Raw genomic sequence first — 144,179 nt, 5'->3', positions numbered from 1 at the left:
ACAGTATCATTGTTTTGTTAACCTCCCCCATAACATCCCCCCCCCCCACACACACACACCTTTTAACAAAGCACCTTTTTATGTTATTTTTAAACAGCATTGTCTTTCATTTTCAAAAACATTTTGTTATAATTTGTTTTAAAGTTCAGTTATTCTGACTCATGTCTCCCTTTAGTGGTGCTGCACCTCTCCATTTCAATTTTTCTGATAGACAGAATATAAATTGAACATTTATATTGTCTTACATTTCTCATGACTCTTGAAGAAGAGAGGACGCGCCACTGTCCTCTGCTATCTGAGCTTTTTAGTTTTCCCCAGATGAAATGTGATTTGTCCGCACCAAATCCCCGCCATTTAATGTGGGATGTGATCGAGTGTGCAGGCCGTATCTATAATGCATCACCGTGTTGCTCTGCACAAGGAAAGGCCTATAATAAGTTCTCTTTCACCACACCATTAGAGAGCATGTCTCTTCATTTCAGTGTACATTGATAATTTACATGGGGCCTGACACAGTAAATGAGAATTACTGGGGTTATTTGTTGTTTTTACTCTCCTTTTCCAGTCTCATCAACATACTGGGGGTTAACGCTTTTCTTCTTCATATGCATTGTCTGAAAACGACTTATTGTATTCTGTAATTGTTGAGCGGTAAACACAATGCTTGTTGACATTTGCAGAAAATAGGTGTTGATCACTGAGCCAGAGCAGATTCGCAAAGCCAGTAATTGAATAGTGAGGAGTGCGGTGAGGGGGGGAAAGATGTGGCGAAGCCTGCTGTGAACAGCAGATGGCACTGGCGGAGCAGGAATGAGTGTGAGAGCTGAGCTTGGTCTATCTATGCTCTCTTTCCTTTGAGGCTGGCTGGTCCATCCACTCCACCAAGGTGAATAATGACGGTGTATAACCCACCCGAACTCTAGAGTAGCACTTTTTAATCTAGTTCAGATTTATGATGTTAACAGCATGAAAATGCCCCCTCTTCTTGTTCGGGATGAAATAGAATGTATGTGTGGGCATTTAATAAAAGGAGGGTGTTTTGAAAGGTGATAGAAAAAGGCCTTTGCCTCGGCTCTCACTGAAGTGAGTGGAGTTGTGAGTCATCTCTCAACCTTTTAGATGTGCGAGTGAGGAGGAAAAGCATGAGGTGAACTGATAACCAAGGACTACATCAGACAGGAATGAATTGAAAGACGAAGTGTAAATTGCAGCAACTCCAAGATAGATGAAAGGCAGAAGCGAAGAATGTTGAAATTGGAACTCAAAACAGGGCCATAAAAAAAGATGATGAATAGCAAATATAGATTGACTGTATCTAGTGCCTCATTCACCATGTGCACCCCTGTGGCAGAGTTCCTCATTTCCATAAAAGTCTACTTCCTCCGTCTGACAAGAGAGAAAACACTAGCTGCTGCTTTACAAGAACACTGGGCATGCCATTAAGAATTCTCCATTACATGGCTGTAAATTTACTTTACATCTAGGTACGCGTGTACTTCATTGATTTATTCATGAATTTATTAATCCACTCATTCATTTCCGAACGATACCCATGGAAGCAGTTCAATATGAAATCCAACATGGGAATATATGGAAATACAATGTAATGTCGCCATTGGGAGTATAATTTTAAGATACAGAGTAACTCTGCAGTTGTCAACAATGAACAACAAAGAACGGATTAGTTGTATTGCAAAGGATGTATGAACTGAAGACCTGATACTCCAACTCCAGCCTCTAGCAACAAATGACGGGTCAACCAACAAATAGACAGATTGTGAAAATATTTGACAAGCCAGAGTGCGAGAGATTAATGTGATAGATCAATCTAAAGATTTATTCCTTCCCAGCCAAAGGTCTCCATTTCTGTCAAATGCCTCCTCGCTGGATCACTCATCATGGACACAGCGCCATATCATTATCTCCCTGAAAGAATTGTTTTGTTGGCTGGCAACAGATACCAACGGATGACCTTAATTATCATGTGCCAGCTATGCTGGGTTTTAGATTACTGAGTTACTTGAGCAGCCTGCTTCAGTAAAGTATGCTGCATGTTATATTGTGATTGTGTGGGCAGGAGCCGATAGCCCCTCTCCTTTCCGCTGTATGGAACCTGATGCCAGCACAGGGCACTCTGGGGAAGGTTTCAGCAGGACAGGGCATTCAGCCAAATAGCACTGCTGCTCCCACACAGGTCTACAATTTGTCTTGCTGCTCCCCTGGATACACCCCATGAAAACAAATGAAATCTCACCTTTGTTGCTACGGCAAGGAAGTACACAACATTGTTAGTGACAACGATTCATTACAGGATGCTCAGGGTTATTATGGGATTGTTGAATGCCACCCCCTCAGGGTCCAGATGCCCTACTGTACGGCTGCATCTGAGATTTGATTGTGGTGAAAATTGGATGGGGGAGAAAAAGAAGTGAAGGATATTTAGTGACCTCAGTTGTCCAGTGATGTTTTGGCCTAAAGGGTTTTCAGGACTACATCAAAGACAAGAGCAGGGAGCAAGTGTAGAAAATTCAGTCCAGGGTCAGAGGTCATGTGCTGTATAAGCACTCCTGGTGAGGGAAGATCATAAACCATGGGGTGTTAAATCGATTTTCAGTGTTCCTGTGTGGCCCGTGGCTGAAACAGTGGGGGATAGACATGTCCGTCATCTTTATGCGTACATTTATAGTGCCTATGAGAAACTGTGACCATCTAAACCTCGTATATCAATATATTTTAGACCAAGTAAAAATAGTATAGTAGTTGACTTTCAGTAGACTGAGCCTAATAAGAACATTAGTCTTTGTCATACCGCAATGAGAAAAATAAAGCCAACTATTGTAATGCACTGTCATCATGAAATAGATTTATGAAATTAATGAATATCTAAAATGAATCTTGTGTCTTACTGTCATAAAAGAAAAATGATCAAGTAGATTATTAATCGTTATGACATTGTCATCATGTTGGCTTAGTTTAATCACAGTGAAATCCCATGCCATAGCCGTACCCCAAATGACCTTTTCACATATGCTGAAACGTTCATTGGGATGTGCTTAACATGAAGGTACAGAAAGGTCAGCGTGGGATTGAGGGTAAAACACGGTAATCCCTGATTTTAAGGGATTTCAATGAAAATGAGCTTTGTCTTTCATCCCTTAATCAAAATTATAGTGGATTTTTTTAATCAGCGATTGAATGGCTTCTGTGGCGCATCCCACCAACCATGCATGCCTCATTGTTGAGTAACACAGAATGAGTTCAAGAATTCAAGCTCAGATTCGGGCTAATTGAGTTTGTGTCTTCAAATAAATGCAGGTAGTGGTCTTTGTAGCACAAGCCTATTGCCACTACTGCCCATGATTGACTTCAATTATAGGCTTTGGGGATTAGGTTGACCCAGGGTGGAAGTAAATCGTCTGGCTCTGCATACATAAATGAGTGATTATCAATTCTTGATCTAAGGGTAGCATCCCAACGCAATTCACTGAGTGCATCAATAGAAATGCTGTCACTTTTATAGAGCTATTAAATGTTAGGACGTATTTTCCTGCCTTAGAGCCTAACCATCAGACTGGGTTTCATACACCACCATTACTATGTCGTCATCGTTTTCCATCCGTCACCCCTACAAGTGTCCACCTTTAATGCCCTTTCATAGCGAGACATCAGATGTTATATCATTAGAATCGTGTTCAGAAGTCATTAGGGTTTCCTGTGTTTAGCACTAAGTATAGGTATGAACCACATTGCCTCAGCGATCACACAGCTTGGACAGATTCCAAGACTCACTTGCTGCCTACTGAGCAGTCATGGATGGATGCAGTGAACAAGGATTGGGTTTTGCCCAGGACATGTGCAACCTCTGACTACAGGACCCCTTTTACACTGCTGCTATTATGGACTTCTGAAACAGGTCTCAGTTCATTTGATATTTCACGATTAATGTATACCTGGAAGAGGAAAGGATTAGCAGGCTTCAACTGATATAGATCTCTATGTATAGCTTTGATCCTAGACATAGAAGTGAACATAATCTACGGTATGCAGATTCAACACAAAGATATGTTATCTGCCCTTTATGAGTCATTTGGAATGATTTGGAGGTTCTCACTGGTACCTCATGTTAGAAGTCACCATTGGTTGGATCTCAGGTATCTCCACTAGAAGTGCACTTGTATACCATCTTAACCGGCAGGGAGGATAGACATGGTTGCAGGATCTCTACACTAATTACACAAAGCCTGCATGTTGCATGCAGATATCCAGATGCCTTTATCTCCTCTCCATCAGAGCCTGAATGGAGTTGTAGAATGCAGAGGAGCCAGTGTGGGGTCAGTGACGGCGAATGCAGCTGCGCATGTGTCAGGAAGTTAATGGAGGCTCCACTGTAACAGATTACAGCAGTTCTGTCAGAGGAAGAGAGGAGGCAATGCCTGCAGCACATCCATCACTGGGCCCTGTCTATGTGCAGCCTCAGTCTCCCTAAGCCGTGTGATAAAGGTGCATGTCAGCTCCCCTCTGCTGCTCAACTGCATCCAATCCCTGCAGAATCCACACAGAGGCTCAACACTGGATAGGCTGGTACTGTACTGTACCTGCAGTCTGCTATGTGCACAGCAGGACAGAAACATATAGGCTTGAGCTCTCACCAGTGTTATTTCCTTCTTCTTTCTTTGGTCCTTTGGATACCTCAGACTCAGACCCTCTGTCCAGATTCTTTCCTGCATATTACATGGTTCTCTCTGTTACCAAAGGCAATTATAAAGGGTTGAGCTTATTGTGTGGCAAATCCCCAATCGGCTTGTCTGCACAGGGGACTCTAGAATTAATCCTGTCTGAGAGAAGGAGAGAGGGAGAGAGAGAGAGTAGAAAGAAAAGAGAAAGAATAGCGATAGTAAAGAGAGTAGAGAGAGAGAGAGAGAGAGAGAGAAGGCATACTGTGTTTTCATGTCATTAGTGTCATGCTAGCAATGTGTTAAAAATACTTTGTTCAGGTTGTGTCTCTGCTCAAGATTACATCAGACATTCTTTAGTCCATTAGCGACACAAGCTTATGTTTCTTTTAGACATGCTTGTGTAGGCCGCTGAGAAGTTGATTCGTTTCTCAATCATATCGTTTCATTTTTATCAAGGAGGATAGTATGGTGTTGAAAAACACCAACAATACATTTTTGCTAATATTCCTTATGACACTACACTGTCTGGACCCTAATGACAGTCATTACCAGCTAAGATGTATGTTTATAGCACAAATATCAATAATGCTAGGGAATTCCACTTTCATACCTACTGTAATATTTCATACCTACTGTAGAGGCTAACGATGATACTCTGTGTTATGTAGATTGGTACAGTGGGCAGGCGTATAGACTCATCTGCACTGAACTCAGATGCCTCTGTAACACACTGATGTGGCATATCACCATTCATTGTAAATGCACCAATGCAATAAGCATTTTGAACAGCTCACAACTCCTAATATTGTAGCAGCTTTTACAGTTGAATACATGATTACAAATACATTCACAATGCATTACAGGTGGTTTCTCTATGCCGTTACTTACCGATGCATTGAAAACACTCTCAAAAACGGATGACTTATTTCTCTCAAAACTCTGCTTGTCAGATATCACTAGTCTTCCTTGACTCCGGGAATACTCTATTTATTTTAGCTTGCCTGGCATGGGTTTTTCTGAGAGAGAAGCATATGTTATTTTCTGGAATTCTCAAAGCAAATTGTTTATTTCAGTGTGCAGGGGCGTAAATTGCATACACTCTGTTTTAAATAGTTAAGATCAATCATATTAAAAATCTTGCTTTCAAAAGTTAGTGTTCCTTTCACAATTAACAAAAAAAAAAAATCCTTTTTACATGAAATGGGAGGGACAGCTGGAGCTCTACCAAAGCTGTGTGCTGGGAACGGACAGCATACTTAATCAGTTCAATTAGACCATGTTGCCACCAATATCTATTGATAATGTGATGTGAACATGTATCACAAGGCATACCTTTGATCATCAGAAATGAAGGAGATAGCACATCTGCCAGTCACCATCAAACACGGCGTATCTTTAAAGAATAAAGTTCCAACTGGGTTAGAGAGTAGCCTTTAGTATTCAGTAAGCCAACTACTCAGATGTTCGATGTGGACAGAACAAAGATGACAACTGCCAGGGCTGAAGGTCAGCTACAAACGTAAGGGCAGTCATAGATTTGAGCTTTTGTTGAATTAACTGCACCGACTTTACTGGGAAGCCTGATGGGAATCGCATAATTGGAATAAACTGTGTTGCACATTCAAAATGGTGGTATTTGTACAGGAGGTTATATTATTGATATCGATCCATATTTTATGATGGAAGAATATGTTTTTATGATGGTGAAATAGAAGAGGTTGTTTTGATTGACATTACTGTGGACGTGTGTCCAGCTGAGGTACTTCTTTTCAGAGGGAACGTTATCCGAGATGTATATATTTCAAACCATCTCAGTATCAGTCGGTCTGAATTTATATTCCGCGGACATGTTTTATAAACAGCTTTATTGTGTTAGGAAATGTGTGGTTATAGGCAACAGATGTATGGTCATAAACAAAATGGCATCTCTATACTTTTTGGTGACTATAGATTTTATGTGGCCTCAACATTATGGTTTTATCTCTCTCAATAGTCCCCAAATGATACATCTGAAGACTACAGCATTGCCACGAGGATATTAACATCCATCCATCCATTATCACGTACCTCCCCATGTATATTTACCTTCCTGACTGACTTAAAAGCCTCATAATTCAAGAATATGAGATATACTGCAATTATCCATGTCCCCTGACAATTTGAATTCTATTTTGTTTTGATTAAATGCGTAGAACACCAACCAATACAGTCTTGCTTTGCTGTCTAAAAATGTAGCACTCTCATTCGGAAGCATAATTTCCTCCGAGGTTTATAACAACCGGGCCTCAAATGAATAGGAGATGACCAATGTGCTGCAAACCTTTTTCAGATAGCTTTTTAAATGCACCTATTTGTTTTAATCTCCAATCTCTGCCCTACCATTAGGGTTTCCAATTAAGCCCCGAAAGACAGGCAGGAACCTGGCACATCACAGGAGCAAGAGTCCTAAACAGACATCTGTGTGCCACTCAGCCATGCCTTAAATACAGCAAGGCCGTAAATACATGGAATTGAATTAGTTAACATAAAGAATGAAACTTTCCCTCTAATTGGATTAAGTGATGGATGCCCCACTAGCATAGGGACAGACGTATAAGAACATCACTGATTGTTTCCATGGATTTTAGCTGAGGATAAGAGGAAGGCTGTGATATGGATTGGCTTTGCCTCATAATGCAACCTGGTCTCAGAGCATTTCTTATTATTCTGTATGTAAATCTGAGATACTCCATTTAGTGAGATATCTAATGTTCGTATGATATGTATCCATTTGTGGATGTCCATCACCCGTTTTGTATGATATGTTACAAATTACAATGCGTATTATATGTTACGAATTTACAAATGTACAAAATGTTACGAATTTGCTAAACGTAGAATATGTTACAGTCCCCTCCTGTACTCCCTGTTCACCCACGACTGCATGGCCAGGCACGACTCCAACACCAACATTAAGTTTGCAGACAACACAACAGGGGTATGCCTGATCACCGAAAATGATGAGACAGCTTATAGGGAGGAGGTCAGAGACCTGGCCAGGTGGTGCCAGATAAACAACCTATCCCTCAACGTAACCAAGACTAAGGAGATGATTGTGGACTACAGGAAAAGGAGGACCGAGCACGCCCCCATTCTCATTGACGGGGCTGTAGTGGAGGAGGTTGAGAGCTTCAAGTTCCTTGGTGTCCACATCACCAACAAACTAACATGGTCCAAACACACCAAGACAGTCGTGAAGAGGGCACGACAAAGCCTATACCCCCTCAGGAAACTAAAAAGATTTGGCATGGGTCCTGAGATCCTCAAAAGGTTCTACAGCTGCAACATCGAGACCAACCTGACTGGTTGCATCACTGCCTGGTACGGCAGTTGCTTGGCCTCTGACCGCAAGGCACTACAGAGGGTATTGCGTATGGCCCAGTACATCACTGGGGCTAAGCTGCCTGCCATCCAGGACCTCTACACCAGGCGGTTTCAGAGGAAGGCCCTAAAAATTGTCAAAGACCCCAAACACCCCAGTCAGACTGTTCTCTCTACTATCGCATGGCAAGCGGTACCGGAGTGTCTAGACAAAAAGGCTTCTCAACAGTTTTTACCCCCAAGCCATAAGACTCTTGAACAGTTAATCAAATGGCTACCCGGACTATTTGCATTGTGTGCCCCCCCAACCCCTCTTTTTACGCTACTGCTACTCTCTGTTTATCATATATGCATAGTCACTTTAACTATACATTCATGTACATACAGTGGGGGAAAAAAGTATTTGATCCCCAGCTGATTTTGTTCGTTTGCCCACTTACAAAGAAATTATCAGTCTATAATTTTAGTAGTAGGTTTATTTGAACAATGAGAGACAGAATAACAACAAAAAAATCCAGAAAAACACATGTCAAAAATGTTATAAAATGATTTGCATTTTATTGAGGGAAATACGTATTTGACCCCTCTGCAAAACATGACTTAGTACTTGGTGGCAAAACCCTTGTTGGCAATCACAGAGGTCAGACGTTTCTTGTAGTTGGCCACCAGGTTTGCACACATCTCAGGAGGGATTTTGTCCCACTCCTCTTTGCAGATCTTCCCCAAATCATTAATGTTTCGAGGCTGACGTTTGGCAACTTGAACCTTCAGTTCCCTCCCCAGATTTTCTATGGGATTAAGGTCTGGAGACTGGCTAGGACACTCAAGGACCTTAATGTGCTTCTTCTTGAGCCACTCCTTTGTTGCCTTCGCCGTGTGTTTTGGGTCATTGTCATGCTGGAATACCCATCCACGACCCATTTTCAATGCCCTGGCGGAGGGAAGGAGGCACTCACCCAAGATTTGACGGTACATGGCCCCGTCCATCGTCCCTTTGATGCGGTGAAGTTGTCATGTCCCCTTAGCAGAAAAACACCCCCAAAGCATAATGTTTCCACCTCCATGTTTGACGGTGGAGATGGTGTTCTTGGGGTCATAGGCAGCATTCCTCCTCCTCTAAACACGGTGAGTTGAGTTGATGTCAAAGAGCTCCATTTTGGTCTCATCTGACCACAACACCTTCACCAGTTGTCCTCTGAGTCATTCAGATGTTCATTGGCAAACTTCAGACGGGCATGTATAAGTATTCTTGAGCAGGGGGACCTTGCGGGCGCTGCAGGATTTCAGTCCTTCACGGCGTAGTGTGTTACCAATTGTTTTCTTGGTGACTATGGTCCCAGCTGCCTTGAGATCATTGACAAGATCCTCCCGTGTAGTTCTGGGCTGATTCCTCACCGTTCTCATGATCATTGCAACTCCACGAGGTGAGATCTTGCATGGAGCCCCAGGCCGAGGGAGATTGACAGTTCTTTTGTGTTTCTTCCATTTGCGAATAATCGCACCAAATGTTGTCATCTTCTCACCAAGCTGCTTGGCGATGGTCTTGTAGCCCATTCCAGCCTTGTGTAGGTCTACAATCTTGTCCCTGACATCCTTGGAGAGCTCTTTGGTCTTGGCCATGGTGGAGAGTTTGGAATCAGATTGATTCATTGCTTCTGTGGACAGGTGTCTTTTTTACAGGTAACAAGCTGCGGTTAGGAGCACTCCCTTTAAGAGTGTGCTCCTAATCTCAGCTCATTACCTGTATAAAAGACACCTGGGAGCCAGAAATCTTTCTGATTGAGAGTGGGTCAAATACTTATTTCCCTTATTAAAATGCAAATCAATGTATAAAATTTTTGACATGCGTTTTTCGGGATATTTTTGTTGTTATTCTGTCTCTCACTGTTCAAATAAACCTCCATTAAAATTATAGACTGATCCTTTCTTTGTCAGTGGGCAAATGTACAAAATCAGCAGGGGATCAAATACTTTTTCCCCCCACTGTACTACCTCAATTGGGCCGATCAACCAGTGCTCCAGCATATTGGCTAACCCGGCTATCTGCATTGTGTCCCACCCACCACCCGCCAACCCCTCTTTTACGCTACTGCTACTCTCTGTTCATCATATATGCATAGTCACTTTAACCATATCTACATGTACATACTACCTCAATCAGCCTGACTAATCGGTGTCTGTATGTAGCCTCGCTACTTTTATAGTCTCGATACTGTATATAGCCTGTCTTTTTACTGTTGTTTTATTTCTTTACCTACCTGTTGTTCACCTAATACCTTTTTTTGCACTATTGGTTAGAGCCTGTAAGTAAGCATTTCACTGTAAGGTCTACACCTGTTGTATTCGGCGCACGTGACAAATAAACTTTGTTTTGACTTGATTTGAAATTTGCTAAATTATGATGTGTTTATGAATTCTAGCTAGGTGGCTAATGTTAGCTAGGCTAGGGTTTAGGGTTAAGTTTAAGTTCAGGAGTTAGGTTAAAGGGTTAAAGTTAATGTTAGGGGAAGGGTTAGCTATCATGCTAAGTAGTTTCAAAGTAGCTAAAAAATAGTAAGTAGTTTAAAAGTTGCTAAATAGCTCAAATGCTAAAGATGTCCATGATGAGATTTGAACTCGCAACCTTTGCTTTTCGTTCTACATTCCATTTCGCTTCACCACTTTGTCCTGGATCATCTGTCCTTGAGGGTGTGTTAAGGGCACCTAGGTGTTATGAAGTGAACCTTGGTCAGGGTCTGGGCTCATTCTGCTAAGGCAGATCCCTCCTGAGCTCAATGACTTCACACAAGGAGGGTGCTCTCGGTAATAACTCTGCTAGATGATATCTAATCCAGGTACTTGAAGTCTATCTGCACTCACAATTGGTGTGTTTTTTTCTCCATTTCCCATCTCCCAACAACACATGGGTCTACGAACTGCAGTACATATCAATGACAGCAAGGGCAATAGAAACATTATTAATGTGTTAATTTACAGGACAGGCGAGGTGTGCAGGGCTCAGGAGACTGCAGTTTTTTGCACCGAAGGGGATAAAGCTGGAGGAAACGATTTCTATGATGATGGGGATCAAATAGGAAATATGAATTATTAATCACAAGCGTTTTGTCCCTAATGCCCCCGAGGAAAGAGAGACTGCTGCTAACACAATCCCCATCCCATTTATTTTTATGGAAAAGTTATTAAAGTATGTACTTGAGATCAAATGGTTAGCACAAGAGGAAACAATGAAAATAATGAATGTCATCGCCCTGGTCCGAACATTTGGAGGCTTTTAACAAGCGATCAGACATTTGCTGCCATCCAGCAATAAATTATGACCTAGATAAAACTTAAAACCTCCCTATTTATTTAGTTATTTACAGTGGGGGAAAAAAGTATTTGATCCCCTGCTGATTTTGTTCGTTGGCCCACTTACAAAGAAATGATCAGTCTATAATTTTAATGGTAGGTTTATTTGAACAGTGAGAGACAGAATAACAACAAAAATATCCAGAAAACGCACGTCAAAAATGTTATAAAATGATTTGCATTTTAATGAGGGAAATAAGTATTTGACCCCTCTGCAAAACATGACTTAGTACTTGGTGGCAAAACCCTTGTTGGCAATCACAGAGGTCAGACGTTTCTTGTAGTTGGCCACCAGGTTTGCACACATCTCAGGAGGGATTTTGTCCCACTCCTCTTTGCAGAACTTCTCCAAGACATTAAGGTTTCGAGGCTGACGTTTGACAACTCGAACCTTCAGCTCCCTCCACAGATTTTCTATGGGATTGAGGTCTGGAGACTGGCTAGGCCACTCCAGGACCTTAATGTGCTTCTTCTTGAGTCACTCCTTTGTTGCCTTGACCGTGTGTTTTGGGTCATTGTCATGCTGGAATACCCATCCACGACCCATTTTCAATGCCCTGGCTGAGGGAAGGAGGTTCTCACCCAAGATTTGACAGTACATGGCCCCGTCAAATGATGCGGTGAAGTTGTCCTGTCCCCTTAGCTGAAAAACACCCCCAAAGCATAATGTTTCCACCTCCATGTTTGACGGTGGAGATGGTGTTCTTGGGGTCATAGGCAGCATTCCTCCTCCTCCAAACACGGCGAGTTGAGTTGATGCCAAAGAGCTCCATTTTCGTCTCATCTGACCACAACACTTTCACCAGTTGTCCTCTGACTCATTCAGATGTTCATTGGCAAACTTCAGACGGGCATGTATATGTATTCTTGAGCAGGGGGACCTTGTGGGCGCTGCAGGATTTCAGTCCTTCACGGTGTAGTGTGTTACCAATTGTTTTCTTGGTGACTATGGTCCCAGCTGCCTTGAGATCATTGACAAGATCCTCCCGTGTAGTTCTGGGCTGATTCCTCACCGTTCTCATGATCATTGCAACTCCACGAGGTGAGATCTTGCATGGACCCCCAGGCCGAGGGAGATTGACAGTTCTTTTGTGTTTCTTCCATATGCGAATAATCGCACCAAATGTTGTCACCTTCTCACCAAGCTGCTTGGCGATGGTCTTGTAGCCCATTCCAGCCTTGTGTAGGTCTACAATCTTGTCCCTGACATCCTTGGAGAGTTCTTTGGTCTTGGCCATAGTGGAGAGTTTGGAATCTGATTGATTGCTTCTGTGGACAGGTGTCTTTTTTACAGGTAACAAGCTGCAGTTAGGAGCACTCCCTTTAAGAGTGTGCTCCTAATCTCAGCTCGTTACCTGTATAAAAGACACCTGGGAGCCAGAAATCTTTCTGATTGAGAGGGGGTCAAATACTTATTTCCCTCATTAAAATGCAAATCAATTTATAACATTTTTGACATGCGTTTTTCTGGATATTTTTGTTGTTATTCTGTCTCTCACTGTTCAAATAAACCTACCATTAAAATTATAGACTGATCCTTTATTATCAGTGGGCAAACGTACAAAATCAGCAGGTGATCAAATACTTTTTTCCCCCACTGTAGCTAAGAGTTTATTTTCAGAAGACAATGGTTGGCTGCCAAGTGACCGGGACTTCTTTGAGGGATTAGGAGAGTACATACAAAATAATCCAGTCTATTTGGCCCTCATTAAACTAACCTGCTTCAGCTCAGCCATATTCTCCAGATAAACCTGGCCACACCCCATTCATCTCAATGTAACCAAATGTACAGTATTACAATATTCTGCTGCAAAGCATACATTCCATAATGCATTATTTAAAACTCTCTAGCATAGAATTCCATTACAGAAAAATGATCGCTCTGCTGTGCCAAATGATAATTAACCTGCTTGAGTGCAACTTTGTCGACTCAGGGTTGTGCTTACAATGGTAATCACAGTAATCTTATGTGAAATATTAAGCGGCACTAGAGAAATCCAATCAGTGTTGACTATATAGCAAAAAAAAGCATGTGTCACAGTGCATGGTACAGAATACATCTCAAATCAAATCAAATGTTCTTTATCACATGCTCCGAAAACAACTGGTGTAGAATTTACAGTGAAATTGCTTATGAACATTTCCCAACGATGCAGAGTTGAAATATAATAATACAAATAAAATAGTAACTAACACAAGAGGAATAAAATACACAAGAATGGAGCTATTCTCTGTACAGAAAGTACCAGTACTAGATCAATGTGGAGCTATACTCTATACAGAGAGTACCAGTACTAGATCAATGTGCAGAGGTATGAGGTACTTGAAGTAGATTTGTACATGAATGCAGGGCAAAGTGACTAGGCATTCGGATAGATAATAATAAGAGTAAAATGAAGAATACAGTAGCACCAGCAAATGATGATTGTAAAAGTGTGTGAGTGTGCATGTGTGTATGTATGTGTGTTTGTGTTGTGTCGGTATACATGTGTGTGTTATGTGTGTGTGTGCATATGTAGAGTTTGTGAATTTATGGGGGTTTTGTGTCAGTGTAACAGTGTAGTGTGTGTGAGTGAGTGTGTGTGTGTATATGGTGTGTATATAAAGTCTAGTGAGTGTGTATGTGGTGTGTATATAAAGTCTAATGAGTGTGCATAGGGTCAGTGCAAATAGTTTGGGTACCATTAATTGACTATTTAGCAGTCTGGCTATTTAGCAGTCTGGCTATTTAGCAGTCTGGCTATTTAGCAGTCTTATGGCTTGGGGATAGAAGCTGTCTCTGAGCCTGTTGGTCCGAGAGCCGATGCTCCGGTACCGTTTGCTGGACGGTAGCAGAGTGAGCAAATTTTTTGGGGGGGCAATGTTTCGGGCCTTCCTCTGACACCGCCTGATATAGAGGTCCTGAATGGAATGGAGCTCGGCCCCAGATATACTGGGCTGTCCGCACCACCCTTTGTAACACTTTGCGGTCAAGGGCGGTGCAATTGCCATACCAAGTGGTGACGCAACCAGTCAAGTTGCTCTCGATGGTGCAGCTGTAGAACTTTTTGAGGATCTTAGGACCCATGCCAAATCTTTTCAGCCTCCTGGAGGGGGGGGGGCTGCCGTGCCCTCTTCACGACTGTGCGGTTGTGTGTGGACCATGTTAAGTCCTCAGTGGACGCCAAGGAACTTGAAGCTCTCAACCCGCTCAAGAACAGTTCCAACGAGCTAACAGACAAGGTAAGTAACTTTTAGTTAAAGTGTCACGTGTAATTTTCCCCCCTAATTTCATAGCATACACTGAGTGTACGAAACATTAGGAACACCTGCTTGCTCTTTCCATGACATAGACTGACCAGGTCAATCCAGGTGAAAGCTTTTATCCCTTATTGATGTCACCTGTTAAATCCACTTCAATCAGTGTAGGTTAAAGGGGAGGAGAAAGGTTAAAGAATCATTTTTAAGCCTTGAGACAATTGAGACATGGATTGTGTATATCTGTCATCCGAAGGGTGAATGGGCAAAATATCAAGTGCCTTTGAACGGGGTATGGAAGTAGGTGCAAGGCCCACCTGTTTGAGTGTGTCAAGAACTGCAACGCTGTTGGGTTTTTCACACTCAACTGTTTCCCGTGTGTATCAAGAATGGTCCACCACCCAAAGGACAAAGGAGTCTGACACGAATTGTGCAGAGCAACAGATGGGCTACAGTTAGTCAACTGACAGTCCATAACAACATTAGTGCCCAAAGACCTATACAAGTATGAACAACCCGTTGTACCTTGACATGAATGGGGTATGGCAGCCGACGACCTTACAGAGTTCCACTTCTTTCAGGAAAAACAAACTGCAGTTGCAGTGGGCTAAGGAACAAAAACACTGGACACTGGAGAATTGGAAAAACATTGCCTGGTCTGATGAATCCTGGTTCCTGCTATTTCAAGCTGACGGGAGGACTTGGGTATGGAGAAAACCACATGAGTACATGCATCCATCATGTCACGTGTCAACATTGCAGGCTGGTGGTGGTGTGATGGTGTGGGGTATGTTTTCATGACTCACATTGGGCCCCTTGATAAAAGTCGAGCAATGTTTGAATGCCACAGAATATCTGAACATCATTGCCAATCAGGTGCATCCCTTCATGGCAGCAGTGTATCTATCTTTGAATAGATTTTTTCAGCAGGATAAAGCCCCATGCCACAAGGCTAGGATTGTCCAGGAATGGTTCCATGAACATGACAGTGAATTCAGCTTACTGCAATGTAATGCCCAGTCACCAGATCTCAATCCAATTGAGCATCTGTGGGATGAGATGGAATGAGCTATTCGGAGTAGAGATTCACTACCAGCCAACTTGACACAACTGTGAGAAGCACTGGAGTCAACATGGGCCAGCATCCCTGTGGAAAACTTTCAACACCTTGTAGAGTCCATGCCCAGATGGATTGAGGCTGTTCTGAGTGGAAAAAGGGGGTGCAACTCAATATTAGGAAGGTGTTCCTAATGTTTTGTACACTCAGTGTATATTTATCATACTGCATGAGAACACTACAGTATTTCTTGAGGCAAAGATCGCTGAAACAATCAATGTTTATTTTGTTCAGTGGAATCCAATCAATCACGTATAGTACTTTGAGCTGTGTCTTTGTTGACCAGGGAGTGTGTGCTCAGCCGCAGTACTGATGTGATGTGGATGACTTCAGCTCTCAACCTTCCTCTGTGGTTGTCCAGGGGAAGCTAGCTGATGAAGAAGTAGAGAGCCATGGCCACAGGTCAGCAGTGTTCATGACTAGTGTCAACACGCCTGACAGACTTCCCGGGGAGGGTTTATACACTTCCCACAGCGGGCGGCACCTGCCGAGGGGGATGTGGATCGCCTGTGGAGGAATGGGGAATTGTTTCACATGTTTCCTTCATGCCTAACGAAGCTTGGCATGTATTATGAATGTTTCCATCCACCACCAATGTAAATCACCCACCAAATGTGACTTACCACATATCACAGTGGAGAGTTGAGGAATGATTGCACCAATTGAATCTGGAGATGATTAGATGACCATGAAAATTAGAGGAGCCAGGTTGGGAATTTAGCCAGCACACCAGAGTCAACACCTTGATTTTTACAATAAGTGCCATGGTATTTTGTCACCACAGAGCCAGAACTGTGGATCAAATGCCCAATCTCATACAATCCCCTAGATCTCAACTCACATGGAATTGAATTTGTTGCCAACTAAACATTGACAGTAGGAATTCTATGGAAGTATGACTTAGACCACTCTGGCTTAGATAAGGTTTACTTACTGACAGTGCATTCAGAAAGTATTATGGGGTATTGTGTGTAGATTGATGAGGATTTCTTTTATTGAATCCATGTTAGAACGTAACAAAATGTAACTGTCACGCCCTGACCTGAGAGAGACGTTTTATTTCTCTATTTTGTTAGGTCATTCTATGTGTTATATGTGTTATATTTCAATGTTTTTTTTTCTTTGATTGGCCTAGTATGGTTTCCAATCAGAGGCAGCTGTCTATCATTGTCTCTGATTGGGAATCATACTTAGGCAGCCCTTTTTCCCTCCTTCAGTGTGGGATCTTGTTTTTGTACAGCTCAGTTTAGCCTGCAGAACGTGACGTTCGTTTTCTGTTGTTTCTTGTTTTGATTTAGTGTTCTGAGTTAAAATACATTTATCATGAGCACTCACCACGCTGCACCTTGGTCTCCTCTTTACGACGATCGTCACAGTAACAAAATGTTGAAAAAGTGAAGGGGTCTGAATACTTTCCGAATGCACTGTACCTACCTACTTACTATGATGATGTCCAAAATGAACACCGTGCTCTGAGATGGGCCTCTTCATCTATTCATTAATTGTGCAAACTCACGTATTGCCAAGCGTATTGGGGTAGATCTTTCTTTAAAAGTTTGAATGACAGCACCCTTTGCAGGGCAATGTTCCAATCAGTGCCCATGGCCACTATGGCCTCCGATGTATGCTGTTTTCTAATGTATGTTACTTTCTAATGTACACCACTTTTCTTTCCCCGATATTGCAGTTAATCATAAAAAGATGGAGGACACACCTACAGGTCCTTGACACTGAGGCTTTGTGACAGAGCAGAATAATTTTCATTCATGAAAGCCATCTTTAATTGAAATCTTCGTTTGTCATTTGGAGTATCTTCCACAGTATAAAACAGTCCCTGACATAAGCAGTGCATTGGAATTATTATATCATTAGGAATTAAATAGGTAATACATTCTGATCTTGACTCTGGGGACAGTTACATTCTCACATTTCTATCACATTTCTCTTTTGAATGACACATTTTTGTTCTTGCAAAGCACAGATAAGGCTAATTGGACAGTTGAGAGGCTCATGAATTGATGATATGGCGTGTGTTGCTTTCCATTCAAGATGTGGACGGAATTAATGAATGAAAGGTCTTTCTCAGGTTCCTTGAGTTCTGTGTGACCTTGGGGATGTTTGTGGAATATTTTAGTTTTTTTCTTATATTTTCCTTGTCTCCTTTAGACAATGACAAAAGAGGCTTTACATGCATACCAATATGGCGCGTGGATGGAATATGGTGACACTCTGAATGTGAATTCTCTGAACGATTTGAGTCATCGCTAAAGTAGTCATTAGTGGTCAAATCAATGCCAATATAAAGACTGCAGTAAGAGGAAGCAGTACATTGGTCTTTAATAAGTCCATCCTGTCTCTGCCATAATGATGCTTTCTAAAAGTATGAACCTTTTCTCATCCTTGAAAGCCTTGTCCAGACATGAAATGCAATTCTTAATACATAGTGGATAAGCATTGTGGAGGGTTTATTCTGTCATTAAAGCTGGCTGTTAATAAACTTTGTGTAGAACAGCTTGGCAATACTTGTTCTATTAATGTTGTTGTGAACCAATGTTTCCATGAATCAATCAGCTGCTCACATTGCCAAAACGCCCAAGTAGCTCTCACAGTCACACGTCTGAATTAGATGTTCATCCATGTTTATCAAATGTCACATTTCTAAGTTGTTGCAAACATCAAATGTTTAAGGTTAGGTTTAGGCTTAAAACAAAAATCTCAAAAACAACTTTTCTATAACTGTATTCAAACTTGCAACCTTTGGAATCAAAGGCAGATGCTTATGCCCATCCACTATCTCAGTACACAATGCCATTGCAAAAACGAAACCTACTTGAAGGTAAAAGCGCTCACTGTTGCCCCTCGTGCCAGTTTCCACGTCATCTCCCAACGTCTTCAGACATTGATGGTCATCTCCCAGCGTCCTCAGACATGGATGGACGTCGAATACTGACGTGAATCGCGGGTGACCCGGCTGAAAACGTCATGGTCCAGTATAGTATCACAGCCCCAACACAGTCTCCATTCTTCCATGCCATATTCACTGACCATCAGCAATAGGCTGTAACTCCTAAAGCACAGCAATCAAAGTGAATCGACAGGCAGTGGAAGCATTATGCCACTTGTTGTTGTGTTTCTTCTCAGTGAAGGGATTATGCCTGCTGTTGTGGACTAGAGGGAAGAGTGGGTGTTTACCTGAACTGATCAATAGGAAACTCTAAAAATGGCTTATTTTTCAAAACAGAGATGTAGCTTTTTGAGTACTCACAATAGGATCATCAAACAACAGTCTTTGAATAATCATAAATATAAAAGGGGTTGTTTGGTTCCTGGATGCTGATTGGTTGACAACAACTCCCACACAATATCATGACGTGTTAATCTCATAATTCCACTGTCCAAATAGTAGCAGGCAGGAAATTCATCTCCCTCTGGAAAAAAAAAATTTACACATGATTTTTCAATGCTACTATTTGGTTTGCAACAGTTGGGGGTTGTATAAATCTGTCTGCCTCTACAACCTGTGCGATAATGTATAATTTGACTAATGCGATCTCTCCCATACCAGCAAAGAAGAGGCAAGCACTGGCTGTCACCAACCAGCTTCCGGACCATGGACAGTTCTTCCACTCATGTGCCATCAACGGAAACGTCACTATTAACATCCCTAACTAGCTTGGTTAGCTCTGACTCGCCAACCATAATAGTTGTTGCCTATTTAGGCCGATTAGATGTTTATTAAATTATTATTTATTGAGGTTCTTGTCTCTCATCATCATTTAATCTCTGCTAGCCAGCTACATAATGATTTTTTTTAGCATAGCAACGTCGAATGACTAGAATTATTAGAATTAACGACTAGGTCAAAAAATGAGAAAATAGCTAACGACCAGCCCGCCTGGGTAACTTCAGAATGCAAAAACACATTTACTCATTAAGTTAATATTTGTCATTAATATTTGTATAAATATGTTGGCAACCGTTTTATAAAATCCCTCAGGCATTATTGCTTAAATAGTCTTTTATCTTTGTTTTTAGAATAACTGTCTGGTCTTTGGTAAATTGGTTGCTAATAGGATTTTTTCTTCATCACAAAATGTCACACTTCAACGATAAGAACTCAATATATCCTGGGTAGAAATGGAAAAACTAAAGCTTAATCGTTATACCTTTTCTCACAACGATAAACTCACCACCTCCATCCATATGTTATCCAACTCCTGTGGGCAAGATCCTATTTCTTAGTTCGCCGTCTGAAAATGTGTATCTTCCCACTCGCCTGGTATACAAAGGCTCTATATGAAAAGGTACTCTATCTCTGTACGCTTAGTGTTTGATGAATAGCCCCTTGTATATCGCATGTCTTATCCATACTAAATACTTAAACAGGGACTACAACGTTCTGTTTCCCTGGAAGTCAAACAGAATTACGCTCATGGAATTCTGTAGCATATGATACGTAATGCTCTAAATCTTCGCCCGAACGCATCAGCTCTGCTGAAGAAATGAAGCGTTCTGGGACCCTCCTGAGCCCTCTAAGGTCACAGAGATCATTCGCCTGTTAAAAATGGCTTAACACCGACTGCAAATGATCACTGCTAGAGAATGATAAAGCTGATGATCTCTGGTGTCGATTCTCTGGGTGGTTCAGGATGATACATCTTCCTCACCAGGAAAACCTTGTTCACCTTGTAGTTCTAACATAACATGAGAAATGATAAAAAGGCCAGGTGGAACTCAACATTTTATAGGACTCCTAGCCTGGGGTCCTGAAAGGGCCACAGATGCCCAATGAATCATACACCTCCATACATTCTGCAGCCCACTACTCCCCCTCTAAAATAATGCTGTGGCCTACTGAGGCTGTGTAAATGACGTAGACTGGAGAACCACAGTGGACATGGCTCAGTGCTCACTATCTGAGGTGAAAAACGAGACTGGCATCGTGTTTCTGATAAATAAGACACGTTCAGAGAGGATGGTAGTTGTCAGAGGTCATGCTCTGGAAGTTCAAAGTGAAGCGCTTCATGGAGTTCTGCAAAGGGTCTGTTGGGAATATCGCCTGCAAAAAAAATATATCTCAGTGCCCTTATACCATTCATACTGTGATGCATAGATATAAAGCATAGCCTCCAGACACTGGTGAATCTTTCAACTTCACACATACAAACAGTACAAATTCTGTAACATATGTAAATATGAAATTCTACACACAAGCTGCTCAGTTGCTATTTTCTCTCCTGCTACAAAGAGTCTTTGTAATATCACATGCATGAGATGTATACTACACGCATGTGATGGATGATCATCTTTTTGGTGTATAGCTAATTGTAACAGCCAATTATCCCATGTTTTCATTATACTGGCTCAACAATTTAAGGGTCATATTCCGATTTTCATGCTGCGTTTGGAGAGAGCAAACAAGCTGTGATTTTTTTTGTGGAGTAGCATGCCAAGTTTTTGATGTGCGTATTTGTTTATGTCTTGGAGAAATATTGTGAGTATGTATATTTTTAATTGGTAGTGGGGGTGGTGGGAGGCAGGCAGGCAGGCAGGCAGGCAGGCAGGCAGGCAGGCAGGCAGGCAGGCAGGCAGGCAGGCAGGCAGGCAGGCAGGCAGGCAGGCAGGCAGGCGAAGCTGGTTATATTCAGTTTTCTGCTGTATGCTTGTTGTGCGTGGCTGCTGCTTTTCACTCCAGCTTGCTGTATGTTCACCCTGATATGCACCCTCAGGCAGTGTGCCTTTCATTATTTCTTTTGAAACTTTCATCTGAATTCTCAGAGGGATTAGCCCTCTTGATTCCTGACACAGTCAATGAAAAACAAGCCTCATACACTGGGAGGCTTACAGCCGGCAAAGCCATGTTCAACCCTCCCTCCTTGCCTTCCCTGTACTGTGTATGTTGGAGCTGTGAGGATTTACACAACAAGTGGATGCTCTTTTTCTCTGTTGTTTTGTTTCATGTCAAAACTGGGGTTATCTTCAGTTTTCACTGAAATTCATCAAAGCTTCAGAGCAAGAGGTTAATTCAGTGGAAAATATGAGCCATTTTCCATTTCATATAAAATAAGAATAATTTGTATAAGTCATGATTTGTTGCATAGCAGGTCCAACCCTCACCCTATGTTGTTGGTATATGAGTCAACTCTCAATATGAAAATAATGAGGGGTGTTTGAAAGGATGGAATTGATGATGTTGAAGAAATAGATTTGGTAGAACTCACTCCAAATGTGACTAATTAATGTAAACCGATTGAATTGATCTCGAGTGAGAATTGAATGCAAGCAATTATCTGGAGGATTTGAATGTGAGTTATCGGAATCGACCCTTACTTATCCCTCGTCTTTAGTATTCAATTCGCATGTAGCTCTGAGCAAAACTGCAATTGGTCTTTTGAGCACTGCTATGCCCCATTCTTCTTTAATGAGGGGTGTGTACCCATACAGGCTGCAGAGCACCTTGGAGATCTGTATGTGAGATACACTGTTCACTTCATGTCTGAGAATAATAATTAGCCTGTCTTACCTCCGGTGCTCCCAAACCAAGCATGTTCATTAAGAATGGACAGGGCATTATGATCACCTTCTGCGCCTGCAAGAATAATATTTTAAGCCTGTTTATGTGGTAGTCCGGGGAAAATGTTGGAGTCCAGATTCCTACTGCTGTACGGAGAGTCGGTGGATTATTAAATAGTGTCTCTGAATCCTTTGGGGTTTTAAATGTTGTGTGTTGTTGACACCCTCCCTCCTCCAAGTTCTCCTTTGTAGCTTATCTTTGTCAGCAGTTTTATTACTTTGCAAAGCGCTACTAAGCAGGTGGAGTTAATCTATCTTGTTTGCCCTTCAGTTATGGTTTACTGTCCGGGGGACTGGACACAAGTGTCTCCAATAATCCCTTAATTAGGTGATGATGGACTGTTCATTTAGTATGCAAAGCTGCAAATCTTCCTCTCCACTGATCGGGGAGTGCCTCTGCAGTGGTACGGCAGGCCAGCGCTAATGATCTCAGCAAGTGGCAGCAATCCATTGCAGCGCTGCAGCGAGGGCACATTAATCTTGCAGGTGATCTGGTTGATGAATGACCCCGTCCCAGAAGCCCTGGCAGATCCCGCCTTAATTATACCGAGGGAGCCACACCTGGGAGGCACCGGGTCGCACCGCACCGTGGGGACGTCTTGCAGATTCAGGGATGGCTGACTGGCTGGGACTCAGGAGGAGTGGAGCCATCGCAGCAGCTTACAGGTTGTTCTCGTCTCACCACAGCCTAATGCTGGACGAGGAAGTAGAAGCTCCAAAGCGCCCTGGGAGAGATGACAGTGTTTCCTGATGCCACCACTCCAGGGAGGAGATGATGTGTGGGACATGATCCCCAGGTGGAACTTAGCGGAAAGGGCAAATAGAAAGTCATCAATCCCAGACGTCACAATGATAGGTCATTAGGAGCCAAGTGATTTCACAGGGTCTTCTCTCTGAATGTGAGACTTTGAAGGAGCTTTTTTTTTCTTCTTGTGATGTGGCTTCGAACGGTGCAGTGCATTTTCACTACTGCTCCAATGGCACTCCATTAATTCACAGTGCTCAGCAGGACAAGTGTTGCATCAGCTACACACCCAATGACCCCAAGATAGCTCAATAGTACCACAATGTACAAGTACAGCATAAGAGAAAGAGAAGGAAATGATTTCATCTGAACAATTCCGGATTAACCTTATTTATCTGAAAAGTACTATAACCATTCCAAAAAAAGTCCATGTTAAGTGACACATGAAGTGGATCAACAGACCAAATGAGTCTAAAGATCTATGGCCCATTGTCTCTTTCAACATTCTTCTTGAACCTCTCCTGCTGCTTTACCAATGTGCCAGACCTTTAATACTGTAAAGGTCTGCTGGTGTTCAGGGATGGTATTATGCTTCTGTCTCTCAAAGACAGATTGACCATACAGCATGTATTGCAAATTGCCATGAAGCCTGTCAGGCAGAAACAATATGATGAAGTACAACCCGTAGCATAGTCCTTAATGAAGCAAGAGCCGGGATAAAAGTTCTTCCCCCCAAGGACCTGCTGATGGTGGCGCTATGGTGATCCAGTGGGAGAGGCCTAATACAGGTAACTGACAAAATAAAGGAAACACTTGAGGAGGGATACAAAGTATATTGAAAGCAGATGCTTCACACAGGCGTGGTTCCTGAGTTAATTAAGCAATTAAAATCCCATCATGCTTAGGGTCATGTATAAAATTGCCCAGTGGCCCATTAGTTTGGCTACCATGGCTAGAAGAGATCTCAATGACTTTGAAAGAGGGTTCTCAAAGGAGCATAGGGGGTTTTAAGTGTGTGTGTGTGTGTGTGTGTGTGTGTGTGTGTGTGTGTGTGTGTGTGTGTGTGTGTGTGTGTGTGTGTGTGTGTGTGTGTGTGTGTGTGTGTGTGTGTGTGTGTGTGTGTGTGTGTGTGTGTGTGTGTGTGCATGCGTCTGTGCGTGTATGTGTCTCAGTCACCAGATCTCAACACAACTGAACACTTATGAGAGATTCTGGAGCGGTACGAGACAGCTTTTTCCACCACCATCAACAAAACACCAAATAATGGAACTTCTCATGGAAGAATGGTGTCGCATCCCTCCAGTAGAGTTTCAGACACTTGTAGAATCTATACCAAGGTGCATTGAAGCTGTTCTGGCTCTATTAAGACACTTTCTGTTGGGGTTTCCTTTATTTTGGCAGTTACCAGTACATCTCAACTCTGGTGCTGCGTGAGTATCAGCCCCCCTCTGTCCTCCCTCTAGGTATGGTCTCTTGGTCTTCACTGGTTGCTATATCGAACATACAGTATGACACATTCTGAGGTTATTGGATTATTTCGCCCAACAAACCCCACTGTGGATAATTTGTCCCTTTTCTTGCAGTCCTAGACAATTACTTTTTTATCAGGGCAAATTTGTGAAACCTCATTATCTTGTGCGTTTGGAATGAGGATCAATAGAGATTTATCCTTTGTTTTATTTATTACAGTGGAATAGAGGAAAATACCCATTGTCCATTTTCCAACTTCTTTCCATGTAGGATGTTGCCTTATTATATTTACACCTTTAATTGTTCTGCCGTCATCCGTGGGCTTTTCAAGCACAGAGAGGCCACTCCTATCCGGCCACAACCTTGGAGCCAACTGCTGCATTGCAAACATCCAACAAATTGATTTAATTGCATTCACATACAATAAAGTGGGCATTTAAAAGGTCAGTAAGAAATGATCCAAAGCCCAAAGGAGGTTGTTTTAAGGGGCCAGCTGAATTTAATTCACATCCATCACTTTTTATCATCTAATTAGTTCACAGAATGGCAGGCTGGTCAACATTGGGGGAAAACAGCATTATTGATCACATAAAGGCCTGATATCTATCACTTCACCTCCGCATTGACAGACTCCAGCCATTTCTAACCATGGGAGTCTATGTGGCTTCAGCAAAGTGTTCTGAGCATCTCACTGAAGTGACGCTTAGCCAGACAGCATGTCTCTACAGCCCGGTGCTGACATCCTCTTGTGATAGTTTACAATAAATACTGTGTTTACTGACATTAGCTAATTATTTATATCATCGATTGATTTCAAACGATTTAATGGCGAAGCATGACTTTGATCTTGGACATGGCTGCTGTCATTGCATTTCTTTTGCATACTGTATCTGTGACTGTGTGACTATATAGTGCTTTTGTGGTGCAACACATCAGCTCATTATGTCAGTGTAAGGCTAAAACATGCAGGGAGTTAATTAATGTAAACTACCTGTATCGATGGGAAATTATCTCAATTCCAGTAAACTCATAATAACTTCAAACAATGATTTGCCACATTGATGAGTTGAGATTACGACCCTCTACAGCAAGTATTTTTCTCTAATGAATACATAGATATAATTTGGTAAGACAGGAACTAAAAATGAACTGTTCATTTTGAAACATGGACTCCATTTTATGCCAATTTTGAAGAATGCAATCAAAATTGATTTACTGTAATAATCCCTCCCTAATCTAAAAACACCGACATTCTGAGACAGACTGTCTTCCTCCAGAAAAAGAAAAAGCACCCAGGAGACAATGAGTCCTGGATATAGTGATCCCCTTAGGCTAGCTCCAACTACCTCCACATTCCAAAACCCACACTGTACCAAAGTGCTATCTAACTTTTCATACACATTTCCTGTTGACGCCAATACATGCATTATTCAAAAGTGATTATCTCAAGTTAGGTGTAATCAACCAGTTGTTATATATAATTGTAACTTACCAACCTTCAATTACCAATTAACAATTATTATATCAACAGTTATTATAACTTCTAGACAACCAAATGTCTCGTATGTGTGGACTGCAGGATCCCTGATACAGTACTTGAGTGGCAGTGGATATACAGGTAACTGACAAAATAAAGGAAACACCAACATAAAGCGTATCAATAGGGCATTGGGACACCACAAGCCAGAACCCCTCCTGTCTCAGCCTCCAGTATTTATGCTGCAATAGTTTGTGTCGGGAGGCTAGGGTCAGTCTGTCATATCTGGAGTATTTTGCCTGTCTTATCCGGTGTCCTGTGTGAATTTAAGTATGCTCCCTCTAATTCTCTCTCTCTCTCTCTCTCTCTCTCTCTCTCTCTCTCTCTTTCTCTCAGAGGACCTGAGCCATAGGACCATGCCTCAGGACTACCTGGCCTGATGACTCCTTGCTGTCCCCAGTCCACCTGTTCGTGCTGCTGCTCCAGATTCAACTGTTCTGCTTGCGGCTATGGAACCCTGACCTGTTCACCGGACATGATACCTTGTCCCAGATCTGCTGTTTTCAACTCTCTAGAGACAGTAGGTGCGGTAGAGATATTCTGAATGATCGGCTATGAAAAGCCAACTGACATTTTCTCCTGAGGTGCTGACCTGTTGCTCCCTCTACAACCACTGTGATTATTATTATCTGACCTTGCTGGTCATCTATGAACATTTGAACATCTTGGCCATGTTCTGTTATAATCTCCACCCGGCACAGCAAGAAGAGGGCTGGCCACCCCTCTTAGCCTGGTTCCTTTCTAGGTTTCTCCCTAGGTTCCGGCCTTCTAGGGAGTTTTTCCTAGCCAACGTGCTTCTAAACCTGCATTGCTTGCTGTTTGGGTTTTAGGCTGGGTTTCTGTACAGCACTTTGTGACATTAGCTGATGTAAGAAGGGCTTTATAAATACATTTGATTGATTGATTGAGAACAGTTTTAATGCACCTTGGCATAGATTTTACACGTCTGGAACTTTATTGGAGGGACACCGTTCTTCCACAATAAATTCCATAATTTGGTGTTTTGTTGAAGGATGTCTAAGGTGCTGCTCATGCTCATCAAACCATTCAGTGGCAACTCGTACCCTGTGGATGGGGGCATTGTAATCCTATGGGGGCATAGCAATAGTAGCCAAAATAATGGCCAGTCCAGCATTTTTATACATGACCCTAAACATGATGGGATGTTAATTGCTTAATTAACTCAGGAACCACACCTGTGTGGAAGCATATGCTTTCAATATACTTTGTATCCCTCATTTACTCAAGTGTTTCCATTATTTTTGGCAGCTACCTTTACATAACTTTACTATAACAAAACATACTGTGTGCTGAAGTGGCTGTACAGTATGTACCACAGCTGCTAAGAAAAAAGGAAGGGTGTGATTTATCTGCCTTTCTCTGTGTAAGAGATGTCCTATTGGATTGTTCAGCATTTCCTGTCCTGTGGGAGGCCATAGGTCTAACGCAAAAGAGCTGCACTTTGATTTTTTGTTCACTACTCCAGGATTATTGCATTTTGGCAATAAAATATCTTTGTTCTCACCTTTATTCCTCCTTGCTCAGTACAGCCACTGTTTGATTTGCCAAACTGCTGGTTACATGATCTTAGAGATGTGATGGGAAGAGAAATTTGGCCAAATAAGCATTCTCTCATACTTTCAGATGCTAATACTGTAAGATGGCTCCTTTCATTCTGCTTTGAGAGCGATGAGCCCTCCATTTATTGTTGTCCAGGCATTGCTGTGGTGCAGATATTTCTGGTGTGTTTGAGGAGTATGATGAATGAGACTCTCTAATAAAAGGAGACATATCTCAGTGGCTCACAATCTAGAATCTCTTACTTTACCTTCCAAAAGGGCATAAGTCAAATTTGTCAACATTTTTCAATTCAGAGAACAATACTGACTGTCACCTTGTGTAATAAATGTGGTATAGATATGTTCTCCCTACATAAGCATCTTCAATGCAAAATACCTCAGTAAGGCTACACAGCCTAGTGTCCGTTCCAGCTCACTTACAATGCACTCCCTAGCACTGTCATATGCCCCTCCTTTGTATCAGACCAGCATGCATGAGAAGCAACAACCTCTTTGATATGAATTGGTGGAGTGAAACGACGATTTTCATCACACATCATTTCCATCGAAAAAAATATTGATCTATTCTCAAACCATCCATCCTACCTTCTTGTGTAAAATCTCCCAAGATCACGTTTACAACTATTGCAATGTTCCAGAGAACACCAGTAGGGAGCAGCCATGAGCTGCTTGTAGAATAATTATTTAGTAGTAGTAGTAGTTGTAGTCGTAGAATAATAATAATAATAATTACTATTATTATAATTATGACACATTTTATTCAGTAAATAATTTGAGGCAATTCAGATGTAGCCTACATTAGTTGTGCAAATTATCTTTAAGATTTCTTCTTAAGTGCATGCAGGGCAATACACCGCTTTCTACTTTTCCCTACTCACCCTTACATTCACCCAGCAATATATTTGCTGATCATAAGGCATAGAAAAAGGAGAGGAGGAGGAATAGTCATCCCGCCTTTCCAATGCCATCTCAGTGCCATCTCAGTGCCATCTCAGTGCTATCTGGCTGTCGTATCTGACGTCTCATTGGGTTTCCTACACTCTGGCACCGATTGCGAAAAGTGGGTGTTCACTTACTGAGCTTGTGGTGCTCCTACTAATATAATAGTGCTTCCGTGCGGGCGAGCTCACACAGTTGATGCGCACATCGTATCTACCAATCAACAGAAGGCATTAGGACAGCAAGCAACATTCCTGGCCACTGAGAGAGCGCAGTCAATTAATATTTATGCAAAGGTTGTTCACTTTCTACTGCACAAAGTTAGCAGTGAGGACCAATGTGTGGCAGTTTTTCCCCCTTGTTGGGAAGATCCACCGGATTTGTAATTGGCCGCTAGTGTATCGCGATGAAGACGTGCTTTGCACACTACTTCAAACACTTTGGCGTTCCCTTTTTTCTTTTTCCGTAAAATCCAAGACTTCGTCCATCACATTCTGCACATTTCAAACCAGGCTGCTCATTTGGAAGGACGCCAGACCGCAGGCTTGCTAATCTGCAAATTCAGTCCAATAAATGGTGACATTGGCTGTCAGCGTTGGAATAAGAAATCGATAGGCTACTCAAAAAAGGGACGCGATATTCTTTCGGAATTTTAACGATCTATTTCCTGTATCCTTATAACCATGCGAATTGGGGATATGCTGGAGTGGTTCAGCTACTCACATTTTCAAATGGAGCTGTGTTGATAGTGACAGATTATTGTTGTTGAGTGTCCATGCAAGTATTGGGGTGGAAACATGTCTGGCCACTTCTTTGAGAGGATCACTGCTATCAGAGATGGCATTTTGGTCCAGCACTTCGGTTTTTACCTCTAAAGTGCCCCGGAAAATTTTATTCATGTTCACCCTCTCCCTTTCTGTCACCTACTTGTTCTATAGCCTGATGAGCTGTTACAACTCGTTACAGTTCCCCTTGCAAGAGAATTACGTGTACCAAGGGAGGCTGGTGACGGAGGAGACAACTTTCGTAACATTAAGGGAGAAACTTTATTCCACTTCACCCCAGGGCTATTTGGACGAGGAGCTGATAGAGGTGACTGCCGCCGAGAAAGCGGTTGCAATTTCCACTGTGAAAGATAATGTGGAGACCGAACAAAGAACATTGGATTGGGTTCGGAATCAGGCGGCTCCGACTAAAACTGCCGCGGTGTATCAATCTCCCGCTCTGGAGAGGGAGCGCCAGGAATTCAGCACCACGGACAACGAACTCAGGGTGAACTGCACCTCGGATTATGGGGTGAAAAAATTACCCCAAGCCATTATAATTGGGGTGAAGAAAGGAGGTACCAGGGCTCTGCTCGAAGCTTTGAGGGTCCATCCCGATATCAGAGCCGTTGGGAATGAGCCACATTTCTTCGACAGGAACTACGAGAAAGGGCTGGATTGGTACAGGTGCGCGCATTCACTCTCACTTAATAACCCTATCTGGTTCAGAGGTCTCATTACCCCACATAACATAAACCATGTGTTGGTAGATAGCCTCGATTGGTTCATATTTTAAATGCATTAGATTATCTGTAATAATACTAATAATAATAAGTAGGCCTATACCACTATCAATGCCATTATTCATTATAATCATAATAAAAATAACAACTCTGATGAAAAATTGCCTACCTATTAGATTGGATACCTGCCAAGTAATTCTGCTTAAATATGTTTCTAGTCTATTTAAAATATCCCCCACTTGTTTTACATCCAACGATACAAAACAGTTTATCATGTAGCCTCATTTTTCTATCCATTCCACTGCATCAAAATGAGAGCTAGACTGATTTGGATGATAAACTAAAATATTCATATCACTTAGAAACCACACCTAGGGAACAAAGTAGCCTTTATGCAGTACACCTTTATCTTGCTTCTGAAGTACAGTGAACCTAGTTTTACAATAATATACAATGTTTTATCATAGTATGCATGTATATGAACATAGTATGCAGCAATAGCCAAACTATTCAGGTGTTCATGCGAGTGCATTCATTGGAACAATATTTAGATCCCACCTACAGTTGTGGTATTACCTTTCTACAGTGTTCAGAACTGTCCCTGTGCAACAGGCCTGGTACCTTAGCAGTGTACTCTGGGTTTGGGATGTGATGTCGAGTTAGTATTCATACTGTACCACATGTTCTGATAGTGTCACAAATATAGACAATCTTGCCTCATTTCGACAAAATGTATTTCCTTGTTTATTTCCATCTGTTAATAGCTAGTTCCTAATATTGAGTTTATTTAGCAAATGCTTTGTAATGTCCACCATTGCAGAAAAAACGTCTGGTAGCTTAATAACAAAATGAAAACATTCTGCGCTCACCAAGATCCATATCTGATTCAGTGTATATTGGAGGAATTGTGAAAAAGTGGTCATTTTAAAGCTATTTAATCTGACACAGAGCTGAAACCAAATGCATGTAGCTAAAGGCCTATTTAAGTCCATCTATCTAAAAGCCATATTGCCAGGCTTTTGCTCTATGACTGCATGGGGGTAGAGAGATCATCATTTTGATCGGCTAATCCAGATGTTTCTCTACTGATCCTGAGTGTTGTGCCATCCATGTCTTCTCACATGCAATACATTCAAGGTAAAGATTCCCCCAGTCAGGTTCATCACCCAGTCATGGTTTTTCTATGTTTTACAACACTGCACGTCTCACTGCCTCCTTTGTGATTTTTTCCTTCTTCTGTTTATTAAAATATAAACAATCATGGCATTGAACCACGGTCTGTTTGAGGGTTCTTCCGTCCCTCCGTTTGACAGTGGCACTCGCTCAATAAAGCGCCAGCATCTAGCAAGATGATGGTCTGACCAACCAGGGGAATGCTGGATTTCAAATGGACTCAGTGAGCAGAGAATGAAAATGAAGCCAGCCAGTAGTACACAGAGTCCCTATGCCTGTGCCCAGAGGGATGAGGTGCTGTGCCTGTGAACCCAGTCTAGTACAGTGGCTTGGGGCTTTGGTATACAGGGACCACAGGGGCCTCAACTCATTGCAGTGTGGATGGGAGCTATGTTCTCCTCTGTCCTCGGCTGTTGGCTGTTCATTTAGCCCGTGTTAATGTGAGACGTTTCATTACGCTTTCGGTGTCAGGCTCATTAGACGACAAGATGACAGGCTTACATAAATAACACCAAAGTGTGCTTGTGTGTTTTAGTGCCCCTGAGCCAACCAAATCCCTTAAGCGCTCTTAACATTTATTTCCACGTTTCGTCCTCTGAGTAATGTTAACCGCAGGATGACGTATGCAGAAATGTAACTATCGGGTAGTGGTGTTTTTTACACCCATGGGAACGATATAGCAATGTGGCTGTTCTGTCTGCCAAATGTGAACAGTGTTGTAGTGTGACAAGGGAAAAAAAGGTTACACTCAGAACTATGTGATCTGCCCACGTCCTGATGCTACAGACAAAGCATGTCATTTATGTGGATTTTTGCTGTTTAGAAAAAATATACTACACCACGTCTGTGTGCAGGCCTACTGTGTAGGCTGTGTGCCGGTCCTACTGTGTAGGCTGTGTGCAGGCCTACTGTGTAGGCAGTGTGCCTAATCCTATGACTGAAATCATGATCACGACAATTTAACGTTGGCTTAGGAGGTTGAGTCCAATAATGTTGTCAAACGCACTGAATCAATTTGGTTGTGCAGCGGTGGCCCATTTCATACTTTGTGATGGCTTGGAGAGTTTGACTCTGGCAGAGGATGAATGTGGTACCGTTGTAAAAGATTTAAAAGAAGCCAGTACAAATGCACAGCCTGAAGAGGTGTGCACTGAGAGAGCTATTCTGTGCTTGCCACAGTTATACGGTGCTCCAGAATCCTGGTACGCATACAGAATTCATCTGGTAGAAATATCAAGTGAAACATTTTTTTTTGTACCCCATCCGCTGGGCATATATTTCACAAGGAGTAAGTTAATCTTCTTGTTCATGAAATATGATGCAGCACCTTGGTGACATCTGTTTTACCCGGGTAACACAATGTTTAAAAGGCTTGTCGGGGAGGACCTTATGCCTTGTTAAACTCCTTACCGCTTTTGAAGGGAAGCTATAGTCTTTAACCAGCAGGGCGTTCTTTCTGTGTGTCAGATCATAATAGCTATACCATCATTAGAAGAATCACGCCGTTGCCTGGAAGCCTATCTCGGGTTTAAATAGGTGCTGCAAAACAACAGACGATTCATTGAGCTGGTATTCAGGAACAACTCTATTGCTTGTGTTACACTTGATTTTCCAGGAAGATTATTTGGGTTGTACTACTATGCTGATCATATTGTGTGAGTTGTCAATGAGATGCATAGCTCTGAAGCGGCTCTGAGGTTTCCGAGCCCCTTATCATTGTGTTGGGAGAATGACACTTTGTAAGCCTTGTAAGCGATAAAAGCTGAGGCAATGTGACTGTAAATCTTTTGAGCTGTTTTGTACCTTTGCAAGGCTATGGCCCTGTGTTGCACAATGTGACAAACAATAATGTTAATTTACAGTGGTGCTTATAACGTGCAGCACGGTGTTCTGAACGTGCTCTCCTTCCTCAAGCTATTTCACCTCAGGCGGAGGTCTTGGTTGCTGCCTGCTGGCTTTTATATGAGGTGGCCTTTAAAAAAGATGCCAAAGAATCAGCCTTGCCATCACCGAGGACTTTCTCTCTGTGTGAGTTGTAATGCATTCTGATCAATGGGGACCTACACAGCTCAGAAGCCCACACAGTGCAGGCTCTACACTCTGCCAAGGCCTTGCAATGAAGTGCTCTCATTCTTTTATCTACTTTTTCATCGAGGCTCTGTTTCCCACTGAATGGTGGAAAAAGCTTAACGAAATAATTTCCAGTTTACTGCTTCTACTTTTTCAGTAAATACGAAATGCTAGTAGTGTAGAGACCATGTCAGAGTACCATGTCTTTGCACTGCTGCAGGCCCGGGGGGACTCAGGAGAATAGCATGAATTCTAGCCCCAGCTTTATCCGCACCCTTCAGTGTAGTAAGACAGGACCCTCTGACAGGAAGTGTGTGTCGGAGACAGCGATCTACTGCTGAGAGTAGCATCAGAGAGTCTAAATCCTGTGTTTATCCCTTGTTTACCCCTGCGCTCCCACCTTAGCATGCCGCTCCACGGCTCAGCTCCCTGAGTCTTGCCACCAGACTAGGGGCCCGTGACTCCAGTCAGCGGGGAGATGGGATGGAGGGAGGTGGGCCAGATCCCTGAGCAGCAGGCTGGATGCCATCCCCTCCATCTTCCAGCTGGGCCTGTGTTGCTGCTGCTACAGCGCCTCCACGTCCTCCGCTCCTCCCCGGCAAGCCAGAATCTGTCTGTGCCTGATAAGATGGCGCCAAGGCTCGCAAGGACGCACCTCTGGGTACTGGGATGCCAACGCGGCAGTCGTGGAATTAAACTTTTTAATTAGCAGCATGCCCCAGTGCCTGTGAAGAGAGTGGACCGCTGCAGTCAGGTTGGTCTCAACATCCCCCCTCCCCTATTCCACTTGATTAAACTCCCAAGCACCACAGAGCCCAGAGATTCCACCAGCGTCCACAACAGAAACATATTTATTTCCCCGTTCCAGCGCCTTTGACTGGATGCAGACATGGCACAGCGCTATGACACAGACGGCACCTTCCCCCCAGAAAGCCTTTGTGTCCTCTCTGTCTGGCTGTTCAACATGAGTTTATGATGGAGAATAATCAGAACCTTCAGATTGCTGCACCACCAATTACTGTCAGTCTGGATAAATATGGATATTGGATCACACTTAAATAGCCTAATGTAACTCACTCTGTAGCAAGTTCCTACAACGATGAATGGCAGGTTTGTGTTGCCATTTACTCTTGTGTATAATCACATGCACGATACCTGTTACAAGGTAGCTAGTTAAATGTCTACTAGCTAGATATTTAGGTGTGTGTATAGCTATCTTATGTGGATGTGTCTCCACAGCGAAACTGTGGGAACAATTCACGGCACCTTATCTTTCCAGTTCAACCATATCAGCAGGTATTATCAAAATAAGTCTAGTCATGAAAACCATCCGCACAGCATTGAACTGCCTGGGAAAATGTTAGTTTTTTCTGCAATGGAATCAGTGTTTTGTGTTGGGAGAATGTGGATTCAATTTGTTTTGTGTTACTCTAGGGTCAGCCTTGCGGGGTTATCTTAGTCTATTTCTATTGTGACACTAGAATTATGAAAGAAGTAACACTGCTGCATCCTTTGTGACTTAGAGAGAGAACAAATCACTCTGGCAGTGGGTTAGTGCAGGCAATTTCATTCTACCCCAGCTCCTTCTTGCTATTCACATGCAATACCTTACCCTCTCTCTTTGACATTCATTTCCTATTCCATGTCATGGACAAAGCTACACCCAAACACCTAAAGTGATCATTCTCCAATTCTAGTAAAGTTGACTTTACTTGACCTTAGAATTTAATTTGCTGATTCAATTTGCCAACACAATGAATTGGCAATGGGGCATGGTTGCCATCAAGGCTCAGCCTCCCTTTAGGTTTGTGTCTGTCAAAATAGAATTGGATGGAATTCTGCCTTGCATTCTTCTCCATTCCATTGCCAATGGGAAAACAGGGAATTCTTAGACCCGTATTTCAGTTCCATGTCATAGATGGATTGCCTGAAAATGACAGCCCCAGTCTCGCCTGTTAAGTGATTTATTTTGGACCAAAAATAAAGTATAAGCACAAGTCATTTTAAGCTTGAAAGGATTCCTATCTCCCAGGGATTATTTACTTGCCGCAGAATTGCCGTGATGTGCTTCTAGTCAGAAGGAACAATGATTCCATTCGGCAAGAATGCTGCTTTACAACCATCTTTAAATCTCTCTGAATAAGACTTCCTTTTGGGACAAATAAGCATGTCAATCATACTTGTCAAGATTCCAATTTTCCTTTAGCCTCTCCTGGAGCACTTGGTGCTGTGCATACATGTCCCTTATCGGTTGTGAGTGATGCAGTCTCATGACACAAACCCAAAAGCAAGCTGATGCATTGGTTCAGTCAGAGCAGGGTTCTCTCTGACAGGGCTGGCCATGGAGCCAAGACGTCACGCAAGGGCTGTTGGGAGCATGTTTCAAATATGTGGCCGTGACCTGACATGTACTCCAGGAGTGTGTTAAGCTGAGGGATGTGGGGAGAGTGGAAATAATAACTTCTCCCTCCACGCTCCACCAGTACCATTATTCCGCCTGCATGCCCATGACATGTTACACACAGAGCTTATTCATAGGAAATACATCAGCTTGGCTGTATCAAGATGTTCGAATTACCTTGAGATATAGTCTGGGATGACATGGAAAGCAATTGTCTTTTTTTTCAAGGACTTGCCAAAGAACAGAGCAGAATGAAAAGGCAGTTCTAGCTATAGAAATATACAGGTGTCCTGTGAGCCCACATGCACCTCGCGCCACTGACGCCATCCACAGCTCACAACAATATTGACAGGCTTAATTCAATTATGGCGGTGCGATGTGCTGAGACTCCGGAGGTGTGCGTTAATTCCTCTGTTTACACCCCTGAGTCACTGTCACAAACAAAGAAATTCATTGGCTTCCAGGAGCTTGTTTGCTGCGATTGTCCCATTGCCTTTGAAGTTTCTCGTCGCTTTAAGTTGTTTATTTATTCATGCTCTTCCTTTGCCTGAAATCACCATGGGGTATTCCGCTAGAATATTTTAGCACAGTGTGAAACAATGAAAGAGCTGAGTATTAGACATGTAAACTACGCATAACACAGTAATTACGGTGAGATGGTATTCTGATTCAGAGGGGTTGGGTTAAATGCAGAAGACACATTTCAGTTGAATGCATTCAGTTGTACAACTGACTAGGTATCCCCCTTTCCCTTTCTGTGTTGATTGGGCTTTTCAAGTAGGAAATCTTCATTGGGAGTTGTGTTTATTGAAACCCTTTTATAAGTATTTCGGTTTTCGAGTTTCAACCATCTGTATCAAGAATACTTTATTAATCAGACCTCCACCATGATAATGTTGTCCTCTATTCTCTGTATAGGCTGGTGGAAGTGATTTTTATATAGAGATTGTGGCATTATGCCAAGTTCCGTTGAGACTTGGACTAAACTGCTGAAATGCAAAAGGATGCTTTTAGGGATTATGCTAATTATTAATTGGTGTATAAGAAGGTGATTGTTTTTCCTGGATAATTTGGATTATTGGCATTAGAGATTTAGTTGCAAGTTAACGTGCTCTTCCTCTTTTAATGGGGCCATTAGCTCCTTCCAAACATGTGAAGCCAACTCTTAGCTAATGTGGCTGATAGTTTTTCTTTATGCCTTTAACATGCTCAGCCACACACACACACCTGTGCAGGGCGACACACGAGGAAATGTGTTTCAGTGAAATCATGTTAAAGATGCTTGTGTGTTTAAAAGAAAAGTTACATATCCCATAATCCTTCATGTATGGGGGTAAGTACAAAGGGGTACACAGTCAGACATCACAGGTACAATCACGTTTCCCCATGGTCTTGTTTTTCTGTTGAATGTCCGGATTTAGCTATGAAACTTTGTATCGTTCCAGAAAAAGATAGATGTCAAACTGTAGTTACAGTATATTCACAAGATATGTTTCGGAGCAGGAAGAAAAGATAGGAGTGAAAACATGCCAACCCATACCCAGGGCTATAGCAGGATTAGACTCTCTTTTTGTCTGAGGTTTATCTTTAGATATGTGAGCTACACTTGGTTATTCATCCCATTCATTTTCAGTATGCCTGGGATGACTCTGCTCACGGTCGCCTTCCACTCCCATCGACCTCCAGTTTGTTTCACATCTGCACGACTCGAGGAGGGAGAATGTTAAGTATGAATTGATTTTTAAATAAGCATACATTTACCTTCAGACACCTGCGGAACATATTGGGCTCGTGCTGTATTGCAAAACAGGCTATTTTAATTGATCTTTGTGATGAACAATGAGGACAGACCACCCTGTCTTTGGAGTCAAGGTGACTTTGGCATCACAATCCTATACCGAGTCCCTTGTTTCTTTTTTATGATGGGACAACTTACCATGAAAGCGCATCTGGGCAGAGGTGAGAATGTAACAGTGCTGTAACTAATGGGTTTATTTAATTTAATTTACTGGCTGTGGCCCCCAGATCATTGGAGGCATGCTGGCCACAGTGAGATTGAGGTTTCAGTGGGAAAGAAAGAAAGATTAACCCTCTTTTCAAAAGGGCAAATTTCACTCTCATGTCATGCTGGATTTTCTTGCCGAGATAGCAGGCCAGTATAAATCTGCAGAACTAAATGAATACAGGTTTGCGGTGAAATGGGCCTCTCAAGCTTATTTCGTACAAGCCACCTAATCAACGTCACGCTGGGGCCATGCTCGCTGGGCTGGGGAATCGGTCATAAATGAAGGCTTTGTCAACATGTCTTCAGATGGATGCAAGGGAGCATTTGCAATAACAATTGCTTCTGGATTCGAAACTTTGACGTACCAGCGGAAGGTCAATTGGGCATATCTAACACGACTGAAGTTTATTTGAGGGGATAGTTGTGAGGGCTAGTATTTCCCTAATGATTAAAGGTATATAATTCTGTAGAAAAGCTTGGTAGGTTTGTTGCTGTCATCATTAACACAGGCTTTCCGCTAAATATTATCTTTGATGCCATTGTTGTAGTCACATGTCTCTCCGTATCTGTTTCTGGCCACATTGTCTCCAATTAACAGTCTCACAATTTTCTGATGCAATCAGTGGAATATAAATGAAGCAATCCCAGCAGCCTCTGGCTCTGTGTTGTCTCGGCCTCACGCTGAATCACTCGCTGTTGGATCTGTTTTGTAATAAACCCACTTTTTACAGGGCTAAACACGTACTCACTGCACCTTGGGTAAACTCAACAAACGCTTCAGGGTTTCAAAATTAATGTGGCATAATAATTAGTTAACCAACAGTGCGATGCCAGAGGAAGGAATTTTACTCCTTGTGTTTAATAACAGATAGTTTAATTTGCCTTGCTACTAATGTTGCATGTGTTTCTTCATGCTATTTAATAGTTGGGACTCACTTAGCTGGCTCCTTCCCTCCACACAGATGGATCTGCACAAACAAACCCATTTGATGTTTTTCCTTTCAATAGATTTTTGGTTTGTGGTGGCAAGACAGTGTAAAACACTGAAAGCTGCCTACAAACCACTGATGGTTGCTCACGGCGGAATCCGATCAAAACAAAGGATCTGTGTTTGGTTAGTTCACTCAGTCAGCCATTGGCTGCTTGATGGGTCGTTCTGCATTCTAGTGGATGTTATTGAAGTACATTTTTAGGACTGAGGCATTTTCTCGTAAAGGCTACCCCAGGTGTAATATGATCACTCTCCCTCTCACCTGTCTGTTGGGCTAACCCTAAAGCTGTGAGAGGGGTGTGTGTTGTTGTGTGTTAGAGACGAGTGAATGTCCAAAGCCAAACCAAAAAGGCGCTAGACATTCCACGGCACCACCCATAGATGAAGAGACTAACACTCTTAAAGGCCAGTGCAGTCAAAAGTGTGATTTTCTTATGTTTTATATACATTTCCACACTGAGGTTGTACTTGTGAAATGGTGAAAATTATGATAATGCCCTTTAATAGGGACAGGCGTTCCGTCAACGGGACAGTTGTAAAGCATGCAGCGCCTTGTGTCACGATCGCAGATTTTAGAGAAAAAACAAATGTTGTTACATATAAGTGTCTTATATTGGCTCAAAGCTTAAATTCTTGTTAATATAACTGCACTGTCCAATTTACAGCAGCTATTACTGCGAAAAAATGGCATGCTATTGTTTGAGGAGAGCTCCTAACAACAAAACACTTATTTTCACTGCGATAGGTTTGATAACTTCACCTCTGTAGGTGAAATGTGTACTTACATTCTGAAACTTGCTCTGATTTATCATCCAAACAGTCCCAGAGATAACATGAAGTGTCGTTTTGTTAGATAAAATCCTTTTTCATATCCTAAAAAGGTCCAAATAGCATGCACGATCGATTTTGTATTTCCACTCGTTCAATTTACAAAGAAAGGAATCTGTGAAAATCTAACCCTAAACGTTGTTTCAACCAGTCAAATCACGTTCGTATGTATTCCTCAGAGATCCTAGAATGTAACCAGACTTCACTATATCATTAGGAGTGTAGTATATCCTATAGGACACCAAATTTGGTCAGAGAGTGACGCCTTCATGGTACGCCGATGACGCGGCCGGTCTTCATTTGATCGACTGTATCTTTGTCAAATAAGCACCAATTGGGGTCAAACAAAGCTAGCTAGATAGCCAATGAGCTGGCCTTTACGGTAGTATCCGGATACCCTGTATATGTTGCAAAATGTAGCTGCCAACCTTTTGCGACAGCATGCCTTTTCTATTTGGGCAAAAATTCTAAGAATATTCATAGTTATGAAAACTAGTTGTTTTGCAAATGTTGAACTTATAATATGGCTACTAATACTGGAAAAGCTAAATCAAAGTCCAAGTATACTGATTCGATGATATTCTTGCAGAAAAATGTAATATGAATGTAAATGTCTCCTTCACGATTTGCCCAAATGTACCTGGGTGACTTCACACTAAATGTCATGTAGTTCGCTCATACTTCAAGTTATCAGTCTGAAACTTTGCACATCTACTGCTGCCATCTTGTGAACACCATCGGAATTACAACGAGAGTGATGGCTGGGACCATTCTCTTGCATTTCTGTCACATCCTGACCAGTATAAGGGGTTATTGGTTATTGTAGTTTGGTCAGGATGTGGCAGGGGGTATTTGTTTTATATGGTTCGGGGTGTGTGTGTACTTAGAGGGGTGTTGTATTTATGTGTTCCGGGGTTTTTGGTTTATGTTCTTGTTTTGTATTCTAGGTTGTCTATGTTGTGCATTTCTTTGTTTGCCTGGTGTGGCTCTCAATCAGGAACAGCTGTACATCGTTGTTTCTGATTGAGAGTCATACTTAAGGAGCTTGTTTTTCACCTGTCCCTTTGTGGGTCGTTGTCTTTGCACTGCTGTTAGTTTAGCCTGTGAAACTGTCCTTCTGTCGCTTCTTTGTTTACTTGTTTTTTTTCGTGTTCACGTTTAAATAAAATAATGATGAGCACTCAACCCGCTGCGCCTTGGTCTAATCTCTACGACTATCGTGACAATTTCAAAGATGGCGGTAGAAAAAAATGGTTGTTTTTTTCTTTGTATTTTCTTCTACCAGATCTATTGTGTTGTATTGTCCTACATTCAATTCACATTTCCACAAACTTCAAAGTGTTTCCTTTCAAATGGTACCAAGAATATGCATATCCTTGCTTCAGGGCCTGAGCTACAGGCAGTTAGATTTGGGTATGTCATTTTAGGCAAAAAAAAATGTAAAAAGGGGGCTATCCCCATGAAGTTTTGGTGGGATGCGGTTTTGGACTGTCTGGTGTAGGGTTGTCGACCGATTAATCGGCATGGCCGAATAATTAGGACCGATATCAAGTTTTCATAACAATTGGTAATCTGCCTTTTTGGACACCGATTACATTGCAATCCACGAGGAGACTGCGTGGCAGGCTGACCGACCATCTGTTATACGAGTGCAGCATGAAAAGGACCTTGTGGCTGCAAGGAGCCAAGGTAAGTTGCTTGCTAGCATTAAACTGATTGTTTTTATAAGATAAATCTTCACATAATCACTAGTTAACCTAGTAATATCATCAACCTTGTGTAGTTAACTAGCTTGTTCTGCATTGCATATAATCAATGCGGTGCCTGTTAACTTCTCCAAACGGGTGATGATTTAACAAAAGCGCTTTTGCAAAAAAAGCACAATCGTTGCAATAATGTACCTAACCATAAACATCGATGCCTTTCTTAAAATCAATACACAAGTATATATTTTAAACCTGCATATGTAGATAAAATAAATTCATGTTAGCAGGCAATATTAACTAGGGAAATTGTCACTTGCGTTCAGTGCAAGCAGAGTCAGGGTATATGCAGCAGCTTGGGCCGCCGGCTCGTTGCGAACTGTTGACAGGCCATTTATTCCTAACAAAGACTGTAATTAATTCACCAGAATTTTACATAATTATGACATAACATTGAAGGTTGTGCGATGTAACAGCAATATTTAGACTTAGGGTGGCCACCCGTTCGATAAAATACAGAACGGTTCCGTATTTCACTGAAAGAATAAACGTTTTATTTTCGAAATGATAGTTTACGGATTTGACCATATTAATGACCAAAGGCTCATATTTCTGTGTGTTTATTATATTATAATTAAGAGAGCAGTCTGACTGAGCGGTGGTAGGCTGCAGCAGGCTCGTAAGCATTCATTCAAACAACACTTTCCTGCATTTGCCAGCAGCTTTTCGCAGTGCTTGAAGCACAGTGCTGTTTCCCAAGCCTATCAACTCCCGAGATTAGGCTGACAATACTATAGTGCCTATAAGAACATTCCATAGTCAAAGGTATATGAAATACATATGGTATAGAGAGAAATAGTCCTATAATTCATATAATAACTACAACCTAAAACTTCTTAAATGGGAATATTGAAGACTCATGTTAAAAGTAACCACCAGCTTTCATATGTTCTCATGTTCTGAGCAAGGAACTTAAACGTTAGCTTTTTTACACGGCACATATTGCACTTTTACCTTCTTCTCCAACACTGTTTTTGCATTATTTAAACCAAATTGAACATGTTTCATTATTTATTTGAGACTAAATTGATTTTATTTATGTATTATATTAAGTTAAAATAAAAGTGTTTATTGTTCATTCAGTATTGTTGTAATTGTCATTATTACAAATATATATATAAAATCGGCCGGTATCGGCTTTTTTTGGTCCTCCAATAATCGGTATCGGCGTTGAAAAATCATAGTCAGTCAACCTCTAGTCTGGTGAAATCACAAGGCGGTAAATTAGATAAAATAACAAAAATAAAGATAGTTCCAAACCTTTTCAGTTTTCCACCCCCTACCCACTCAGATTTTTTTTTTAAAGATCAGTCTTTAATTTACAACTGATTATTTTCCCTTTCATGAGATCTAGACAGTTGTTTGTATCATCTCTTGTTTTGTAGCTTTTTTGTGCGCTTTACTATAAATATTGTGAAGCGGAAAAGGTCTTTGTAGATCTCATTAAATGTTCCATGAATTTTTCATACAGTATTGCATTTGGTTCAATTTGAATGATAACTGCATTAGTTCCCCAATTGTCTTCATTCTACTAGATTCTAGTTACCCGCATTCAAGTGTTTCATCATCAGTGCATGATGGCATTGGGCATTTTTTTTGTTTTAATGTAACAGCTCCATTGGACTACTGCTCGCACCGGGAGCCTTCACACTGAGATTAGCCACACCGTGTCTCTAAATTGTTCTGACAGGTGATTTGCCCATAGTCTTTTGATGAGTTGTTCACATTCTGATAAACATAATAATTCCACCGTAAACACCATTCACAATTGAATCATAGATGTCTTTGCTTGACTGAGAGCACCAGTTTATTTGTAAATATCTGAACTTTTTGCTAAAATCGCCTTAGATATGGTTGAAATACTGGATGCTGCTTCTTGCTTTCCCTTTCCCCCTCACTCAAACCACTCCCAGACAGTCCTAGCAAAATTCTTGCTTGCGAAATTGTTTATTTTTGACCATTTTCATTTAAACAATCGCAGTAAGGTACTTAATATTTACCCAGAAATTATTTAATATTGAGATAAAAACGACTGGATTGGCCCTTTAAATCCAGGTTATCATAAACCAGTCCACTCATGCCACTGTCAGACTGCAGCTGAAGTGTAGGTTGAGTTTAAGTTATTGCAGTGTAAGTCAAAATGATATGCCCCCCGTATCCTCACAGGTTTGAACAGGAAAAGAGAAGGTAGGTAATGTAACGTTTTCATATTGCGACAGCGTCTTTAGAAAGGCAAAATTCAAACACTAGCCCTAGTAATACAGGAATATGGTAATGAATATCAGTGAAAAACAGTATAGTGTTCAGACAAGCCTTGACATTGAAAGGGCATGCCCCCCAACTCAAATAAATGGTGCCCCACAGAGCCAGACATGGCCCTGGCATTCCCCGATTTTAGTTCCTTTTGTTTCACAAGTCAAGGGCCTTTTTCTATCAGACTTGTCCATTATCTGAGTCTGAAAGACACAGCAAAGTCCACCACATGGTCTGTCAATTTGTGAAACTCACCAGAGCAGTCCTGGTGTGATAATTAATGTAATTTCTTTCCTCCTATGGCACAGACACTATTATTTAAAATGCAGTCAGGCCTGTCGACCTATGCATGCGGCGAAGTGTAAGATCCACCAAATAGTCATCTTCACCCACTCCTAGATGAAAATAATTGTCAATGATGATGTATTTCTTTATTATAAGGAAAGTAAATGTTTTAATACAGAAACATGTTCCAGTTTGGCTTCAATAGGAACAGAAAACTCCTGGCCCCAGCATCAACCACGCATTTGTTAACATTCTACAATGCTGCCCGCTGTGCTGGTTCATCTATCTGGCTTGCACCCGACCAGAACTGACAACCCACTGAATTGACTGACTGTCACCAAGCAACACCCTATAAAACCATATCAGCCCAGCCTGAGGTTGTGATCCCAGCCTCGTGTTGTGTCTGGCTGGGGCATGTTTGTTTTGGAGAGAGTACTCTGCCTTCCTTGGCTGTCCTCTTTATTGCAACGGCCCCTAATAGCTTGATTTAATGCACTCTCAGAGGTCAGATATTGCGCTGGCAGCCACAGACCACTTCCTTCCTCACTGCCCCATTAATAGCAGCAAACAAATCAGAGATGCACTGTAAATTCTCTCCCTGGCATATTGGAGCTGTTTGGATGGGAGACGTGGACAGATTTATTATGGGGAAGAAGGATATCTCTAGAAAAGACTAGCCAGGTTTTTTTTCCCTCTCTCTCCAAAACATGGACTGTGTGAACACTAATTAAATGTATTATTCCCAGTAGGATAGCTTAGCTAGTGTTCCTTCACATATCCTCTGATCCTTATGGTATGTCTGTGCAAGATGTGTACTGTATGTAGAGTCATGTGCAGTCAATCATCAACTTCTTCAGTGACCTCATAAAGGCTTGAAGTAAAGCCTGTTAATCCTGACCTGCTTTTCACAGGACTACAGGACTTTTCTCAACACCTACTCATTCAAGGTTTTTTCTTTATTTCTACTATTTTCTACATTGTAAAATAACAGTGAAGACATCTAAACTATGAAAAAACACATATGGAATCATGTAAACTCAGCAAAAAAAGAAACAGGACCCTGTCTTTCAAAGATAATTCATAAGAATCCCAACAACTTCACAGATCTTCATTGTAAAGGGTGTAAACACTGTTTCCCATGCTTAAACAATTAATGACAACAATTAATGCATAAACAATTAATGAACATGCACCTGTGGAACGATCATTAAGACAATAACAGCTTACAGACGGTAGGCAATTATGGTCACAGTTATGAAACCTTAGGACACTAAAGAGGCCTTTCTACTGACTCTGAAAAACACCAAAAGAAAGATGCCCAGGGTCCCTGCTCATCCGCGTGAACGTGCCTTAGGCATACTGCAAGGAGGCATGAGGACTGCAGATGTGGCCAGGGCAATAAATTGCAATGTCTGTACTGTGAGACGCCTAAGACAGCGCTACAGGGAGACAGGACGTACAGCTGATCATCCTCGCAGTGGCAGACCACGTGTAACAACACCTGCACAGGATCGGTACATCAGAACATCAAACCTGCGGGACAAGTACAGGATGGCAACAACAACTGCCCGAGTTAAACCAGGAATGCACAATCCCTCCTTCAGTGCTCAGACTGTCCACAATAGGCTGAGAGAGGCTGGACTGAGGGCTTGTAGGCCTGTTGTAAGGCAGGTCCTCACCAGACATCACTCGCAACAACGTTGCCTATGGGCACAAATCCACCATCGCTGGACCAGACAGGACTGGCAAAAAGTGTGCTCCACTGACGTGTCGCGGTTTTGTCTCACCAGTGGTGATGGTCGGATTCGCGTTTATCGTCGAAGGAATGAGCGTTACACCGAGGCCTGTACTCTGGAGCAGGATCGATTTGGAGGTGGAGGGTCCGTCATGGTCTGGGGCGGTGTGTCACAGCATCATCGGACTGAGCTTGTTGTCATTGGAGGCAATCTCAACGCTGTGCGTTACAGGGAAGACATCCTCCTCCCTCATGTGACACCCTTCCTGTAGGCTCATCCTGACATGACCCTCCAGCATGACAATGCCACCAGCCATACTGCTCATTCTGTGTGTGATTTCCTGCAAGACAGGAATGTCAGTGTTCTGCCATGGCCAGCGAGGAGCCCGGATCGCAATCCCGTTGAGCATGTCTGGGACCTGTTGGATTGGAGGGTGAGGGCTAGGGCCATTCCCCCCAGAAATGTCTGGGAACTTGCAGATGCCTTCGTGGAAGAGTGGGGTAACATCTCACAGCAAGAACTGGCAAATCTGGTGCAGTTCATGAGGAGGAGATGCACTGCAGTACTTAATGCAGCTGGTGGCCACACCAGATGCTGACTTTTACTTTGGATTTTGACCCCCCCTTTATGCAGGGTCACATTATTCCATGTCTGTGGAATTTGTTAAGTTTATGTCTGTTGTTGAATCTTGTTATGTTCATACAAATATTTACACATGTTACGTTTGCTGAAAATAAATGCATTTGACAGTAGAGGATTGTCACGACTCCTGCCGAGGGTGACTCCTCTCCCTGTTCGGGTGGCGCTCGGCGGTCGTCGTCACTGGCCTACTAGCTGCCACCGATCCCTTTTTCCCTTTTCTGTTGGTTTTGTCTTGATTGTTTGCACCTGTGGATGATTAGTGTTTAGTTTAGTATTTAAGCCCGTTTCCCCACCTGTTCTGTGTGCGGGCTTACTTTCTGTTGTCAACTGTTGTTTATGCAGTGGTACGTGTTATCGGATCCTTGTGTTTGTTGGATCACACCCAGTTGTGTTTTCGTGGGTGTACTTTTCTTTTATGGTGCAATTCATTAAAAGCCCGTTAGCAACTACTCCTGTTTCCTGCGCCTGACTCCACACCCACTACTGCAAGCGTGACAAGGATGTTTCATTTTTTGCTGAGTTTAGTAACCAAAAAAAGTGTTAAACAAATCAAAATATATTTTATATTTGAGAATCTTCAAATAGCCTCCCTTTGCCTTGATGACAGCTTTGCACACTATTGGCATTCTCTCAACCAGCTTCACAAGGTAGTCACCTGGAATGCATTTCAATTAACAGGTGTGCCTTAAGTTAATTTGTGTGTTTGAGCCAATCAGTTGTTGTGACAAGGTAGGGGTGGTATACAGAAGATAGCCCTATTTGGTAAAAGACCAAGTCCATATTATGGTAAGAGCAGCTCAAATAAGCAAAGAGAAACAACAGTCCATTATTACTTTAACACATGAAGGTCAGTCAAGAACTTTGTAAGTTTCTTCAAGTGGAGTCACAAAAACCATCAACCGCTATGGTGAAACTGGCTCTCATGAGGACCGCCACAGGAATGGAAGACCCACAGTTACCTCTGCAGCGGAGGATAAGTTCATTAGAGTTGCCAGCCTCAGAAATTGCAGCTCAAATAAATGCTTCACAGAGTTCAATTAACAGACACATCTCAACATCAACTGTTCAGAGGAGTCTGTGTGAATCAGGCCTCATGGTCAAATTGCTGCAAAGAAACCACTACTAAAGGACACCAATAATAAAAAGAGACTTGCTTGGGCCAAGAAACACGAGCAATGGACATTAGACCAGTGGAAAGCCCAAATTAGAAATTGTTGGTTCCAATCACCTTGTCTTTCTGAGATGGGGTGTGTGTGAATGGATGATCTCTGCATATGTATTTTGCACCGTAAAGCATGGAGGAGGAAGTGTTGTGGTGTAGGGGTGCTTTGCTTTTGACACTGTCAGTGATTTATTTAGAATTCAAGGCACACTTAACCAGCCTGTCTACCACAACATTCTGCGGCGATACGCTATCCCATCTGGTTTGCGCTTAGTGGGACTATCATTTGTTTTTCGACAGGACAATAATCCAACACACCTCCAGGCTGTGTAAGGGCTATTTTACCAAGAAGGAGAGTGATGAAGTGCTGCATGAGATGACCTGGCCTCCACAATACTCCGACCTCAACCAAATTCAGATGGTTTGGAATGAGTCGGACCGCAGCGGGAACGAAAAGCAGCCAACAAGTGCTCCGCATATGTGGGAACTCCTTCAAGAATGTTTTAAGAGCATTCCAGGTGAAGCTGGTTGAGAGAATGCTAAGAGTGTGCAAAGCTGTCATCAAGGCAACGGGTGGCTACTTTGAAGAATCAAATATATATTTTGATTTGTTTAACACTTTTTTTGGTTACTACATGATTCCATATGTGTTATTTCATAGTTGATATGTCTTCACTATTATTCTACAATGTAGAAAATTGTACAAATAAAGAAAAACCCTTGAATGAGTAGGTGTTCTAAAACTTTTGACCGGTAGTGTATACCCAATATGAAGCCGTCACAACCATACAGGAAAACGAAGCTTGTAAATTGGAAGTAACCTTTTCTCAGACAGCCCTTTCCTTCCAATCACATCTCAGCTTTGCAGCAGTATGACTGAAGATTTATTTTCATCAAATGATGCGTATTTGGTCAGTCAGGATAATTATTATTCTAGTCAGCATGTGTTTATCTTGATGTAGCCCTCAATAATCAACTAGATCCAACAAGCACATTTCATTCAGGTGCCACTGCAGTCAAAGCCCTTTTGCATTTCTAAGGAGCACTGCACAACATCATTTTCAACAATGGTGGTAAAATGAGTTCCTTACACAATGTTAAACATTTTACTTATATTTCACGCTGTAAATATAGCACAAGGGTGTATATATCAGAGCCTTCGTTATTCAATATGTTTTATTGACATGACTACAGCATTTGAGAATCATCAACTATGTTTCCTAGGATAAATGGAACAAAGTCAAACATGTGATTTCCATATGTTTGATGTGTTTAATACCGTTCCATTAATTCCATTCCAGTCATTACAATGAGCCCGTCCTCCTATAGCTCCTCCATCCAGCCTGCTCTGATCCTAAGGTGCATTTACTGTAAAGGCGTGACTGTTTTTTAAGCGTTTCTCAGAGGCCTTTCATAACCAACCTTCCCTGTAGATGTTACACGAGCACAGCTGCTTTGAAAAAATTACCCAGAAACCCTTTTTTTAAATTTTTTATAGTTATTGGGAATTGGCCACTACACTTGCCAACAATCATTTAGAGAGACATGGCAAAGCTACATAACTGTTAACCCTTCTGTAGCTTATCTTTAAAGGCCTTCATTATGGGTTAGAGCCATATACTTAGAGTTTTATAAAATCTATGAAACCAACTGGCCGGTGATTGTAAATGAATCATGTTGTGGTGTATAAACCCAGGACGGTTGTGATTTTTAGGCGGAAAGAGCTCCAGTAATGCTCAGTCTCTGAGGCAGATGTCTGTATTTAGACAGGGCAGGTAGCATATTTGAGCAACAGATACTCTAGGGAGTAAAAACCTTTCAGCAAGCTCTCTGTTAGAGCTTGTGATTTACAGTGTTTCTGCCAATTACAAAACTTGCCTTGGAAATGCACAGTCCTCTTCTTATACTCTTCTCCATATTGTTCATACACCAATCTCCCACTGCATTCTCACCTTCCCTTTCCTTATGAAGAATAAACTGCCCGGGGCTACTCTCATGCAACAATGGTTCACACTGTCCATAACACAGAAAAGCATTCAGCTTACTCACGGGAGACCATGACTATTTCAACAGTATGGACCTCTTGTCACAAAAGAGCAGGAGCGAGGGAGGACAGTATTGTGTGCGATTGAAAAGTAGAGATTTTGCCGATCCCTGTATCACTTGATTATGTTGTGGAGAAAGAGAACTTGTGGAATATCAATTTTCTCTTATGTTCTAAAAATATCAGTAATCAAAGACTTGGTATTAATTACACACATAAACAAAGCAGCCTTTTTAATGGTGATCAACATCAAAGGTAGTGGCGGACTCAACAAAAAATAGTCCTTGGAGAATTCAGTGTGGGGTGTGTGTGTGTGTGTGTGTGTGTGTGTGTGGAGGGGGGGGGGGGGGGGTGTGCACACGGGTCAGTGCTTGTGTGCATGCATTATGTTTTGTGTCAGTCTGTCTGTGTGTTTTTGTTTGTGTTGAATGAGAATATTTTCAATGTGGAAAGGCTGTGATGATTCATACTTTGCTCAAGGAAAAAGGCAACATGTTGGTCTGCCCCACTAAATAACCAACATCATTATGAATTCTATTTCTCTCCCCTCGCTATTAAAAATGAACAGGCCCACTATGGTTGCAAAACTTGGCAGCAGGGACTTGGTCTTGATTTGCGGGGGAACCAATAAAACGGTTTGGCGGGGGCGGCCATTCTCTCAGATGTTAAGACATATGAATTATGCAGAAACCAGCTGTTCCAATATTTATCACTATGTGTGAATATTCTTTAATGCATATGGGGGAAGCCAAAGTCATTATATCTGTTACATATTTAGGCATACATTTGGTTGATGGATGCTAAAGGATGAAATATGAGGGAATTAAGAATTGCACTTCATGCAAATCCTTAAATACGGTTTGCAGTGTTCGGTATTGTGCTAGCATAACAATATCCCAATAAACTGTCCTCAGCTGCTCAATGATAAGTGATCTCATTATTTAGAATTGGGCTTTATAGTCAACAGCAAGGAATTTTGAGGCAACCAGGAGAGTAAAAGGATCTCATGTTTCCTTTCTTTTTTTTAACACCCAATCTAAATTATGCACAGTAGCATTATTTATGCGTCAAACCAGGCCTCGTTCCAGAATCATCACAAAGAAGCTCAGTATTAATTGGCAACAACAGAATGGAGACACAGCAAACAGACACCTTTCTCACTCGGTCCATGATGGAAATCATATTCAGTATGGGAAAAGCAGAGCCAGCTGTCTTTTAAGTTTCATCCCCTCAGTTCTAATGCCAAATTCAGTTGAGCTGTGCAGTGTTTAACCTCTCCACCTCCGGATCCCCAAGGCTCCGAAAGGAATATCCTGACTAAAATGAATGCAGGGGTAGACGGTGATTGGGGAGGTGAATGAGGGATTGTGAATAACGCTGAGATAATTGGGGTCTGCTGCAGCTCTCTTTCCCCCTCTCAGATCCAGGGACAGCCAATGGAAGGGGAGACAGGGGAGAGAAGAGGTCAAAAAGACTTATTCAGCAGTGGAACACATTTGAGGTGGGCATGCACACACCCTCTACTTCCTTGTACTCTCATAGTGGCCCCTTTAGTACACAGGGAGTGAGTTAGGTAGATAGATTGCGTGCATCTCATCTATACAGAGAGTTACTCCTCAGCGGTGCTATCAGCGGCCCCGGTGGAGAGTGCTGACCACGCTTGAGGGGGAATGGGGGGAGTGGCTAAGTGGTGCACCTTGGCGAGGGCTGGGTTTACCCAGGAGACACTCACAACACTGACACACTTTCACTTTGGCTAATAAATCATTGAAAGTCTGATGTGCACCGATGGGAATGCAGTGTCAGTTTTGATACTTGATTAGCATTTCTGTCACTTCGCTTTATGCTTAACATAACTCCAGCTGTGCAACCAATTCCCACTGCCCATCGGCATGACAATGGCGAGCCATTCCTCAAACTGACAGGCCGTCATGACAACATGTCCACTGAAGGGGAATTGCACTGAACGTCCAGAACACACATGCAAAAAAAAAGTTTTCCTTAGAGACATTACACATCTCAAGTGTCACAGTATCAGACTGTGTTGGTCTCTGTGTGTAGAACACTGCCAACGGATTGGGGAGTCATGATAACTGCACAACGTGTATGTATGGTTTACTAGGTCCTTTACTATGGTTTAATTCTAGACTGTGAATGCTCACTCACACTCGTATTGGACGGAGAAGCTGATGCCACGTCACACACAACTCACCAGCACTAAAATCTCTGACTGCCGGTGGAAAACAAGGCGCAGCCATGGCTATAAACTTTATATGAGTGTGGCTTATTAATTTATCAGTCCCAGTTGTAAAGCCTACTCTACTGGAAACTTCTCCGCTCAGGGATGGATCTGCAGAGCACAGGCCAAGTAGCATGTCATCCTTGTTTGATTGCTACCGTTTTAATGGTGATCATGACTCTGCTCATTAAAAAATGTCATTGTCTAATATTATCTCATTAGATTGATTTAGATTCAGTGTGGAAGATCAGGCTTTGACTCTGACCTTGGGCGCCCACCTTGCTCTGGTCTGTGGCAGTTGCTTAGTCTAGGTCCTAACACACACTCTTAGTATGGTAATGAGAGATGTTAATATTCCCTGCCTGACTTCCTGGTTCACCATTGGTATGTTGAAATCTGTCAGTCGGCTGCATCATTTCTGATAGCCCCCAGTCAGTCTGCTCTGACCGTTCCCTGTCAACTAGGAGATAGTTGCGTTGCTCTTTAAAATCAGGCTGGCTAGAAATAGATGATTATACTTAAATGTATTACTGTGGACTTTACAGGACAATGTTACATTTAATTTAATCAAGCTCTTTTGATTTTATGGTTCACTGCTGTTTTGGTGATATAATTCAACTTGAAACAATACAAAGATTGCTGTGCTTTATTGTTTAACAATAAATTGCATAACTCTTGGAATTGTTAAATACACTTCTACTACACAGTAAATAAAAATGAAACAATAAACTGAAGCGTCATTTTCCATCTCTGCACAGACGAGAAGTATCAAAAAATTGAAATACTCTGAAAAATAGTTGTTACATAACATCCTAATGTAATTGTGACTTTTTACATGGTTTTGTTTGTTTTATTACTGAGTGTCTTTAACAATGTATAACAAGGCCAAGCTGTTCTCTGTGGGTTTGGTGGGTACTCTGATTCTCTTCCAGAGCATGACCATAGTATCTATCCACTGTGGGGCCTGAACCTTACTTAAAGGCACATGGCCTACATTGTACTGAATATAGTAAGTCCTCTTTGTCTTCTCCTCAGAGGGCCTCTGATTCAAGAACATAAAGGAATAAAGAAACACATGGTTTAGAGAAAGAAAATACACTCTAGGGTATGTTGCCATTCCTCGGCTGGTTTTGCCTGTCCATTATGATTCAATTTCACCATGTCTTTATGCTGTGGAAATGGAAATAGCTAGCTTCAAAGCATTACGTGTTATGCTATTAACATTCAGCTGTGTGCATATCTTGGGAAAAGCATTGTGTTCCACTTTCAGATAAGATATTGGAGATAGCGTGACAGTACGATACTTAGCTTTCAGAAGTCATTTCGCCCTTCAAATGACAACAGACCTGAAGTCATTACATTCTTCCTGTATCCACTATGAAGGTCTGGACTGGAGAGCAGATCATGGTTAGCATCAGCAACAGAACGATGATGAAAGCCTTTCTAAAACTTGTGTGACCTGACTAACCTGCACAATGACTTTGACTAATTAGATGTCATGGAGCGTGGTGCGCTGGTTCAGAATGCTAAGCCTGCAAATTAATATTCCATCATGTTGTGCTTAACAAGATAATTAAATGCTAATATACGCTAACAAGCAACTCTGTTTGTATAATTGGTGCTGGTGGCATTGTGCTGTATGTGGAAATTATTTGGATGGAGGGTGAAGATTGTAGGATTTAAAATATGAAATAATACTAAGGAAAGTCAAGTTTAATACGTATCAAAGAATTTGTTGTGACAAGGAACCCATTCAGATTATGGTCTGTCTTTAGACTAATTGATAAACAATAGATATAGATTAAACCAATTGTTTTTTGCTTGATAAGTAAGGGGGTGTTTTTGTTTTCTACTTTCAGACAAGATGAGCGTAAGTACAGTAAATTATTGAATCTTATTCTAGTTTTGTTTGACATGGATTGCAGTATATTATTATGCATTGTTTCTGTCGCTGAATATTTCCCCATCACATCTTGGCTGTCACTCTGGGTGTATCCCTGCCTCGCACTCCATCATATTTGTTGCTGTACATATTTGAGTTTCACAGTCGCACCAGTAATAGACTTTTAGTGCTGGCAGCTGTACATCTGCAGTGCTATTACAAGTCCTGACAGCTTTAGTGGCACAGCTGCATTAACCCAACACTAAGGGAAAGAACTGAGAGTCTACCATGTCAGTCCCTCCTGATCTCACCCGATGCCATTTTACCGAGCTGAGCTCACACCTGCTGAAACGCCACACATTAATCTGTCAGAAGTGAGTTCCGTCATAAGTCTTGTCTGGAAATGCGTGACAATGGAATAGTTTTTTTTCGCCACACGGTAGGTTAAGTTAGGAACATACATGTATTCATTCAACTGGTCCAACTGACTAAGAAAATGTTTTCTGCTTGGCATGTTTCTAGGTTGTTGAATTTGTTCATTGCATGTGAACTATGATTTTTCCTCCCTGAATGGCTTCATTGGAGTCATTAATGTTAGGATGAAAACCAAATTGTTCCTTCAGAAGCATTAGTCAAGGTTAAAGACAAATATTTAGTGTTTGTCTTGGATGTTGGCCCATGTTTTCAATATTAATTGGCACTCTGAATAACACAGAATGGACAGTTTTACTGGCACAGCAGACTTGGTTCTGGTCAGACTGTTATTCGGGAGTCAAATCAGAATCCATTTAGACATCTATGTACCAAAGTAACGGTGGGTCTAGAATGTTACAAGTGAATGAAAATACGCAAATTCTCAGCCCTTTAATGCACCATACCAATATTACTACAATTGGCAATGTACTGATTGTTTGCTTTAGACTAGAATACACTAAATACACATGGTGATTAAAGTACACTGTAAGAGCTCATTCCCACAGAGACATGCAGATGCAATCAGTGACACCCGGTCAAGCACTCAAAGCCTGTTCTATTTAACCTCAGACGCCTTGCCAAGAGATGATTTTTAGCTCCAAATGAACAGGTTTGCTGGCAAGTCCGAACTGAACTTTTCTGAATTGAAAAAGTCCTTATTCTTCATTGTTGTTCTCAGCTGTAGCTGTATTTTACTATGCTCTATATAGTTTGATATAACAAAATTGTTTTCTGTTAATGGGTTTCACACCTGTAATTAAAATGGTAGGTCAAATATTAGAAATAAGTGCTATTCAAATCCTCTAATTGAATAGTTGAATGGCCAATTAAAATCAATGTTGTAGGGTGAGATAATGGAAATTAGCCTCCCTTTATGCACCTGCTCTGAATATGCCTCTCCTTTTCCCTTGCTATTCCTTTCTATGTCGCAAAAGAAAGATTCCTTTTCCCGGTCTGTCATGCTGGTTTAATAAAAGATAGCCTGGAATTAGAGTGAAGACAATACCCAGTGTTTGCACCCCCACCCCCACCCCGCTGAGGTAATGGCCTGGGGAGCCTGATTAAATACCACAAGAGCCTCTAGCCAACCAGCTCGGTCCGCTCCATCCCATAAACTGCTGTATGTGGGTGAAGCATCGCCATTCCACAGTGTTCACACCCGCCCCTAGAAAAGAATGAAATTAGCCACACATCCCACATATTCCAGGAACGACTCCTCCTGCACGCTTTATCTTTACATCCTGAAGTCTCTTTTCTTTCTGTCCTGTTTTTTTCTTCCTTTTTTTCTATCGCAAGCAATCAAGTCATCTAATGGATTTTGTCTTTTGTCTTAACGTTGCACATTGGAGTATTTATAGAAGTGCAGTTAACAGTAGCACAGAGCTGGGGGAGGAAAATCATCTGAATGCGTCAGCTTCTGCAGCTAGTAGGAGCTCTGTGAATCCAGTCCCCTTGTGGGATCCATGGAAAGACGGGGGAAATTTGCAAATCTGAAAATAATTTTGCTTGCTGTGAAACTAAACAGATTTTCAACTCCCACTAGTCCTGACTGAGGTCTCACTCAAGTTGCAGGAATCGTGATGACAGTAATGTGTCTTTATTCATTTCATATGTGCCAACCTTAGACATCTCAGTGACTAACGATTTAGCATATATCCATTTAGCCATTAAGAAAGGCAAAGTAAACTGATGTTAATGGCATGGTTACCATGAGTGATTGATTCATTGGCCACTACTTGCCATTGGATTTATTTGGTAACCTCCCTTTTTACACTGTCAATGAGATGGCAGCAGTAATTCAGGCTGATTTAAAGAGAACAATGCTTACAGCACACACATGTAGCAGATGATGCAATTACTTTTGGTAAGATCTCGGCTAGTTGTCACACTGGGAGAGCTGTTTAGCCGACTTCCAATTATCGCCAATGGATGATATTAAAATGAAATAATCAAAGTGGGACATAATCTGTAGCACTGCTGAGCATAAAATGTCAGCCTCAAAGTGAGCGGAGTTCAAACACACCATGTCAAACTTTCCCTCACTTTCATATAAAACTGAATACATCTTCCCTACTATCAGTTGAGCTTAATTTCATGTAATGCAATCCTGGTGAATATTGTGTCATATGCACTATATAAAAACAGGGATTAGCCTAGGACTAGTCAGTAAAAAATTGCATTTCAGAGATCACTGTTTGATGTGTGTCCCAGTACTCTGGTACTGATGTACCATTCCAACGTGTGCCCATGCTGTGGAAAGCTCCAGTTGATTCTCTCTCATTTCAGTGCACTCAGCACGTTGGGCCCATAATGCCTTGAGTGGTTGCCTGAGCCACATGACATCACTCTGTGTAGCCACTCTCTCCAATTCTAGTTTGTCCTCCATTATCCAGGGTAACAAGAGCGGAGATAGTATGGGGGGGTGTTGGGTTCCCGACTAAGTCCCAGAGCAGCCTCTCATGCAGAAGGCAAAAAGCTCGCCCGGGGCATGATACACCAGAGAGCTGTCTGGCTGCACGCTAATCTCGCCAGCCACCCACCAGCTCTGACCTGTGTTTCCAGTGTCAGTAGCAGACTTCAGGACAAGCCCACCCCTCCATCACTGTCAGAGCCAGGCCTAATGAGCGCCAGAGGGCACCGGGTCAATGACTAAGCTGATTTGCCTACTGATACGCCGTCACCAGGAGACACGGCAGTAAGGAGCAGGAAAAGGAGACTTCTCTGCTGTGTCTAAGTATAGTTTCTCCCGTTACAATGAGTCATGTGGTTTCCCATTACCTGGGCTGGCGGTGGATGTCTACACTGATCATCCAACTACCCCTCACAATATACGCATGACCTACTGCAGAAAAGCTCAGGGACACCTGGAGCAGATTGTGAGAATCCAATGCTAGTACTAAGAGCACAATATATATAAACAAGGATGAGCACAAAGGGGGATTAACTCAAAGAATACCCCCTATAACATCCATTGCAGAGTTTGTAATAAATGTCAGATATTCCCTTGTCAACTTCAAAAGAGCCGCATTTTGTCTTCCAAGCTGCATGATGCATTAATGACTTAACACTTTTATTTCTACCTGATCTGTTGTTATTCTTAATGCTGAAATAAGTGATGTGAGACTGAAACTGCTCCTCTGTGATTTTAAGAATGCCATTCAAATATGTCAGCGATTACAACCTCCGAGCTAATTTACATGTGATTATGCAGCTGTTTCTGTGGAAGAAAAAGAAGACAGGATGGCTGTAATTGTCTAACTTTTAGCATGTAATTATACAGCAATTTGCTCACTGTAGTCTTAGATGCTATGGTAAATGCTGTGTGGCAGAATTAATTGCAGAAAAGGGGTGCATGTTGTCTCGAAATACACTTTCCTTTTTGTTCACTTTTCATTGTCCCTCATATTCAGATTGATTCATTGCCCCTCATATTCAGATTGATTCATTGCCCCTCATATTCAGATTGATTCATTGCCCCTCATATTCAGATTGATTCATTGTCCCTCATATTCAGATTGATTCATTGTCCCTCATATTCAGATTGATTCATTGTCCCTCATATTCAGATTGATTCATTGTCCCTCATATTCAGATTGATTCATTGTCCCTCATTCAGTTTTCAATAACAATTACCTGGCTCTATTTTCTCTGTGGAAACGTTCCTTTGTGTGGTAGAGACACAGGCTGTATGAACTCTGTTTCATTTCTTGAAGTATACGCAATTATCAGGCTCCTACACTGTGTCTAAACACACATCTAACATAGCAGGGGACAAAACGTGATGAACAATTATCGCCATACCTTCTCCTCCTTGTGTTGCATGGATAACTCCTTATCAGCCGGTCACTTTGCCAGCTTATCTCCCGTCTCCCTTTTAACTTCACTGAAAGCGCCATCGAGCTGCTGATTACTTTAATCTATTGGAAATGAGGCCTATATTTAACAGTGGAGCTCAGAGCATATGACATTTCAGGCAACCAGGGCTTATCCTCTGTCAGTCAGCGGTTGGATCCATCTGGTGGCCATGCCTCTCTGTCTGGGGGAGGTAGGCTTGGTAATTCTAGATACACACTTGATGCCTTTATTTTGGCATGGCCTTCCACGTCTGACTCTTGATAGGGAGTATTGGCAGTTCTCAGGAAGACTGGCAGCAGGCGTAATCAATCGGGCCATCCTGTGTCAGGGGGAGACAGCTGAGCCTAGAGGCTGGCTATCCATCAGGGAGAGCAGGCAGAGCTGGCCTCCACGACTACCTGGATCTCCACTGGACTTGTAAAAGTTCAACAGCCGTGTGCATAAATAAAAAGGTTGTTTTAATTAGGTAGTGCACTGTTGAAGTTGATTCAATCCTCTGTACCTCCTAAGTGCCATTAAGATGTGGTTAAATAATGCATCAGGTAGAACGGTACAAGGTAGATTTTTCGCCTTCTCCACTCCGTGGATTTGAAAAACATTGTTACTCTCTGAGACATCAGGGGAGTGAGTTGGCCTCTTAGCCTCCCCCACTAGAGGCTTGAGTTGTGCGCGTGGGAGTTGTTGCTCCGAAGACAGGTACAGCAGTTCTTTAGCTGCTGGAGACGAAGGACTCAAGAATTGTGTAGTTCTGCACATTTCTGTGGCTATTCAAAGTGTGAGGGTGAAAGAGTTCAGTTGGAGGTTCTCTGTCTGTCTTACTTGGTCTGAGTAAGACACCGATATACAGCGGGTAAAGTTTGGTGAGATTGATTTCTGCTTCCACATTTGTATTCTATCTATTTGTTAAGTACTTGCCTGCAGTGGGCATGGTATTTGTTTGTCCACCTTCCCACAGTGTGAGTCACTCCCCACTAGTAGAGCCATAGGGGCAGGGACACAGTGTCTGCTGCCCCACGGTGTGAGTCACTCCCCACTAGTAGAGCCATAGGGGCAGGGACACAGTGTCTGCTGCCCCACAGTGTGAGTCACTCCCCACTAGTAGAGCCATAGGGGCAGGGACACAGTGTCTGCTGCCCCACGGTGTGAGTCACTCCCCACTAGTAGAGCCATAGGGGCAGGGGCACAGTGTCTGCTGCCCCACGGTGTGAGTCACTCCCCGCTAGTTGAGCCATAGGGGCAGGGGCACAGTGTGTGCTGCCCCACAGAGTGTGCCCCTGCCTGGCCTGACTCTGACTGTCGTATGGCCGGAGGGGGCAGAGCGCCAGGCTCAGGCAGCTTACTGAGGTGACATTTGTAGTAAGTGATCTGGCACCACAGTAGAGGGACATTAACAGAGTATCAGCTTTCATATGAGTCAGCCTTCCCTCTAACCCTTACATCCTGCCCCCTGCTATGACCATGATACAATCAGGTACACTGACATCAGTGAATCATAGGACATGACCCCAGTGCTCCCAAGTGCATAGGTCAGATCAACCCACCCTTTTGTACTGCGTGGGAAGTCATGTGGAAAATTGTTTATCATTAAAAAGGACACGTTTTCATGATGAAGATCGAAGCAACGATTCCATCCGCCATAAACATTAAACAACAACAGACCCTGCCAAATAACCATTATCATCATCGCCCCCACCAAACAACACTCATTAAGAACAGAGCTTTCAGTGACACTCTAACCCTGTGACTAATGTGCTCCTACTGTGTGAGAGCCATAATGGTGAATTAATGCTCTGGTTGCACAAACTGTACATTGTGAAAGCCACCCGCTGTGAGTTCAGTAATCAGTGTTTGCATTATTGTGTGTGAGGCTTAAACATTGATGGAATGTTTACTCAAGACCCAACTGTGCTCATCCCTGACAGCTGATGAGGTTTATTAATACAGGGATATGTAATTACAGGGTAAAATTAGACTGGATAAAGTCATTTGAATGGATGCAGTACATTCTTTGAACAACAGAAAAAGAGATACCAGTACCCCTCGCTCCCCCACTGTTCTTCAAAGCATGGAACTGATGCTATTGGCATCTATGAAGTATGATTTCTTGAGTCATAGCAAGAAACATGTTTAATGTCCTTAAAATCATGTGTATTTTTTCCCCTTCTGCGTTATAGGCATGCAACTGCAAGTGCTTTCATGTTCTTTCCCCATGGCTAAATGTGTCAGCGTCACTTGTGATATGTTTTATTTAGATCAGTCATTTCAATTATGTCATGCAATACATCCTGGAAAGAAAGTCATGCTAGAACTTATGACGGAAGCAAGCTTTATCTCTCTACGTGTGGAAATAAATACCGCCCTCCTCCATTCATGCAGGCTAATAAAAGCTGTGTTGAGTATAATCCTGCCAAAAGGTCCAGCAATACTAATTACCTGCTGTTTACTGGGCTCTATACACCCCACCTTTCTCGGGACAATCGATGACTATACACAAAGGCCGGAGAAATCAAATCACCGCTGATAACCATTAGAATGAAATTGGATGAAGTTCATTAGTGATTCCTAGGGCATAGTCTGGTCTGCAATATTGGAGAGACAACCCTCCCCTCCTATCCTTTGGTCTTTTGTTCTCGTCCTGTGTGGAAAGCATACAAGTCGGGACTTCTAAGACAATTAATTAAACTCGCAGACGATAGGCAATCTCATGCACTGCCTGCCTCACAGCAATCTGCAGGAAGATTAGCTGAATTTGATTCTCAATGTTTTTCCTGCTATTTGGTTATTTGCACATGCTGTCTCCAGTGTTTGTCATCTGGCATGACTGCACTGATGTTGCCGTCCCATCGCTGTGTGTGTTGTTCAGCAGCGTCTTCATGGGTTGGTCTAGAACAGCCTCCTCAAGCCTCCTCTCTGTTGCCAAGGCGCAGTCTTAAGTCGCTCGCCCACCATGGCACAAGCAACACTTTGGGTTGAAATCGCTGCCAGAGATGTTTAAAGAGAGCATATTTATTTTTGTCAACAATGTGGCACCGTGATGTGTTTTGGTCTAATTATTATTTAAACATTTTTGTGAAGTGCGCTGCGTAATCTGGTAATTGCAAGGTTCGTTCCATTCTTTGGCGACTGTTATCAGAGGAAAAATAACATGATGTGTTACTCTCAGACGATCACAATAGCTTTGGGATTATGAAAGATGCCATCTGGCCAAAATGCCAGGCTTGTATCATCAATTAAGCATCAGTAGAGGTTGGTCTCAGATAGTATCTAGCAAGTGTAAAAGTGTTTTAGGATGTTTTAGATTTAGTGTTTTAAATCTCTAGCTGGGAGGAACAAAGTTTGCTCTACTGTGAAGACTTGAATTCCTCTAAAATTACTTCTGCAACCTGCACAAAGTGAGGTCACTGCAAGGCTTACAGACAATCTTTTCCAACCTTTACCAAAGCAGAGATTGTGCGGTTGGTTGGTTGGTTGCACTGATGCTTTTTATGACCAGATGTATGTGCTGCTTATAGTTCACTGTTCTGCTGTATAATACACTGCACTGTATAATACATCCCTGGTATATCCAAATAACTACCTTATATTTACTGTGGAGGGCTATTTGCATGTGCTGAATATTTATAATGAATGGTAATGTATTAAAATCCTGTGATTACATTTTTTTTTACAAATTCAAGTAATTATATGCACATGCTACTTAATAAATCATGTCAACTGTAAGGCATGACAGAAACACAATTTAGAGACAATCTGTGTACCTTTGAATCGGTTCCCTTACAATGCCTATTTTCACTTGAATTGGTTGGAGAAATTAGACTGCACTCTAACTACACCAGCACAGAACACTAACCGTAATACTTTCAATTACACTGCATCATTTTGAATAATGAACATGTGTTATGACTTGTGCATTATACACTAATTCATTCTGCCTCTCCTTCATCCAGCTATCGCATTTGAAAGTAGCTGTACGAGGTAGATTAGTGTAATCCACACAATACTCTGGCTTCCATGATTTTAAGACAATTAATTTCTCCATTGGACCCTCAGATTAGATGAGTTGTATTGGACAGACTGGCCCCTAACCTATGGCTTTTGCCTTCATCACAAATCGTATTAACTCACGTTGCCTATCTAATTAAGCATGCAACAGACCATGAGCATCGAGCCAACGAGTGAAGCGGGAACAATAGATTGGGCAATATTAGCTAGGGATCCGCTGCGGCTGTTAATTGTATAAAAGCCCTCTACAGGTCTCACTGGTCTTTCGAGCCGGATAGGAATGATTGTCCTGGAACATTAATTTTGTCTTTCTGTTTAGATGTTCAAACACTTGACTCATTTGTTTTTTCACATAGAAGGCCTGTTGTACTGAAGTCCACCTTTACCAAGGTGGAAAGGAGCATTGTGGGTATCTATTGTGGGTATGCTCTAACCCAGGCTCCCTACACCTCAAATATTCAAGAGGTGTCCGGAGGCCATTCTTAGCAGGTTTAGTCCAAGTGCATCACCTGTCAAACTGTATCGATTCAGCCTCTGACTCAGCTGAAATAAAAACAGAGACGCATGTGTACCTAAGCACTGCTACTTTCCACGTCCACGTGCTCACTACTCCAGGAAGGGAGCATTACGCGATGTGGCCAAGCCATTTGCTCTGCCTATAAAATGCTTGGCTGGTTTTCTCTTTCTCTCCCCTTTTACTTCAGTGAACGTATTGGAAACCACAGTCCGTATAAACTGTTAAATGCAAGGAGCATGGAGCATGTCACTGCATGTCGGAGAGCAGATAGGGCAAACTTTATTTATCACAGGAAAGGCCTTTTCACCTCCTAATACTGACTTTGAAACCATTGTGTACATTGATTTTAGTAGTCATTGAAGGTCTCGTGCTGTATCTCTTTTTTTTATACAACTTTTTAAAACCAATATTCAATTCATCATCAACATTGCAAGTAGCCTAGTGGTTAGAGCGCGTTGGGCCAGTAACTGAAAGTTCACTGGTTTGAATCCATGAGCCGACAAGAGGAAAGATCTGTCAACGTGCCCTTGAGCAAGGCACATAACCCTAATTGCTCTAGGTCGCCGTTGATAATGGCTGACCCTGGCTGTGACCCACATGTAGAATGTGGAGAAATGTAAGCAACTCACCTAATTATGGTAATTAACAGTTGAAGTTGGAAGTTTACATACACTTAGGTTGGAGTCATTCAAATTAGTTTTTCAACCACTCCACAAATTTATTCTTAACAAACTATAGTTTTGGAAAGTCGGTTAGGACATCTACTTTGTGCATGACACAAGTAATTCTTCCAATAATTGTTTACAAACAGATTATTTCACTTATCATTCACTGTATCACAATTCCAGTAGGTCAGAAGTTTACATACACTAAGTTGACTGACAGCTTGGAAAATTCCCGAAAATGATGTCATGGCTTTAGAAGCTTCTGATAGGCTAATTGACATAGTTTGAGTCAATTGGAGGTGTACCTGTGGATGTATTTCAAGGCCTACCTTCAAACTCAATGCCTCTTTCCTTGACATCATGGGAAAATCAAAAGAAATCAGCCAAGACCTCAGAAAAAAATTGTAGACCTCCACAAGTCTGGTTCATCCTTGGGAGCAATTTTCAAACGCTTGAAAGTTACGTTCATCTGTACAAACAATAGTACGCAAGTATAAACACCATGGGACCATGCAGCCGTCATACTGCTCAGGAAGGAGACGTGTCTCCTAGAGATGAACATTGGTGCGAAAAGTGCAAATCAATTGCAGAACAACAGCAAAGGACCTTGTGAAGATGCTGGAGGGAACAGGTACAAAAGTATCTAGATCCACAGTAAAACGAGTCCTATATCGACATAACCTGAAAGGCCGCTCAGCAAGGATGAAGCCACTGCTCCAAAACCGCCATAAAAAAGCCAGACTACGATTTTCAACTGCACATGGGGACAAATATCGTACTTTTTGGAGAAATGGCCTCTGTTCTGATGAAACAAAAATAGAAGTTTGGCCATAATGACCATCATTATGTTTGTAGGAAAAAGGGGGAGGCTTGCAACCCAAAGAACACCATCCCAACCGTGAAGCACGGGGGGTGGCAGCATCATGTTGTGGGGGTGCTTTGCTGCTGGAGGGACTGGTGCACTTCACAAAATAGATGGCATCATGGGGGAGGAAAATTATGTGGATATATTGAAGCAACATCTCAAGACATCAGTCAGGAAGTTAAAGCTTGGTCGCAAATGGGTCTTCCAACTGGATAATGACGCCAAGCATACTTCCAAAGTTGTGGCAAAGTGGCTTAAGGACAACAAAGTCAAGGTGTTGGAGTGGCCATCACAAAGCCCTGACCTCAATCCTATAGAAAATATGTGGGCAGAACTGAAAAAGCGTGTGCGAGCAAGGAGGCCTACAAACCTGACTCAGTTACACCAGCTCTGTCAGGAGGAATGGGCCAAAATTCACCCAACTTATTGTGGGAAGCTTGTGGAAGGCTACCCTAAATGTTTGACCCAAGTTAAACAATTTAAAGGCAATGCTACCAAATACTAATTGAGTGTATGTAAACTTCTGACCCACTGGAAATGTGATGAAAGAAATAAAAGCTGAAATAAATTATTCTCTCTACTATTATTCTGACATTTCACATTCTTAAAATAAAGTGGTGATCCTAACTGACCTAAGACAGGGAATTTTTACTAGGATTAAATGTCAGGAATTGTGAAAAACTGAGTTTAAATGTATTTGACTAAGGTGTATGTAAATGTCCGACTTCAACTTCCTCAAATTGAGAATCTCTTTTATAAAAAAATTTTTACGGGCATAGTACTAAAATGTATGTATGTATGTATGTATGTATGTATGTATGTATGTATGTATGTATGGATGGATGGATGGATGGATGGATGGATGGATGGATGGATGGATGTATGTATGTATGTATGTTAATGGAAATATGTCTGGAGTGCAGGTTTGAAGGCCATCAGATGGACTGTTATTGACATAAAAACACTCAATGTTCGTATCCCTACTCAGCTTCTCTCATCACAGGTTTCTATTAACTGTGCTATGTGTCACAGATGTCCAACTTGCCCCCCAAAGGGGATTTTGGTGGTTCTAGGTCTACGTATCTTTTTCAGTAAGAAGGATTATTTACTGTGTGCTGGGGGAAACCTTACTTCACTCTTGTATATGTACATCTTTCAAGTTTCTTCTCTGCAGTCGGTGCTCTAAATCAAATGAGCACAGACCTCTTTTTTCCTCCCCCATCTCCTGAGAGATATTTTGTTTCAGGGTTCAGAAAATAAAACAGTTTAGTCGGGGTTTGAGGGCATTGTTTACCGCATTAGCAACACTCCTTGGAAAGAATTCTGACATCTTATGATTTGAAACAGAAGGGGGTTTGTTTTGTTGCCTCTTGTCTCTTGTACATTTACTGCCATGTCACCCTGCTGTATCTCTCTGTGTACAAAGTGTTTGCTAGGGGAGTTATCTTTGATAGAGATCTGTGAAGACCACTGATAACCTTTTAACATGCTTGTCCATGTCTGGTTGGGTGCTTGATGAAAAGAGAAGAGCGTCTCAAGAACAGAGGGTAGGTGAAAGTGCTGTCTATGCCCTTCCAGTGACATTATCTCAAGTGCGACACTACTGGAGAGCGAGTGGACTGGAGTGCAGGGAACATCTCAGAAAAACTAAAGATGACATTGATCAAGGAGACAAATAGGATGCCTCCACAGAGCCATTCATCATTACCTTTCGCTAATACTAAAATCCCTCTACGTTTCAAAAACATACTAGTCAGATACAGTAGAAATAAAACGCATGAACTAGGAAGTGCACAATACAGATTGCAGCCCAAAATAGTGGAATACAACAACCCTCTTTCATGAGATAAGAATCATTAAACCCAAAAAAAGTATTTAAGAAGCTAGCGATGAAACTGTGGACTTTAAAGCTGCATCGATCAGGTCAGGATAAAGAGAGTTTGTGACCTTGTTAATAATTCCTTCCCATACCACTGGAGACCCTTCACCATTACCAACACAAACACCCTAAAGAAACAACTGCCATGGCCTTACTTATTTCCATGCCATTAGGTATATTCTGGAGCAGGCATTAGCTTTGAGCAAACCTTAGCTTATTGCCTTTTCACCCGGGGCATATTGCTTACATGGCGGAACACAGTATTTCCATAAGAAATGCCCAGGCTTATTCATCGGAGTGTTTCAGGCTATTATGAGAAGTGCCCTCTGTGAAGATGTTTCCTGTCCTTTAATAACTAAAACAGCAGAAGGAATAAGTAGAAACCATATGTCTGGTATACCTCCAGCCTGCAGTGAAATCACTGGTAGTTTCACTTCTAAGGAAAAGTAAAGTGTATGAACATCCCTCTTGCTTCTGGGGTGGGGGGTGGTGTTTGCTTTAGGACGTACTGAAGCCCCAGCTAAAATGTTTTTCTCAGTTCCATCCACTGTTTATCCATCAGGCTTTTCCCTCCCACTCGGATTAGTTCGAAATCCATGCGCAAGTTTAGAGGGGTTAGCATACTTGACGGCAATTGCCCATCAATGAATCTGGAGGGTATAGCCATACTGTTTGGCTTGCAGTTCTTTCAGGTAATTAAGAGGGGAAGCCAACCGCTCTCCCCAATGTCTAACGGATTTCACTATCAGCTTTGCAAAGAGCTAAATGAAATTAGTAGTCTGTAGGCTACCGGCGGTTAAGTCTAATTTATCTCCTTCAGACACTGTCCTGCGTTGCATTTTTAGACAAGGGGTGCTGTCCCGTGTCGGTGACGCGATCATTAGAAGGTCAGCGGCACACAAAAGAGGACAGCTTGCACAGCCACCTCTCAACAGGACTCATCTAATCTCGTTTACAGCACAGTGGGTGCTCCGCTCCGCTCACAGGGCGCTATGCTAGCTTAGGAATGTGACGTGGCTAATACTGACAACTACTGGAAACGATATAAATAAATAAATAAATAAAACACCTCCAGACGAACCACGGAGTGGCCTGCCTGTGTTTTGAGATGCAAATGTGTCATTAAGGATGAGATTGTCACCTCGCGTTTCTGGCACCATTGTCACATGGCCGACTGCTGCTGTCTGAGCATTCAGTTTAATGATACCACCGGTAATGAGGCAGCTTTTGATGAGAAGCTATTGCGCCGATGTTGATGTCCACTGGATGTAAACGGGGTTACATCTACCTTGAGTAATGTAATCAATGCTGTGCTTCTGTACCACTTAGCCTGCTTTGAGGGCTCGGAAAGTTGTCATGAACGAGATATGCTATGTCGCTACCTGTGCTGTAGCGCTGCAATGGAACTGTTCATTAAAATGGGGTTGAGCTTTGTGCTGCATGCTATGTTGGCTATGTCATGTCACTGACCCACAACGGATTCCAATGATTGAACGTTATTATGTTTCACACTAAAGCGAACACCTCGACTTACTGTCTTACAGTTTTAACAGGATCATACATGTCATTTCTTTACATTATCGGTAAGCTATTATAGTTGACCTTTTTATTAAGCTTTTGCTCATTGTAAATCTAAGCTTGAACGATTTTTCCAATTGTCATAAATTAGTTTTCCAAGCTCAATAGTATTATTGGTGTGTTGTTGGCTGCTGGACATGAATACAGAGCCCATTGTGATCACTATATGTGTGTACAGTAATGTGTGTGCCTCCCAGCCAGCTCTTAACTGATGGCTGTGATTGACATGACGGCTGTCACAGGGCACTGGATGTCAATTATGACTCACACCCTATCCCTCTGTGAAGAACACACACCCACAGACTCTCCTCTCTGAAGCACACACACACATATAAACACACACACACACACACACTATGTGAAGAAAACAGTGTCTCTTCCCTGTGAAGCACACATATCCACAGCCTTCTGTCATACACTGTGTCTGACTGCACATCAAAATAGCAGGGTAGTCTCCAAAATGTTGCTAATTCTAACTCACTACAACGCTAGCAATACATTCTTCATCCACAGCTTTGGGGAGCATATTTAGTGACTGAGTATTTAATTACAGCAGTTGTACACTGCAAGGCAGTTAGTTATTCACAGTGCTGCTTGTCAGTTTTAGTGCAATGTCCAGGCTATGAAGAGACACTTTGTATGGTGCTTTTTGTTCGGAGCACTAAGGGCAAGCATTCTGAGAATGGCTATGTTCTTTAAGCCATCAATTTTTCATACTTACGTCATATTTTAGCTTTTAAATGGAGAGAGAGGAAGTTGCCTACTGATTTGCTAGATTTATACAACGCAAATTGTGGAAAATGTATGACCTACTTTATATTTCTGGAATAAGATGGGTGGGAAAAATTCATTGAAAAAATTTGACCATCCTCATCTCTTCCTTTTCGAGTGCTTAATTTGTGCCTCTTCCTCTCTTTCACCCACTACATTACCTTCTTGCGCTCTCTTTTTTTCTTCTAGCTTTGTATGCACACCTTGCTTTTTCACTCCCCCTCTTGTTCAGCTTTTAAGCATTGATAATACCTGCAGAGAACATAGAGGCCCATGTAGGGAGAGTGTTGGTGACCTCAGGTGATGCGGAACACCTGCCTCTCTGAGGAGATGTGTGAGGAACAGCTATGTTTCTCTCCTCTGCTCTCCGAAAGGACTCGTACAGACCCTCTTTTTCTGACTGAGGATGAGTTCTCTTTCCTGGTTGCCAGTCCCAGATGTGCCTTTGATCGCTGTGTCTATTTTTAGAGCCTTTCATTGTCGCCAAGGAGTGAAATTGATATAACAAATACATCGTTAGAACAAATACAGCATTGTGCAGCATTCAAAATATGTAGAACAATTCAGTCTCATTTTTCGTACCCGAAGACACATCTCAGATGTTTGACAGCAGGTGCTAAATTAGTGACACATTTATTTTCATTACTGGAACTTCCTTGTGATTGATTGTGGCTCGAGCTGTTTGAAGTTGAACACCAGGCACTGCATCCACAGTGATGAAGAGGATGGGCATACACAACACACCTAATTTAGAATTCCTATTTTAGCACCACATGTTTAAGCATCATAGATTTTTCCCTGGCACCCAGTTTTGCACTGATTGCTGTGTTTATGGAACTGACACGGAGCAGCATGTCCTTGTATATTATCGGATGTGGTGTGCAATGTCATGCCTCTCTTTGCTTGCCCTAGTAAATGGAGCTTTCTATTTCCAAGGAGACGTTTAGTCATAGCTCATTTGGTTTGAGGATACTCATCACGCTCAATTAGTTAAGTGTATGCTTTTGCTGTCATTCCTTTTAATAATAATTATTGTCTGTTTTTATGGTCAAATCAAATCATGATTGCTCGCTGTAGAGAGCTAGCCTCTCTGTGGAGCTAGCCTCTCTGTGGAGCTAGCCTCTACACTAATGTTTAGACATAATATTACGCCAGTAGAGAGACAGGTCTCTAGTGAATTAACTGGTGTAGTTGCACAATGTCAACGAGTACAGATTTAGCCACACATCACCTGCTGGTCTGCATTGATCTATGGAACTGGGATTTACTGTAGATGCTAAGAGCACTGTTGGACCATACTGCTGTGTAAGATAGATACAGACAAATAGTGGATGAAAGTGGTCGTGCTTGGCGATTATTGTCCTAAATTCTCTGAAATTGGTGGATTTTAGAGGATTAATAGAAAAGAGCTGTTGTGCGCAGCCATTTCCAGATGTTGCAGCTGTAATGATTGATGCTTACTGCCTCCTAGTCAGTGGGTGGTTTTTACTTTTTATTTCACTTTATCTATGGAAATGTTCTTTCCCGGGGAGTTGAATTGGAAGCTCGTCAATGTCCATGACGGTATATCACTGCCAAACTGCTTTGATAATGCACTAAAAATGGATGTGTGTCTTACCTGGGACTTCTGACGGCATGTCTTGAGATAAAACAATTTCCCAAGCTGACAATCTGGCAATTAGTGAGAAAGGTCCTATTCTAATTGTTAGTGCCATGTAAATGTTTCCTTTTTTCTTTACACCCCGCTTAATGGAAAAATCTACAGTGACTTTAAGGGTAAAAAAAATACAATGTCCACATGAAAATCACATTGAATATGAAAATTGCATATACTGTACATACACAAAACATTGAAATATATACACATACTGAAAGGCTTCACATACACTATATACACACATATAAACTCAGCAAAAAAAGAAACATCCCTTTTTCAGGACCCTGTCTTTCAAAGATAATTCATAAAAATCCAAATTACTTCACAGAACTTCATTGTAAAGGGTTTAAACACTGTTTCCCATGCTTGTTCAATGAATCATAAACAATTAATGAACATGCACCTGTGGAACGGTCGTTAAGACACTAACAGCTTACAGACGGTAGGCAATTAAGGTCACAGCTATGAAAACTTAGGACACTAAAGAGGCCTTTCTACTGACTCTGAAAAACACCAAAAGAAAGATGCCCAGGGTCTCTGCTCATCTGTGTGAACGTGCCTTAGGCATGCTGCAAAGAGGCATGAGGGCTGCAGATGTGGCCAGGGCAATAAATTGCAATGTCCGTACTGTGAGAAGCCTAAGACAGTGCTACAGGGAGACAGGACGGACAACTGATCGCTGGACCAGACAGGACAGGCAAAAAGTGCTCTTCACTGACGAGTTGCGGTTTTGTCTCACCAGGGGTGATGGTCGGATTTGCGTTTATCATTGAAGGAATGAGCGTTACACCGAGGCCTGTACTCTGGAGCGGGATCGATTTGGAGGTGGAGGGTCCGTCATGGTCTGGGGCGGTGTGTGTCACAGCATCATCGGACTGAGCTTGTTGTCATTGCAGGCAATCTCAACACTGTGCATTACAGGGAACACATCCTCCTCTCTCATGTGGTACCCTTCCTGCAGGCTCATCCTGACATGACCCTCCAGCATGACAATGCCACCAGCCATACATTCTGTGTGTGATTTCCTGCAAGACAGGAATGTCAGTGTTCAGCCATGGCCAGCGAAGAGCCCGGATCACAATCCCATTGAGTACTTCTGGGACCTGTTGGATTGGAGGGTGAGGGCTAGGGCCATTCCCCCCAGAAATGTCCAGGAACTTGCTGGTGCCTTGGTGGAAGAGTGGGGTAACATCTCACAGCAAGAACTGGCAAATCTGGTACAGTCCATGAGGAGGAGATGCACTGCAGTACTTAATGCAGCTGGTGGCCACACCAGATGCTGACTGTTACTTTTGATTTTGACCCCCCCTTTGTTCAGGGATACATTATTCCATTTCTGTTAGTCACATGTCTGTGGAACTTGTTCAGTTTAAATCTCAGATGTTGAATCTTGTTGTGTTCATACAAATATTTACACATGTTAAGTTTGCTGAAAATAAATGCAGCTGACAGTGAGAGGACGTTTCTTTTTTTGCTGAGTTTACTATGAACATCAGTACTCATATCTTAGATAGTCAGTGAGTATGCTTACATGCTCACAATAATACGATTACTGTGAATAGTCAGATTAATATAATAGTTTGATTTAAACGTTAACATGCTTTGCAAGAAGAACAATTTCCCTAATAATCCTGTTTACATGGACACATCTGAAATTAGGCTACCTAATGGGACTTTGATAAATGCAGAAAAACATCTATCAAAATAAACATTCTACCACAGCGACTGTTATTTTTGGGAAGCCTATTTCGGACATTTAAAGTTTGTATGTGAAAAACTTTTTCTAAGATGCATACTTTCAGTCTTTCCAAACTCACTTGACATAAGAGAGAGGCTTGTGCTGCTGGTGCTGGCACATGCGCAAGACAAACACACTGCTGGAACTCTAAACTGTTTTACATGTCCTAATAATATGAAAGATTGCTCAGAAAACCAGGTGTTTTGTCTGTGTATGCTTAATTCAATGATGACCTTATGCTGATAAGATAAGCAGAGTAAGGTGTTTACATGACTAATGCTGTACTGGGCCTACTGCCACAATCAGTTTAATAGTGAATGATTAGTGTGCATGTAAACATACTAGTTTATGATGTATACTGTACGAGGGTAACTTGTCATTCCATGTGCCAGCTGAATGACATGGGTTCATTGCTTTAAACCTCCCAAACAGGCAAGTGGAAAAGGATTACAGACATTTGAGTTGGATTTAGGAGAAAATATGAGCTATAATAAATCTTGCTCTATGCCCTGCCTAATCCTTGACATAGAATCTGATAACAGATGTACCACATGCAATCCTTTACATTCTATTGGCTGTACAGTAAAATCATTAACTACTGGAGGTGAAATTGATTAACACTAATCTAATCCCCATTGGCGCTGGAAGAAATGGCAGCAGTTTTACGGGAGCCTAACCAATTGTGCTATTATGTGGTTTTTCTCACGTTATTTGTAACTTATTTTGTACATAATGTTTCTGCCACCGTATCTTACGGCAAAAAAAGCTTCTGGATATCAGGACAGCGATCACTCACCGTGCATATTTGTAAACGACAGCTGATGCACGAAATCTAAGGAAGTCTCTAGATTTTGCTCGCCTGAAGTAGAGTATCTTATGATAAGCATCTCTACTTTTGGTGGCTGTTTATTTACTGCCACAGACAGATGCTGGCACTAAGACTGCATTCAGTCAGATGTATATGGAAATACGCAAACAGGAAACCGCTCACCCTGAGGCGGCGCTCCTAGTGGCCGGGGACTTTAAAACAGGAAAACTTAAATCAGTTTTACCTCATTTCTATCAACATGTTAAATGCGCAACCAGAGGGAAAAAAATTCTTGATCACATGTTGTCACGGCTGTCTGAAGAATGGGACCAAAGCGCAGCGTGTGTATCGTTCCACATTTTATTAGAACAGTGAAACTATGCAAGACATACAAATAAACTAATGAACAAAACAACAAACCGTGACGAAGAGGTGCAACATACACTTACTCAAAATAATCTCCCACAAAACCTAGTGGGAAAACCAACAGCTTAAATATGATCCCCAATTAGAGACAACGATGACCAGCTGCCTCTAATTGGAGATCATCCCAAAAAACAACATAGAAATACAGAAACTAGAACCAACATGCAAATAAATAAACTAGACAAAACCCCCTGTCACGCCCTGACCTACTCTACCATAGAAAATAAAAGCTTTCTATGGTCAGAATGTGACAGTACCCCCCCCAAAGGTGCGGACTCCGAACGCAAAAACCTAAACAACCAAAAAAAAACAGGGAGGGTTAGGGTGGGTGTCTAATGTCGGTGGCGGCTGTGGTGCAGGACGAAGAACCTTCTCATCCCGCGGATCCTCCTGCATCGGTGGTGGCTCTGGTGCAGGACGAAGAACCTTCTCATCCCGCGGATCCTCCTGCATCGGAGGCGGTTCTGGTGCGGGAAGAAGAACCCTCTCATCCTGCTTATCCCCCAGCATAGGATGTGGCTTCGGTTCGGGGCGTAGCCCCTGCTCCGCTAGCTGATCCCTCCGCTTTCATATCACCGGACCGTGGATCATTGCCGGAGACTCCAGATTGCAGACCGGCGCTGGAGACTCCGGACTGCAGACCGCCGCTGGAGGCTCCGGACTGGGGGACGTCGCTGGAGGCTCCGGACTGCAGACCTCCGCTGGAGGCTCTGGACAGGGGGACGTCGCTGGAGGCTCTGGACTGGGGGCCATCGCTGGAGGTTCCGAACTGGGGGCTGTCGCTGGAGGTTCCGAACTGGGGGCTGTCGCTGGAGGTTCCGGGCTGTGGGCCGTCTCAGGAGGTTCCGGACTGTGGGCCGTCTCAGGAGGTTCCGGACTGTGGGCCGTCTCAGGAGGTTCCGGACTGGGAACTGTCGCCCGGAAGCTCCGGACTGGGAACTGTCGCCGGAAGCTCCGGACTGGGAACTGTCGCCAGAAGCTCCGGACTGGGAACTGTCGCCAGAAGCTCCGGACTGGGAACTGTCGCCAGAAGCTCCGGACTGGGAACTGTCGCCGCAAGATCTGGACTGGGAACTGTCGCCAGAAGCTCTGGACTGGGAATGCGCACTGGAGGCCTGATGCGTGGGGCTGGCACAGGTGGCGCCAGACTGGTAACACGCACCTCAGGGCGAGTGCGGGGAGCAACAACAGGACACCCCAGACTGGAGAGACTCGCTGAAGGCCTAGTGCGTGGAGCCGGGACAGGTGTCCCCAGACTGGTGATACGCACTTCAGGGCGAGTGCGAGGAGCAGGAACAGGGCGTACTGGGCTGTGGAGGCGCACTGGAGGTCTGAAGCTTAGGGCTGGCACAATCCGTCCTGGCTGGATGCTCACTTTAGCCCGGCAAGTGCGGGGCGCTGGCACAGGACGCACTGGGCTGTGAATGCGCACTGGAGACACCGTGCATATCACCACAAAACATGGTGCCTGACAGGTCACACGCTCCCCACGGTGAGTACGGAGAGTTGGCACAGGATGTACTGGGCTGTGAATGCGCACTGGAGACATGGTGTGTATAGCCGGCCTCCTTTGTACCGGAACTTTAACACACTTCTTGGGATGAGTACGGGGAGCTGACTCAGGTGGCATCTGACGGCTAACATGCTCCTCAGGGAAAATGCCGTACATACTACGCCAAACCAACAGCTCTCTCTCATCACCCCCCTCCACTATCTCACAGTACTCCTCGCTCAGTCACTCCCAATATTGCTGTTCGCTCTCAGACTCACCCCTCGTCTTCGCCGACCAACCCGTGTGCCCCCCCCGAAAAAATTATTGGGGCTGCCTCTCGTGCTTCCGTCGTTGCCGTGCTAGTTCCTCGTATCGTCGCCGCTCTGCTCTCGCTGCTTTAATCTCCTCCTTCGGACGGCGATACCCCCCGGCCTGCCTCCAGGGTCCTTTCCCGTCCAGGATTTCCTCCCATGTCCATTTGTCCTGACCACGCTGCTTGGTCCTTTCGTGGTGGGAGATTCTGTCACAGCTGTCTGAAGAATGGGACCAAAGTGCAGCGTGTGTATTGTTACACATTTTATTATAACTGTGAAACTATGCAAGACATACAAATAAACTAATGAACAAAACAACAAACCGTGACGAAGAGGTGCAACATACACTTACTCAAAATAATCTCCCACAAAACCTAGTGGGAAAACCAACAACTCAAATATGATCCCCAATTAGAGACAACGATGACCAGCTGCCTCTAATTGGAGATCATCCCAAAAAACAACAACATAGAAATACAGAAACTAGAACCCCACATAGAAATACAGAAACTAGACAAAACCCCCAACATAGAAAAAAAGAAACTAGAACCAACATAGAAAGAAATAAACTAGACAAAACCCCCTGTCACGCCCTGACCTACTCTACCATAGAAAATAAAAGCTTTCTATGGTCAGAACGTGACACATGTACTCCACACACAGAGACGCATACAAAGCTCTCCCTCACCCTCCATTTGGTAAATCTGACCACAATTCTATCCTTCTGATTCCTGCTTACAGGCAAAAATTAAAGCAGGAAGCACCAAATCAAATCACATTTTATTGGTCACATACACATGGTTAGCAGATGTTAATGCGAGTGTAGATAAATGCTTGTGCTTCTAGTTCCGACCATGCAGGAATGTCCAACAAGTAATCTAACAATTTCACAACATCAAAGAAATGAATAAGAATATGTACATATAAATATATGGATGAGCGATGGCCGAACGGCATAGGCAAGATGCAGTAGATGGTATAGAGTATAGTATATACATATGAGATGAGTAATGTAGGGTATGTAAACATTATATAAAGTGACATTGTTTAAAATGACTAGTGATACATTTATTACATCCAATTTTGAATTATTAAAGTGGCTAGAGATTTGAGTCAGTATGTTGGTAGCAGCCACTCAATGTTAGTGATGGCTGTTTAACAGTCCGATGGCCTTGAGATAGAAGCTGTTTTTCAGTCTCTCGGTCCCAGCTTTGATGCACCTGTACTGACCTCGCCTTCTGGATGATAGCGGTGAACAGGCAGTGGCTCGGGTGGTTGTTGTCCTTGATGATCTTTTCTCATAATGATCTTTAATATATGCATAGTCAACAGTCTTTAGAAATTGGTTGATGTTTTTCCTTTGAGAAATGAAGAAGTACGGCTATTCAGAATGAGAGTCAAGCCAAGTGTACTTTTTTGTTTGGTGCGCGCGACCTGGAACTCGCTCCACTTTCATTTTATCCGCTATTGGCAGGGCCTGCAAACTGTTACAGACTACAAAGGGAAGCACAGCCGTGAGCTGCCCAGGGACACAAGCCTACCAGATGAGCTAATTACTTCTATGCTCGCTTCGAGGCAAGCAACACTGAGGCATGCATGAGAACATCAGCTGTTCCAGACGACTGTGTGATCACGCTCTCTGTAGCCGATGTGAGTAAGACCTTTAAACAGGTCAACATTCACAAGGCCATGGGGCCAGACGGATTACCAGGATGTGTGCTCCTGGCATGTGCTGACCAACTGGCAGGTGTCTTCACTGACATTTTCAACATGTCCCTGATTGAGTCTGTAATACCAACATGTTTCAAGCAGACCACCATAGTCCCTGTGCCCAAGAACACTAAGGCAACCTGCCTAAATTACTACAGACCCGTAGCACTCACATCCGTAGCCATGAAGTACTTTGAAAGGCTGGTAATGACTGACATTACCATCATTATCCCAGAAACCCTAGACCCACTCCAATTTGCATACCGCCCAAACAGATCCACAGATGATGCAATCTCTATTGCACTCCACACTGCCCTTTCCCACCTGGACAAAAGGAACACCTACGTGAGAATGCTATTCATTGACTACAGCTCAGCGTTCAACACCATAGTGCCCTCAAAGCTCATCACTAAGCTAAGGATCTTGGGACTAAACACCTCCCTCTGCAACTGGATCCTGGACTTCCTGACAGGCCGCTCCCAGGTGGTGAGGGTAGGTAGCAACAAATCCGCCACGCTGATCCTCAACACAGGGGCCCCTTGGGTGCGTGCTTAGTCCCCTTCTGTACTCCCTGTTCACCCACGACTGCATGGCCAGGCACAACTCCAACACCATCATTAAGTTTGCAGACGACACAACAGTGGTAGGCCTGATCACCGACAACGACGAGACAGCCTATAAGAAGGAGGTCAGAGACCTGGCCCGGGTGGTGCCAGAATAACAACCTATCCCTCAACGTAATCAAGACAAAGGAGATGATTGTGGACTACAGGAAATGGAGGACCGAGCACGCCCCCATTCTCATCGACGGGGCTGTAGTGGAGGAGGTTGAGAGCTTCAAGTTCCTTGGTGTCCACCAACAAACTAGAATGGTCCAAACACACCAAGACAGTTGTGAAGAGGGCACGACAAAGCCTATTCCCCCTCAGGAAACTAAAAAGATTTGACATGGGTCCTCAGATCCTCAAAAGGTTATACAGCTGCACCATCGAGAGCATCCTGACTGGTTGCATCACTGCCTGGTATGGCAACTGCTCGGCCTCCGACCGCAAGGCACTACAGAGGGTAGTGCGTACGGCCCAGTACATCACTGGGGCTAAGCTGCCTGCCATCCAGGACCTCTACACCAGGCGGTGTCAGAGGAAGGCCCTAAAAATTATCAAAGACCCTAGCCACCCCAGTCATAGACTGTTCTTTCTACTACCGTATGGCAAGCGGTACCGGAGCGCCAAGTTTTGGACCAAAGGCTTCTCAACAGCTTTTACCCCCAAGCCATAAGACTCCTGAACAGGTAATCAAATGGCTACCCGGACTATTTGCATTGCCCCCCCCCCTTCCCCAACCCCTCTTTTACACTGCTGCTACTCTCTGTTTATAATATATGCATAGTCACTTTAACCATACCTACATGTACATACTACTTCAATTAGCCCGACTAAGGGGTGCCTGTATATAGCCTTGCTACTGTCATAGACTCGCTACTGTATATAGCCTTGCTGCTGTTATTTTTCACTGTCTTTTTACTGTTGTTTTTATTTATTTACTTATCTTTTGTTCACCTAATACCTTTTTTTTTACTTAAAAATTGCAGTGTTGGTTAGGGCTTGTAAGTAAGCATTTCACTGTAAGGTCTACACCTGTTGTATTCAGCGCACGTGACAAATAAACTTTGATTTGATTTGAAATACATTCCGACTGTAAATGATTTTTTTTATTAATGACTGAAACAGTTTTCTTTGTACGTCCTCAGAATGCATGCTGAAGAATAGCTACTGTATTCCAGGAGATATGAATCACTTGTTTTGACCAGTTTTAATCTTCTGGAGAGTTAAGAGTCTATTCGGTAACTCAAAGCATATGACATGTCTGCTGTGGAGAAATTTGTATTTAAATAACTCGAGTGCATGAATTAAAATGGATCCGATGTGTTCAGCGAGCTAACTTTTAATTAGCGTCAGCTGTACAAGTTGAGCCGAACAAACCCCTGCTATACCGAGCTTAATTAGAGGCTGACTTGTTTTTATTTATTTACAAAGCCTCGCATAGACACTCAACTCCCCTGCTGACGACTCATTGTGACCAACGGGAACTCACTCACTCACTCAGTGCTATGCCTACTGGGGGGGCCTGCGGGTCGGCATTCTCATCCTCATATCAGCCATGCGTGGAAACAGCAGAACTCATGTCTGAAAGAGCTTTTTCCATTCCTCTAAGCGTTTTGCCTTTTGACACATTAGTCATTTAGTTTGTGGGGTCCAGATTAAGTCAGCACACTATCATCCAAATGAGGCAGGAAAGATAAGTAATCTAATTTACATTTGTTGTTCTGCTTTAAGCATAAACAGCCAGATGCTCTATTTATGAGACTGTCACAATTAGCAAATAAACATTTTCACATTAAACCTGATTAAAATTCATAGTAGGAAATTGGGTATTCAATCAAAAGCAAGGTAAGAGGCACTTAGTGGTAGCCCGATATGGCGTCTTTTCCTAAGGCATTCTATTCAAATTTTAGGAATAACCTGTTCATTCTAGTAAATATGTTTGGTAACTTAGTTCAAGAGGCATTATGAGAATGGTACTCTATCTGTAATCAATAGGGTTCATGGCAAAGAAAGCACACTTGCATAACCCATAGACCCGTCTATGGTCATTGTAAGCCATGTTGCTTTAAACTGAAACTAAAACAATATTACATCATCCAGAAACAATGCTTTCTATTCAGCCCTTTAAGAGCCAGTCCATGTGACCTGTTCATAAAAGCTCAAGATGTGACCAGTACAGTGATTATATGTTAGTGAAATTGATTGAAATACTGTACTTCAAACACTGCTAAAAAAATATGTTATTATTATGAGCTTGAGTAGCATTGGTGCACTTTGCCAGAAATGGTATATAATTTGCACAGCTCTCAGATCCCTCCATTTAGAATGTTCATGACTATGCGTCATTGCAACTATGTCTGTTTGTTGGTAAGTCACAGGATGACAGTGTAGTCGCCCACCTTTTTCCAATATATTTAATTTTCTACAGATTACAATAGCTAGCAACCGTCTACAGTTCATACATTCTACAGTTCATACATGGTACAGTATGTAAATACTGACAGCATGTTTGCGCAACTAGCCTATGCTTCCATTTTCAATACAGATTTGATACTTCTATTGAATCTAATTCACCCACACACCACAGACACACAGTTACCTGACTTTATCAACAGTATTCAGAAAAACACATTCAAAACTACGATTATTGTGTGGTCATTGTCCTACCATTTCGTATTTAATTGATTCCTCACATTTTACATTTGCTTTCCCCATGGTTTGGTGATTACATTTGGGTCCACTTTATTAAGTTCTTCCGATATCCTGGTCAATTTTTTTTGTGATGTGAGCATCACCTTATCATTACCGTGGTGACCACTCTGAGCAGATTAAAGTTTGTTGTAAACATGTCCCCCACAATAGCTCTGTGTCTCCCAGTAGAGATGAAACTTTAAATACGGGAAAAAACTAGTATACTGTATATTGTTGTTTTTTAAACATTAGCTGACTCCAAGGCCACACTTGTCAAGGGAAATGTCAGTGTGCTCCTCAGCCTTTTATCATGCTCGCCGCTGCTGTCATAATGAAGCGCCATTTCATTTCTCTTTCCCCAGATGAAGTGATAAGAGTTGAAAAGTGGTTTTGACATGTAGATGATGGAGGAGAGAAGTAAATAAGTCCCACAGCTCTGTGGAGCTCTGCTCTGTACACATTCAGACAGTGTCTGAAAGCAGGATAGCACAAGGGTTATGTCTCCTCTGGAGATGAAAGAAACCAGGCTTGATTTTGTCTGGGGAACACTTTATATAAAAGCCATATAGCGTGCAACTGTAAAATGTTGATCAAGAAATAAGGAGACAAAACTAATTGAGACAAGGTTGTTTTCTGTCAAGCTTGTTAAAGATGACATGAGAAGGAAGAATATTTTTAACTGCAGTTGATTGGAAAATACAACAAGCATGTCTCATTATTATACAGCAAATTGGAGAACACAGAAGACGGCCAATGTAGCTACTACTGGATGGTAGCTACTAACTCCTACGGGATGGTAGTGAGGTTTATTTCTATATGCTATCATTAATAATGATGAAGGTGATGATGATGACAATTATGATTCGTAATGGCTGACAAATCTAGCATTAATGGATATGAGATCTTGTTGGCTATAAAGTGGCAATAAATAAACTAACCTCTTCAAACAAAAGTCTGTGCTGCCCACTGACTTTGAAGGATGTGCATAGTGCTCAGCCACTCTTGTGCCAGTGAGGAGGAAGGCAATGACAGTTAGCTACAGCATTATGTAAAGAGGATTAAATTGCAAAGCAACTGTAATTGATTAACCATTCAGGAGTTGACTGCCTTCAAAGCAGGAAAATTGAATTCTGACCTCAATGATGTAGCATTTCAAATGACCTGGCTTATAGAAGTGACTGAATGTGTGCTGTGCGAATTGCGACAGAGAGGCCCAGTTTTGTGCCTGAGGTTTGTGCACAGAATCTCAGATTAGTTCTCAGAAATGTAGACTTGATAAAACTGTATAGCTAATATTTCTGTTGAATTCTTTTGACATTACATTTCCCCAGACTAAATGAAGCCCACTGACTAAAGGTCTTCTCATTTCATGTTTTCATCACCCATTTCCATTTTTTTAACTTTCTGATACACTGTAAAAGTATGCCTGTGTTGTAGTAAGGCTTAAAATGCATTTGTAGCTATCCTTCAGTCGCAACTCTCCCAGGGCTTGTGTATTCCTTCTCTGTGCATTGTTTCTCTTTAATAGCCCTGTCTCTATGTCTCTCTGGATTACCATGTAAAGGAACCATTTACTTGGTCAAATACTGTATATTAGAAGAAAAGACAATCATGCATTTTTAATGATATTGTTTGTTTCTGTCTCTCCTTTTTCTCCAGAGTGCCATCCACCCTGAGCCAGGGTAGTTCTGGCGTCAGTTCATCCAACATCAAGTGCATTTTTCATGGGGCAATCTGTGTGATTCTTTTCATGTGAGCAATTCCTGCCCTCCATCCCCCCCACCAGCCTGCTTCTCTGTGCCTGAGCAATGTGGCATATGAAAGGGACTCATCAGAAAGGAATTGAATGTGTGCAGGAGAAAAGAGGCGAGAGGAATAACAGTGTCTGCAGGTCAATTTAGATGTCCATGACAAGGCCTCAGAAAGGTCATCTGTGGCATTTCTTTATTTTGCCAGTTTATAAAGGGCATGTGTTGTAGGGCATGGAGGGCAGCAATGAGCAAGGGGGATCTTGACTGGCAGATTGGCACATTGGTTCAACCCCTACCCATGACATGTGCTCGCTACAATTATATAAAGGACTCTGTCAGAACAACCCAGCAATATTGGAAGTAGCAAAGGTCATGGACATTGATTCCAACTAATTGATTTCATGTTACAGGTCTGTGGAACTCTTCACATGAAGCTGAACTGCTCAACAGTCGGAGAAGCTCCCATTCTTCTGCAAATTAATTGCTGTAAAATGGAAGTGCCCTGAACCTGATGGCTCTCATATCAATCCATGGCATATTTATCTTTAATTGGGCGCAAGAAAGTTTTAGGGCCCTGATCTATGCCATTTTTCAGATTACATTTAACTGCTTTTGACTGCCATTTTATTCACAAGTTTTGTTCACAAGTTTTCACAAGTTCACCAAGGCACCCATCAAAACACTTCTGTCTATGTGGGTAATAGCTTTTTTCCTCTGGCAGTAGTCTTCTTTGTGCAAGCTTTAGAAGTATCTGTACAATAATTTGCAACAGACATTAGGCAAAGATAACATGGTATTGAGCGTAGAATGATGAAAGCAAACCAAGGAATTTCTCTCCTATACATAGAGGACATTTGTATGCAGTGATGTCAGTTATGTAGATACAAGCATTGCTACTCATGTGCTAATGTGTTTTCACATTTTGACAAAAAATTCACCCAAATCAGAAATATCCTTGTAATCCTTTAATTTCCATAATACTGACTAAAATCTATTTCCCCTCACATGCTAAATGCATTTTACTCTGTGCACGTACTGTAATTGTAATCTACATTTGTTAAATAGTCCATTGAAAACATGTCAAAGTGATTTATACGGCTAGCTGGTTGTATATACTGTACCTGTAATGGTGTCTAACTATTTCCAAGCATAATTATGAGAGCAGAAATCATTAGTGCTCTTCCACAATCTATTTCAACCCTTAAAGACTGTTGAACAGAATCACCAGATAAACATGTATGACTTTGATAATATAAAGAGTGAGAGAGAGTAAAATCAGCATGGTACCAAATGTAACTTTTTCATAAAAGCATGAAACTTGGTACACTTGTACAGTTTGGGGCCCTGAATATTTTCACATATCTCAAAAACGCCTCCTGGCATTTTCCATTCCACAATAACCAAATTATGTATTTTGCGTTATACAGCTACTGAACCAAACATAATAACCCTGAAAAGGTGATGTTTACACCTCTGTTTTGATGGTCAATGTTTACAACAGTGAGATTTACAACATCATAAACAGTTTAGATGATTATTTAATGGTGGACTGCCAAATTAAGCCATGGGATGAAATTCAATAAAATCATTGTTTCTGACAACATACCCTATTGATTATTATTTATTTGGCATACAGAGCCATACAGTTGTCTACTGCTGTCGTCTTGTCCCTGGTTGTGAATGTGGATACTGTGTGACACTGTGTAAGTTCATGGAACACAAGGGAGGTTTTAGAAATTGTCTGGACCCAGGTATTTGGTGATTTCATGGGCACATATGTACCTCAAGTGCTTGTCGGTCCCAAATGCGACCTACCACTCCTCAAATAATATTTCTTAAGAGAACATTTCCATTCTTGAGCACTTCACGATTGTCCTTTTACGCACACACAACATCAGAAATGACTCCAGACGGCCATTTTGCTATTCCGCCATAACCAGACAATGTATTTTCCATCGTATCTGCTGAACTAAACATGAAAACGAAAAAATTATGTCTACCCCCATGTTTTGATGGTAAGAGATTAAAATGGTACCATGTACAACACCATAAACAGTTCAGATTATTATATGGCAAGAAATCCAATGAAATCGCTGTTTCTGACAACCTACCCAATATAGTATTATTTCTGTTGTTGATTAGAAAATTGTATTACATAATTTTTTTACATAATGCTTGAAAGTGAAGCTCAAGGGTAATACCACAGAGGTTTCAAACCCAGAGATACAAGTGGCCAATACTACCGGGAACGTCACGAGAAGCAGACTCAACAGACCAGACAGGGGTTTGGAGAGTCAATGGGAGAAAACTGTCTTCCTTAGTAGTTACCTTTCTCTGAAGACAACCTAGATTCAAGCCAATGTCTCAAATAGCTGAACATGTAATTACTACAACCTTATAAGTGACAAACTGACACATTTTAATTTTAGTCAGTGCCTTTGATTTGATGGCCTGCTCATGCGCAGACCAGCGGGACCCTCGACCTGATTATGTGTTTCTGTGCATGAGTTTAGCTAGCCAATGATGACATCCCTACAAGCGTGATGAAGGATTTCTATTAGAGAAGCAGTTTTCTAGAACTCTTCATGTATATTCTCTTTGCAGTACCCTCTCTAAGTGGTTACCTGCACAGTCTGGAGTGAGACAGGTCACTCATCTCTCCTATCCTCTTCCTTATTAACATTGACTGGATCATGACCAAAACCAATCATACAAACCCAGCGGTATTGAGTGGACTCTGTTCTCCCAGCTGGAAGATCTCTAGACAACAATCTCTCATTGTGCATTTTCGTCCCTGGGAACAGGCCCAGATCCTCTTCATTTGCGTGAATAGAAGGCAAAGAAAAAGGGGCCAGGGTACAGGCTGCCTTCTGAGAATTGATAGGCGATCGAATAAACCCCCACATCCTTCCATTCTGCTAGCAAACGTGCAATCTTTGGAAGATAAAATCGATGACCTACGCGGAAGATTAAACTACCAACGGAAAATTCAAAACTGTAATATCTTATGCTTCACAGAGTTGTGGCTGAACGACGACATTATCTACATATAGATGGCTGGTTATACGCTACATTGGCAGGACAGAACAGCGGCGTCTGGTAAGACAAGGGGCGGCAGACTATGTATTTTTGTAAATAACAGCTGGTGCACGATATCTAAGGAAGTCTCGAGGTTTTGCTCACCTGAGGTAGAGTATCTCATGATAAACTGTAGACCACACATTCTACCTAGAGAGTTTTCATCTGTATTTTTTGTAGCTGTCTACATACCACCACAGACTGATGCTGGCACTAAGACCGCGCTGAATGAGCTGTATTCCGCCATAAGTAAACAGGAAAACGCTCACCCAGAGGCGGCGCTCCTAGTAGCCGGGGACTTTAATGCAGGGAAACTTAAATCTGTCTTACCAAATATCTATCAGCATGTTAATTGTGCAACCAGAAGGGAAAAAAACTCTGGACCACCTTTACTCTACACACAGAGACGCATACAAAGCTCACCAAATCTGACCATAATTATATCCTCCTGATTCCTGCTAAAAAACAATTATTAAAGCAGGAAGCACCAGTGACTCAATCAATAAAAAAGTGGTCAGATGAAGCAGATGCTAAGCTACAGGACTGTTTTGCTAACACAGACTGGAATATGTTCTAGGATTCCTCCGATGGCAAAGAGGAGTACACCACGTCAGTCATTTGCTTCATCAATAAGTGCATCGATGATGTCGTCCCCACAGTGACCGTACGTACATACCCTAACCAGAAGCCATGGATTACAGGCAACATCCACACTGAGCTAAAGGCTAGAGCTGCCGCATTCAAGGAGCGGGACTCTAACCCGGAAGTTTATAAGAAATCCCGCTGTGCCCTCCGACGAACCATCAAACAGGCAAAGCGTCAATACAGGACTAAGATTGAATCGTACTACACCGGCTCTGACCTGACGCTCGTCGGATGTGGCAGGGCTTGCAAACCATTACAGACTACAAAGGGAAGCACAGCTGAGAGCTGCCAAGTGACACGAGCCAACCAGATGAGCTATCTACTTCAATGCTAGTTTAGAGGCAAATAACAGTGAAACATGCATGAGAGCACCAGCTGTTCCGGAAGACTGTGTGATCATGCTCTCCGCAGCCGATGTGAGTAACACGTTTTAAACAGGTCAACATTCATAAAGATACAGGGCCAGACAGATTACCAGGACGTGTACTGCGAGCATGCGCTGACCAACTGGCAAGTGTCTTCACTGACATTAGCAACCTCTCCCTGTCCGAGTCTATAATACCAACATGTTTCAAGCAGACCACCATAGTCCCTGTATCCAAGAACACTCAAGTAACCTACCTAAATGACTACCGACCTGTAGCACTCACATCTGTAGCTAGGAAGTGGTTTGAAAGGCTGGTCATGACTCACATCAAAACCATTATCCCAGAAACTCTAGACCCACTCCAATTTGCATACCGCCCTAACAAATCCACAGATGATGCCATCTCTATTGCACTCCACACTGCCCTTTCACACCTGGACAAAAGGAACACCTATGTAAGAATGCTATTCATTGACTACAGCTCATCGTTCAACACCATAGTGCCCTCAAAGCTCATCAATAAGCTAAGGACCCTGGGACTAAACACCTCCCGCTGCAACTGGATCCTGGACTTCCTGACAGGCCGCCCCCAGGTGGTGAGGGTAGATAACAACACATCCGCCATGCTGATCCTCAACACAGGGGCCCCTCAGGGTAGCGTGCTCAGTCCCCTCCTGTACTCCCTGTTCACTCATGACTGCACGGCCAGGCAAAACTCCAACACCATCATTACGTTTGCCAATGACATAACAGTGGTAGGCCTGATCACCGACAACGACGAGACAGCCTATAGGGAGGAGGTCAGAGACCTGGCCATGTGGTGCCAGGACAACTACCTCTCCCTCAATGTGATCAAGACAAAGGAGATGATTGTGGACTACAGGAAAAAGAGGACCGAGCGCGCCCCCATTCTCATCGACGGGGCTGTAGTGGAGCAGGTTGAGAGCTTCAAGTTCCTTGGTGTTCACATCACCAACAAACTACAGTGAGGGAAAAAAGTATTTGATCCCCTGCTGATTTTATACGTTTGCCCACTGACAAACAAATGATCAGTCTATAATTTGAATGGGAGGTTTATTTAAACAGTGAGAGTCAGATTAACAACAAAAAAATCCAGAAAAACCCATGTCAAAAATGTTATAAATTGATTTGCATTTTAATGAGGGAAATAAGTATTTGACCCCCTCTCAATCAGAAAGATTTCTGGCTCCCAGGTGTCTTTTATTCAGGTAACGAGCTGAGATTAGGAGCACACTCTTAAAGGGAGTGCTCCTAATCTCAGTTTGTTACCTGTATAAAAGACACCTGTCCACAGAAGCAATCAGTCAATCAGATTCCAAACTCTCCACCATGGCCAAGACCAAAGAGCTCTCCAAGGATGTCAGGGACAAGATTGTAGACCTACACAAGGCTGGAATGGGCTACAAGACCATCGCCAAGCAGCTTGGTGAGAAGGTGACAAGAGTTGGTGCGATTATTCGCAAATGGGAGAAACACAAAAGAACTGTCAATCTCCCTCGGCCTGGGGCTCCATGCAAGATCTCACCTCGTGGAGTTGCAATGATCATGAGAACGGTGAGGAATCAGCCCAGAACTACACGGGAGGATCGTGTCAATGATCTCAAGGCAGCTGGGACCATAGTCACCAAGAAAACAATTGGTAACACACTACGCCATGAAGGACTGAAATCCTGCAGTGCCCGCAAGGTCCCCCTGCTCAAGAAAGTACATATACATCTGAAGTTTGCCAATGAACATCTGAATGATTCAGAGGACAACTGGGTGAAAGTGTTGTGGTCAGATGAGACCAAAATGGAGTTCTTTGACATCAACTCAACTCGCCGTGTTTGGAGGAGGAGGAATGCTGCCTATGACCCCAAGAACACCATCCCCACCGTCAAACATGGAGGTGGAAACATGCTTTGGAGGTGTTTTTCTGCTAAGGGGACAGGACAAATTCACCGCATCAAAGGGACGATGGACGGGGCCATGTACCGTCAAATCTTGGGTGAGAACCTCCTTCCCTCAGCCAGGGCATTGAAAATGGGTCGTGGATGGGTATTCCAGCTTGACAATGACCCAAAACACACGGCCAAGGGAACAAAGGAGTGGCTTAAGAAGAAGCACATTAAGGTCCTGGAGTGGCCTAGCCAGTCTCCAGACCTTAATTCCATAGAAAATCTGTGGAGGGAGCTGAAGGTTCGAGTTGCCAAACATCAGCCTCCAAACCTTAATGACTTGGAGAAGATCTGCAAAGAGGAGTGGGACAAAAATCCCTCCTGAGATGTATGCAAACCTGGTGGCCAACTTCAAGAAATGTCAGACTTCTGTGATTGCCAACAAGGGTTTTGCCACCAAGTACTAAGTCATGTTTTGCAGAGGGGTCAAATACTTATTTCCCTCATTAAAATGCAAATCAATTTATAACATTTTTGACATGCGTTTTTCTGGATTTTTTTGTTGTTATTCTGTCTCTCACTGTTCAAATAAACCTACCATTAAAATGATAGACTGATCATTTCTTTGTCAGTGGGCAAACGTACAAAATCAGCAGGGGATCAAATACTTTTTCCCCTCACTGTAACATGGTCCAAGCACACCAAGACTGCCGTAAAGAGGGCACAACAAAACCTATTCCCTCTCAGGATACTGAAAAGATTTCGCAGTGGTTCTCAGATCCTCAAAAGGTTCTACAGCTGCACCATCGAGAGCATCCTGGTTGCATCACTGCCTGGTATTTCAACTGCTCGACTTCCGACCACAAGGCACTACAGAGGGTAGTGCGTATGGCCCAGTACATCACTGGGGCCAAGCTTCCTGCCATCTAGGACCTCTGCACCAGGCGGTGTCAGAGGAAGGCCCTAAAAATTGTAAAAGACCCAGCCATCCTAGTCATAGACTGTTCTCTCTGCTACCGCACGGCAAGCGGTACTGGAGCTCCAAGTCTAGGTCCAAGAGGCTTCTTAACAGCTTCTACCCCCAAGCCATAAGATTCCTGAACATCTAATCAAAGGGCTATCCAGGCTATTTGCATTGCCCCCCCCCCAATTTTCGCCTCAAAAAGTTTGTGGAAATGTGAATTGAATGTAGGAGAATATAACACAATAGATCTGGTAGAATATAATGCATTGAAAAAAACATATTTGAAATGCAACAGAAATGTCCCACATTTAGCCATCACTCTGGTTGTAATTCTGATGGTGTACACAAGATGGCAGCAGTGTAAAGTTTCTGATGTATAACTTGAAGTATGAGCAAACTACATTACATTTTGTGTGAAGTCACCCAGGTACATTTGGGAAAATCATGAAGGAGACATTTACATTCACATGACATTTTTCTGCAAGAACATCATGAAATCTATATACTTGGACTTTGATTTAGCTTTTCCAGTATTAGTAGCCATATTATAAGTTCAACATTTTCAAAACACCCAGTTTTCATAACTTCATAACTCTCCATATTCTTATAATTTTTGTCCAAAAGGAAAAGGCTTGCTGTTGCACAAGGTTAGCAGCTACATTTTGCGACAGCCCAGCTCATTGGCTATCTAGCTAGCTTTGTTTGACCCCGATTGGTGCTTATTTGACAAAGTTACAGTCGATCAAGTGAAGACTGTCAGCGTCATCGGCGTGCCATGAAGGCATCACTCTCTGAGCGAATTTGGTGTCCTATAGGATATACTACACCCCTAATGATATAGGGAAGTCTAGTTACGTTCTAGGATCTCTGAGGAATAAATACGAATGTGATTTGACTGGTTGAAACAACGTTTAAGGTTAGATTTTCACACATTCCTTTCTTTGCAAATTGAACGAGTGGAAATACAAAATCGATCGTGCATGCTATATGGACCTTTTTAGGATATGAAAAAGGATTTTATCTAACAAAACGAAACTTCATGTTACCAGTGGGACCCTTTGGATGATAAATCAGAGCAAGATTTCAGAATGTAATTCACCTTCAGAGGTGAATTTATCAAACCTATCGCGGTGAAAAAAAGTGTTTTGTTGTTAGGAGCTCTCCTCAAACAATAGCATGCCATTTTTTCACAGTAATAGCTACTGGAAATTGGACAGTGCAGTTATATTACAAATAATGTAAGCTTTCATTCGATATAAGACACTTATATGTACCGACATTTGTTGTTTCTCTAAAATCTGCGATCGTGACACAAGGCGCTGCATGCTTTACAACTGTCCCGTTGACGGGACGCCTATCCGAATGAACACCGCTGCTACTCCCTGTTGTTATCATCTATGCAGTCACTTTAATAACTATACCTACATGTACATGTTACCTCAACTATCCGGTGCTCCCGCACATTGACTCACATTGTACCGGTACTTCCCTGTGTATAGTCTTGTATTGTTATTTTACTGCTGCTCTTCAATTACTTGTTACTTTTATTTCTTATTCTTACTCATATTTATTTTTAAACTGCATTGTTGGTTAGGGGCTCGTAATTACGCATTTCACTGTAAGTCCTACACCTGTTGTATTTGGCACATGTGACTAATAAAATGATATTTGAATGCCTTAGCAGAACAGCCTCAAAACAAATATCCACCTAGAATAGAACAGCTATGTTAAATATGTTGCCCTGTTGTCAAGAACGACATGAGAAGGGTGGAGTCTTTTAGCAGTGGATGTATCAAGAGAATCTGCTGCGTCTTCTGGACAAATATAATACACTACAGTAAGCTATACAAGAAGACCAGTTGCCAAAATGTCTCTGATGGCTTGACCACATTCTCAGAATGCCCAGATTTAGACTCATTATGGACTTATGTCCCAATGGGGATGAAGTGGATTGAGCGGATTGAGGCCTACTTAGAATATGAAATGTTTGTCGGCCTATGTGGACAACTCTCTGGCAAAAGTGTCTTGTACACTCTGATCTACTATGGTCATCCATGCCGTGAATATTGCCTGTACTCTCTTGCCTAATTTGACAATTTGTCTGGCCTAGATGGTCATATGCACTCCAAACTTTGCTGCTGCTTGCTGTTTGGGGGTCTAGACCAGGTTGTTGTAAAACACTCTGTGACACTCGTTGTTGTGAAAAGGACTATATAAATAACTTCTGTATTCATCGATTTTGATGTGCTGCACCAAAGTTTCATTTGTGGGAAGATCTACACCTTTTCTCATCCTTTCTTCTTGAACATCTCAAAATGAGCTTGACTGATGTTATCTTGACTGTTAGTGCAATCATAAAAGAGAATTGTAAATTGCTCCAAAATGGAAATGTTATTTTCTGAAACATCATTTGAGGAGGGATGAGTGGCATTGGGGACCGACAAGCACTTGAGGTACATACTGTTTGTGCCAATGAAATGACCAAGTCCTTGTGTCCAGACAATTTCAAAGACCTTCCTGTGTTCAATGAATGTACATTGTCACACAGTATCCACATTAACAGCCAGGGGAAAGATGACAGCAGGAGACAACTGTATGGCTCTGTATGCCACAGAAATAATATTCTATTGCGTACGTTGTCAGAAACTGGGATTTCATTGGATTTCTTCCCATGGCTTACCATGGCAGTCCGCCATTATATAATAATCTGAATAATCAAAACATAAGGGTAGACATGACATTTTCTGTGTTATCATGTTTGGTTCAAGAGATATGACGCAAAATGCATTATTTGGTTGGAAAATGGCCCCAATGAGGCTTTTTTGCGATTAATCATTTATGCCAGCTTTTGTTTGTTGTAGACTTAGTTCACACCCACGCATGCGCGCGCACACACACACACACACACACACACACACACACACACACACACACACACACACACACACACACACACACACACACACACACACTGTTCCTCTATCCATGTGGGAGGATGAAATTAGTTTGTTTGTGGGGTAATTAATTGTTTAGGGAGTCCTTCAGATGTGCAACTTTCTCTCTGGAGGATATGAATCCAGATGTGCACAGGCCTACAGGGAGTGACACTTCATGATATGTACAGTTGAAGTTGGAAGTTTACATACACTTAGGTTGGAGTCATGAAAACTCGTTTTTCAACCACACCACAAATTTCTTGTTAACAAACTATAGTTTTGGCAAGTTGGTTAGGACATCTACTTTGCGCATGACACAAGTAATTTTTCCAACAATTGTTTACAGACAGATTATTTCACTTATCATTCACTGTAAAATTCCCGAAAATGATGTCATGGCTTTAGAAGCTTCTGATAGGCTAATTGACATAATTTGAGTCAATTGAGGTGTACCTGTGGATGTATTTCAAGGCCTACCTTCAAACTCAGTGCCTCTTTGCTTAAACATCATGGGAAATTCAAAAGAAACACCATGGGACCACGCAGCCGTCATACTGCTCAGGAAGGAGACACGTTCTGTCTCCTTGAGATGAACATACTTTGGGGCGAGAAGTGCAAATCAATCACAGAACAACAGCAAAGGACCTTGTGAAGATGCTGGAGGAAACAGGTACAAAAGTATCTAGATCCACAGTAAAACAAGTCCTATATCGACATAACCTGAAAGGCTGCTCAGCAAGGAAGAAGCCACTGCTCCAAAACCACTATAAAAAAGCTAGATCACGATTTGCAACTGCACATGGGGACAAATATAGTACTTTTTGGAGAAATGTCCTCTTGTCTGATGAAACAAAAATAGAACTGTTTGGCCATAATGACCATCGTTATGTTTGGAGGAAAAAGGGGGAGGCTTGCAAGCCGAAGAACACCATCCCAACCGGGAATCACGGGGGGTGGCAGCATCATGTTGTTGGGGTGCTTTGCTGGAAGAGGGACTGGTGCACTTCACAAAATCGATGGCATCATGAGGTAGGAAAATTATTTGGATAGATTGAAGCAACATCTCAAGACATCAGTCAGGAAGTTAAAGCTTGGTCGCAAATGGGTCTTCCAAATGGACAATGACCCCAAGCATACTTCCAAAGAAGGTGGGATTAAAATGGATTTCATTGTCAAAGACTACACAACATTCTCTAATGTCAAATTGGAAGAACAAATCTAACATTTGTAAAAATATATATATGAAAAATAGAACACTAATATATCTTGATTAGATAAGTATTCAACCCCCTGAGTCAATACATTTTGCAACACCTTTGGCAGTGATTACAGCTGTGAGTCTTTCTGAGTAAGTCTCTAAGAGCTTTCCACGCTTGGATTGTGCAACCATTATTATTTTTGAAAATTCTTCAAGTTCTGTCAAATTGGTTGTTAACAATTTGCAATCATTTTCAGGTCTTGCCAAAAGCGTAACTCGGCTACTCAGGAACATTCACTGTCTTCTTGGTAAGCAACTCCAGTGTAGATTTGGTCTTGTGTTTAAGGTTATTGTCCTGCTGAAAGGTGAATTAATCTCCCAGTGATGGTGGAAAGCAGACTGAACCTCCCCAGTCCTTGATGATTATAAGCATATCCATAACATGATTCAGCCACGACTATGCTTCAAAATACAGAGCGTGGTACTCAGTAATGTGTTGAATTGGATTTGCCCCAAACATAACACTTTGTATTCAGGACAAAAAGTGAATTGCTTTGCCACATTCTTTGCAGTATTACTTGAGTTCCTTGATGCAAATAGGATGCATGTTTTGGAATAGTTTTATTCTGTACAGATTTACTTCATTTCACTCTCTTGTTGATCCGTCCTCAGTTTTCTCCTATCAAAGCCATTAAACTCTGTAACTGTTTTAAAGCCACAATTAGCCTCATGTTGAAATCCCTGAGCTGTTTCCTTCCTCTCCGGCAACTGAGTTCGGAAGGACGCCTCTATCTTTGTAGTGACTGCGTGCATTGATACTCCATCCAAAATGTAATTAATAACTTCACCATGCCCAAAGGGATATTCAATGTCAGCTTTTTTATTTTTACCCATCTAACAATAGGTGCCCTATTTTCTGCGAGCCATTGGAAAACCTCCCTAGTCTTTGTGGTTGAATCTGTGTTTGACCTTATAGATAATTGTATGTGTGGGGTACAGAAATGAGGTAGCCATTCAAAAATCATGTTAAACACTATTATTGCACACAGAGTCCATAAAACTTATGTGACTTGTTAAGAACATTTTTACTCCTAAACTTATTTAGGCTTTCCATAACAAAGGCGTTGAATACTTATTGACTCGAGACATTTCAGCTTTTCAATTTTAATTAACTTGTAGACACTTAGAAAAACATAATTCCACTTTGAAATTATGGGGTATTGTGTGTAGGCCACTGACCAAAAAAATCTCTATTTAATCAATTTTAAATTCAGTCTGTAACACAATAAGATGTAAATATTTGATTAATAGTTTGTCAGCAAAACAGGACTAAGGAAAGTTGTGTGAAATAACACAGGTGACACTCCAATGGCCCTAACAACATTATGGGATAGAGATGTGTGGGACCAAACACTACTGTACATCAGGGTTCCCCAACTGGTGGCCCGCAGGTGGTTTCATTTGCCCCCCCCCCCAAGATTTCTGTACCAAAAAAAATATTAAAATAAAAACAATTAACATTTTTTTAACATTTTCATTGTTGAACATAAATGACAAAAAACGCCAGGAAATCAGCTCCAAATTATTTTAATTTAAGAAATCTGTTCCCAAGTATTCCCAGGCATAATAAAGAGACATGTGATCGTATACAAATGTAAGCAAGGTTGGAAATGATTATGTTTTAGTCAAACATTATATCTGTTTGGGCTTCTTGCGTTCAATTTGCAGTCTACAAATGATTTATTTGTAATTATGTTCCGGACCCCTGACCATCCGCTCAACAAAAAATCGTCCCGCTGCTGAATCTAGTTGATGATCCCTGCTGTACATACAGCTAGTTAAGTCTAGAGTTGTTACAATTGCTAGAGTGAACGACACACAGCTTGGCATAGCTTGACAGGTATTCAGAAACTCCCCGTACCTCTATTTTAGACGGCCAGGAGTTGCTCCCAGGGCCTTCCAACATAGCTCATCCCACATGAGATGGACTGTCACAGTCTGAGGCAGCAGACTCAGTGCAGGGGGAATGTGTGAGCGGCCTACAGCCTTATGCCTCTCTGTCATCGTCAGTGCCAGTGACAGCCAGGCAGGCAGACGGGAGCTGGGGTTTTCTGTGAGTCAGCTTTCAGTGTCAGGATCAGAAACCCATAGGGCCCTGTGCGGTGTTATCTCATATGGGAGCGGGGAGGGAGGAGAGGGAGGGTGAGATGGGGGGCTTTGGTCAATGATGAGCAAACTGCCCATGGCTGGTTTATGCAATATGCATGCAAGCTGTCAGATCAGAAATGTCACTGTGAGTGAGGCTGTTGAATGAGAATATTATTTAAGTGATAAAATGTTGGGGAAACTTAAAGCGTCTGCAATTTAAAGTGGGGTTGTTTTTTTTCCTTTTAGTTTTACATTTTTTATCAGAACATGTGTTTGTGATTTAGAATGAGTACAAAATCGGTTCTATGTAGGCTACAGATGTAGGATCTTAATTTGAGCCAGTTTGCTACAGCAGGAAAATAATCCTGTAGCAACAGGAAATGTGAATTATTATGTGGATTATAATTAATGGATATTTTTATAGGGGTAGATACGTTTGGGGGTGGGGGTGCTGCAGAAATATTTTTGTCCTCGCTACAGATGGCTATATTGGTCCGCTAATACTAGTAAAGGCCCAGTGCAATACTTTTGTGATGTAGATATGTCTTTTTTTTGTACATAGTTTTTATTTATTTTTTTTTACATATTTTTGTATTATTCAGGATTTTCCGGGGGTGCTGCATCACCCACAACACCCCTATTTCCCATGGCAATGTAAAATACACTACAAGTTTAAAATGTCATTGCAGGAAAAGTCTCCTGCAACAGGGTGATAAAATGAAGATCCAACATCTGTATAGAATATTTTTAGTCAGTCCTGCTCTTGAGTCTGGGCTGACTGGTAAATGGAATGTTTAGGCTAAACAGGTGCTTGAAGAAAAGAGAAGGTGCCCCAAAATTGTTCTTTCAATCAGTTTCTCTCTTTGGATCTCATCTCAAGTAGCAATTTCAAGTCCATTGTATTCACTATATGGGGAAACTAAATACCCAAGTCACTGACTTTCTCTCTGAAGCAAGTTCCACCTAACAAATGATTCCAATGTCTGGTTCAGAGCACTTAAGAAGCATGAATAATTACACTCTGCGGTAGGATGGGGCGACAACAGCCTGTATGTGTGCATGCATGTGGGCTGCGTGCATGTGTGTGTGTGTGTGTGTGTGTGAGTACAGTGGTGGAAAAAGTACCCAATTGTCATACTTGAGTAAAAGTAAAGATACCTTGATATAAAATGACTCAAGGGCCTCCCGAGTGGTGTAGCGGTCTAAGGCACTGTGTTGCAGTGCTAGAGGCGTCACTACATACCCGGGTTCGATCTCGGCTGTATCACAACCGGACGTGATCGGGAGTACCATAGGGCGGCGCACAATTGGCCCGGCGTCGTCTGGGTTGGGGGAGGGTTTGGCCGGGGGGGGGGCATTGCGCTCTAGCGACTCCTTGTGGTGGGCCAGGCACCTGCAGGCTGAAGTCGGTCGTCAGTTGAGCGCCGTTTCCTCCAACACATTACTGCAGCTGGCTTCCGGGTTAAGCAGGCGGGTGTTAAGAAGTGCGGTTAGGAGGGTCATGTTTCGGAGGACGCATGACTCAACCTTCGCCTCCCGAGCCCGTTGGGGAGTTGCAGCGATGACACAAGATCGAAATTGGGGAGAAAAATAGGGTAAAATACCAAAAAACAATGACTTAAGTAAAAGTGGAAGTCCCCCAGTAAAATACTACTTCAGTAGAAGTCTAAAAGTATTTGGTTTTAATATAGTTAAGTATCAAAAGTAAATGTAATTGCTAAAATATATTTAAGTATCAAAAGTAAAAGTATAAATCATTTCATATTCCTTATATTGCATAAACCAGACGGCACAATTTTCTTGTTTTTAAAATGTACTGATAGCCACACTCCAACATTGACATAATTTAAAAACAAAGCATTTGTGTTTTGTGAGTTCACCAAATCAGAGGCTGTAGGGATGACCAGGCATGTTCTCTTGATAAGTCTGAGGATTGGACCATTTTCATGTCCTGCTAAGCATTCAAAATGTAACGCGTACCTTTGGTTGTCAGAGAAAATGTATGGAGTAAAAATTACATCATTTTCTTTAGGAATGTAGTGGAGTAAAAGCAAAAGTTGTCAAAAATATAAATAGTAAAGTAAAGTACAGTGTCCGGTTGCATAAAACATGTAAAGTGTTTCCCTTAAGGGTTTACCTTAATAAATAATGTTTCCTTACCTAAGGGAATTGTTTAACCTTTCTGGGAAGGGGGTTCCGCTAGCCTACAGCCAGTGAAATTGCAGGGCGCCAAATTCAAACAACAGAAATCTCATAATTAAAATTCCTCAAACATACAAGTATTATACACAATTTTAAAGATAAACTTCTCGTTAATCCAACCACAGTGTCCGATTTCAAAAAGGCTTTACGGTGAAAGCACACCATGCGATTATGTTAGGTCAGCGCCTAGCCACAAAAAAACAATACAGACATTTTCCAAAGAAGGAGAGGTGTCACAAAAGTCAGAAATAGCATTAAAATGAATCACTAACCTTTGATGATCTTCATCTGGTGGCACTCCCAGGACTCCATGTTAGACATTAAATGTTTGTTTTGTTCGATAATGTTAATCTTTATGTCCAAAAACCTTATTCGAAATTGCCGTGTTATGTTCAGAAATTAATTGTCTCAAACAAACATCCAGTGAAAATGCAGAGAGCCACATCAAATTATAGAAATAGTCATCATAAACATTGATATAAGATACAAGTGTTATACATACGATTAAAGATACTCTTCTTGTTAATCCAGCCACTGTGTCCAATTTCAAAAAGGCTTTACAGTGAAAGCACACCATGCAATTATGTTAGGTCAGCGCCTAGCCACAAAAACCATACAGCCATTTTCCAACCAAGGAGAGGTGTCACAAAAGTCAGAAATAGCATTAAAATGAATCACTTATGATCTTCATCTGATGGCACTCCCAGGTCTCCATGTTAGACAATAAATGTTCGATAAAGTTCATCTTTATGTCCAAATACCTCCTTTTTGTTCGCGCGTTTAGTCCAGTAATCCAAATGCAGAAAGTTCGGGCACAAAGTCTAGACGAAAAGTAAAAAAAGTTCAATTTGAGTTCATAGAAACATGTCAAACGATGTTTCTAATCAATCCTTAGGGTGTTTTTATCTTAAATATTCAATAATGTTTCAACCGGACAATACTGTTTTCATTAGAAAGGAAAGGAAAGGAAACGGAGCTCGCGCTCACGCGCGTGACTAGTCTAAAGGTTTTCACCTGGGCCATCTGCTTAGAGTGCTCTTATTCATTTCCCTTTCACAATAGAAGCCTGAAACAACTTCTAAAGACTGTTGCCATCTAGTGGAAGCCTTGGGAAGTGCAATCTGACCCCACAGACACTGGATATTCGATAGGCATTCACTTGAAAACTACAAACCTCAGAATTCCCACTTCCTGGTTGGATTTTTCTCAGGTTATTGCCTGCCATATGAGTTCTGTTATACTCACAGACATTATTTTAACAGTTTTGGAAACTTTAGAGTGTTTTCTATCCAAAGCTACTAATTATATGCATATTCTAGCTTCTGGGCCTGAGTAACAGGCAGTTTACTCTGGGCACGCTTTTCATCCAAACTTCCCAATGCTGCCCCCTATCCCTAAATAGTTTTAAGGGTGTTGCATAGAGCCCCTCAAATATTTCCCTAGGTAAGGGCATACTTAAGGGGTTTTACGGTAGTTTGAAAGCATGTATGCCAGAAAGAGTATCTTGCTACCATGGAGATGGCCTGATTCACTGACTAAACATCTCCTCAAAGAGATCTCTTTCGTTTTGTGAGATTGGAAAAATAGAACTTCTATAATCAAGACAGGACAACCAAATTGCTCCAGAAGATAATAAACCATGTTTCTTATCAACTTGTTTATATTACTTTCTAGTACGCCAAGCTAGCTTACAGAGTGGCTACAGTATAACTAACTACTCAGCTATCTTTGTAGCCAGGGATAGTGCACCTTCCATTGTTTATCTAAGTAGCTAGCTAGTTGAGGTTTTACTTTTGTAACCAGATCAGATGAAAGCAACATTCACCTCCACAAATGCTTTTTACATTGATATCGATACTGAATGAAGCAGTTAAGGGACCTCATGGGCACCCTTAACTTTTTCACTTAATTTAAGGGGGAAATTCACCTTAAAGTGTTTTATGCAACAGGGCCCTGATACCTACATCAACTACTTAAGTAGTACTTTAAAGTATTTTTACTCAAGTGCTTTACACCACTGTGTGTGTGAAAACAGCATCACTAGTGAATGGGTGAGGTCTGACTGTGCATGACTGTCACCAGCTGCACATTAGGGCAACTTGATTTCATCACTGTCCAACTGTTGTCACACAATAATGAAAGGCAGATTCAGACCTCCCTTTGAGCTTGTATCGTGCTGCTCTAGTAATGTCTTTAAGGCCATCGAACCCGCATTGCAGTATTCTTGTTGTAATGGTCAAATAAAATCACAGAATGGCTTTGAGTAACGTCGTACAAACAAGAGGAGGCTAGTGGGAGGCGCTATAGGAGGACATGCTCATTGTAATGGCTAGAATGGAATAAATAGAACCGAGTTAAACATGATTTCAATATGTTCGATAACGTACCATTTAATACCTTTCCAGCCATTACTATGAGCCTGTCCTTATATAGCTCCTCTCGCCAGACCTCCTCTGGTACAAATGTACAGGGCCGGCTCCAGGCATAAGCCAAAAACCTACTGTTGAGAGAGAATAATCGAATACACAAGGTGCAAGTTCGATATTTGGTTGTGCATCAGCAATTTTTAAATTTGTTGGTTAGTCATTCTCACGCATATCATTAGCATGGCATAAGTCATGGCTAAATGTTTCATACAATTATAATAAAATCCTCTCTGACCTATGGCAAAATGTGTAGAATTACAGGGGGGCCCAACCAAATCTCGGTTAGCGCCCCCAAAAGGCTAGAGCCCTGAATAAGACACCTGAATAAACATTGCTATGAATTCAAACTCCTCAATACAACCACAGATTCAGACACTATATTGGTGTAGATTGCAGTACTGATGCACTGAGAGATAATCCTTCCATGGAAAGTAATGTAATGTATTTCTGCATGTGAAACGGACGTCAGTGTGCTGATAACTGTTTGACTTCCTCCACTGTCCCTGTCCCCATACTGCACTCGAACCAGTGTTTCTCTGCTCGCAGACACTCCCTCCTTGACAACGTACCAACTTTTTGAGCTAGCGCCTTCGGTGACATTTCAAGCTAGCCGTGGAGTGAGCTTACGGTGCGTTCTTAACTCTGTTACACATGCTCATTGGGTATAATGGGGTGAAATAATTCCAAGCTGCATGATGCTAATTTCAACCCTAACCATGCTGTGGGCATGTGAGGAGGCAGGACACTTGGGAGGACTGTGAGATGCTGGCGTCATTTGCTCAGGGAAATAATGAACAGTTAAAGGGAGAAAATAAGCTCGTAATAGCTCACTGCCTGTGTGAGGCAATAATTAATGTAGAAACCATTTATAATGAGTCCATCAGGAGCTTGGACCTCATCATAATACCCTTGTGCTCATTTGGTGGACAGCAAAGCCATTTACTCACAAGCCGTGCATGGACGTGTCATGCTCCTACCTTCTTCATAAGTGAATTGTTCACCCTGGTCTTGGATATTCAATGTACACATTATTGAAGCTTACAGTGCTCTATGTATGTTGATTCCATCTTGAACGGTGCAAACAACTACCACTCGTATACAGCAGATGATATTTCTGCCTATAGTTTTGAATCTGCTCATTTCAGATGTGATCATGTGAAATAAGCAAGCTGTCACGCCCTGACCTGAGAGAGACGTTTTATTTCTCTATTTTGTTAGGTCAGGGTGTGGGGTGGGCAGTCTGTGATATATTTCTATGTTGTCTTTTTCTTTAATTGGCCTAGTATGGTTTCCAATCAGAGGCATCTGTCTATCGTTGTCTCTGATTGGGAATCATACTTAGGCAGCCCTTTTTCCCTCCTTCAGTGTGGGATCTTGTTTTTGTACAGCTCAGTAAGCCTGCAGAACGTGACGGTCGTTTTTTGTTGTTTATTATTTTGATTTAGTGTTCTAAGTTACAATAAAGAAATATGAGCACTTACCACGCTGCACCTTGGTCTACTCCTTACGACGATTGTGACAGAATCTCCCACCACCAAAGGACCAAGCAGCGTGGTCAGGAGAGATGGACCTGGGAAGACATCCTGGATGGAATGGGATCCTGGACGTGGGAGGAGATCCAGGCTGGATGGCATCGCAGCCCATGGGAACAGGTGGAGGCAGCGAGAGCAGAGCGGCAACGAGACGAGGAACTACCACGGCAACGACGGAAGCCCGAGAGGCAGCCCCCCAAAAAAGTGTGGGGGGGGGGCACACGGGGAGATTGGGAGAGTCAGGTTGGAGACCTGAGCCAACTCCCCGTGCTTACCGTGGGGAGCGAGTGACTAAGCAAGCATCGTGTTATACGGTGATGCGCACTGTGTCGCCAGTGCGCATTCACAGCCCGGTGCGATCTGTGCCCGCGCCCCACATTTGTCGAGCTAGGTTGAGCATTCAGCCAGGAAGGGTGGTGCCAGCTCAGCGCTCCTGGTCTCCAGTTCGCCTTCTCGGTCCAAGATATCCTGCGCCGGCTCTGCTCACTGTGTCGCCAGTGCGTATTCACAGCCCAGTGCGTCCTGTGCCAGCGCCCCGCGTTTGCCGGGCAAAAGTAAGCATCCAGCCAGGACGGGTTGTGCCAGCTCTATGCTCGAGACCTCCAGTGCGCCTCCACGGCCCAGTATATCCTGTACCTGCCCCACGTACCCGGCCTCCAGTGAGTCTATCCAGCCTGGTACGCCCTGTGCCTGCTCCTCGCACTTGCCCTGAGGTGCGTGTCACCAGTCTGGCGCCACCTGTGCCAGCCCCACGCATCAGGCCTCCAGTGTGCCTGCCCAGTCCGGGGTGTCCTGTTCCTGCTCCCCGCACTCGCCCTGAGGTGTGTGTTACCAGTCTGGCGCCACCTGTGCCAGCCCCACGCATCAGGCCTCCAGTGCGCATTCCCAGTCCAGAGTTTCCGGCGACAGTTCCCAGTCCAGAGCTTCCGGCAACAGTTACCAGCCCGGAACCTCCTGAGACGGCCCGCAGCCCAGAACCTCCTGAGACGGCCCGCAGCCCGGAACCTCCGGTGACGGCCCGCAGCCCGGAACCTCCGGTGACGGCCTGCAGCCCGGAACCTCCGGCGACGGCCCGCAGCCCGGAGTCTCCGGCGGCGGCCCGCAGTCCAGAACCTCCGGCGGCGGCCCGCAGTCCAGAACCTCCGGCGGTGGTCCGCAGTACAGAACCTCTGGCGACGATCTGCGGTCCGGTTCCTCCTCCGACGATCCACGGTCCGGTGGCACAAAAGCAGAGGGATCAGCGGGCGGAGCGGGGGTTACGCCTCGAACCGGAGCCGTCCGCTCTGTTGGAGGATACGCGGGATGAGAAGGTTCTGCTTACTGCACCAGAGCCGCCATAGACATTTGTCTTTTTTTTTTTTAGGTGCGTTCGGAGTCCGCACCTTTGGGGGGGTACTGTCACGTCCTGACCATAGAAAGCTGTTATTTTCTATGGTAGAGTAGGTCAGGGCGTGACAGGGGGGTTTTCTAGTTTAGTTTTTCTATGTTGTCATGTTCTAGTTTTGTATTTCTATCTTGGGTTTTGTTTGGGATGATCTCCAATTAGAGGCAGCTGGTCATCGTTGTCTCTAATTGGAGATCATACTTAAGGTGCTTTTCCCACCTGGGTTTGTGGGAGATTGTCTTTGAGTTAATGTATGTTTCACCTCTGCGTCACAGGTTGTTGTTTTTGTTATTCAGTTTATTTGTATGTATTGCATAGTTTCACAGTGAAAATAAAATGTGGAACGACACACACGCTGCACTTTGGTCTGCTCATTCCTACGACAACCGTGACACAAGCAGGGAAAGCCTGAAAAATTCCTTCGACAAGCTTTTAACTGCTGTGCTCACATATAAAACCTGTCTATTAAAAACATTAATAACACCAATGTTATTCATCAGTAGATGTGAATGCTTGAGATCTGTTTCCAATACAAAATATGAGTCAAGACAGAATTAATTAAGCCAATTTTGAAGAAAAATGTACACACTTTCACTTTGATTACATGGAAAGTGAATATGCATGCAGGTGTGTCACAATTGCGAAATGGTTGTGAAACTAACTGTACACAACCTTAGCTAGCTAGCTAACCATCTTAGCTAACTGTGGGGTTAAAGAATTCCTTTGTGTGTGTGTGCACTTATTTGCTGTTAGCTGCACTCTTTGCTAGCAAACAAAACCAGTCTAGTCAATCAATATACAAAGTTGTGTGCTTACTGCTATGCAGATGTCCTTTAACTTCCTTGTTGGTCCACATTTTCAGTTGCTTCTGTGAGGCATTATGGATCGATGGCCCCAACCAAATTATTCAAAGCAACTATTCATTCCTCTCCTAACAGGAATGCATCCAACACACCACCTGTGTCAGATGCAGCCTTCAGTAGGAGTTCAAGGGCCGGTCATCTTACGCTGATGTAATGGCTGTTGCTTTTAGATGATAGTTTCTACTAGATGATAAATCAGTAAAAAGCCCAGCAGTTAATGACGTATACAGATGGACCACTTACTGTAGTGTTGATAAAGACATGGGGCATTGTTGTAGTGAGTGTTTCATTTTCAGCCACATAGACAGTGAAGCCATTTTTATGGGAGTTTCAGGATGAGTAGCTCTGTTTCAGGTCTATCTATGTGTCTTATAGTTTAGCTGGAGGTCACGTAGATTTAAAAGCAACCAGACAAATGTATACCCAGTCGTGCTGACAGTCTAGACCACCCCCTCTGTCATGTTGAAATGTGGTATTGGCATTCCTCATTATGATCAACCTTCAATGAAGAATCCAAATGTATTCTGAACTAAAGTCTGCAAGTTCTCAGACAGGGGGAAATAAAAATATGCTTCCTCAGTATAGGTTGACTCCACTCCCTCCTTCCTCCCTCATTATAAAGAGTCTTCTCTTTGAAATAACATCTGTTTAGGATTCCTCACAGTAGGGGAGACACCAGAAAGCCGCAATGCAGTTTGTTGTGTCAAATCATCAGATCACAGTACTTAATTGAATGTTGTTCAGGAACCAGGCAGCAAGGAATAGTCAGCCGGTTAAATTCAAAGTAATTCAAATATACAGTTCAGTTCATAGCAAATTATTTTGATAATTTAACCCTTTAACCCTCTGTACCGCTCGGTATAAGCACATTGTGACAGCTGCTGATGTAAAAAAGGGCTTTATGAAATAAATGTGATTGATTGATAGCTAGATTTTTTTGGTTGCAGAGGAATAGGCCTGATATCATTATTATGGAGGGACATCCTCCATAACAGCCCTTCCACAGTCAGAGGTGTATGGTGATGAACTATCATTGCATTTTTATGGAATGCAAATATTTTCTTATAACCTACGGCATGACAGGTCTTGACAGGTCTTGACAATGTGCTGTGGTCTCAGAAACAGGGGATTATTATAACAATAGTGTAGATGGGAAACATGTTCCTGATGAGTGGAGTACCCTCAACTTAAGTGCTCTCTGGTAACCAAGCTGGAGCACGGGTAGCAGTCCCCATGAGCTTTCCAGGGCTTTACTGGGATGTTTTATCCTTTTGTACCCTGTCTCACTCAACTTAATGGGGCCCAGGGACAGTCTCTGGCACTGGGGTGACTCAGGTTAAAGGAAGTTCTCAGGTACCAAGTGTAAGGTAAAAAGTAAGGACAGTGTAATGAGAAGAAATGTCCACAATTCTTGGATAGGTTTTTTTTAAACTTGTAAAGTCATAAAATTCTCCATAATGTTTGATCACATTAAACAATCTTTGGTCAGATTTGAGATCTGTTATTATATCCAGTGATTCTGACACTCAGGTTAATTGACAGGCAGTGGATCGTCCTTAAACAAAAGAGACTCTCACAGCAGTTGAGGAAAACTAAAGTGGGTCATGAGGGAGTTGTTTGAGGGTCGAGTGTTAAAATGAGGCTGATGGAACTACAATGGTGCATAAGAGGGAGGCTTGTACTATTACATGGAATATATCTGCATGTATTATAGGAAGGGAAATCAGCCTCAGTGGAAATGATGCCAAAGGCCATCATTTCATTACCACACAAGTAAGATGACTTTCCCCTCCTAATTTCTCTTCATTCATTTAAAAGGATGTCTTATTTTCTCAAATATTTGCAGCGGTTGGTTGCTAAAATGTTATTTTGTAAATAGGTTCCTTATATATCAGGAGAAGACATGGACTGACACTCTACAGATGATAAGTACAGACATTCAGTTGCATCGTGAAATCGGTGAAACACATTTACTCAAACAGTTTTTAAGGTAAAAAAATAAATCTGCAGAAGTGGAATATAGGCCAATAAAATAGAAAATGTGTAATGTACTGTGGCTAGCTGAGGAAAATAAACAAACACCAAATTCATACTCATTTGTAGAAATTATACCATTCCTAGATGAATCCAGCCTTTCAAGGAGCTAACTGTCATGGAAAATTGTAAATGTACCATTTTACTTTTCTTCAAAGTTTTTCGATTTTTTTTATTCTCCTGAGCTACTGTAGAAAATGTGATCTAACTGAAGCAGTATATGGACAAAAGTGTGGACAGTAAACTCCAAGAGGTTATTCATTGGCCAGATACCTTTTAGTCCACATCCTTGCCATTTCTGAAGTGAAGCAGGCCTTCTTTGTGGCAAGCTTCAAAGGCTCTGACTGTGCTGCATACCGTCCCAGGTCAATCATTCCATCACACAGGCACAGAGCCAGAGATATGCCCCTGCTTTAACTAATCAGGACCATCACCGCCCACAAAGTCATGCAATCATAACAGTTCGCATTTAGTATTAGACATTTGTATGTTTATTTCTGCAACTACTTTGGGATGAAAGATAATCTGCGTTAGTACAGAAGGCCACCTGAAGTTTCTGTTTCATTGCAGTGCTCCACCCAGTAAAATACATTTTTGAGGTAAAAATACATTTTACTGGGTGGAGCACTGCATTTTTGAGGTGATGTCGGCTGTTGTTTAGCAGTCAAATGTTTTATATCGCCCTGCCTGCTAAATGAAGATTTTTCAAGGTTGGCTGTGCAGCTGGGGATCGAAGGACAGGATCCTCCATCAGTGTCTGGAGATGTATCTTATTTCCTGTTAGGAAAATAATCCTCTTGGCTGGGTTAGCTTTACTCACTTCACTTCCTTTTACCGCCAACATTTGGTGAAAAAGGCACATTTAGGCACAACTCAAATCCATCAAAAGGCCTTTAGAATAATAGTCCGGCATCTCAGACTGTAACACTGCTGCTGATGATGGTGAATAAGTCAGTTTAGCCTCGGCAGTGTGAGCCAGCCCACTGACATTCTGGAAAAGATTTACCCTAGCACTCATTTTTTCCTATAACCTTGGTGAATAGTGCTGTTAAATAGTTTACTTCAGCTGTGGTCAGAGAAACACCACTTATACTTAGCACTGTTTTAACCCCGGGATCACAGTCATTTGTCACCATGGACACTGAAGGTAAAGTCGGTAAAGTCCTTCAACTATTCGTTTTTCCCCTCTTGTTCAGCAAAAGGAGATTTTCAGTTCTCTTGAGAGGGAGAAGATTTGTCAGTGATCTTGCAGATACTCCTAGAAGAGAAAAATATTTGAGATTAGAGAAAAAAAGCCCCCGGAGCTGAGATGAGGGTTTAATATTTGGTTTTTATTTTGTCCATAAACGTTTGATATGTTCCTTTTTAAGCTCTCCCTTTGGCAGCGCGGATTACACAAGTTAATCTGTATATCTGTAAAACATTATCCTGCATTTGCGATGTGTGTTTATGGCAGATTCACTCACAGTGTCAGACTACCTCTGCTGAGGAGATTAAGGATGTGTACAGTGGTTTATTGGAAGTGCTGCTCATTGGCTCAAAGCTGGCCTCAGAGGGATGCACTGAGATCTATTCCAGGATAACAAACCTATCTCCCCCCATCTTTAGCATTGCAAGCCAGTGAGTCTGCTCAATGACTTGGGATGGCCATTTCACAGCTGACATGTTCCATGTCCCTTTTCCCAAAGATAAAGAATGATTTTATATTGAGTTGGCTCAGCATTCTGTTGGGGAGACATAATGCTGAACTTCAACAACAATCTGTACTGTATGCTCTACCAATGTGGAATATTGTCTACGATTCTCTTTATAACATGGTTGCAAGTGGGGTACTTGGGCACAGTTCAATTGGATTGCAGATGCTAGGCTTTGATCCTGAGAATCATAAAATATACAGTGCCTAGTGACAGTCTACACACCCCTTGTAGATTCTTCACATTTTACTGCCTTAAAATTAAATCTAAAAAGGGATTAAATTGAAGGTTTTCATATAGATCTACACAACCTACTCCACATTTTCAAAGTATAAATTATTATTATTTATTTAAATAAAGATGTCTTGAATGTGTATGTCTTCACACCCAATAATACAGTGCATTGGGAAAGTATTCAGACCCCTTGACCTTTTGCATATTTTGCTACGTTACAGTCTTATTCTAAAATTGATTAAATAGTTTTTTCCCCTCATCAATCTACACACAATACCCCATAATTACAAAGCAAAAACAGGTTTTTAGAAATTTCTGCAGATGTATAAATAAATAAAAACTGAAAAACAGACCAGTAATTTGTTATACCCTGGCAATGATTACAGCCTCGAGTCTTCTTGGGTATGACACTACAAGCTTGGCATACCTGTATTTGGGGAGTTTCACCCATTCTTCTCTGCATATCCTCTCAAGCTCTGTCAGGTTGGATGGGGAGCGTAGCTGCACAGCTATTTTCAGGTCTCTCCAGAGATGTTCGATCGGGTTCAAGTCCGGGCTCTGGCTGGGCCACTCAAGTACATTCATAGACTTGTCCCGAAGCCACTCCTACGTTGTCTTGGCTGTGTGCTTAGGGTAAGCACACTGTTCTTTTGGAAGGTGAACATTCGCCCCAGTCTGAGGTCTTGAGCACCCTGGAGCAGGTTTCCATCAAGGATCTCGCTGTACTTTGCTCTGTTCATCTTTCCCTCGATCCTGACTAGTATCCAAGTCCCTGCCACTGAAAAACATCCCCACAACATGATGCTGCCACCACCATGCTTCGCTGTAGGGATTGTGCCAGGTTTCCTCCAGACGTGACGCTTGGCATTCAGTCCAAAGAGTTCAATCTTGGTTTCATCAGACCAGAGAATCTTGTTTCTCATGGTCTGAAAGTCCTTTAGGTGCCTTTTGGCAAACTCCAAGCGGGCTGTCATGTGCATTTTACTGAGGAGTTGCTTCCGTCTGGCCACTCTACCATAGATTACTAATTGGCGGAGTGCTGCAGAGATGGTTGGCCTTCTGGAAGGTTCTTCCATCTCCACAGAGGAACTCTGGAGCTCTGTCAGAGTAACCATCGGGTGCTTGGTCACCTCCCAGACCAAGGCCCTTCTCCCCTGATTGTTCAGTTTGGCCAGGCGGCCAACTCTAGGAAGAGTCTTGGTGGTTCCAAACTTCTTCCATTTAAGAATGATGGAGGCCACGGTGTTCTTGGGGACCTTCAATGCTGCATAAATATTTTGGTACCCTTTCCCAGATCTGTGCCTCAACACAATCCTGTCTCTGAGCTCTACGAACAATTCCTTCGAACGCATGGCTTGGTTTTTGCTCTGACATGCACTGTCAACTGTGGGACCTTATATAGACAGGTGTATGCCTTTCCAAATCATATCTAATCAATTGAATTTACCACAGATTTTCTCCAGTCAAGTTGGAGAAACATCTCAAGGATGATCAATGGAAACAGGGTGCACCTGAGCTAAATTTCGAGTCCCATATCAAAGGGTCTGAATACTTATGTAAGTAAGGTATTTCAGTTTTTTATATTTAAAAATGTTGCAACAATTTCTAAAAGCCTGTTTTGATTTGTCATTATGGCGTATTGTGTGTAGATTGATGAGGAAAAACATGAATTTAATCAATTTTAGAATAAGGCTGTAATGTAGCAAAATGTGGAAAAAGTCAAAGGGTCTGAATACTTCCCGAATGCACTATAATTACTTGGTGGAAGCACCTTTGGATGCCATTACAGCTGTGAATCATTTTTAATAAGATTCTACCAACTTTGCACAACTCTCAGGGCAACATATATCAATTGTTTTTGTCAAAATTGCTCAGGCTCAGTAAATTCTGTTTGGAGTCATTGATGGACAGCAAAATTCAAACCTTGTCTCTGATTTTCAAGAACATTTAAGTCAGGACTGAGACTAGACCACTCAGGAACACTCAACAACTCTTGGAAAGCCACTCTGGTGTGTCTTTGGCATTAAAATGTGTGTAGTTGTCCCACTGAAAAATAAAAATAACTCTATCCCAGGGTAATGTTTTCTGAAGACTGGTGCGGGTTTTCCTCTCACTTTTTACCTAGGTTTTGCTCCTTTCATATTTATTTTGATCCTGATAAACTCCCCAGTCTCTGCCAGTGACAAGCATACCCATAACATTATGTCAAAATGTGAAGACCTTCACTAGGCACTGTACATGAAAATATAACCTAGAATGAAAAAAAACACTCTTCGTGTTACGTGAACCCTGTCCAGCGTAGAGAGAGACATTAAATCGAGTGGTCTGGACATAGCAATTTTTTCTCTAGAGTTGTTTATTTTGACAGTGTTGTTAACCCTCTTGCCCTTATGTTGTTGAACAAGGGTCCCTCCCTTAGAGATTCTGGATCAGAAACAGGGCACACCACGGGGATTCCTTTAGAAGCAATCTTTTGAGATTAACTTGTTCTCTGGTGTTTTTGTGTTTTTGTGAGATCAGATTGCAATTAATTATATTATATCAACAGGAAATTAAAGTAGCCAGTGGCATGTTCACTCAAATGTACTCAAACTGAACACTGTATCAACCCATCCATAAAGAGCCAGGCTTGCATAACCCAACCCACATAGAGTAATGGTAATAAGACTATTCCCTGAAGACAGGCCAGAACTCAGTACAACAACACATCTGCCCATACATATTGAATGATTTTAAACCCATTTCAAACCATTTTGTCAGACATGACCAGGAAAAACAATCCCTGCACTAACCAGATGTAAGTAAACATAGTTGTCGTTCTTATATAAGCATGCATTCCCTGTGCTTCACTTACTCTACTATCGTGCCTGTGAAAGGTCTGTCGTTCAATACATCCGTGTGTGGTGTAACTATACCACAGCTGTGTTAGAACTATGAAATGTCCAAATGATAGCATGCTAAATTTCGTAGATACAGTCAGGTCCAGAATTATTGGCACCCTTGATATAGATGAGCAATAAAGACTGTATAAAATAAATAATACAAATACTGTGCTGTATTGTATGTACATTTTTTTGGTTAAATTCTATTATCTTATACTAATACAGTTCAGAGAAACACATTTTGTTTAACAAGTAATACTTTTTTCTCACTGTTTTTGTCTCCTTGTTTCTCTATAGAACTTTCAGATCTTGTTATGATGAGAAATCAGGCCTGTGCTCATGCTAGAAAAAAAAACTCTGTAGCTGATTGTCCGGTTTTTGGGCAATTGAGAAATAGAGGCACTTCCTCAGTCAAGAAAGATAAATCAATCTACTTTCTAAGTTCTATCTCAGACTCTCCTGGTGATCCATCAACATTTTGGAAAATAGTTAATGAACTGAAGCATGGAAATTCCTCTCTTTCCCTGCCTAAGCAAGTTGTGTCACACTTGGGCATTATTACTGAGAAAAACTTGATAAGTGATGCTTTTAATCAGCATTTGATATCGCCCGCTTTTTATTTTAAAGAAATGGCGGTTTCATTTACCCTGGTCAGCCAATCGACTGACTGCCCTTCTCTCATCCGCTAACTGGCTCGATGTAAGTTTTGTTAACTTCTAGTGAATCTTTGTTTTCATTTCAATACTTGATACTTCTTTTCCAAATCACTTTGTATGGTGCCCTTGTAACAGTGTAGGTTCCGTCCCTCTCTTCGCCCCAACCTGGGCTTGAACCAGGGACCCTTGCACACATCAACAACTGACACCCACGAAGCATCGTTACCCATCGCGCCGCAAGGGGAACAACCACTTCAGGTCTCAGAGCGAGTGACGTCACTGATTGAAACGCTATTAGCGCGCACCACCGCTAACTAACTAGCCATTTCACATCGGTTACACCCTCATTGATTGTGTCCCCGCATATACTGTAAATACCTGGGAATCTGGATTGACAAAAAGCTATCTGTAAAGCAGACGCTGGGAGTCAGGAAGCAAGTACAGGGGGTGAATTTAATAATACAAAACACATGGAACAAAACAAGAGTAGCGTCTGGACATGAGAAACAACTAATACTGCCTGGGGAAAGAACCAAAGGGTGTGACAGATATAGGAGAGGTAATCATAGAAGTGATGGAGTCCAGGTGAGTCTCATGGGGCGCAGGTGCGGGTAGTAATAAGTAAACTAGCGACAATGAGTGCCAGAGAGGGGGAGCAGGAGTAGACGTGACACTATCATTCAATAAAGCATGTTGATGACTTAGTTAAGAAATTAAGAATTAAACTATAGGAATTCCTATAGAACTCTTCTATAAGAACAGGTTCTGTCTTTCGTTAAATAGCTGAAAACAAATCATTCAGTCAACATTCATTCCCATTATTGACTATGGCAATATTGTCTACATGAATGAACGCAGTTTATAATAGGGCATTGCATCCTCATTTCGACGCCAAACCCCACCACTGATGTGCGTGGCCTAAGAGCTTTATTTTCATGTCATCCAACAAATGTAAACACCTGGAGTTTGCTAAATGGCATTGGCACCTGGATTGGAACCAGTGCTATGTTCAGATGACATGAAAATAAAGCTCTTTGGCCACGCACACCAGTGTTGGGTTTGGCATCGAAATAAGGATGCATAAGCAGAAAGGAACCCCATACCTACTGTAAAATAAGGTGGTGGATCTTAGATGTTTTAGGGCTATTTTTCTTCCACTGGTCCTGGGGCCCTTGTTAAGGTCACCAGCTTCATTAACTTTATCCAGTACCAGAACATTTTAGCCAAAAATCTGGTTGCCTCTACCTGGAGGATGAAACTTGGCCACAAGTAGATCTTCCAGCAAGACAATAACCCCAAGCACACATCAAAATCCACTAAGAAATGGTTAATTGACCACAAAATCAACATTTTGCAATAGGCTTGGCCAGTATTCAGATTTTTTATAACATACCGTCCTTCTGCCATCCCGGAATTTACGGTATTACCGCCGGACACCACACAAGGTGGCATTAAAAAACACAAAATGAAGCCTATTGGGGGTCTACTATTAACCACAATGCTAACAAAATCATCACAAGTAATAGCGAAATCACATAGACCCCCAATTAGCTAAATGCTAACGTGCGAAAGCGAACATAAACTAATTGCAAAGACAGGTGAATCCAGTTCATAAAGTTATACAAGCATAGCTAGGCGCTACCAGATGTCATTTTCGATGAGTGTCGACATTTACAAGCGAAAGTGTATGAGAGAAATTGTGCAAATGAACAAAACATGCTGTTTCTAAAGGAAGAGCAGCATGTGTACACGGAGCAGAGGGGAGAAGAACAGAGGAGAAAAAGCACAGGGGAAAAAATGGCAGCTGTACAGATATTTCACCCAAACTTCTCACGGCAGAAAGCCGTTATAAGATAGCTTATGGCAAACATGTAGTAGTGAATTGCATTCAAGTGTAACTTCATCAACTCATATGCGCAGCACAACAGAGACTCGCTGATAGATATTGTATAGAACGCTATGGACTCACTAGCTTCTGCTTTCTCCAGCTGTTCTATTTACAAACAAACCCGCGACTAGCTCAACTGTTCTGGTGGACTAAGGTACTGTAAGCTTCATAATGTAAAATGAAGAACGCAATCTGTTTTATCTCCTAACGTATTGCACAACTTGACTGCAGGTATTAACTTAAAAAGTAGCTACAAATATTCAAATGTCAAATAGTTTTGATGGCATTGACGGTATTTAAAAAACATCCCATGGCTTTTTCCAAATACCCCGGTATATGGTACAGTATACCGCCCAAGCCTATTTTGTTATGACCATCTCAGTCTCCGGGGTTGAAAGGATTTGAAAACCTGTGGTTTGAATTGAAGAGAGCAGTCCATAAGTGTAGAGGAAGGATATCAAGGAACTGAATTATGTTTGGAGGAATGGTCTAAGATCCCTCCCAATGTGTTCTCCAATCTCATAAAACATTTTAGGAAAAGGCTCAGTGCCGTTATCCTCGGAAGGTGAGGTATTGAAAACAGGGGTGGCAATAATTTATAGAGAAAAAAATATTGCTTTTTAAACAAAATATTTTCATCTGAGCAATTGTATTAGTATAAAATAATATCATTTTCATTTTTTTTAGCATACAATATAGCTCAGTATTTGTATTATTTATTGCAGTCTTTTTGCTCATCTTTAAAAGGTTGCCAATAATTCTGGAAATGACTGTATATGCCATCAAAGAACATTTGTATATCAAAAGAAAAAAGACTGGTCTTTGTGTACAGAGATAATCGAAAGGATAAGTATTTGCATAAATGGCTATAGCCGTTCACAAACCTGGTCCACCATTTCAGAGTATTTTCAGCTCACTGGTTGAATTGAGCAATCTGTGCCAGCTAAAGCACAATTTGGATTAGCAAAGGTTCCACTGATAGGTCAGCTTAGTCCTTAATGGAGCGGCTTAGGCCTTCTGTACATGATTAGAACATTCTTTGCAGCCTATTTCCTTGTAGCCAGATGTTCTGGAATAAACACCAGGGTGTAATCATGTTGCTTTTCCCCTTAAACCCAGACCTGGTGTGCTCTTTTTGTGACAGGGAAACTAAGCCGTGCATACAGATGTCTAAGTAACTTTCTTAATACAAATAATATAGGAAGAATCTACTTAAATAGGTGGGTAGGTAAAGCGCAGACATTGCGATTTAGCGACTGAACAGTGCCGACGTGTTGACAGTGCAACAGAAATGCATTATAAAAACTCATTATCTTCTGACCAAGGTTCACTCCTCTTCCTCTCAGGACTGCTTAAGAAACAAATACCTTCCATTCATATATTTCATTTAGTCAAACATATATTTTTGAAGAGCCTCCTGCATATGAAGAGGTTCTGTGAGTGGCATAGGATTTTGAAATATTATTCCGATTCTGTAATGAATGTGGACACATACTGACATCTTCAGATTGCAGCAAATAGCTTTGATTCTAAGTGACCACCTACTACTGCATGTTTAAAGGCTTGCTGGCAGCCCTTTGCTGAGTAACTTTATAAATAGTTGCAGAAAAGAGCTCAAGATTTTGAAGGGAAGGCAATAGCCTACCACACTTAGAAATGATGTATACACAACTCAGGGATTTCTAAATGTTTTATGACATGCTATAACAGAGTAAAGAGACAACTATGACTTAAACCCTATTCAGAATGCTCATTTGATTTGATTTCAATATTTCAAGTGTCATTCAGAGCTCTATTGAACTGATCATGCTGGTTTAATGGAGCAGATTGATAGGTGAGTAAATTATCTCCACATTCTTTCCACAGGCATTTACTCGGCGTGACCTTTTTGTGTCTTCAAACCTCTGTGTGATTTCACCCAGACACCAACATGGGAAGAGTATTGTGAATTGTCCCATGTGCGTGATTCCATTAATGACTCCATATCCTGGGGGTAATCAATAAACCGACAACAGAAAGAGACCAGAGGCAAAGTGGAGATTCAATATCATACTTGGAGTGTGATTATACAAATTGAGTCAGATTAGGGATAAACCAGGTTAAACTGACAAATTCTGTGAAATTCTGACCTCCAATTAAATTGATCACGAATTAAAGGAATCTACAGTAGCTTCTCTAACTTGACGTGTCCTGATTTCATAACTTAAACGTCAAAATAATGCCTCAGCAACACGATAAATGTCTGAAGGTTCCTGCAGGCCAGTTCTTTTCTCACAGACGAAGAAAGTACATTGAATCAAGAGCTCATTTGAAGACTGGGGGAACAATTGACAAGTCAGAAATACATTGAATGGAGATTCATTGGTGGGTTTATTCAAAGCAATGCAACCTCTATATTGTAAGCACTCATCAACACCCACTACAACACAATACAAAAGGAAGGAAGAAAGAAAGACAGTACAGTATATTGGAGGCCGATGATTAAAGCCGATGATTAAAGCCGATGATTAAGGCCGATGATTAAGAAAGATGATGAAGATGATGACAAATCCAAAACTTATAACTATAGAATTATCTGCAACTTGGAGCAGATGCTGTCAGGGATATCATCAGCATCATTTGTATTAAATCCATACACTATGAACAGTAAGCAAGTGTTTGATATTAAGTTTGTGGGAGAGAGGATATATCACATCGGTCATATTACACCAACAAATTGACAGTCACAGAGTGTGACTTGAGTCTTGGCCAACTCCAAATTCTAGTTTGGAGTGCAGTGCTGTGGACAAATATAGTTCTAGCTAGGATTGCTGACTCAAGCCAATAGCGGTTTCCATGGAGTAGTGAGGGATATCATGGGTTTGGCATAAGCTGAGAGAATTGCACAAGCTATTAGGGGCTCCCAAGTGGCGCAGGGGTTTAAGGCACTGCATCTAAGTGCTAGAGGCGTCACTACAGACCCTGGTTCAATTCCAGGCTGTATCATAACCAGCTGTAATTGGGAGTCCCATAGGGCAGCGCACAATTGGCTCAGTGTCGTCTGGGTAAGGGTTTGACCGGGGCAGGCATCATTGTAAATAAGAATTTTTTCTTAACTGACTTGCCTAGTTAAATAAATAATCTATGAATAAAATATTGTTATTCTACAATCTAAAAGACATTCAGTCTTTGCTTATCGGGAGCTAACACTCACACATGACTTTTTCCTACTGGCACTGACTTTGCTGATGGATACTTTATTGATGAAAAAAGTACTTACTATGACTGAGATGTGGTTGTCCCACCTAGGGCTGTTACGGTGACCTCATTACCGCCACACCGGCAGTCACGAGTCATGATGGCAGTCAAATTCCATGTGACCATTTAGTCACGGTAATTAGGCTTCTCCAAGCTCTGATGCTGCTGATGGTCATTAGTGGCCTACCAAACGTGCTAACTGCCTGGTACTCAGCACTCTATTGTCCCTCTAATCACTCTGACATCAATGCAAACGTAATCGAAAATCGAATCAAACACTTCATGAGAGCCCATGAGCTCATGTTGCCTACTATATTTATTTCTCAACCTTCCTAATATTAAGCACTTTGCTTCTCTTTAAAACAGGAGTGTAGCCTACCTGGCTGGCATGAAAATGAAGCACGGGAAAAGCGTCTTCATTCACTATTTAAGTGCATAGATTACATGTATTTTTTCCCACTATCCCTGTTTCGAGAAAGGTGCATGACAATGGTCCATTCTAAATCAAAACAAATTTCTCACACATTATTTAGTATATAAGTAAAGACAAGATTAAATCAAGAATAGTGTGATGGGTGACAATATTAGCCTATCACTTGTAAATTATATATTATCACTTGTGAATGATGCCCAGCAGCATGCTTTTTTAACGACTTTATCAAATCATAGTCGCACACCTCATGTAGCCTATCCCATAAGCCTATATGTTTTGATAAGGTTTGTATCACAACTAAAGTGGCCAAATAACTTCTTGAAATGAAACGCATTAATCCGCTTTACAGCGGGTGTAGAGTCTAACTGGCATACATACGCAGTGCATGAGTTTCAAGTTTGGGGAAGATCATTTTCACCATAAAAATGCACCTTTATAATAAAAGCATAACATGTATAATTGCATTTGTGGTCACTTTTAAGAATGGAGTTTTCCTGCTAATGGAACATTTGCGCTTATAGCCTACTGCCGTGTGCACATTGCTGCACTTATAATGTGATAGCCTAATAGTTTATCAACATTTTAAGCTAAACATTCTCATCTGTTGCGTCAGGCTCATTGCTTAAAACAGTTTTTTTGATGCTTGTGGTTGTATTAATTTGGGATCTATCGCGTCCCACAACTGTCCCGGACTATGTTTGGAATATTTATTTTTCGCACAGAATAGAATAGGTCAACTTTTGTACTAAGGGGGATAGTAGATTGACATAGGCCAGTGCTTTTGCTGTTCGTTAGGCCTACTTATCTTGTTGGCTGACCAAATGTAAATGTGGACAGTTCTTCCAATTTATTCAATATGTGTCTCGGAATTGGATAAGGACGCGCGCAGTTGCGTCCCCGATGTGTCTGTCTTCACTTGTAGCCTGTGAGAAAGACCCGATCATGTGACTGAGTGCCATGTGAGTGAGAGGTGATTTCAGAACGCAGCGGGGAGAAGGGAATTATAATTATTATATTCAGCCAAAGGGCACAACGGCCACTGGCCGCAAAAGGCATGGATTTTTTTTAGGGGGAGTATGGCAACATAAAGGGGATTCACCCGGAAAATTCGAGGCATTATCAAATGCTTGTTAAATTGTGAACAAGAGACTGATGAAGTGTGTACAGTCTGTGCAAAAAAACTAAGTAAAGCTCATGCCTTTCATGCAACCTTTTTAAAATCATCATTAGAGTTGCATCATGCAGCCTTAGAATGTATTAAAAATCAAACATATAGCCCAACATTTGTATCACAACTAAATAACTCTAAATTAAGCATTAAGTACCTGTTTCTTTGTTATCCGCTCAAAACAGAATAGCCGCATGTGCTTACTCCCTCAAATCGTTTGGAGAAAATGTCCTTTCTATTTTATTCAGCTATGTTCAATTGTATTCTTCATACTATAAGTTAATAGAAAATAATGCCACAGAATTCTGAGCAAATCTTATCTGCTAAATGAACTAGTGTAGCCCACAGCCATATGGCACAGCCAGATCAGGGCCTAACATAAGGACAACGCAGTGTGCTATTCTGTTCTTCTGAAATATACTACATTTTCTTCATATCATGATTCTTTAGACCTGTCTAAAATAAATCATGGATTTATTGTGATGGTGTAGGCTATATTACATCGATTTATTAGACTTTTTAAAATGTAGATGTTCCAAAGATCTGCATCAGTAGGCTATGCGTGGAAGACAGGAGATGCTAAATGTGTTTATGTTAATTACGGTCAATTACCGTGAGACCGGCAGTTATTTCCTTGACAATCACCGGCTGACAAAATGTAATGACCGCCACAGCCCTAGTCCCACCTAGCTACAGTATTTTAAGATTAATGCACAAACTGTAAAATGACTGTACTGTCTAACAGCACTCTGGGTTGATGACAATGTCTTACAATATGGGTAACCCATATTGAATGTTATCCATGGATGGTTTTATGTCACTTTGTTCGAACGGTGGTGTGAGCCATATGGGGCTTTCTCTGATGTGAAGTGTTTGTATATATTTGATGCCCACATGCTTATCCATGCACTAATAGATGTCCTTCACCCGTCACTCATCTAAAGGCCTTAGTATGAGAGAGATGTGTGGAGTTTCTTCCATCCATGGTCAGCTGCAGCCAAATCTCCTAAGTGGCCAGATGAGTGTTCCTAGCTGTTTTTCCCATGCAGGATAGGAAATCTATCAAGTTCAATCTGTCATATTGTTAATTGGTTCAGCATAACTGAACCAGATCTGCAAAAATGCCCTGGATACACATTTTACTCTTTGCTTCTGACATACTCAGGTGTGGCCAGCAATTACTGTTTGGGCTTTTATTTTATTCCAATAAATTCTTGACTGTGTTTGGGTAAGGTAAATAAATGACATTGAGAGACAATGAGGGTGACTGATAATTTGTACTTGTCTATTCACTGTGGTGCTCTGAAGCAGAATACAGGCCATCACATCTGCTTGTTGTTGTAATTGCAACACCAATCGTATAATATAAGGGCTATTGTGAGCAAATTGTATGTGTTTAGCCTGAAGCACTCTCATCAGTTCATCCAAATGCACATAAACAAACACAAGCGAGGAACATTTAGAAGTAACAACATATATATTCAAATGAGTGGCATGTTCCTAGTATTGTAGACCTGTGTATTTGTGTGCTGATAAAAACAGTAATGTTTGAAAATATTTTTTTCTTAGGGACGGTTCTGCAGAGTACAGTTTCGGTTTTGATCTAAGCCACTGAACTTAAAAGAGTGACACAGAAAATGAACTTGAAAGCTGCCGATAATATCTTTAGAATCCTTGAAATGCGATTGCTCCTATTCTCCTCCTCTGGCTTTAATCTTGTGAAAAATAGGCTAATTTACTGGCCAATGTATAATAATAATGGCCTAATCATGCAGTTTATTATGATATTCCAAGGATCCATAAAGTTTTTTTTCCTCGCCTTTGTTTTATTTCATGATGTTCTATGTCCAAAGAGAATGTGAGCATTGCTTCAGATCTCAGCGCAGCAGTCTGCTGTTGTGGGTAGAGAAAGTGCCTGGCTCCCCCGCTGTTGGAAGTGGAATGGTCTTCAGGGGATCTCAAGAAGAGAGCGGGAAAAGGTTTTGATCAGGACCAGCTGTCAGTTCTCTCCTTAACTGTTCCATTGAAGCACACAGTTCTTCTGCAGTATAATGGGCTTATTTACAGCGGGGAGGCTGTGTTATGTTTTAATTAAACTCACCTCTCCCTCTTTTCTCACTAGCAAATTGTACACCAATGTTGTGCTCATTACACGTACCAAGTAAAATTCCAAAGCTGGGAGATGGAAGTGTGCCAGAAAACAGCTGCAACATGCCCCCGCTTTTCTTCTCAAAATAATGCCTTCATCCACTAACAAAGACAGAATAAGTCCATTTACAGTATTCCTCATGAGAAAAAAACAAATGTTGTTTTCTCCCTGGATAGGACCCACAGTGTGTGGACTGCTCAGGGATTGTACAAATGCCATTGACATGACATGGCTTTGTGAGTTTGATTCAGTACCAGTACCACGATGAAGGCAAATGAGAGATTGGAGCAGCTTTTTTAACTGTGCCAGTGTTTTATTAGAAATGACCAAGCCTCTCAGCAGCAATGTTTTCTATACGCCAAGAAACAGCTTGGCCTTATTAGTGTCTGGGATGCAAATGAATATTTTACCCAACTCGTCATGCCTCAACATTTTCTTCTTTAATGGTTTTGACAGGGCGTAATGAAACATATTCATTGAGGAAAATGCATGGGCATGTTCCAGAGCCCACTCATAGTGAGTGTAGCAGAATACTTCCTCAGTAGGCGTTTAAGAGATGGTCATGAAATGGCACTGTTGGTAGTCTGCGTATTGAAAGGAAATGTGCATTTCCTGAATCTTTTGTAACTGCTCCAGACGTGTAAATTTAGCATTCATTTTGTTTCTATGTGAAATGGTTTAAAGCTGTGATGGTTGGTGGAGTGAAGCTATACCTAGTTCACAGTGCACAGATAGTGGCACCCAACCTGGCGAAGCAACTATATTACAATAGGGGTTTGTCTGAGTCTGGGCCAACATCTGTAGCTATCCATTGGTTGGAGGATTCAAAGGACATTCCATTTGAATGAGTTTGAAACACCTGACAGAAATGATCAGTGCTGTCACCCTCCTCTTTTTTCCTCTGTATATTAGAAATCATGAAGAGAAGCAATTCAATTGCTTTTAACTTCAAAGCAGCAAATGGAAATGCATTTATAAAAAAGTTTTTCCTGTTTACAATGTACTACTTCAGAACAGCATGCTTTCAAAGTACTTATTGAAATGACCTTTTCTACCCTCTCATATTGAGAACTGCAGCTTTGTTGTCATAATATATAGTAGTCACAGTTTTTTCTCCTGTCTAAGTTGATACAAGCACGACCACCATGTACTGTACTCTGTCATATAACCACTGCATCCCCATATGCTTCAGGAGCAGGACGTGATTGACTCACTGTCTTTCAGGAAACGTGAAGTCCTTACACTTATGTTAGATAGGACTGGATTCAATCCGTATTGCCGAAGTTCCGCGTTGTAGCCCTATTGTCATGTAAAGACAATTTTCCCGCGTTAGCGGAGACTGCATTCACGATAAACGCTGCATATGTTGGCTCAATCAGATATTACATTTACATTTCAAGCGCGCTATATCGCTGAACATCAGCGATAGGGATTGAATCAAGCCCTTAGTGTATAAATTAGAGGGTCTGCCGTTATGGTACAAGAGGTAAATGTTAAGAGATGTGTTATGTGGTCTAACTGAGTAAACAGCAGATGGTTCGCCGGGCCTCTTTAGCATTCTGTGTTTTATTTACCTACCCACCTGAATGACCCACGTTGAGCTCAACAGCTGATGCGTAGAGAAATGAGAGTTAACTATTTGCTCTTGTTTACTTCAGTTTCGCCAGAGTGCAAGGCCAGAGGAGTCATCTGCCTGGCGCATGCAGGAAAATTTGCTTTTTTATCAGCATTGTGATTTCTGTTCCGCCTCTCTGTTCCACTGACATTTTCGATGTACACGATCCATGACTGATTCATTCTCAATCAAAATGAGTTCGACCTCAATCAGAGATGAAGGTACCGCGCGCTTGTTCAACCTCCATATTTTTTTTATTAAGCCTGATGAGGACAATAACGTATTATGTGGCTGACTTATATTGAAGAGGTCACCTTGAGAATCATTTATCTGTCCTATCAATGGGATGTTTGCGTCAAAGAGGCATGACACGTTACTGTTGAGGCATGCTATTTTTTGCTTATGGTTCTTTTTAGGATGTGCCATATATAGGTTGTTTCAAGGCGATTCGTTGTGGTGTGTTTTATTGAGTTTCCTCTCTGTGCTTTAGTTCTCATACACAGTGATGGCACACCCTCGCTACCATCTAACATGCTTTAGACTTTACTTTAAATAGCCATCAGCTGAAGACCTTGAAGGGAGAAAAACAATCTTTAGCCATTCATTACCCCACTGAGGAAGTGCGGAACATTGATGGAATGTAATGAAAACTAATACTCCTTCCAGTCACTATGCAATCTGTAGGTATGTTTTAAATCCCATTACAGCCTAAGAAATAGCCACAGCCTCTATAGTTTCTTGAGCCAAACAGAATCCAGGGGGAAATTACCCATCGGGAGTGCAATATTGTTACAGAAATGACATTACCAGACCACTTGTGAGACTTGAGGGCCAGTGTCCATGTGTGTGTGCATGTCGTGTGAGGGGGGTCAATATGTATATACATAACACTTGATTTGTTTCTCCTAGGAAATTGGATTCTTTGCAAAGAGAACAGTTCATATAGAATGTGTCCGGGATGCAAACAATTGATGTGGCTATATTGTACCATCTTAGGTCTATGCTGATGACAATCTAAATTGAGAAAACATTGTACTCTCCGTATCTGTGAAAGTGGAATCATTTATTTTGAAGGAATTGAATAATTATGAGATGTAGATTTCACAAATCCAACGAAAATATAGCATGACTAAGAATATAATTACTTTTATACAGCAAGGAGATTGTAAAACATTATCAAATCAATAGCATTTAGTACAGTGTTCATAAACTTGTATTGTATTTCATGTTTCTATTTGGTGTAAGTATATAAAGGCTATACCATTCACAGCTTTTAATGTGGCCAATTTAGACCGTAATCATGTCTAAACAAATAGAACATGGATTGCAATGAAAAATAATGTAAACATTTAATATTGATTTGCTGGAGGTAAACATAATGCTTTATTATCCATAGAGGAAAAAAGAGAAACTGTAGGAGCTAATCTCTCTTTTGTATGTATGAATTACATTTGCTTCCACATTGATTTATCCCCCAACTTAGTCCCAGAGACAAAGTTGAACATAATATTTGCGGCACTGGCAAATGGTTTCCTGTTATCCCTGAGATAAATCTCTCAAGGCAGGGGCATTTCTGTTCTACTACAAATTATCACAAAGAATCGTATAATTAATCACTATTCCCTTCAATGAACAGCCTCTAACCTTAAGAAAGAAAAGGAATAAGTGTGTTGCACACAACGCAGAAGTGTAAGTGAATGCTAAGGAATGAAACTCAAGGCAGGCACACAGTGTGGAGCACACAGAATAAATGTATGACAAAACAATACCCCAGGCACCAGCAGTATTAATGATATGCAGTGAACTCATTATTAAAGTTCCAAAACAGCTCCTGGAGTAACACAGATGGAGCCAATTAGGCAATGAGCATACTTGCTCACTTGCCGTTACATCTTCTGTTTTTTTATCTTGCACATATTACTCCACGGATGAAATAAGCTGTATGTTTCTCCTCGCTACATAATGTCCAGTGATAATAACAGTTATTTTCACTTGTAATTTCAAATAATTTATTGCTCTATAAATATCAAATTTGCTTGTACCCTGTTCTTGAGTACCTCATTTGTGTTGCAGTAGGTGCAGAGAGTTCAGTATTAACAGAGCTGAGGTAACTGCTGCTTTGTGTTCACAGAGACCTGATGCCTTCGACGCTGGAGGGACAAATCACCATGGAGAAGACACCCAGCTACTTTGTGACTAGCCACGCCCCAAAACGCATCCACACGATGGCCAGGGACATCAAGTTAATCATTGTGGTCCGCAACCCTGTCACCAGGGCCATTTCAGACTACACACAGACTCTGTCCAAGAAACCTGAGATCCCAACCTTTGAGGTTTTGGCTTTTAAGAACCGGACGCTGGGCCTAATAGATGCGTCGTGGAGTGCTCTACGTATAGGGATCTACGCGCTCCACTTGGAGACGTGGATGCAGTACTTCCCTCTCGCCCAGATGCACTTTGTCAGTGGAGAGAGGCTTATCGTTGATCCCGCTGGCGAGATGGGCAAGGTACAGGACTTTCTGGGACTCAAGCGGATCGTCACGGATAAACACTTTTACTTCAACAAAACGAAGGGATTTCCTTGTCTCAAGAAGCCAGAGGACAGCAGCACCCCGAGATGTCTCGGCAAATCTAAGGGGAGAACTCACCCTAAAATTGACCCGGACGTTATCCGCCGACTGCACAAATTCTTTAAACCCTTTAACATGATGTTCTACCAAATGACTGGCCAGAACTTTGAGTGGGAGCTGGAGGAGGGCAGTGACTCTCGGGGCTCTCAGAACTAACAGACTGCTGCCCCACGTCACAGCCACAGCTACACCACCAGCCTTTCTCAATAACACATCTACTGTCTGTCCCTACCGCTTCATCCTCTGAGAGAGTGCTTGAGTACGTCAATCAATCATGGCTGTCTTTGAGAAAGTGTCTGTATCCATAGGAAAAAAGAGTTTACTGATATGCTTCTATTCTCTCCCTCAATGCTGATGTTGTTGATGGTGGCAAAACATTATTGTACATACTATACATAAAATTATATTTATATTTGTGAAGAGGAGAGGATTTTATTCCTTTTGTTTTAAAAACATAGAGCTGATATATGAATCATGTCGACTATGACGATGCATGCATGCGATAAGTTAAGTGTCCTTACCTCCTGAGCCCTAAGGGTGTATTCTGCCTGCTTCTTCTCCCTTTACTTTTCATGCAGTTTGTTGCCCTTTCACCCACACCCACCAGCGTACAGTACAAAACAGTCATACTACTCAGATGACTGAGGCCATGAAGTATTCTGGATGATTTATTTCAACACTCTGTAGAGATAAAATAAAATAAATGAATCTTACAGTACAATTATCCCTTGACGTGACCCTCATGTCGTATTTGAGGTTGTCTGTGTATGTATTATAAATGGAGATAATCCATTTTTTGTCAATCCAAGTTTACCAAAGCATAGCTTTAATTTCCTCAGAATCAACATATTTGTTGACCTGCACTCGTAGGTAACATGTTTTAAACAAATGTACAGTACATATATTTCAAATAGTTTTTGTATATCATCATTTGTGAAGCTGGAATTGGCATATGGTGTATCAACTAAAATGTATTTCTCACACACATCAAGGGATTACTGTAAATGTCACACCCATGCAAGGTATCCTATGCCCAGTAATCTGAAGTAACAGTATTTTGAGGTGTGCACAAAGTATATTATAAATGGAGGAAAACTATTCTAAAAACTATTTTATATGGAGCTATTATATGATAAATGTGACAGAACTACTACGAAGAAAAAAATTGCAGTGAGATTTGTGAGCCAATGGGGTTCTCCTGTTATTGTTAAGTCGATGAGGTGAAGAACAACAGAGGAGGACCCAACAGAAGGGTGTTAACAAACATCTGGTGCCACGCAGTCTTCTGTCATTAAGAGATAAATGGGTTAATTAAGTAAACCTGGAACATCATTGTCAATGTCAAATTGAGGATTTGCTTCAGACAAAATGTTATTATGCACAGGTTTACCCAGTAAATCTCCCATATTGTTTTGACAGTATCATGTATCTGACTGGAATATGTCTGCCTGTTGAGGAAACATTATGTACATCATCGCATTGCAACCCACTTGTGCTCATCTTCATCCAGGTTTGTATACATGGCACGGATTATAATAACAGAGTTTTTGCTTTTCTATAAATGTTACTTTATGTTTCACTCCATGAAATAAGAACCGTCATCCTTTTTGCATAGCTTGCTGTGCTTCTGTCTGCTGTCTTACTACTGTCTCTGGACTTTTCATCAATTGAGACAATCAATACAGTCAATGAGTCAATAAATACAGTCTTCTACACATCAATGGTCGCCCACAGCTATGATGCATTACACTGTTAATCTTCCCTGTTTTCTGGTCGGCCATGACAGGCTGGATTGGTTCACTCTCTGCTGGCCTCCCTGTCACCCAGGGGAGGCTGGGTGCAGAAGCTAGTTACACAGAGCAATTGATTCAATCAAGGTAAGAACTATACTACCCGTTCTATCACTGAGCATGAACACTTACCTCAGAGCCTCAGTTTCCCACTGAGGCTTCTCTGTGCAGATATCCCCTGGTGTCTTCCTCTGAACCTCTGTCTCTCTCTCCGTCCCCGGAGCACACTCTCTCATTCCTCACATGATTCTTTCTGTCTAGCACTACTCTCTCTGTTCAGTTTAGAGAAGAGATGCAGGGTCATAAATAAGATTGCTTATAGTTTGACTACTTTGGGGAAAATGGTAGGTTGCATCAAATCATCAAATTTGAATGGGATTCTGCTGCCTGTTTTAATGGTGTGTTTGTTTTACTCTGATGAAGAAACTGCATTGAATGCATATGCTTAGAGGTGGAGAAATGGGATTTCTTGCAAAAATAATACTTTCCATTTGCCAAATAAACACAAACAAAATATTCTAGCTAGCTAATCACAATATTGCACACAAAAGCAAATATTTTTCTGGCAACTCATTTAAACATTTTCCATTCTAAATATGTAGCAAACTTTCAGATATTGCTTGGAGAAGTTCTTTCCTTTTAATTAGGGTCCATGCTATTAAGGCAATTTTTTTCTGCTGAGTCAGTGTGCTAGAGAAACTAGGGCTGCACAACTAAGAGATTAAACAAGAGGGTTGAGAGGAAAAATGGGGAGAGAAGAAGGTGACATTATAAACACACAATATCAATCATACTTTTAGGAAACACCTCCTTGGTTTCTCAGTAAAACCAAATTTAATAAAAAAAATCTACCACTGGATTTGACAAAGTGGCAACAACAACTTTGGTATATGTAGAAGTACATACAAATGTAGGATCTTCATTTGGGCCAGTTTTCTACAGCAGGATAATAATCCTGCAGCAACAGTGACATTTCTGTAGGGAAGTTTTAAATGTCCTGATTTTCAAGAAGGTTATCATGCAACAGGGTGATCAAAGTAAGATCCAACATCTGTATGCCCTGATGGACTCAAATTCATAGTTGTTTTACAAATTAAAACCTAAATTCCCCTCAAACATTGTTCAGAGATGCCACATGGAAAGACAAAGATACCTAACGTGTCATGAAAACAGATAAAAATGTATACAAAGCATGTAAGTATCTTCTCTTTGTGTACCAAAGTACAGTCCACAGTCGGTGGAGTAGTGTAGTGCTTTGATACGCCTTGTGAGAGTTCCATTGTATGAAAGGCATGCAAAGCTGTCCTCCACATGTTTCTCCCTATGGGGTGTTTTTGGCTCGGCACGGTGCTGGTGTGAGGAGACAGAGGAAAGAGGAACTCTACTTAGACAACGGGAGGAGCCTCGCCCACTCATCACAACCACTATTGTTTCCCCGTCATCATGCTCCCCGAATGTACAAATGAATGTCTGTCACTCAATACCTGCAAGGAGATAAAAGAGACCATGTATAATTTCCTCGCAAGTGGCATCCGCAGTACTTCACAGTAGCCTACTGTCCAATGAAAAAAGCTGTTTATACACATAGCCTAGCTCGTAGAATGACGGAGAAGAACATTAAGGCATGAACATAAACAACAATGATGCAAATCTACCATTGGAAAAACGATAAACTAAGGGCTGGATACAATCCGGAGCGTGGAAGATCCGAGTTATAGTGCAATTGAAATGTAAAGGTAATTTCTGACAACATTCTGTATGCAGCTTTAACCATGAACGCAGTCTCTGGGTGTTTCTCAAAATGCACACTACCGTGCTCTGAGCATGCAAATTGGAGCACGGGAGGGTCGGAGTATGTGTCCAAATCCAAAGTAGGCGAAACGGAGCACGCAGAGCACTTCTCGAATACGTACTCTGTTTGTATATATTTTGAATCATGCATCGATGCAAGCTTCAACGGAAAGTATGCAAAGAAATATGACGCAACCACTTAAAAAATGACCAAAATGTTATTGAAATCAATGACGGCCATTATTTGAGTTGAAGCGAGAGAAAATACACTGAATATGAAATTAAATGTTGCCTATTCACATCTCATATGTTTCCTGACTACAATATTTTATCTTGATACGTTAATAAATGCATGCTGTGTTCAGTTTTGCATGTTTACCTGCGTACGTACCTTAGATCACAAGCTCATAATGAGTCAATAGGGCTAACTGGCTAGCTACTACTGTTACAGTAGCTAGCCACGAAGAATTGTTAACTAGCTACTCAAAGAATTTACATCTATCTTGCATAATATTAGTTTTAGGTCATTTTGCCTTTTAAACTATCTGGTTAGCTACATTATTATGATTCACATATAGCTAACTGACAGTTGTGAAGTTAAATGGTTGCTTTGTGTATATGTTGTTTAGTCTATTGTGGTCCATTGTCCTGGCTGGAAGAAGGTTCAGTGAATGGGGAGGTGTAGCCTGAGGTAATACAGTAGGGGGAGGTGTAGCCTGAGGTAATACAGTAGGGGAGTGTGAGTGCTTCTCAAATGTAATGTTTTATGCGTTCTCCACACTCTCGTCCTCACAAGAACGTTTTCAAGAGAACGTTGTCAGGGAATGCACTCGGAGCATGAGAGTGTGGATGCATATTGTAGTATGCATATTGAGAAACACCCTCTGGCAACGTGGGAACATTGCCTTTAAATTTCAATCGTGCTGTAGCGCGCTACTTCCACACTCCGGATTGAATCTAGCCCTTACCCTCTCTCTCTAATGAAATCATTTTGTTTTGTTATTCAAGATTGGGCCTTTTAAAAACAGGAATTTGTCATGAAATGTGTTAGGAGAAAGGGTCCTTTTTAACACAGTACAGTAGTTTACCATGTCTAGAAATAATCATTCTAGTTAGCTACATTGCAGTCCAATCTTACTCTGACTGGCTAAAAACGAAACGTAATCTCAAATGGAAACAAACAATTCCTGTAAAGTACAATAGAATGCATCTCAACAGGATCCAGCATATCATTTACATGATCTAAACTGATCTTGTCTAGAGCCATGGAACGTTTATGATCTAGCTATCGCTGTAGGAGTGGGGTGATCTAAATAAGTAAAGTGTTGTCTAGAGCCATGGAACGTTTATGATCTAGCTATTGCTGTAGGAGTGGGGTGATCTAAATAAGTAAAGTGTTGTCTAGAGCCATGGAACGTTTATGATCTAGCTATTGCTGTAGGAGTGGGGGGATCTTAATAAGTAAACTGCTGTTGTAGAGGAGGGGAAGGGGTGAGCTTGTTTTTCATCCTCGTCTCCGAGTATTAATTACAACACTATTTACAGTGCATGGAGGCCTGTATTGTCTGGGATCACCCTTCTGATGCCAGCAGGACAAAGTGTTGTCTATATAAAGAAGGATTATTTTTCCAATCAATATCTCTCTGCATCTGATATGCTCCTCCTCCTAAAGGAGACTAATTTCTTGATCCATCATTGTTGGTAATGGGCTCATTAATACACTGTTGATTCATTTTCTGCTGGGTGGATATTAACCTTTTGCCAGCAATCATTAATTATGTTTGTCAGAGGTGTGGTCAGTATGTATTGTGAATTAAATTCTTGGAGGCCACATAAACAAACCTCTTAAAGAGCGACTGAACACACTGACTCTGCATGTGTTTCTCTGTTGCTCATTCAGAAAAAAGAGATTTCAGTCTTGGGGGTGTGGTTCGATGTGGCTGTTACTGATTTTTGTCCCCAATGAGACACCATAGAACAAAGACAGTATTACTTCCTCAAAATAGTCAAAATAAATCTAATATAGCTCAAGAAATCTGAAATGAATTTTGACATGTTTTGCCAAGGTTTTAGTCGTGCAATTTTATATCTAGCTAAGGTGTTTATTGCAGTATTTGTCATTAAACAAATGTGCAGTTAATCGTTTTATGTAAACAAAGTCAGATCCAATGTCCTGATGGGCAGGTCTGTCTCACTGTCTGTGTGTTCTGAGGAAGGAATGGAGAGAGCGCAATCATTTCAGCTGTGTATCATTCTAAGCCTGTCACATGCTTTCCAGTCAAAACAGTTTGCACATATATTATGACAACATTTTGTGACATTTTTGTTCGTATTGGTGTGTGGCAGGTTTTTTTTCCGTCTGTTCGAGCACACAAATTATTTTCTTAAGGCAACTCGAAGTTCGGTAGCCGAAGTCTACGCCCCTTTGTCGATGATTGGTCAACAGTACTACTCCTAGTAGGAGTGGGAACTATGGATGGGATTCTTCAATTAAGTGTTTGTTGTCATTCAATGAGAGATGACTAGTTTTCATGCAAAAAAAATCATCTGAGAAATACTGCACCAAACATTTTAGTTAGATTTAAAATTGTGCGACTAAGACCCCTGCAAAAAAGTCAAAATGAATTACAGATTTCTTGATTTATTTATTCTGACTATTTTGAGGAAGTTGTTTGGCTATGTTGTTGCTACGGCATCTCAACAGTAATATTGCTTCTTTTTTCTAATTTTTCAAGCGAAGGTCTTTTAAAGGAGTATGCGAGGCACAGATGTTCGCTTCCCCTAGCTTAGTTCTGCTGGGAGCAAACCGAATCCAGTATGCGGGTGCCTTTAATGGGCAAGTGAGCATTGTCGGAATCAAAACCCAACCCTCAAGTAAGTCATGAAGAATTCACTTACAAAACTTTGTTTTGGACGAGACTAACTTCATGAACAATATTATCCTTTACACTTTGTAGTCAATAAATGTTTCTGACTATGCGCTTTAAAATGGAAATATTACAGTTCACTGCATTTACTGTCTGTTGATTACAGTTGCCATACCGATAGACTCGCTACTCTCTCCCTGTTCATGTTCTGTTTTCCTTTGTACACAATCATGTAAGTTTGCCCTGAAACTGGCAACAATGGTCCCTCATCTTGCTTTGTTCAGTGATGCATGCCTTCGGGGGCAATTATTATGCTCTGAAAAATCTAAAACTCATGGTACAGTAGGTGATCAAAAATGCCTGGCCTGATGCATCTGATAACTGCTTCATGTAAGGGGATAGAGTAATTTTAGGTTTAGACATGCTAGCGATTGGTCAATGTAAGGGTTTGAGGACGCCTTGGGTGTTAAAACTCTGCAACTAGAATATAAACCACTTAAGTTCTCAAAATAACATTTCACCAATTATACACTCACTAGATATCACATACGATGCAGCACTTCTTTCTTTTCTTAATTAGGCTTAGTGCCCATCCGTCAATAACTCCTATTCTCCTATGAGGGTTGGGTCTCCCCTCTCATTTATCAGCAAAGTAAAAGATTCTCAGCCTAATTATAAGGTATGTTTTTCATGAGGGTATTGAGAGTAGCAATTATCAATGTTTGTTGATTTTTAAAGAAAGACATCTTGCTCGCTACAAGAGACTCACTCTGATGTCATTCCAATGACATGGAAGGCCACAGTTGGGTGAGTTGTACAAGGTTGTTAATCTTTTATCAGATGTGTTATATGAATGACTTAATTATTGCATCTGAGCTCCTAGAGTGTGCGGCTCTCCTTTTGTTTTCCATATGAATGACCTAAAACTGATTCACTATTCAGACAGCATTATTTCAATGAGTTTATGATCCATTTGTGTCATGGGGGATGTCGCTAATGAGAGGCCTACTTCACCATGTTCCTTGAATCATCGATTTTTTATGAAAGATAAAATGTTATTTATATATGTTGTTTGACTATACACCTCTGACTGTAACCTAAGTGATACATTTATTCATGTATTTTTTCACCAATCTATAATGTATGCATTTGCATTATGATTACTATCAGAAGCCTTGCAATTTCTTCTCTATTTTTCTCTTGCATGCAATGAAAAGAAAATACATCTCTGGAGAATTGTCTACATAATCTTCATATTCTGTGAGGTATGGTAATTTTGCATGAACAATAAACCCTAAGTAGGAGATGAATTAGTCCTATCTGTTCCCACTAGGCCAAGTCAACCTGTCTCCCTTGGTGGTAACTGTACAGTACCAGCTTCCTTCAAGTTATATGTAAAGACCAGCTTTCATTAGATTTGTCTAATCTCCCAGCAGTTTCATTTACATGTAATCAGCTAACACCATTCACAAAAACGTCTGAGGACTTAACGTTTGACAAAGGTTGGACAATTTCCATTTATCAGGTATGCATATTGTTTTGTATAGCCTTTTGATATGAATGCTTATTGGGTTCGCGGTTGCTGGTGTGTGGTTTGTAATGTAAACATATAGTACACAGTCAAGTATACACAGTAGAATGGATTTTGTGTATTGGGAGGAGTTATCTGCCAGAATGCAACTATGGTCTCCTTTATGTAGATTGTCATCCAAGCTCCACCTCTTAGTGTAGATCATACATAAAATTATTTGGAAAGCGTCCATTGTTAAACAGCCTTCTGTCCTATTTCTGAAAGTGTTACTTGAAATGAACGATGATAATGGAAACGCTTACTCTCATGGTTAACGTTTATTTACAATTGCCCTAGGTATTATTTGAATAATTTTATCAAACTTTTCTGGGAGGTTTTATGCAGTTGTTAATCATAACACGTTCATATTTGCTTAACATTGTTATGGTTCCCCATTACCAGTGATACAACATGTGTTGATTTAGCTAGTTACTTACATCGTAAGACAATTAAATGCACAGGATTTACCACGATCATAGGGTTAGAAATCTCTGGTTGGCATTTCAGTGCATTTGCAGAAAAGGCATGTCACTCTGGACGTTTCCAATGCATATGTATTCCACGTGTTTTGCAAGTGACAGAGTGAGAAGGGTACAACATGTTCAAGAACCTCATTTCGAAAGCCTACAGGCAATACAAGAGCTGACACGAGCTGAAATACAAAGGCAAAGTTTAAACGTATTAGAGCTCTATACAATCTGTTAAGCTGACACAAAAACTGAGGTACACAGGCAAAGTTTAAACGTATTAGAGCTCTATACAATCTGTTAAGCTGACACAAAAACTGAGGTACACAGGCAAAGTTTAAACGTATTAGAGCTCTATACAATCTGTTAAGCTGACACAAAAACTGAGGTACACAGGCAAAGTTTAAACGTATTAGGGCTCTATACAATCTGTTAAGCTGACACAAAAACTGAGGTACACAGGCAAAGTTTAAACGTATTAGGGCTCTATACAATCTGTTAAGCTGACACAAAAACTGAGGTACACAGGCAAAGTTTAAACGTGTTAAGGCTCTAGTCAATCTGTACAACTGAAGCATTACAGATTCCGCAATAGAAATTTCAAAGGTAATTTCAGATTGAGCCGACATATGCAGCGTTTACCGTGAATGCAATCTCCACTAAAGCGGGAACATTGCCTTTAAATTTCAATCACGCTGTAAAGCTCAACTTCCACGATGCGGATTGAATAGAGAGATAACCTGACAGAAGGCAGGATGCCAAAAGTTGCACCAGGTTTTCTCATGTTTGGACATTGGACTGTTGTTCTGTTCCATCCTAACCCTGAAGCTACATAAATGATGCAAAAATAAAGTAATGTCAGTTCTCTGAGGGAAGAGTGCCTAGTGCATGTATACTTGACAAACCCCACACACCTGGCACAAACAAACAAGGTAAGAAGTATTGTCAGTGAACAACAGAATCGGTGACCGCGTCTTACCATCTCAACATTGGTGACTGTCATCTATGTTTGTTGATCCACATTTTACCACTCATTATTATATTGTCCTTGTTAGCACAACAGCTTTGAAGATTTACATGCAAGCTGTCATACATTTGTATGAATGGCATAGCTGGAAAACCTTGAAACACACTGAAACCGTGAGTGGCATGGGCATATGTGTGGATCTCGACAAACCATTTCTGTATGGACCTTGCTTTGTGCACGGGGGCATTGTCATTGCCACAAAGTTGGAAGCACATGATTGTCTAGAATGCCATTGTATGCTGTAGCGTTAAGATTTACCTTCACTGGAACTAAGGGGCCTAGCCCGAACCATGAAAAACAGCCCCAGACCATTATTCCTCATCCACCAAACTTTACAGTTGGCACTATGCATTCGGGCAGGTAGCACTCTCCCGGCATCCGCCAAACCCAGATCTGTCCGTTGGACTGCCAGAAGGTAAAGCATGATTCATCACTCCAGAGAACGCATTTCCACTGTTCCAGAGTGCCATTCGGTGTTGCTTTGTTCGTTTTTTGCTGTTCACTTGGGCTATATGAGATTGAAGGGAATTCCATGCAATGATGGCTCTATATAATACTGTACATTTTCTTGAATTGGTTCTGGACCTGGGGACTGTGAAGAGACCCCCGGTGGCATGTCTAGTGGGGTAAGTATGTTAGAGCTATATGTAAGTTATTTATACAGACAATTTAGAATTTTCAACAGATTAATATTTCTCACAAAAACAAGAATTGAGCCAAGAGAGACTGACATGCATACTGTTGGCATTAGCCTTCTGTGTACAATGAGGGCAAGACGTGCTGCTCTGTTCTGGCCAGCTGCAGCTTTTCTAGGTCCTTCTTTGCAGCACTTGACCATATCACCAGGCAATAGTAAAGATTAGATAAAACTGGGACATGCAGCACATGTTTGGTCAACTGTGGTGTTAAAATTTCTGTGCATCTCTCTATCACAGACAGACCTCTCCCCATCTTTACAGCAATTAAATCAATATGCCTTGACCATGACAGTTTACAGTCCAAGGTGACGCCAAGAGATTTAGTCTCCTCAACTTGCTCAAATTCAGCTGAGGTCTAGAACTTAAGGAATGTTTTGTACCAAATACAATACTTTTAGTTTTAGATATGTTCAGGACTAGTTTATTACTAGCTACCTATTCCAAAACTGACTGCAACTCTTTGTTGCAGGGACTTCACTAGCTGTGGTTGCTGATGTGTATAATGTTGAATCATCAACATACATAGAGACACAGGCTTTGTTTAATGCTAGTGATTGATCATTAGTAAACATATAGAACAGTATGGGCCAAGAGATATACCCAGTTCAGCACCATGGACAAAGCCACCCACCTCAGCACAGGAGACAGGTGTCGCTGGACAGCGGCATTCAGTTCAGCACTGTGGAAAGCTGCACTCCCTTCAGCACCAGGCCAACCGAAAGACAGCACCACAGCTCTGCTCACCCAACACAGGATTACTAATGAGCACACCTGCAAGGCATTCCCTAATCAACTGACTGGCACAAGAGTGCAGGCTGGATCTCACTCAATTGGAGCAGTTAGGAAGTCAGCCACAGCATGCCTGCTCTCCCACTTAAAGGGCCTCCCAGAGGAAATTCCTGCCACTGTTTTGACGCAATTTCCTGTCCTAGGGAGGAAATGCATGTTTAGGTTTCACCTCAGAGGAATGAAGAAGGCTACGTATACATATTCACGAATTAGGTGTGGCAACTTCCACTTGGAGTTGATAAACATCAACAAATAGGGCACTGACAGCTGTCAGTGTAGCTTAGCTAGCATGCGGACATTAGCTAGCTAGCTAGTAATCTAATGTTATCTGATGTTGCTCTTTTTTTATTGGTTATTTAATACACCATATTAAAAAGATTGGCCGGTTTTGGAACTGGATTTGTCATAAGCATTGATTTAGGGTAAACTTTTCCTCAGATGGAAGTCACTGGCCTTATATTTGACTTTGCCATCTATTGTTATCGCCCAATTTTTTTGTCATCTTCCATACATTGCAGTTGCAAATCCACCAGAGAAATAGTTTGGAAGAATAAGATGAAGCTCGGGTAATATGGACTATTGAAAGATATCTGATAAGCATTTTTCTACGTTGTAATGGACACGGTGTAACCTTTGGTATGTAGGCTGCTGGCAGGATTCGGCTACAGTACAGTAAAGCCAAGTCAGCCCTTGCTCATGATTCTCACAGGGGAAGTGAAATGATAGGCTACAATGACTTTGCTCATGATAGAGCATGCCGCAAAATCTAGCTAACGTTACAGCTATCAAAGTATTGGAGCATGTTTTGAAGCAAAACTTTAGTGGTCAAAACCATTCATCTTGGGGTGACGGGGAAGCAGGATTGCAAAAGGCTATCATATCACCCAATTATACATTAATAAAATGGTCATATGTATATTTTTATTACAGACCAGCTAAAAAAATAAGTGAAAATGACAAATTATCCAATGGATTATGACAATTTTCTGGTAAAAAGTGGTGGTGCAAAAACATACGTTTGAACCTTCTATTTTAATTTGCTCCATGGCTCAGGCTGTTTGTCTCATCTCAATTGCGAAAAGGAATAACTTTGCAGCTGTTTCTGATTGATAAACAATTCCATGCTGGTGGGTGGTAACGTTAATTTAAAACCCAGCCCTGAAACGAAATGTAGGCTGAAAATAATTTGTATGTCATATCACAGGAAAAGACACTGCATTCACATGGATTTGCATGAAGTGGGCAGTTTGGGTTTGTCACTTCAAACCCAAATGTATCACACTTTGGCAAAAATAATTACTTATTGACTTAAATCGTTGTGCAAGATCATGGGTAAGCTCTGGCCATCATCTCTCAGCTCGAAAAAGTGGTGTGGGCGCTAAAGCCTGTTGCATGCTTCCCAGTCGAAACAGTTGTGACATTTTCTGTGTTCAGCAGGGTTTTTTCCGGCTGTTTGCGCATATTATTTTTTTTTTGAGGCGAAATCTACATCCCTTCGTCAGTGATTGGTCAACAAAACTACTCCTAGTAGGATGGGGAACTACTGTGTGGACGGTATTCATTAGTTAAGTGTTTGTCATTCAACAAGAGATGGCTAGTTTTAATGCAATTTTTTTCACCTGAGAAATACTGTACCAAACATCTTAGTAAAATTGTGCGACTATGACCTCCTCGGGAAAAACGAGGAGCTCTTCTTGATTTATCTTTGATTAATTTACGCTATTTTGAGGAAGTGTACACTGGCTATGTTGTTGCTATGGCGTCTCAAGAGGGACAAACTGTAATATTGCTTTTTTCACATGAAAAACTAGGTGTTTTAAGGGAGTATGCGAGGCACAGGCATTCGCTTCGCCTAGACGAGTTCAGCTAGGAGCAAACCGAACCTACTAGTATGGGGGCGCCTTTACACTTACACTGTGTAAAGGTGGGGGGGAGAGATATGTACAAAAAGTGCTGTAATTTCTAAATGGTTCACCCAATATGGATGAAAATATGTTTGATTGTTTTCAAGATATAACCTTTAAAATACAGAAATACATCCAGTATGATGCAAAGGAAAACTTCTACATTTAAAACAGGAGAAATAAATTGATTCCAAAGATAATAAAACACATTTCTTTTAGTTACCTTTTTCTCAACTTGATTCTATTACTTTCTTACTTTATTGCACGTCAAGCTAACTTATAGAGTAGGTAGCTAGCTAGCCATGTAGCCATGGCTTGTGCACCTTCCATTGTTTAGCTAAGTAGCAAGCTAGCTATGCACCTAGCCAGCTGGTTGATGTTTCCTTTTGCAACCAGAGGAAAGCAACATTCACCTCCACAAATTCTGTTTGCATCGATATCCACACTGAATTAAGCACTTAAATCAGTGCGACTGACTTAAAGTTAAGGAAATGTACTTAATGGGAAAATGATAAGGAGAAAATGTACTTAAGGTCTTTTATTCAACCTGTCCCTCTTCCCCCACCCGCCATTAAGGCCAGAGAGACCCTCACTAAAATGACTGATGCTGATGACCCAGAGGCCTATCTCTTGCCATTTGAGAGAGTGGTAGAGAGAGGATTATGGGACCGGATGACATGGTCAGCTCTTCTAGCCCTATCTCACAGGAGAAGAGTAACACGCCCATCAGGATCTGGAGACAGTAGAGGCCAATACCTATGTCCGTTTGAAGGAGGAGATCCTAAGCAGATCAGGGCTTAACCCCTTTGCAAGCGCACAATGGTTCAGTACCTGGAAATACCAAGCTGGCCAGGCACCCCGGGTCCAATTATACCACCTAAGGTGGCTTGGGAAAAATTGGCTGAAGCCACAAGTCAACTCTATGGGTGAGACAACGTTTTCCTGGACTGGTTCATGAGACCCCTTTCCTACAATCCGCGCAAAGCAGCCACCCAACAATTCCCTCAGACTCACCAGGACATGATTCAGCTGGTAGAAAAGTTGGAGGCCACAAAAGATGTACTTAAGTCAAACAAACAGGAATGACCTCCTGAAACAAGCCGACACGCAAGCTTTTTCCCCAAGAAGATATGAGCCTGCCAAAACAGTATTCATGTATTTCCAAGCCGGAGAGGAATGACGTAATGCCATTTGGTGTGGAAAATGTGGGGCCAAGGGACACCCTACTCACAACAAGTGTCGACTAAAAGATGAGCCAATGCCTACAGACCCAGGGGTGGTTGGTCAACCCTTCATTGCCACCTGTCAGACCTGAGAGATGACGGAAGTGAAGTACCCGCTCGCAAGTATCCAGTGCAGGCAGGCTCCCATAACCTACTGTCTCTCTTGGACTCTGGTAGTGCCATGATTCAAATACAGACAGAATGGATTCCTGTAAGATCTCTTCGAAACCACAACACCCTACCCCTCACTTGCATCCATGGGAACACCAGGCACGACCCGACAGCCTGCAACACTGATTGTAGGGCATGGACTGTCATTGCAGGGGTGATGCCAGAATTGATGACCCCTCTACTCCTGGGTCGAACTGCCCCAGATTTGACTGTTTTTAAGGCTGCTGGAGTAAGCAAAAATCCCTCTCACGCTATCGCTGGTGTTCACCGCACTCATAGACACAAGCCTTTGCTGGGAAACATACTAAAACCCATTCTTGCCAGTAGAGGTCAGTGGAGGTGCTGCAGGGTGATGCCCCACAACCAGACCAGCCTGACCACAGCAAAGATCTCGCCGATGTTGAAGGTGATCCCCCATACCTATCATTGACTTCTCAGGTTTGTTGCAGGGCCATTTCAGCGCTGCCCAACTGAGAGACCAAAACCTCACCAAGTGCCCTAGAAGGTGGATGATAAGGCCCTGGGAAAGCCCCTAAAGCCCTTGGTGACTCCTTACTTTGCCCTTTGTCAAGGGCTACTCTATCGGGTTACATAAGTAGGTGAAAGCCTTACATCACAGCTCCTAGTGCTCAAAGTGTATGTTCCAGTTCTTCTCCAGTTGGCCCACTGTCACGTCTTGGGTGCTCATCTGGGCAAGGAAAAGACAAGGCAACAAATTGTACAGAGGTTTTACTGTCCCGGAATCTACACAGCTGCCACACACTACTGTCAGAGGTGTCCCACCTGTCAGTGGACTGCCCCAGTAGGGAGTACCCAAGCGTCCTCTCATTCATTGAGACCCCATTTGATAGGATAGGGGAATGACCTTGTTGAACCCCTCCCAAAGTCTGGGTGAGGACACTGAGATATCCTGGTGGTGGTAGACTATGCCACCAGGTAACCTGAGATGATTCCCCTGTGAACCATTACCACCAAGGCCATAGCTAAGGAGTTGGTGCATTTCCCCCATTCAAGCTCTTCTACGCTCACCGCCCAAGAGTACTCCTCAATGTTGCCATGGAAGCCTGGGAAGGCCCATCGGAGATGACTCACAAATGTGGAAATTCTGAAGATATTTGTAAAAATCTGACAATGATTCTGAGTATGACAGTGACAGTGAGAAGCTGCCCCCCAACCTTGTGGCCATTGAGAACCCTGCCTCTGAGGACCCTTTGCCCACAGACGAAGTCCCAGGTTCCTCTGAAGATGGTGGTGGTGATGGAGGCAGACTGACAGTGGATGAAGTACGGGAGGTCTGTGGTAGCTGGAAGGCCGCCAGCCATTTCACCCCTCCTGGCCCTGCTGTTGGCTTTGATGAATCCCAGTCTGGAGTGCAAAACCCCTTGCCATCTCCCTCTGAGGCAGAGTGCTTCAAGCTGTTTCTGACAGAGGAGCTGTTGGAAAACATAGTGGACACGACCTTGGAGCTACAGGAGAAGAGTGAGGCACAGGGAAGGTGGACCACCTGACGGGAGAAAAAGATCAAACCAGACTGTGTGCTTGACTATAATCTCAAAATGGGGGCAGTGGATAAGTCGGACATGATAAACAGTTTTGTGGCTTGCGCTGGAAAAACCACCAAGTGGTATAAGAATATATTTTTACATCTGATCGACACTGATGTCCTCAAAGCCACATAGTTGACCGCCAGCTAACAAGTGAGATGATTACTGAAAACGTTTTTTTGTAATTTGACATACAGTTCACATACAAATGAAATACAATTCCATTATGCAATTATATTGACAATATCTCATCCTCTTCCCCACTCCCTCATCCTCTCAACTCCCTCTCCAAATAGTATGTTGCTAGAGTACAAAAGAGGTCCTCAATCTTCAGCAAAAAATATGTCCACTTCCAGTTATGATGTTTGCAAGTTATGTCAAATACTGTGTGTGTGTATGTAATTTCCGAATGTAAAGAATAAAGAGGAATTATTGGTAATTAGAATAAGATGTCAGGATAGCAATAAAACAATTTTATAAGTAACATAATAACTGAAGCGCTCCACAAGGGCTTGACAACACAGGCCAATGCAATGGTCATGATAAGCCCTTGGCTAGAAGGGATCCATCTTTTGTCAAATTAATTTCAGATTTGACATTTCGTAGCAGGTTAGGAGAACTTATGCAGAAGGTTAGGGTAATCAATGTAGCAGGTTAGGAGAATTAGGTTAAGGTTAGGAAAGGCTTAGGGTTAGCTTAAATAAAAAAATAAATCTACTTTTGACGTTCATTTGACTAAAGCTGCATCCTTTCTAACCATGACCAGAGCAGCTTCAAAGGATACAACACAAGATAATACTTCTTTGACCCCATTATATTTAGCATAGTTTTGAATCGCAGAACTATCACAAATGTAGCTACATATGCACAATTGAGTATAACACCATAAAGTTTATGAAATAAACGTGTCCGCAGTTATAAAGGAATACACATTATACGTTATGCTCCATACACTGAACAAAATAAAAATGCAACAATATTATTTATTTTTTCTGTTACAGTTAATTTAAGGAAATCAGTCAATTGAAATGTTTTTATTTTTCCTTTATTTAACTAGACAGTCAGTTAAGAACAAATTCTTATTTACAATGACGGCCTACTGGGGAACATTGGGTAACTGCCTTGTTCAGGAGCAGAATGACAGATTTTTACTAGCTCAGGGATTCAATCTAGCAACCTTTCGGTTACTAGCCCAATGCTCTAACCACTAGGCTACCTGCCTCCCCAAATAAATTCATTAGGCCCTAATCTATGGATTTCACATGACTGGGAATACAGATATACATCTGTTGGTCAAAGATACCTTAAAAAAGGTAAGGGTGTGGATCAGAAAACCAGTCAGTACCTGTTGTGACCACAATTCGCCTCATTCGCATAGAGTTGATCAGGCTTTGGAATGTTGTCCCACTCCTCTTCAATGGCTGTGCAAAGTTGCTGGATATTGGCGGGAACTGGAACACACTGTCGTACACATTAATCAAGAGCATCACAAACATGCTCAATGGTTGACATGTCTGGTGAGTATGCAAGCCATGGAAGAACTGGGACATTTTCAGCTTCCTGGAATTGTGTAAAGATCCTTGCGACATGGGGCCATGCATTATCAAGCTGAAACACGGGGTGATGGTGGTGGATGAATGGCTCAAAGTGGGCCTCAGGATCTCGTCATGTTATCTCTGTGCATTTAAATTGCCATCAATAAAATGCAATTGTGTTCGTTGCCTGCCCATACCATAACCCCAACGCCACCATTGGGCATTCTGTTTACAATGTTTGCATCAGCAAACCGCTCGCCCACACGACGCAATACACGCTGTCTGCCATCTGCCCAGTACAGTTGAAACCGTGATTCATCCATGAAGAGCACACTTCTCCAGCATGCCAGTGGCCATCGAAGATAAGCATTTGCCCACTGAAGTTGGTTATGACGCCAAACTGCAGTCAGATCAAGACCCTGGTGTGGATGATGATAACGCAGATGAGCTTCCCTGATATGGTTTCTGACAGTTTGTACAGACATTTTTCAGTTGTGCAAACCCACAGTTTCATCAGCTATCCGGGTGGCTGGTGTCAGACGATCCTGCAGGTGAAGAAACCAGATGTGGAGGTCCTGGGCTGGCATGGTTACACATGGTCTGTAGTTGTGAGGTCGGCTGGACGTACTGACAAATTCTCTAAAACAACGTTGGAGGTGGCTTATGGTAGAGAAATTAACATTAAATTCTCTGGCAACAGCTCAGGTGGACATTCCTGCAGTCAGCATGCCAATTGTATGCTCCATCAAAACTTGTGACTGTGTTGTGTGACAAAACTGAACATTTTAGAGTGGCCTTTTATTGTCCCCAGCACAAGGTTCACCTGTGTAATGATCATGCTGTTTAATCAGCATCTAGATATTTCCATACCTGTCAGGTGGATGGATTATCTTGGCAAAGGAGAAATGCTTACTAACAGGGATGTAAACTAATTTGTGCGCAAAATGTGGAATGCACACAGAAATTATTAGTAAGAAAAACAATAATAAAGGCAATGCAGGCACCAACCGAAAATGCGCCAGGGGAAAAAGTTTGGGCAGGTCCTGACTGGAGCTTCACAAATTTGACCTGAGGAAACACTGGTGGAGGCAGTGGCAGATTTAGGCATAGGCGACATGGGCAGCCTCCCAGAGCGGCATGTTGTCGAGGGCAGCATGGGGCGCCCTCACAATTTTTTTTTTTTTTATATATTATGAATGGTGACATTTGCGCAATAGTTTTTCTATCGCTTATTTGCACATCACGTCAATGATATCATGTCACCATGTGGGACTGTGGGTCAATTAACCTTGTCGGAGTGGGCGCCCTGATTCTAGTTTGTGAGCTAGGCAGGCTACTGCCTGGGAAGGTCTCCCACTCAGAAGTACGAGATGGGTAGGTAGCCGAGGTAGGTTGACCTCAGGTCTCCCCACTGGAAGCCCGAGGTTGGGTGAGCAGGGGAATCTACCTCTAACTTTGTACAGTACTAATGCAATTAGTTGTGCAATTTAGTTTGTGTGTTTCTTGTTTGAAGTGCAATAGTGTAATAATCAGGTTCTCATCATTATAAGAGTGTTATTCTATTTGTGTATTTGTGTGATATAGGATTTGTGCGATTACATTTTATTTGTGTGTTTTTTGTTAGCAATATGGTAATAGTGTAATAATTCAATTATTTTTTATTTGTATTTATATACTACAATTGGTTTCTATTTGCCTTTATTACTTCTTTTTTTTGTTTTTATTTTTATATTTATACAGTTTTAAATGTTATGATTATTTATTTGTGTTGTTCCAAACGTCTGAATAAAAATTACAGTTAGAGCAGAATGGTGCTTTTTTTAGGGGGGTGGCTGAAGGGGGGTTCGCCCAGGTAGCCATACAAGCTAGAACCACCAATATGTGGAAAACATGGGCTCTCATCGAAGACAGAAGTTTGTTCGGCTCATCTGCCTCAAACATAAATTGTCAGCCACAGTAAAATGGGATAATTCTATGTGAATTAATGAGGAGGTGGAACATACCTAATTTCAAACTGTTGTTAGAAAAGTATGTATTGACATGTAGTTGAAACATAGCCAACAGATAATTAACAGGCAGCGTGCCAATGGTTTGAGGGCAGCACAGGTTAACTGTCCTGTTGCGTAGTAACACTCAAATTCTGGAACAGTGCGTGAATTATGACATCGCGAGCATGAAAAAACTCACGATGGGGGGACAATTAGAGATATTCGGAGCTCACACTTGAAAAGGTTAAGTGGAGTTCAGAAGCTGAGAAAGCGTTCAAGGACCTTCTAACCTCCCTCTTTTCAAAGACATGTATTCCCAGTTCAACTGGATTACTAATCAGCACACCTGCAAGGCATTCCCTAATCAACTGACCAGCACAAGTGTGCGGGCTGGACCTCAATCAACTGGAGCAGTTAAGACTTCTTCTACAGACTCCTCCAAAGGAGAGTTACAGACTCTGCCAGTGAAGCCACGACACCACTGACGCAAGAGACTACAGGTGGCTGCCATCTTTAACCACGCTCTTGCCTGAACAGCTTTGTGGATTAGAACACCAGAGACAATAAAAAGCTTAGCAATTAAAATCTGTAAGACTAAAAGCTAAAGTAATAGCATTTGAAACATGAACTCTTTTGTTGAGTGTTCACTCATTGCCGCTTGTCTAGTCGGGCACACGCCACTCTTTCCGACAAACCCATAAAATCTGGAGACACCATAACTGAAATAAGCAGGCGGTGTTGGTGCTTCTCAGCCCGGTTCCCCTGGGGAATAAGGCTTGTGTAGATTGTGGGTAATGAACCTTCCGGGGATTATAGTGCTGTTTGCAGGTATTCGCAGCCTCCTGTCCATGCTGTCAAACAGCCTCAATATGTTAATACCTTCAACAAACAAGACTTACCACGCTCTACCATAGCGCAATTTGTGCATTATGCAACAGATGCCTGAACACAAAGATTGACTTTCTCATCAAGCAAAGGTCAGAACAGAGAGAAACATTAGTTTCATATTTCGAGAGACTCCCTCCATAGGGAATACAATGAATGGTTTGTTAATTTAAAGGGGCAGTGCAGTCAAAACATGATTTCCCAGTTTTATATATATATATTTCCACGCTATGAGGCTGGAATAATACTGTGAAATTGTGAAAATCATGATAATGCCCTTTTTGTGTAAGAGCTGTTTTGAAAGACTG

At 41.9% G+C, this 144,179-nt stretch overlaps 1 protein-coding gene across 1 annotated transcript; it reads left to right on the top strand.

The window, feature by feature from the left end:
* The first annotated feature begins 28,702 nt into the window (after positions 1-28,702).
* Positions 28,703-125,343, top strand: LOC106601107 (heparan sulfate glucosamine 3-O-sulfotransferase 4). Its single transcript, XM_014193034.2, has 2 exons — positions 28,703-30,033; positions 123,124-125,343. The coding sequence occupies exons 1-2, from the start codon at positions 29,420-29,422 to the stop codon at positions 123,776-123,778; spliced, it is 1,269 nt and encodes a 422-aa protein (XP_014048509.1). The 5' UTR covers positions 28,703-29,419; the 3' UTR covers positions 123,779-125,343.
* The last annotated feature ends 18,836 nt before the right edge of the window (positions 125,344-144,179 follow it).

The sequence above is a fragment of the Salmo salar genome, chromosome ssa03, assembly GCF_905237065.1.
Source record: "Salmo salar chromosome ssa03, Ssal_v3.1, whole genome shotgun sequence".
Lineage (NCBI taxonomy): Eukaryota > Metazoa > Chordata > Actinopteri > Salmoniformes > Salmonidae > Salmo > Salmo salar.
This window is presented reverse-complemented; position numbering and strand designations above follow the sequence as displayed.

What these genes read in the sequence shown, in the direction of transcription:
- LOC106601107 (XM_014193034.2), top strand. Translation starts at nt 29,420, where the DNA reads ATGGCATTTTGGTCCAGCACTTCGGTTTTTACCTCTAAAGTGCCCCGG. An exon ending in AAAGGGCTGGATTGGTACAG is followed by an intron (nt 30,034 to 123,123) that starts GTGCGCGCATTC and finishes TTGTGTTCACAG; the next exon opens with AGACCTGATGCCTTCGACGC.